Source organism: Eschrichtius robustus, chromosome 1 (genome assembly GCF_028021215.1).
Source record: "Eschrichtius robustus isolate mEscRob2 chromosome 1, mEscRob2.pri, whole genome shotgun sequence".
In the NCBI taxonomy this organism is placed as follows: Eukaryota; Metazoa; Chordata; class Mammalia; order Artiodactyla; family Eschrichtiidae; genus Eschrichtius; species Eschrichtius robustus.
In genome coordinates this window covers 121,208,971-121,353,149 of record NC_090824.1, presented here as the reverse complement: position 1 = coordinate 121,353,149, position 144,179 = coordinate 121,208,971, and the positions used below count along the sequence as shown (strand labels likewise).

The 144,179-nt window shown below is 38.8% G+C and overlaps 2 protein-coding genes and 1 non-coding gene across 5 annotated transcripts; all 3 read left to right on the top strand.

Annotated features, from left to right (window-relative positions):
* Positions 1–38,601: 38,601 nt before the first annotated feature.
* Positions 38,602–38,708, top strand: LOC137754377 (U6 spliceosomal RNA). Its single transcript, XR_011071836.1, has one exon. It is a non-coding gene; the product is annotated as a U6 spliceosomal RNA (small nuclear RNA).
* Positions 38,709–65,833: 27,125 nt separating this feature from the next.
* On the top strand, positions 65,834–90,765 carry BNIP2 (BCL2 interacting protein 2). Of its 3 annotated transcripts, XM_068552746.1 has the most exons (12): positions 65,834–66,042; positions 70,848–70,895; positions 72,492–72,598; positions 73,727–73,794; positions 74,282–74,458; positions 76,334–76,510; positions 80,060–80,162; positions 80,838–80,969; positions 82,108–82,194; positions 82,312–82,410; positions 83,141–83,176; positions 86,144–90,765. In XM_068552746.1, the coding sequence occupies exons 1-12, from the start codon at positions 65,842–65,844 to the stop codon at positions 86,193–86,195; spliced, it is 1,287 nt and encodes a 428-aa protein (XP_068408847.1). In that variant the 5' UTR covers positions 65,834–65,841; the 3' UTR covers positions 86,196–90,765. The 3 variants fall into 3 exon arrangements, with proteins under 3 accessions (XP_068408847.1, XP_068408834.1, XP_068408841.1); XM_068552733.1 differs by lacking the exon at positions 70,848–70,895; XM_068552740.1 differs by lacking the exons at positions 70,848–70,895; positions 83,141–83,176.
* Positions 90,766–91,667: 902 nt separating this feature from the next.
* On the top strand, positions 91,668–122,984 carry GTF2A2 (general transcription factor IIA subunit 2). The gene is made up of 5 exons (XM_068552720.1): positions 91,668–91,801; positions 115,678–115,798; positions 116,429–116,533; positions 119,989–120,115; positions 122,668–122,984. Exons 2-5 carry the CDS (start codon positions 115,727–115,729, stop codon positions 122,691–122,693), a joined length of 330 nt encoding a protein of 109 aa, XP_068408821.1. The 5' UTR covers positions 91,668–91,801; positions 115,678–115,726; the 3' UTR covers positions 122,694–122,984.
* The last annotated feature ends 21,195 nt before the right edge of the window (positions 122,985–144,179 follow it).

The following is a 144,179-nucleotide window of genomic DNA, read 5'->3' as shown; positions in this document are numbered from 1 at the left end:
ACAAACTGAGATAAGCACTTTGAAGGGTGGTAACCACTCTTTGAAAGTGGATAATTCCAAACGAATTTGACTTAGAATGGGAGAGAGGAGGACGTCTGGGGGGCCTTGAGTGAGAAGATGACCCTTGCTCTAAGATCAGATGGGGATGAAAAGATACGAATGGGGACCTGGGAGCAAGAGAGAATAAATAGAGTTGAAACACATAGAACAAGCTGAGGTTGGGGGTCAGGGGCTGAAGGTATAAGAAGAGGTTAAAAACGTTGGCAGGACTCAAACCATACAGGACCTTGTAAAATATTCTCAGAATTTTGGTCCTCATCACAAGGGCAATAGAGAGCCATCGACACATTTTAAACAAGTGATGGACATGACCAGGTTCATGTTCTGAAAAAATTACTCTGACTTCATTGTGGAGATTAATAAGAAAGCAGAGTGGTACAGGGAGAAGGGTGGGAGGTCTGGTTGAGATGTGGGGATAAGATTTAGTGTAACAGCAGTGGCAAAGTGAAAAGTGGACAAATTTGAGAGATAATTAGATAAAATTGAGAAATCTTGGTGATGGATTTGCTACAGAGGAGAGGAAAAGAAAACGGCCAAGGATGAGTCTGAGATCTCTGGCTTAAATAACATTTCAGATGCAAACACTATTCAGGTAGAAAGCATGAAAGGACCTGGTTTGAGTCTGGGTGTTGGACATGCTGAATCTGAGGTGTCTTTGAGATAGCCAAGTGGAGATGTTGAGTAGGTACCTGTATAGGTCTGGAATTCAGAGAAGTCTGGGCTGGAAATTTACATTTGCAAGTCACTAGTAATTAGAACAATAGAGATGTACGGAGTGAGATACGGGAAAAGAACTGAAGAACTAGGCGAGACCAGGAGGAGCTTCTCCGTGTGATGATTTGGTAGAGACAAATCAGCCTGCATAGGAGACCTGAAATGGGAAAACCAGACTCTGGGAGGAAAACCAGGAAAGTGTGGTATCTCAGAACTAGGGGGGGAAAGTGTTTTTAGAAGAGAATGATCAATAGTGTCAATTTCCACTGAGAGATCAAGAGAAGTGAGACTGAAACATGCACGTTGGATTTAACAACAGAGCAAGTGATGGCAGAAGCTTGAGTGTGTTTAACTATCAGTGGGAAGCAACTGCCTGGGAGGGAGGGGCCCCATACACACAAGAGGGAAAAGGTGATTTTCATTCTGACCCTCCAACATCGTCCCAATGTCTTGACCTCTGTGTGTTATCCTGCATGACGTTAGACAATAAGCAGCTCTCTAACCTGCATTTCATTTTGTTTAACATGCAGGATGGTTAGAAAGATTAAAACAAGATAGTAAGTGAGCAGAAACTATAAACTATAAAATGGAATTGAAAGCAAGCATTATTTCCCCTCAATCTCTGGTTTAGCCAGAGTTTGCCTTTCCTATGCCCTCTTCCTTCAGGTCCCTGCTAGATAGATAACACACCCTTATCTGTGGCTGGCATTGTCTGGCTGTGTGGCTGCTTCTAGATGTCAACCATGAGACTTCCTATAGCCTCACTGGTAATACATAGAAAGAGGGTCTCAAAATCCCATTGCGTGCAGCATGGCTGACCAGCAGGCAGAGATCATCGTGCGAAAGGACCTTTTTCTATATCATACCTAAAATCATATCCAGTAGACAACTGCCTTTTCCTCCTACTGAGAAAGCCATGATTATTAGGTAATAGAAAGAATGTCCCTTTCTCCCTCTCCCCCTTCCCCCAAATCGAGTCATCCAATCTTGTGAGCATTTCAGAAGGTTTTGTTTTGTTTTTGAGCCGAGGGAAACGTTTAGAAAAATAAGGCAAGAATGCCATCTTGGGGTTTCTGCTGACAGCACAAGCTACCTAAGCTGCAGATGGAAACATGAAATGTGTTCCTAGAGGTTGTTCAAAGTCACTGCAGCAATGTATTTGGATCCTTAAGGGCTTTTCTGATTGACTGAGTTTAATGGTTGGAATCCTCTAAATAAACTATTGTAAAATTTTAAAGTCAGACTAATTCATGACATTTGGGTTTGGACCTTTCCATATTGAGCTTTTAGCTGAATCACACTTAGCTTTTGCCTACCCATCCTTGGTCTTATCTATTGATGATCTAATTGACAAGATGACTCAGAGTTTGGGGGCATCATTTAGTAACTTCCTTTCTCACCCATCTTTTCTGCTTATCTCAGGATATATTAAAAGGAAGTGAAGTGATAATAGAATGGCTCAGGTTTTTGTTTATTTTATTTTGGGAGGCATTAAACCAGCTCCCACGGTTCAACAGGTATGACTCTAAAATAGTAGGATTCCTTGGTGGAGATGAGTTTTATTCCTTGATAGGACACCTTTATAATCTTCTACTTGCATAATTTTCCCTCATAGTTTTATTTTTTTTTAATGTGATAGAGAAGGCAATATAGCATGATTGGCATCCTTCATTCATCTTTCTGCATCTCACCCTTATTTACTAAAGAGAAGTAAATCCAAAGTTGCAAAGAATCCACCAGGAAGTAATTTGGAACCCAATTTTGCATGTTTTCTGTCTTCACAAGTTCTTCTGTTTAAAGAGAAACCTTGCTTTGAATAAGGTTGCCTAAGGAATTCTGTGCATGAGAGATGCAATACAGGGTGATGAAGAGAGATTTGCAAGAGAAAACACTTACTTTCATTGTGCCTTCTGCCACAGCCACTTCTATAACTATCTCCACCCAACCCCAATCGGGTTTTTTTTTAAATTCCTTAAGATAAGCATTCATGCCATTATCTATCTGGCATGGGGCTAGAAAGCAGTAATCATTTGTTGAATCCAGCAATGTGTGTCTCAAAGGTAAGATTTACACTTTGTTCTTTCCCTCCCTTCAAGTTTCAATGCATACACTTATTATCTCCCCACAAGTTTGGAAATAGTTTTTGTGATGGTACCTGTGAGACATGGAGATGAAGATGCAAAAGAGAAAGCTGAGCACCAATCAAGGCAATCACCGATTGCTTGTTCTTTTGTCTTTTCTACTATGGAGGACAGTATGATAGTTATTTAAAAACACAAGAAGAGGGTGAGAAATTAGAGGCTTTTGGGTTTTTTTAATCCAAATTTGAAAGAAGGAAAGTATGTCAAGAAGAGAGTGGGGATAGGAAACTTCAGATATGACTATCTCAGTGTTCAAAGTCTCCCCTTAAATCCCCAGAGGTAGGTTGGGACCAGATTTTGATTTTGGGCTCTGTGAGCTGGGCGACCCTGAGTAAGTAACTTAAACTCTCTATGCCTCAGATTCCTCATCTATAAAGTAGGATTTATCACAGTACCACCTTTGTGAGTTTACTATCAGGGTTAACTGAGCTAATGAAAGCAAAGTGCCTGGCCAATGACCACTGCTCTATAAAAATAGCAGCCGCTGCTAGTAAATTCCAAAGGCCAAAAGGCCAGCCACCCCAGTTAGCTCCATGGGGCTCCTTTCCTTGGGCACCAACTGCTCACAAGCCCATACGGCCTTGGAGGGAGCCTCCTTCTCAACATGTATATATTTTACTCCAGGTTGGGGAAAGAATGACCCCATATAAATATGATTTGTGGAGATATACTAAAATCTCAATTAAGCAAAAACTGCTGGGTCACCTTGCAAAAAAACAACATCCAATAAATGAATTAAGCAAGGGTTAGAACTCTTTGGAGAAATAGGGCATGAAGTTAAAGCAACTTCAAGAGTCTACTAACTATGAGAGGAAAATCAGTGGGAAAGAACCGGAAAAGGGAGTAGTTACTGACAGCAATGTGTCCAGGCAGAGACGAAATCCCAGGAGAAACAAATTAGTTCAGGGAGAGTTCTGGGAGAGGGAGAGAAGGGTTAGTTGCATGTGATGTCAGGGGAGCTAATTGAATTGCAGCCCATCCTGACACACAACAGAGAGAACCTCCCTTCCTAGCAGTGAGGGAGCCGAGAAACTTATTTAACTGATCCACAGAGGAAGAAAAGAGATGTCAGAAGCCTGAGCATTTACTCTTTGGAGGCGAAATCTCCAAATCCACGGGTGATAAGAATAGAAACTTAACCTCAGGGTTCAAATCATAAAATGTTCTCTGTAGACTTCTGTTTGGGGGTAATATTGATTCTAATTTTTCTTTTTTGAAAATATAAGTTTCACAATAGGTAAAGGTTGATTTCACTCACTTGCTTAACCTCCATTAAAACCACCAAAGTCACTTGTTAATTTTTATTTTTATTTTTATTTTTTTATTTTTTTTGGCTGCATTGGGTCTTCGTTGCTGTTCACGGGCTTTCTCTAGTTTGTGGCGAGCGGGGGCTACTCTTTGTTGCAGTGCACAGGCTTCTCATTGCGGTGGCTTCCCTTGTTGCAGAGCACAGGCTCGTGGCGTGCAGGCTCAGTTGTTGTGGCTCGCAGGCTCAGGAGTTGTGGCTCACAGGCTCAGTAGTTGTGTTGCTCCACGGCATGTGGGATCTTCCCGGGCCAGGGCTCCAACCCGTGTCCCCTGCATTGGCAGGCGGATTCTTAACCACTGTGCCACCAGGGAAGTCCCAACTTGTTTATTTTAAAAAGTAAAAAAATCATTTCACTGCCTAAACAGTCACTGTGATACATTGTTGATGGGAGCGCTGTTATAAGGCCAAGGGAGGACAATGCATTGATGTCTATCAAAACTATAAATGCGTGTGTCCTTTGATGCAGCATCTCCTCTTCTAAGAAATTTATCCTACAGACACTTGCCTACATCAATGTGGCATTTCCATAGATTGCTCATTGCACTATATGTACAATGGAATACTATCCTGTTATTAAATGAATGATGAATTTATTTGTATGTTGAAATGGAAAGATCTCAAATATATATTAAAAGGAAGGATCAAGATACATAAAACATATGTAGTGTGCTACCATTTTTAAAAATTAAATCAAAACAGGTGGAAAAAGACATGCATGTGTATGGAGTTGCATTTGCATAAAATTTCTCTAGAAGAATAAATAAACTAATAACTGGTTACCTCATGGGTGATGGGGTAGGGGGATGGAAGGCAGGAGAGGGAAGTTTGAATCATGTGAATATATTAGGTATCAAAAAATCAATTACAAAAATGTCATATTTTATGAGAAGCTTAATAATGTTCCATTTAATGCCAAAGAAAACCTTCCAAATCAACAACTTACTATCAAATAACAGCATATAGGAAAATACCCCTCAAAAAAAGTATATAAAGAAAGATTTTAAAACAGCTCACAAAATCAGACCCTTTGAGTTGAAAAGAACTCTAGAAAGCACATTTTCTAATTTCTTAAACCATATTACATACCAAATGAATACAGGCTTCAACTTCAAGTTGGTTTACTTCTCTGTGGCTCAGAGTCTTTGATGATGAACTGTAAATGGCAATGCTAGTTTATAATGTAAAGTTCCAGGTGAGATTGTTTGATAGAGATGCCTCTGAAGGGCTTCATAAATATCAAATACCCCTTGAATATGTAATGACTAAGTATATATGTTTCCCTTTCTCTTCATTGATGAAATAGAAATATAGACTTTTATAATAATATGGATCATAAGACTGTAAGCCCCATGAAGGCAGGGGCCACATTTGTTTTGATCAATACCATACTTCTATCACGAATTATAGTTGATGCTAACCTGAGTTTCCCCAAAAGCAAAGCCTAAGACAAAGGCTATGTGCAAATAGTTATTTGCAGGTGTGATGCCAGCAGGCAAGAGTAAAGGACAGGGAGAGTGAACAGGGAAGGAGGGAGAGCTGGTACAGTTTGCAATATGAAGTTGTCCATTGCTAGAAATACCAGGTGGATACTGCACAACCTTCTGAGGAACCTTATGAAGTACATCACAGGCCCTTCCACTCAGCGAAAGAGAGGGGGAAGCATTCATTCATTGGTCCCATCTCCCATTGGTCAAGGGTTATCTCACTGAACTTTAACTCCCCCCACCATTCCAAGTTATATAGACATGAGTTACAAGTGGGTTCTGCTGGCCATCCAATGACGCAGCTTCAGAGAAGCAGAAGAAGGAAGCAAGAGGCCTGCGATGCAGGCCTGCAGTGAAGTCTAGCCAGACTGCCTCTGCACAGAGCTGGTTGAAGTCTGCAGAGAACTGGGGGCCACAGCCGTGGCTGGCACAAGAGGTGAGTCTGAGAAGACCTGAAGTGATGTACAAGAGGTGTCCAATACTTGATGCGTGTCACACTGTAAGTGCTCAATAAATATTTGTTCACTGAAAAGACCCCAGGTGACTGAATCTGGACTGGAAAGTTGGAGGAGGCCTGGAAATCAGCTCATCCCACCTGATATAGATTTTTCTTTCGAAGGAAGATGCTTCAACACTTCCCAAAAGGGGGAGCTCACTCACTGTTTTCAAGGAGTCCTTTCTCATGTTTAAGGACTTCTGACTCCTGGGATGTTTTTCTTTCATGAACAGAAATATGTCCTGCTGGGACTTCTGCCATCACTTCCAGTCTGGCCCCCAACAGCATAATACAGCCACTTCCTTTGCCAAATTGCACCTGTAAAAATGAGGTTTGCAAGGAAAGGCAGCACTTAAACAGGAAGCTGAGGGGTGTTATTTTAGTGTCCTCCAACTTAAGTCTGGTTTAGCCAGCATGCCCTGAGTTGGGCTTAATCCTACTACCACCCCACCCCACAATCTATCGTGTTACGGAGGGAGCTGATTTATATCCAGCTGGGTGGAGTGGCCTGGTACTGTCAGAAAAGCAATTTTGATACACATCAAAATCCACACCTTCTGTCCATCATCCCTTGGTGAGCACCCTGTCCCAGGATGGATGATCACCCCTAAGGACCCCTCCTGAGTGGGACATCCTTGAGAAACTGAACCATAGCCAGAAGCAGCTAACCCAGCATACTCAGATGTTTGAAGACAGTGACCAAGTCTCTTCAGAGACATTTCAGTGCCTTCTGTCATTTCCCCGTGAGGAGATGGTACCTTGCCATGCTGGCCACTTTCCTCTCCATACTTCCCAGTTTATCAAGTGTAAACTTATTATTATTTTGGCCACGCTGCACAGCTTGCGGGATCTTAGTTCCCTGACCAGGAATCAAACCCAGGGCCCCAGCAGTGAAAGCGCCGAGTCCTAACCACTGGACAGCCAAGGAATTCCCTATCAAGTGCATACTTAAACTCTCTTAAAATGCTGAGTCCAAGATGAAGGCATTGCTCCCTGTGGGGCCTGACCCAGCTCTGGGCACAGTAAGGCTCTGATTCGCACCTACTCACTTTTGCTCATGTTAAATAAATAGGAGAAATCCTGCGTCCAGTTAATTTTGGAAAACTTGACTGAATGAAATCAACTGTATAGAAGCATGAAGCACCATTCCTATGTGAATACAAATATGTTCTTTAAAAAAAAGTACAGAGAAAAAAATCACCTCCCTCTAGTTGGATTTGTTAATGTCAATGCATTCTGAAATTTAAATAAACCGTGTTTTTACTCCTTTGTTTAGTATTAGTTGTTTTGTAAATTTAAAACAACCAAAGAAGTTGAAATTAGCGAGTGTATGTTGTTTCTGTAAGACGCATAGTCTAGACCTCAAGGTCTGGGTCAGAGTGAGAAGAGTAAGGCAGGGTCCTGAACGTGCAGCCTTGGATCCTGTCTGTATTTAAAATGTTGAGATGTTCTTCATCGTGAATTTTAGCATTAATTTTGATTTTTAAAAATATTGTATGGCTTTGCTGTACACCTAAAAATAACACAACATTGTAAATCAACTATACTCCAATAAAAATAAAAATAAAAAAAGTAAATAAGTCTGTGTTAAGGCTTAAAGAAAAAAACCATTGTGTCACTTTGTGGAGGTCAGGGTTTCTTTTCTCACACTCTACACTCTCAGGTGTACCTGGTTGGAGAAGGTCACCCAAACTGCTGATTGGCTGTGCTGTAAGTTCCTGACCTCTCCCCTCAAGGGAGCCCTTAGTGCACCTGGAAGTCCTATCTGTCCATTCACTCTCCTGTTCTCCTTGTCATCTGTTTCCTATATTCTATATCCTAGCTCTCCTCAAACTTCTAAGACCTTCTCCTCATGCCCACTCTTGACTGATGATCTTGCTTCCTATTTCAGTAAAAACATAGAAGTACTCAGAAAAAAGACACCCACTGATTCCCATTCCCACTTCCACCAGCCTGATGACATCTGTGCCCACATCTGCCGACTTCCTTCCTGTTACTATAGATGGTGGTTTAAAAATACATCCCACAGATTCTTTGACATTCAAAGAATGTTCAAAAAGGGGAACCTAAATTTTCTCCCCTTGACTAGGACTCCTTTCTAACAAACAGAATGTGGAGACACTGAGGGTGTGTGACTTATAAGAATAGATTATAAAATCATTGAGGCATCTGCCTTGATCGCTTGTTCTGGGGGGAAACTACCATGCTGTGAGGATACTCAAGCAGCACTATGGAGAGATCCTTCTGGTGAGGAACTGAGGCTTCCTGTCAACAGCCAACGTGAACTTGCCAGTCTTGTGAGTAACTATGCTGGAAGCCAGTCAAACCTTTAGATGATTGCAGCCTTGGCCAACACCTTGACTACAACCCCAGGAGAGGCCTTGAGCCAGAACCACTTAGCTTAGGTGCCGCTAAATTCCTGGCTGATGGAATTTGTGTGCAATAATAAATGTGGGTTTTCTTGTTTTTTAAGTCACTAAATTTGGGGGCAACTTGTTACACAACAATAGATAACCAACATACTGTGGGTGAACCGTCCATGCTTCCATTTTAGGCCAACCCGTCTTTGTGCACTAGGCTCCATCCCTTTTCACTAACTCACAAGTGTTCTTCAAGCAAAGTGTCCCCTTTCACTCCTGCATCATCAATATTTTCCTCTTTAGTGGATCATTTCCATCAGCATGCCAATATGTTATAATATCTCCCATCTAAAAAGCAAACACACACACACCTCTTGGTCTCACAACTTTCTTCTGGCTACAGTCCTATTTCTCTATAGCAAAATTCCTCATAAGAGGGTCTATACTCTGTTTTCTTTCTTTTCGTTCTCTACTGAAGTCCCTCAAGTCACTTTTTTCTCCTCTACTGCACCGCAAAAACTCTTGTCAAGGTCTTCAAAGATCTCAGCACAAAGGTCCCATGTTCCCACTTTGGTTGGCCTCACAGTGACACTGATCACTCCCTCTTCCTGAAAAAACTTGCTTTACTTTCTTTCGGAGACATCCCTCTCCTGGTTCTCCGAGTCTTCTGATCACTTCTCAGGTTTCTCTGCTTGTTCTTCCTTATCTTCCTGACCCCTAGCTGTCAGAGTGCTATAAGGCTCAGTCCTTGGATCAATTTTCTTCCCCATTACGATCCCCTCTGATGACTGCTTGACTCTATTTTGTCAGGGACCCCTAATTAGTGCAGGCTCAGGATTCCGGGAACACCAATGCCTGCTTTAACCACCTGACAGCACTTTATGCTGTGCCTTCACCAGTGAACATCAAAGTAATTCACTAATGAAAAAAAAAAAAAAATCAGCGAAACCAGTTATTTTGATATACTAAGACCAAAGTTACAAGATGTGGGATTGTTTTCATTACTCTTCAACTTGTTGAGTTGATGTTAGATTGACTGCCTTAGACTGGGATTTCGGAAGATGGGCTGGAGGAGCTGCCCTGTGCATTGTGGGGCAGCTAGCAGCACGCCTGGCCTCTCTCCACTAGATGCCAGTAGTTACACCCACACCAGTTGTGATGATCAAACCGTCTTCGGACATTGCTAAATGTCCTCTCGGGGTCAAAGTCACCACCAGTTGAGACCCACTGCCTTAGACATATGCCATGTGATTGGATAGGTAGGTGGATAAGTTGGGAGATTTATTCAGTATTAACTTAGAGAGGAAAAGGCTAACATAAACAAACCTTTCCTAGGTGATGGTGAATTAAGGCTTGTAATGTTCATGTTTTTATTAGGGAGGGGATTCTGCTGCAGACCAATCAATGGGCAGGTATTCAAAAAGGCTGCTGGAAATGGGGGACTAATAAAAGGTGAAGCTCATAAGGCTCCACCCAGCTCTGCAATCCCTGATACACGTCTGTATGATTATACTCCGACACTTGTGAAATGATTTCTTCCCATTTCCCTTAAATGCTGTGAGCAAATTGAGGGCAAGGACCAGCCTCCAGCACGGTTCCCAGTGCCTAGTTGGTGTTCAGTAGTTTTTCACTGAAACCAAATGTGGGCACCACTCTCTCCCAGGCCCAAAGCACAGGGTGGGGATTGCCCACCCTTCCTTCCCCTCACAGCTCTCTGACTGCATGTGGCCCACCCTTTAAACCTGCCTCTGGCTTTCAGTTAGCCAGATTCTTTACAAAGACCTTTCATTTTCTGTGCTCTTCCATGTGAGAATTAACCCTTCACCTGGCAAGGAGCTAAGGCGGTTAGCTGGACAAGGGGACGTCTGTAGCCCTCCAAGGAACCTGGCTATTAAGACAGTGACATTCTACGGGGAGAGATACTAGCAAACCCCATTCACCCTGCATCACCACCCATAACCCCCTGGTAAATGACAAAGAAACCCAACTGCTTACCATACCGTTTCTAAAGGATAGATGTGTGGGGTGCGGGAGTGCTGTTGCTGGGAGGGAAGGGGGCAGCTGACATGTTTCTTCATACAGTTTAACAGAAAGAATTAGAAAACACTAGAGCTAGAAAGAACTGTGGAGAGCAAGTGTCTAGCCCTTCTATCTACAGCCTCCAATGCTCAGGGAGAAGTGACTCTATGAAGGTCAAACGATTTCGGCAACACAGCTCTGCCTGGGACACTGGCCTCCTGGCTCCCAGTCCTGTGCTGTTTCCACCCCACTGTGCCATCCTGGTTGGCAAACACAGAAACTTTAGGAGCCACCCCTGTCTCAGAAGGACGAGCCCGACCCTGGCAGAGTCCCTCTCCGCCCCCCAGCCTTGACTCACAGCACGGAACCTCCCTGCACCCTTGGACAGTTTCTACTCGCATCTGCATCGATTAAACCTTGATCTCATTTATTATCTCAGGAAATGGTCTCAAGGTCACAGGGCTGGAAATTTAATTATGGTAGCAGTATATTAAGTGGCACATTTAAAGATGCTGAATTGTAGTAATTAATTTTTTGGATGGTGGTCTCAGAGGAATGGGTTTTCTCCACACTGGGTGTTCGGCATCCATCATGGCCATTGAGCTTGGCAGCTGTCTTTTAGCTTTAAACTGCCTCGTTATTCATCTTTTATGACTAGCCTTTAAAAACGCTAGGCGCCGATATCCCCTTTTATTGTAATATATGTGTGCGGTGGGAACGAAGCCATACTTCACCTTCGCTATAAAACATGAACCGAGGGTGCCAGCAGCTACCTGAGCTGGCCTCTAAACTGAGACAACAATTACCCTTCGCTGACATCTAGTGTCAAGGCATGAGATATAGCCAGGGTGCTGAATCCATTGGCCTGGAAAACTTATGCTTCCCTAGTGATAAAGCCCATCTCACCCACGAAGCTCCAGCCCCAGCTGTAAGACGGGAAGCAGAGAGATGAACTTGGCCCTGGCTGTTGACTTTGCCGGGGCGCTAGGTTATCGAATGGGGCGCCCGTCTGCCAAGGCCTGAAAGAGCTTGTAATGTTTAATGAAGGGACAGTCATTAAATGTGTATGGTTCAAATATTAGGCTCGATGAGCCTGGGTGGTACTTAATAGAGAGTTGGGAAAATATGAATTAAATTAGAGAGATTCATTAAAGAAATTGGCCTGGAGCCCAAGAATGACGGGTTGTCAGGCAGAGCTGCCAGGAGCCAGGAGCTCATCCAGGGAGGAAAACTCAAACTAGTTTTAGGTTTTACATCCCAGAATGACACTGTAAAACACGCTTAAATACTGGTCAACCTGTGCTTGTAGAGAAAGGGATATCCATAAAATAAAATCTCTTACAGACTAGAGTATGGATAGAGTGCTTGCGGATAGAATTTTTTTCCGTCTAGGAAATCTGTGGCCTTTGCCTCCAGCAGTAGAAAAGCATAGTATTTGTACAATTTCAAAGCAGAGATCCCAATTTCCCCCCACTTTGGATAGGGTCTGCCCTCTCCTCTCTTCCAGGGTTTTTCAGTCAGGCACTATTGAGATTTTGGACTGGATAATTCTTTTTAATTTTATTTATTTATTTATTTATTTTTGGCTGTGTTGGGTTTTCATCTCTGTGCGAGGGCTTTCTCTAGTTGCGGCGAGCAGGGGCCACTCTTCATCGCGGTGTGCGGGCCTCTCACTGTCGCGGCCTCTCTTGTTGCGGAGCACAGGCTCCAGACGCGCAGGCTCAGTAATCGTGGCTCACGGGCCCAGTTGCTCCGCGGCATGTGGGATCTTCCCAGACCAGGGCTCGAACCCGTGTCCCCTGCATTGGCAGGCAGATTCTCAACCACTGCGCCACCAGGGAAGCCCCGGACTGGATAATTCTTTGCTGAGGGTTCGGGGACCCTCCTGTGCAGCGTAGGATGTTTTGCAGCATCTCTGGCCTCCACCCACTTGATGTCAGTAGTCCTGCTCCTCTTAACTGTGACAATTAAAAATGTCTCCAGGCATTGCCACCTGTCCGCTGGAAAGCAAAATTGCCCTGGTTGAGAACCGCCGGTGTATTCTAACCTCAGGAAGCAGGTTCCGACCCCTAAACTGATGTGCGTAAGTGACCATTCATTGGCTGGAGGTTGCACTGTTGTTGGCCCAGCACATCTGAGTAGCCCTTGTACCTGGCCCGATGACCACTCGTGCCCGATGTTGACCATGACTTTGTTTTCTGGATTGTATGTTGGACCTTGGCCTGGTGAACTCTGACTCAGCTTTGGCCACAATCCTGAGTCTTTACCATGAGCGTCGTTTGATCTCCTAACCTTATTTTGATAACACTAATCCTATAACAGAGTCCTAATACCAGCTTAAGTATCTCTGCTTCAGTCAGTCAGACAGTCGACATATATTTCCTGCTGGGGATTCCATAGGAAACAGAACGATCAAAAGCCCTGCCACTACAGGATTTACATTCTAGTGATGAGAGATAGCCAGTAAGTACATTAATAAATAAGCTATATTCAGATGATGATAAGTGCAGTGAAGAAAATTAACCAGGTAATTGGATAGAGTGTAGAGGGGAGGGTGGGCTACTCTAGGTATGGTCCGCGAAGGCTTCTGTGAAGAAGTGAAGACAGCCAAAATGTGAACAATGAGAAGTCAGTGGCTCTGAATACAGTGTTATTTCCATTACCACAGGCTATATTTTAAGAAGGAGAAATTTAATAAGATTATAGCATACGCAGAGTAAGGTGCATAAATCTTAAGTGAACATCTCAATGAATTGTCTCACACACACACACACACACACACACACACACACACGTATGTATATATACTCACGTAACCACCACCCAGATCAAAATACAAAACCTCTCCATCATCACAGGTTTATTCCTGCCCCTTCCCTGTCATTACATAGCTACAGAGAAAACTATTCTGTCTTTGATCACCATCAATTCATTTTGCCAACAGGCTATGTTTTATTTTGTTTTGCTAAGAGAGCCAGTTAGGTCTTCTATACCAGCAACTTTTCATAAAGCCTTGTAAGCCTCCAGTTACTTACAAAATTGAGGGAGGCCACTATCAATTCCTATAGGAAACTTTAGGAACCAGTTGGGATGGGACCCACGTCATCAAGCCCCCGTCAGGTTAATCCAGCCCTGACTGATTCCCTGATACCCAGAAGGGAAGAGAGATACGAGGGGAAGCAGAGTCTGTGTGTTTCCAACCCTACCCCCTTCCTTCTTGTTTGCTGAACAAACATTCCTGCCAGAGAGAACAGCAGAAAAACACTGGGCTCTGGCAGCCCCCAGTTAATCAATGAGGCCATAACAAATCACGGGATGAAGCCTATGACACATCAATTACACTAAGAACTAAGGGCATCTACGGGAATTGGCAATCAGGCACAGACCTCCAGGGTTACCTCCTCCCAGCCCCTGAGGCCTGGATGCTCTGCTATTTATTGGTCCAGCAATTGTGTGATGGCTCAAAGGTGAGCAGGTAGCCACAGTGTAAGAAATGCTTCATGGGGCAGTGGTCTGAGCAGGGATTCTAAGGTCTAAATTGGGCTGTGCCAGGTGTATGCTTCTTCAAGCCTGTTCTGGATGATAGTTTTTCCCAGAACTTAGTTATGATGAAAATAAATGATCTAGTAATTGGAAACTTGCTTCTACTTCTGCCATCAACTGATTAGAAATGTGGGCAACTGAGTTGACACCTTGGTGTGTCAATTTCTCTTGCTACGTGTGCTACACCGTCTCATGAAAGCATTGCCTTTGGAGGTCAGGAAAGGGGTCAAAAAAGGTGTGAATTGATGAGTGGTTATATTTACAGATGAGTTGGTATTTACTCATCATCCACTCAGTAACATTACGTGTGTCCACTCTGTGTGAGTGCTTCATTTCCCTCAAGGAGCTCACAGTAGAGAAGACAGGCTGAGTTGGAAGTGGGAAATCCACACTGAGGCATCCAACAAAAGCTGCCAGCTAGCACTAGAGTCCACCAAGCTGCGTGTTCCCCAAAGAGAAAACTGGCATTGCATTGTTCTTGGAATCCATGAGGCAGCCAGCGCCTGAGAACTGGGATGCAGTCAGATTTCCTAGGCTTGTCTGGGCCAGCCTGTGTGGGGCTTAGTGGAATTCCTCAGCCTTTACCCATCTTCTTCCTGTTCCCCTTCCCCATTGCTCCACCACCCCCCAGATATGAAAATGGAGCCGAGAAAAAGAAGGACAAAAATGGGAAGAGTCATGGAACACGGTGGGAAGAAGTAAAAGATTGGCCAAATTCAGGACAGCACATGGAGACTTGTTCCATCAGCACCACACACAGGACCAAGCACTCCCTCAAAGTGACACAGCCCGTTAATGAGCCAATCCAAGCTCTCTGGTCCCCTGATTCCATGCTGTTTCTTACTAACAGGTGGTGGCTTTCTAAGTCAGAGCTCATGGTTGCAAGCAACAGAGACTGATTTGGGCTGATACATGAGAAAATGAGTTTGTTAAAAAGATATTGCCAAGCAAAAATCACCAGTGGATACTAAAATCATAAGGTAAAACTTTTTGAAGAGCAGGATGTACATAGTAGGTAAAGCACAGATTACTTACTACAAGATAACTTGCAAAAGAGAAAAACCATATATTTACAGTGAAGTGATCTGGCAATGATCATGCTAACCAAGTGACCAAATCTAGTATCACCAATAGTGGTGAAGGCGCTACAAGTGTGTGGCATCCATGCCCCTTCCTACGAAGTACACTTGCTGAAGAATGTAAACTTGAACCTATTCAGGACTCTAGCCCTAACTTCAGATTTACAGGGAATATAAAAAGAGGAAGAAGTGAAACACCACAAATAGGAAACTATTAGACTAATCAAGAATGTAGGAGAGCCTCTGAGACGACTGTTTTACCCCTCAAAAAGTTAACACCATGAATAAATTTTTTAAAGTTAGAAGTATTCTAGACTAAAAGAGACTAAAGAGGTAGAACCACCAATTACAATATTGAACTTAGATTGGATCCTGTTTTGGGAAAGAAAAATTCTAAAAGCTAACAATGGAGACTGGAGGAATTTAAATATAGAGCGTATTCTAGACAGTGTTATGAAATTAATATAAATTTTCTTAAGTTTGATAACAGTATTGTGGTTTTGTAGGAGATTATACCTAATGAGAGGCACTCAAGTATTTAGGAATAAAATGTTAGGAGGTCAGTGACTTTCAAGTGAAAGACTGTCAAGTCGTATAGCAAAATATAAGAATAAAATAAACACAGAGAGGGAAAGAGAGAGAGAGAGCGGATAAAGCAAATAGAACAAAAGGTGCCCAGTTGTTGAAGCTAGGTGAATTTAATACAGATGTTCATCAGAGAGGGGTGGGGAGGGATACTGGGTAATTAAAAGAGTTGGTGAAAGGGCTGGAGGGCCAGCATGAGGCTAGGTTCCCCAGAGCAAGGCCTAAGGCACCTGGCCAGGTGAGAAGTTGCCATCGCTACTGCTGCCTCCCTGACCAGCTGAGGATACCGCCTCTCTGCCCCTACAGCCACTTCTGCGCCAGGACTTTACCCTTGAAGCCACTTGGGTAAATCCCCCGTTGCCTCTGCTGCACCAAAAAGCTAGGCAACTGTGCCACCCACCCCACCTGCAAAAATGAAAATACTACACACAGGTGTTTCTCGGGTAGCTCAGGTAAATCGAAGTCTCCTACTGGTGCATCTGATTGGTGGAGCCTAGTTCTCAGGCCTGTATCTTGGCTGCAAGGAAAGCTGGGAGTTGGAATAGTGATGGTCCTCTTGGTGAGGCTAGCAGAAGGTGATAGGCAGCCTTCGTTCTGATAGGTGTTGGGCTACACAGAACAATCATGTATGTAAAGTAGCCAAGGGTCCAGGCTCTGTCCTACTACTTAGCCCAATGACTGCAGGATACTTCCAGGTAAGAAGAATAATTTTGACTTTTCTTTTAAATCTTTGCCAGTTTTATATATAGCATTTCTTTAATGTTGAGTCCTGGGTATAGGCGTTTATTTATGGACCAACTCTGGGATTTATTTATTTGGGCATATTGCCTTGTTTGATTATAAGTTACTCTCTTAGTTGTTTTCTGTTTAAATGCCGAGAGGCCTTCAAGGCATGGATTGTCCATAAATTAAAATGGATTATGATTATTATTGTTCACGATGGTTCAGAAATATACTCTCTCTCATCAGAATGCATAATCAAGACATTGCATAGAGGAAATTTCTAAAAACCTGTGTGTTTTATCCGTTGAAAATCTAAGAGGATGATAGTGAAGCTTTCCTGGCAGTTGGTGATAGATTCAAAGGCAACTGTATTCATACTTACCATGACCTAATATTAATATCCATTAACACGTTTTTTGTTTTTTAAAATTTATTTATTTATTTATTATTTTTATTTTTGGCTGTGTTGGGTCTTCGTTTCTGTGCGAGGGCTTTCTCTAGTTGTGGCAAGCGGGGGCCACTCCTCATCGCGGTGCGCGGGCCTTTCACTGTCGCGGCCTCTCGTTGCGGAGCACAGGCTCAGTAGTTGTGGCTCACGGGCCCAGTTGCTCCGCGGCATGTGGGATCCTCCCAGACCAGGGCTTGAACCCGTGTCCCCTGCATTGGCAGGCAGATTCTCAACCACTGCACCACCAGGGAAGCCCCATTAACGCGTTTTATATTGATAAATTCAGAAGGGGAATTCACAGTGTTCTCTCGGAAACTGCTGGGAAGTAGCTTCAATCCCTTCATTTGTCATTATTATGGGGAAGAGCTATGGTCCACAACTTATCATTCATTTATGGCAATAAGTACAGCGATGGAGGCAAATGTGATGGCACCGTGAGGCTGCATCTTTTCAGTTCCCATCTTGGGGCTAGGCAATACCATATATCCAGATACTCAAGGCACACACCTGGGAAGCATCCCTGATACCTTCCTCCCCCTCACTGGCCCCAACCCCCAATCCATCCCTAGTCCTGTTGATTTCAACTCTCAAATCCATTCACTTCTGTTTCCTTCAATGTCAATCCTTTGCGGAGTTACCACTCTTTCCCCTGCATTGCAATCACCCCCCAAATTTGCCTCCCTACTCTGCTCTTACTCTGTAGCCTGAGGGATCTTTTTAAATGCCAGTCAGGTTCTGCTGATCTCATCACCACACCTCCACGTTCTAAAATTTTTTTCAGTGGTTTCCAATTGCAATCCGAAAGCCTTAACTCTGGCCTATCTGGCTTTGTAGGCCCCTCCCCTCATCATCAGCTTCCAGCCTCATCTGGCAGTCTCTCTCCCTTGTCCACTGGGCTCCAGCTACACCAGCCTCGATTCAGTATTTTTTTTATGCTCCAAGCTTCTTCTCCCCTCCAAGCCTTTACATGTGGTATCCTCTCTTCCTGGTGTTGGTTCCTTCCCCACCTGTACCTACTCCTGGGTAAATGCTCCCCACAAAACTAGATCTGTTCTACGTTCTCATAGCACCCTTTATCTTTCCTCTTTCACATCCAGCACAGCTTGAAATTACACATATGTTGGTGCAATTGTTTGATGACTTCCATTAACCCCACTAAACTGGCAGCACCTTGAAGGCAGGGAGAATGCTTCAACCCTTTTGCATCCTCAGCTGATAGTACAAAGCCTAGGCATATAAGGTGCTAGGTATGTATTTCTTGAATAAAAAAAATTTTTTGAACAAATGAATGAATGTAAGTGACCACAGAGAGGTGTGACCCATAGAGAGGTCAGAGAAGGGTGAGAAAGCCAAGAAGACATTTAGGTGGCACCGTGAACATTGTCTTTGAATGAGGATTTAGAAACGAGGTCATGAATGCTATCTGATCTTTTGTCTTCCCCCCAGCTGAGAGACCGGGCTGGTCAGTTCAGATATAAATAAGTTGAGAGATTTGAAAGGTATGCCTAAGGAGCGGCAAAAACTGATTTGCAGAACGTGATGAGATCTCAGTCCGGACTTAGATTTCCATGATTGAAATTCCCATAGCCACCTCCCCTGAGTTGCACTCAACTTTCCTAAATGAGATTTTATGGGAACTGATTGTGATTAGATAAATGGGCAACTCCACTAATGTATAATACAATTTTCAATTACCGTGTATGTACAATAATTTACATTTCTTGTTTGATGGTGCGATATTTATGTGACATATTCTGGATGAGACCCGGCTGCTGTTTACATAATGATCTTGCTTTTCTCTTAGAGAAGATCTGGTTTTCAGTTTTCTTTCTGTGCTGTGAGGTATTGTCATTCCAAGATAAACATAGTGTATTATAGGATGTGCAGGTGAGAAACGTCAATAAAGTAACACTCTAGATGGCTTTTAATAATTCTTATTTATGCCACTGGAGTAGGTAATTGAATGGTTCACCTTTCATAAAACGTTGGAATAAAAATGTCCTCAAAATTATAGCAAATTTTTGTGATCACTCCTGTGGCAAAGTGCCACTGAATAGCAAAAATGAATGTTTCATCGAATATATTTGACCATTAATAACATAATATTCATCACCAGAAACTGCTCTGAAGTTGGAACAATGTCAAAGGAAAGTGTCTTTTTTTCTGACCTTTAAGACTAAGTCTGCATGAAACAAACACTTTTATGCATTTAACCCCAAATATTAGTCCTCCCCTTCTGGCGAGACACGGTTGATGGACAAGGGAGAAATAACTCCCAATCAAATTTCCCTTTTGGCTAGAAATCTCTTCTTAACATAGCAAAGGGGAGGGAAGGAGAGCACGAAGGAGACAGGTGAAATGAACCCAATTTAGGGTTCAAGACCCAGATGACTATCCGGATATAGTGCTGATGGTCTTGAACTCAGGGGGGCCCCCATCTGGAGACAAGAGAAGGTCAAGTAGGCACCGCAGCCCTCCACCCTGATTCAGCCGGAACACCTCTCCTTTATCCGCATTATGGACTGGTGTTCCCAGTGAGAGTTCATTCAAAGGGAGAACGGGCTATTTTAAAAACTTCACAGAAACACTTAATAGTGAAAAGAGCACTGTTCTCAAAGTCAGCTCCCTGAGCTCCATCTCCTCATTTATAAAATGAAGAGTTTGTATTTAACGATCACTAGCCTTCCCCTATTCCACAATATGTACTGTTTTACATTCCAAGCCAAAACACTAGTGTAGATGTGGCTATTATTTGGTATAACAGTCTAATTATGCCATGTTATCAAACAGCATGCTTGCCTCCCTTTTAACATAACAAGGGAAGTAAAACATCCAGGCGTGGAACCAGCGATATATCAACAGCGCTGGTCTCAAATGTAAAATGCTCACTTGAACGTGGGTCACTGGAAAAGGCTCAAATAACCCTCACGGATTCTAGAGTACAGGGTGAAATACTGTACATATCTCAAGATTTGTCTGCATTTAGATGAGCCCAATACTAGATTAAATTGCAAATAAACCTATAATTTTACTGTAATTAAGAAATCTTTATAATTTTGGATAGTGTTCTTTGTGTCGTAACTTACTCTAGCAGTAAGCAATTTATTGTTTCTCCTTTCTGCAAATAAACAAAAATTCATCAGCTAAATGAATTATAGTGAAATCATAAAAGCAAATACTATGCAGCCATTAAAATGATATGAATGCATGTTTGTTGGCATGAAAAAAATGTCCAAATATATCAAGTGAAAAATCAAATAACAAAGCAGCATATATAATATTTCATTTTTGAAACAAAATCACATGTGCACATGTACATATACAAAAAATCTTGAAGAACAGCCATAGCTGTTCTCCAAATAGCAGGATTATAAATGGTCATTATTTTCTTCTTTGTTACTTTATAGTGTTCTGAAATTTTTAGGGAGAGTTTACACTAATATTGAAATCAGAAAAAAGGGCAATTTTGGAGGAAAAAAACCTCACTAATTTCTTGTTCCCATATATTTACTGTTCAGAAGATGTACACATGAAAGCTCCTTAGGAATAGTGAACTATCAAAAATTAGCAAACTTTCTCTATAAAGGGCTAGTTATCAAATATTTTAGGCTTGTGTGCCATACATTGATTTTGTGACCATTCAGCTTTGCCATTATAGCACAAAGCAATCACAGATTACAGGTAAATGAATGTACTTGACTGTGTCCCAATAAAACATTCCAAAAACAGAAGTCATACCACTATCTTACACCATACACAAACATTAACTAAAAATGGATTAAAGACTTGAGCATAAGGCTTGGAACCATAAAACTCCTACAGGAAAACATAGGCAGTATGCTCTTTGACATTGGTCTTAGCAATATCTTTTTGGATCTGTCTCCTCAGGCAAAGGAAATAAAAGCAAAAATAAACAAATGGGACTACATTAAACTAAAAAGTTACTGCATGGCAACAAAACGAAAAGGCAACCTACCAAATTGGAGAAGATACTTGCACGTTATATATCTGATAGTGGGTTAACATCCAAAATACACAAAGAACTCACACAACTAAACAATGAAAACACAAACAACCCAGTTGAAAAATGTGCAGACGAGGTGAATAAACACTTTTCCAAAGAAGACATACAGATGGCTAATAGGCACATGAAAAGATGTACAACATCACTAACTATTAGGGAAATGCAAGTCAAAACTACAATGAGATATTACCTCATACCTGTCAGAATAGCCATTATCCAAAAGTGAAGCAATCACAAGTGTTGAAGAGGATGTGGAGAAAAGAGAACACTTGTGCAGTGTTGGTGGGAATGTAAATTGGTGCAGCCTCTATGGAAAACAGTATAGAGATTCTTCAAAAAATTAAGGACAGAACTACCATTTGATCCAGCATTTCTACTTCTGAGTATTTATCTGAAGAATACAAAAACACTAATTCAAAAAGATATGTGCACCCCTATATTTATTGCAGCATTATTTACAGTAGCCAAAATATGGAAGGTACCTAAGTGCCCATCAATGGATGAATGAGTAAAGAAGATGTGTTTTATATATATATATATATAAACATATATATAAACACATGGATGGACCTTGAGGTGGTTATGCAAAGTGAAATTAGTCAAATGGAGAAAGACAAGTATTGTATGATTTCACTCATATGTGGAATTTTTTTAAAAAAAATAAATGAACAAATAGAACAAAAACAAACACATAGATACAGAGAACAGATAGGTGGTTACCAGAGGGGAAGGGGAGGTGGGGGGAGGGTGAAATGAGTGAAGTGGGACAAATGTATGGTGATGAATGGGAACTAGACCTTTGGTGGTGACCACTTTGTAGTGTATACAGAAATCAAATTGTAATGCTGTACACATGAAATTTAATGTTACAAACCAATCTTACCTAAATTAAAAAAAAAAAAAACCCAGAGTCATAGCTTGCCAACCCCTGGTGTGACAGAAGAAACCTGGGATTTGGGGAAGAGTCAGATGAGATGTTAGAATCCTCAGTCAACTGCATAGAGATGTATACCACTGCAAGACTTGGTTTCCTTGTGTGAAAAATGGAAAGAATAACACCTCCCTCGAAGGCTTGTGGGAGAAAGTACATCTCACAAAACAGCACGCACCATAAGTGATTGTTTCCTGCCACCTTTCTTTTCAGAGCACAACTGGAAAAAAAATTAAGTGTGTTAAATAAAATAAGATTTAAAAGCAAACTAATTCTAACACCAACATTTATCCACAACAAAACTGTTTTACAGCTAAAAGAAAATTTGCAGGGCAGGCTAGGAAATAGGGTGAATAGAGGCAGAATGATCCAGTTGGTCATTTCCTTTTCACTGCTCCAGGAATGGTGATGACTATAGAAAGTTTTGAAAGCACACACTATGTTTAACGTAAAACAAACACAATTTATCTGATAAGGTTCACATTGAATGTACCCTAAGACAAAAAGTCATTCAGAACTGGCAACATTGAGCGCTGACCTCAATACTTTCATGTAGGATAGTATTTTACTTTTTTTTTTTTTTGAAGTATAGTTGGTTTACAATGTTGTGTTAATGTCTGCTGTACAGAAAAGTGATTCAGTTTATATAGATATTACATAATATAGATATACATTCTTTTTTAGTATTGTTTCCCATTATGGTTTATCACAGGACATTGAATATAGTTCCCTGTGGTATACAGTAGGACCTTGTTGTTTATCCATTCTATATATAATAGTTTGCATCTGCTAATCCCAAACTCCCACTCCATCCCTCCACCCGCCTTGGCAACCACAAGTCTGTTCTCTGTGTCTGTGAGTCTGTTTCTGTTTTGTAGATAAGTTCATTTGTGTCCTATTTTAGATTCCACGTATAAGTGATATCATATGGTATTTGTCTTTCTCTTTCTGACTTACCTCACTTAGTGTGATAATCTCTAGTTCCATCCACATTGCTACAAGTGGCATTATTTCATTCTTTTTTATGGCTGAGTAGTACTCCATTGTATATATGTACCCCATCTTTATCCATTCATCTGTTGATGGACATTTAGATTGTTTCCATGTCTTGACTATTGTAAATAGTGCTGCTCTGAACATAGGGGTGTATGTGTCTCTTTGAATTAGAGTTTTGTCTGGATGTATGCCCAGGAGTGGGATTGCTGGATCATATGGCAACTCTATTTTTAGTTTTTTGAGGAACCTCCATACTGTTCTCCATAGTGGCTGCACCAATTTACATTCCCACCAACAGTGTAGGAGGGTTCCCTTTTCTCCACACCCTCTCCAACATTTGTTATTTGTAGACTTTTTTTTAAGATTTTTTTTTTTAATGTGGACCCTTTTTAAAGTGTTTATTGAATTTGTTACAGTATTGCTTCTGTTTTTTTATTTTTTGGGTTTTGTGGTTTTTTTTGGCCATGAGGCATATGGGATCTTAGCTCCCTGACCAGGGATCGAACCCTCATCCCCTGCATTGGAAGACAAAGTCTTAACCACTGGACCGCCAGGGAAGTCCCTATTTGTAGACTTTTTAAATGATGGCCATTCTGATCCATGTGAGGTGGTACCTCATTGTAGTTTTGATTTGCATTTCTCTAATAATTAGTGACAGTGAACATCTTTTCATGTGCCTGTTGGCCATCTATATATCTTCTTTGGGGAAATGTCTATTTAGGTCTTCTGCCCATTTTTCAATTGGGTTGTTTGGTTTTTTATTGTTGAGTTGTATGAGCTGTTTGTATATTTTGGAAATTAGACCCTTGTCGGTTGTATGGTTTGCAAATATTAGGATAGTATCTTGACCAATTTTCTGGGAACAGGCCACATGGGTTGACTCACAGACCCCCCTTTACTAAAAGTAAGTAATGGGCATCTTCATGTTTTCATGTTAATGATCATTGAAGCACCATAGATTTCTCTCTTCTTTCCTTGCTGTTCATAATGATGTCTGTGGTCCTACACCTCATTCCTAATAACAGAAAGTGAGATCAAAATATGTCAGTCTCTCATTTATTTACCTTCCAAAGAAGTAGTTCTTATTTGTAAGTTCAAAACACATTAATTACCCATGGTACTTCATTAGTTTCTATCTCCATGTCTAAGAAACATATCTTCTAATAATTTCTTTTTTTTTGGCTTCTCAGGGTCTCTGCTGACTGGAGATAGTTGATTAGCTTCCAAATGTTACAGAGATTCAAAAAAACGAAACAAAACAAAAAGCCCTATTCATTCTGAGTATACTTTACATTCTTATGACTCCACTGTGCCAGTATCATGTTTCATGAAAGCCAGAGAAATAAGAATATGGAACAGAAAAGAAATCTCTCTTAAGAACTTGGATTCTATTCACAGCAAGGTACTCATGATTAGCAATTTCCCCCTGGAAAAACCTTTAAAACATGAAAAAATATTGATGTTGATACCAAAACACGTATTGCCATACAATGTAACACAATAGTGGCCGGTTAGTGATTTGAAAGGGAAGCCAGCCGCTATGATTCAGGTGCTTGTTTGATGACTAACCTCAGTACTGAGTGTGGAAAAGGAAGAATTTCTACAGCATTTGCCTAAGACAGAGAGAAGGAATTAGAGGTAGTGACTAATACAGGTGTCTGGGACAGCTCTCATGTTCTGTATTAAATATGTTTCTTAAATATAATATTTAAATCCAAAATACAGTACTTTGTGCTTATTCCTTTTGTTTCCAGGGAGATAAAGTCTATAATAGGCAGATAGCCTTCTTCAAATGAGAAGTGCTTGCAGGAGCATAAACTACAGTGGTCTGTACACTGCACATAAGTGCCCAGGCCAGGAGGGATAGGGCTGGAATCCAGCACAAGCTCAACAACCTCCCCGATTATCTAGAAGGAGTTATGTGAGCTGGCTCCAGAGGTGGGTGCTTAGGCCAATTCAGGTGATTGCAGAGAAGAGACTGAACTAGAAAAACTAGGTTTCTCCGGAAGATCAAAACCCAGGATGGGAAGAGTCAGAGATGGAAGGTGGTGGGGCTGCATTGAAAGGCAATACCATATAGTAAGGAATTATCAGCAACCTTCATACGACAAATAGTTATTTACCAGATGTTTGGGGAAACAGACGACCTCTAGAAATGTATACTCTAGAGTGACAGCTAACGTAATGACATCTAACAGTTTCAGGGGGAGGATGGATGTATTAGTGACAGTGAGTAATTCACGTTGGGGGCTGATGCCGGGGGAGGAGGGACAGGCAAACAGGAGGGGCCCAGGAAGGCTTATTACAGGAAGAAACTGTTGAGCTAAGCCTTACAGTGTTCACCAGCTAGATAGAGAGGAAAGGGGATTTCATGTAGAAGGACCAGTATAAGCAAAGTTTGGAAGCATGGAACTTGCCAGATTTGGGGAAGAGCAAATAGTTTGGTGTATCTGGAATATAGGGGATGACTGGAAATAAGGTTCAGAAACTGGAGAGAAGGATTGTATAAGGTCTCTGTACTTCACCAAGGAGTTTGAATGCAATCCAGAAGGCAGTGAGGGTGACTAAAGCTCACTTGTGGTTTTAAAAGATAAGTTCACACATGTAGAGTCATGAGGTGGACTTCACTGCAGGCTTTAAGGGAATTGGAGAAGACAGAGATAAAGCTTTTTAAAAAAAAAAAAACTATAAATAGAGTGTGTCAAATACTGTTCTAAGTGTTTTTACAAACATCAACTCATTTAATCCTCATAACAACCTTCTGAGGTCAGTACTAATAGTCTCCCTATTTTATAGATGAGGGAACTGAGGCCCAGAGAGGTTAAGTAACCTGTCCTAGGTCACACAGCAAATAAGTGGTAGAGGCAGGATAAAAGCCCCAGGCAGTCTGGCTCCAGCGTTTGTGCTTAAAGCTATTCTGTTAAGTTTCCTGTGTTGGGCACTGGGTCCAGTATGCAGTTCATGGTAAGTGCTCAGTAAAAGTTGGCACAGAGCTAACCTCCGAGTGCTCTCTCGTCTCTCAATAACTGAGCTGCCTTGTTAGTGTCATGCCATCATCTATCTCCCTTGTCACACCTGCTAGAGGTCAGGGAGGAGAACAAGTAGCACCCACTTTTCATTTTTTCTCTTTAGTGTGTATTCACCTTCCATTTACAGTGTGTGAAATGGTGTCAACAAGGCAGGTTGTGGGCCTTCAGTGAAGAAATTTAAATATACATATTTTTATATTTATATGTAGTTTTTGGTCAATAAATGTTTTTTAATTTTGTGAGCTATCTTTTGAAAGAAACCCTTCCAACTACTATAGAACACTTTTGACATGAGTCTGTAAAACTGATCGAGACAGTTTGCCAAAGCTGCCAGTCTTAATTAATGACTTACCATAACCTCCAATTTTATTAGGTCTATATTTCTAGTATATTGGTACATATATTAATGACTGGCCTGTGAATAAACTGACAGTTTTAAAATGACACAAGATAACTCGTTTTCTTATGGGGAATTCACTTGTGCCTTGAACTTAGAGTAAAATGATTATTAGTTCAGTAAATTATGACTCCAATGTTCTTATGATCACCTTAGCAATAGAAAAACTGTCTAGATTTTATTTCTTGATGAAATCCTACTTTGGACGAGTCTCTCTGGTTATTCTCATGCTCTAGGAAGTAGGACAGTTGCCGTCATGGTCATAAACTTTTCAAGCAGAAAAATATTCACTGGGGGTCTGCTGGTTTCCTGTATTAGTAATATCCAAACCTCTACAGTATTTTCCAATATCCTAAAGAATGTGTTAAAATATATATTAAACAAAATTTTATTAAGCAAAATTAATTTGAATTCTCTTTAATTTTTAATAAAATGCATATAGAACATTTTATAGTGAGACAGGATATTAATAAAATAATGTGAATTTCATAACAAAAACAAAAAGTAGTTGGATGGTCTAGTGTCTAATTGGAAACAATTTGCATCGTTCCCCCAAAGAAGACACCACATGAGCCATGTTTTTTATGCATGTATGACAGGCAAAGTCTGGCTAAGATACGGTGGTAGAAACAAAAAGTGGTGAGTTACTGCTGAGTTACAATCTTTTCCAGCCCTTTCTTCCCAAATTCACTGTCTTTCTTTTTTTTATAAATTTATTTATTTATTTATTTATTTATTTTTGGCTGTGTTGGGTCTTCATTTCTGTGCGAGGGCTTTCTCCAGTTGCGGCGAGTGGGGGCCACTCTTCATCGCAGTGCGTGGGCCTCTCAGTGTCGCGGCCTCTCCTGTTGCGGAGCACAGGCTCAGCAGTTGTGGCTCACGGGCCCAGTTGCTCTGCGGCATGTGGGATCTTCCCAGACCAGGGCTCGAACCCGTGTCCCCTGCATTGACAGGCAGATTCTCAACCACTGCGCTACCAGGGAAGCCCTCACTGTCTTTCTGAAAGGTGAACTTTGAAATTAATGTGAAAAACTCAAAGTAGCAGTGAAAATAATATACAGAGCTGAAAGTTTTCATTTGAAATTAACCCAGACAGTCTGAACCAGACCTACAGCAAGTCAGTCAAATCTGTGGGAGTTACATTGTGTTTGAGGGTTACTCCCAAAGGCCCAGCATAATTCAAGGCTGATTTTCCCTTAGGGCTGACAAAGGATAGCTTGTATTTCTTGCCAGTTGGAGTGACGCCACCATGTGGCAATAGCATAAGCACAGTTTACAAGTCCCTCAACCAGGCCACTTCAAAATGAGACACTTGACAGGTTTTTTTTTCATTTGACATTACGTACATTGTTTAAAATTTTGTACAGAGGAGAGAGTCAACTTATATTTTTATACTATAGGATTTCAAATTAGTATATTTCAAATTCACATAAGATGTGAAAGTGTTGTGTTTTTATATAGTCATATGAAGAGTGAGTGATTAAAGGATGTTCTTTTGGAGCTAGTTAGCCTGGACTCAATTCCCAGCTCTGCTACTTACTCTCTGAATAGTTTTGGGCAAATTACTCAACACTTCCAAGTCTCAGTTTTCTCCTCTGGAAAATGGGGACAGAACTGGTACCTATCATAATGGATTGTTGTGAGGATGAAGTGAGTTACTGCAAATAAAACGCTTAGACCAGTGCCTGGCACAGAGTAAGTCATCTAGAAGTTTTTTGTTGTTGCTTTTCTATTAGTATTATTAAGCTGGAAGAGACTTTGATAAGTCATCTGATTCATCTTTCCAAATCCATTCAGGGTGCTCCCTAAACCAACTCATGAGAGATCAACATCAGTGACCAAGCTAAGGGAACAGACCACAGCTACTTTTTTTTTGAATCATTTTATTTTACCTGATATCTCCAAAACATTATCATTTTGACTTGTTTTTTTGTTTGTTTCATTTTGTTTTTTTTTTTTAAGTGAAGTATAGTTGATTTAAAATGTATTAGTTTCAGGTGTGCAGCACAGTGATTCAGATACGCACATATATATACACACATATATATGTGTGTGTGTGTGTACATATTCTTTTACAGATTTTTTTCCCTTATGGGTTATTACAAAATATTGAGTATAGTTCCCTGTGCTATACAGTAGGTCCTTGTTGGTTATCTATTTTATATATAGTAGTAGTTACATGTTAATCCCAACCTCCTAATTTATCCCTCCCCTACCCCTTTCCCCTTTGGTAACTATAAGTTTGTTTTCTATGTCTATGGGTCTGTTTCTGTTTTGTAAATAAGTTCATTTGTACCATTTTTTTTTTTAGATTCCACATATAAGCGATATCATACGATATTTGTCTTTGTCTGGCTTACTTCACTTAGTATGATAATCTCTAGGTCCACCCATGTTGCTGCAAATGGCATTATTTCATTCTTTTTTATGGCTGAGTAATATTCCAGTGTGTGTGTGTGTGTGTGTGTGTGTGTGTGTGTGTACCATCTCTTCTTTATCCATTCGTCCAGAAACCACTTTTTACAATTTAAAAGCCAGTACCATACCTTGAGATGATTGTTTTAAAAGAAATCAAAATAACTTCAATGTCTTTGTGTCAGATTATATCCCTTAAATGCTCAGTGACAAATGACTAAGCTTCAGCATTTTAACTCTTCCTGTGAAATCTATTCTTATAGAAAGACACCTCTCAAATTTTAATGTATATGCAAATAACCAGGGACTCTTGTTAAAGTGAAGATTCTGAGTCAGTAGGTCTGGATGGTTCCTGATATTGTTGCATTTCTTACAGGCTCCCAAATGATGCCAATACTGTTGGCCTACAGAGCACACGTTGAGTAGCAGCTCTCTAAATCACTAAAACTCATGTCCATTTCCACTTTATTATTATCTTCCCCTGTCACTCAGCAAAACATGGTAAGTTAATCACAAGGCAGAGCAAAGCCATAGGAATCAAGATAATACACTGTGTAGTCTTCACTTTCTCTAGACAACTTAACCTTCATCTTTTGCCATGGCAATGACTACAAATGTAAGGGAATGACAAGTGCCTAACAGAGCTAGGAAAAGTGTGGAAAGACCAAGTTTTATCACAGTTGAGTTCTACCATGCCAGAATTTCCAGAGAATAGGAAATAGTGTAAGTCACATTATGTAGAAAAGCCTCATATGTGAGAAGCAGAAGGGGCAGTGCAAAGCCCACAGAAGTGTAAAATGGGGGTGCTATCATCCTGGAGACCTCACAGGGTGTGAGAATCACATGAAACGTCCTTAAAAGTGCTTTCTAAACTACTCAAAAGGAAGTGAAGGGTTTTATTATTTGTAAAGCAATGCCCCAAATATCGTAACTTTAAAAAATTCTTTGGAAATTTGCATAAGCTTATCTAAAATCAAATAGTTATGACTTAGGCAAACAAGATGCACTTTTATTGTCAGAAATTAGAAAATTACAGATCAAGAAATGTGGTATCATAGAAAAGACCCCAGAAGTTGAGAGTTTCTTGGGGAACCTATTGTGAGGTTCTGACAGCATAAACTCTCACCAAATAAACAGTTTAAATAATTTCCAGAACCTAAAAATATATCCTTAACAACATCTACATGCTTTTTTTAAACCAGATATATAAAACAGCTGCAATATTTTATAGTCAGTAAAATCACATTTTAGTAGAAGAAGAAATTATAAGTATGTATGGAAAAAGCTAGAAAGATACGCAATAAAATGTTGAGAAGTTAACTCCAATGGTGATTTTTTCTTTTTGCTTAACTGTACTTTGTCATATTCCATAATCAATGCATATTATTTTTGTAATATGGGGGGTGGTGGAACAGAACCAAATTTTACTTAAAAAAAAACATGTCCTGAAAGTGAATAAAGTATTTTAAAAGTTTACTGTTTAGCAACTGAAAACCTTATATAGAAAGACTACAGTTCATGATACACCTTCCTCCACTTACTGCTATTGGCCAAACTTTTGAAAATATAATTTGGTTCCTTTTTAAAAAAACAAATACCAATATCCAGAAAAGGACTTTAGGCTTCTGAGAATTTTCCCTGCTAATAATTAATTCCATGCGTTCTTTGGCTTCTAAATTACTCTGAGGAAAAACTGAAATAGAGAAGAACCCATTCCGTTCATGTCTGCATTCTTGTGGCTCCTGTCTTTCCATTTCAAGTGCATGGGGGCCTTCAATATGGAATTTCTTAACTTTTTTGACTCTAGAAACATTTCCGAGAAGCACTTGCAAGAAAACTGCTTCAAATTGGAATCCTTCCACTCGGGTACAATCATGCAAACAGCCGGCAGAATTTATTTAACCTTCAGCCAACTGCTCAACCAACTTGAAATTATTGATAGCCCATCAGCAGTGATCAAGATGGAGAGGCTAAATGAAGAGGTGCTTTTTTTTTTTTTTTTTTTACAAGAGAACCATTGAGCTGGTAACAGGACTTGAAATGCCGTGTCAGCTCAGCTCGCCTGGTCAGGGAGCTCAGCTGCTGGAGGGAAATAAAACTGTTCAGTTACAGCCGCCCTCCAATCAGTCACAGGGGTAATGGTGTTTGGCTTCAGTCAGGTTGTACGTCAGCAAATATACATCTCTTAGACAGCCCCTAAGAGTGCCTTAAGATCATGCTTATTGTTTTTTATAGATTGGGGTCAGATGCTGATAGATGGTGGTCATAGGCCACTGAAATAAATTTTACCACGTTCAGCAGGTAAAGTTAATCTCAATCCTGGAGAATGAAAGAGCCATTTTGATAGAATATTCATTCCATTGACAGTGATGGGACATTTTTCCTCTGTTAATGTCTGGTGTAGATCATGTGAAAGTAGATATCCTCGCCTCCCCACTCTCCCAGCCCTGACTGTATGAAGTCCACCTGCAGAAAAAGAGACCTCAGGAACAATCTGAGAGATTCCCTAAGATTGAACTTGAAAGAGGGAGTTTGGTTGAAGGAGCTCTCCAGGGGGCTGAACATACCATAGCTCTACCCTGCGGTGGTCAGAGTGACACAGGAATCAGAGAAAGAATTAAAGAACCACTGGCTGTTACATTGAATTATTGATTATCTTTAGTCCAGAAAAGATTGGAAGCAGCATTCAGGGGTCACTAAGTCATGGATGGGAAATACGTGGCACGAGGGCAGCCCCTCTCTGCCAAGTCTGTCACACGTCAGCAATCAGACACAGTACCCTTTTGCCATGGAGCTCAGATGAAGCTCAGAATCTCAATCTAACATTACAGGCACTCAGATTAAAATGAGTTTGCCACCATCCCACTAAGTCTTTAAAATCTAGAAATCTGCCTTTAAACGTTCAAAGAAATACGAGTCCTCTACAAGTTTCCCAAAGGACGATGAGAGGGTAGTTCCAGGATTAGAGCACATGAGAAACAGAGAATATGACAGGGTCTGCGAGAGATTTTTTTTGGGGAATGATAAATGAAACCCAGCAGAAACAGGACACAGTGCTGTTCATTGGAGAAATGAGGGGACTTTTTCAAAGGATTGGATCTTCTTATCCCTGGTCCAAGAATCAGCGAGATTCATGGATCCGAGTCATGTGCCTATAAGAGCCTCTAAGAGCTATTCTTCATTAGAAACTCTTAGAAAGTATGAAGGAGGGGAAGGGAAAGAAAAGTACTAGAAGAATGTTAACCTCAGAGTGACTGCATGCTTACTGTTGTGGCAGATATAATTAAAGAAACCAACCCTTCGCCAGTGACTTCAGCCCTTGGGAGACCTGCAGTAGAACATGGGACTTTTCTCATCTCCCTGGCCTACTGCCTCATTTATCAGACTGGATTCCTCAGAAAGTATGACTGAGAGCCTACTTGGGAATGAAAAAAATAATTTCTCATTTTCTTAATTCAGGGAGAGTAGGTCTTTGTTTAATTAACTTGTTCACCTTCTTGTGTTGCACTTTCTTGAGGGCAGGGTGTTGCTCACGTATCTCAGTGTCCCAGAGGTAGCGAGTACCCAGTCCAGTAAAAACAGTGAATACATCATTTAGCACCTTCCTTTCAGAGTCTGCTCTCTGAATTTTTAGTGTAGTGTACCTTATGTAGGCCAATTTCTGCATCTAGGCCAAAGAAAGTATCTATACTAAGTTCATATTCCCCCAAAAAACCAAGTGACTAGACTGTCCTAGAATTTGAAAAATCAGTTTTTGATATTTTGATTCACAATTCTGTAAGCACAGAAGAATTCACAATTATTCTGCAAGCACACGGCTAAAAGAATAGGGATAATGAGTATTAAGATGTTAATTATAAACATTTTGTTAGGGAGAGGATTTGAAACTCTGGTTACAAAGGTTTAAGTTTTATGCAATACCAGACTCTGCCCCTCTAACAAATCTTGCTGGGTAAGATTTTCTATATATTAATTAAGTTAATATTATATCATTAATTGGTTTTAAGGCAATTTTTAAAAACAGGCCTCGTTTCTCCTGTCCTTTCATACTGGGAGAAATATATAATGGATAGGAACCAACCTGGATTGCTCCGGTCTGAACTCAGATCAGGTAGGACTTTAATCATTGAACAAACGAACCTTTAATAGTGGTTATACCACAGGGATGTGCTGATCCAACACCAAGGTCGTAAACCCTATTGTCGATATGAACTCTAAAATAGGATTGCGCTGTTATCCCTAGGATAACTTGTTCCGTTGATCAATTTTTTGGATCAATAAGTGATAGTATATTTTGACTAGTAAGTCTAGACTTTAATCATTCAGAGGCTTTTTTGTTCTCCGAGGTCACCCCAACCAAAATTGTTAACCCATGTGAAAATGTTATTATCCTTTGGTGGTTTAGTTAGGTTTCTGGAGTTAATCAATTAAAGCTCCATAGGGTCTTCTCGTCTTATCTTATTATTCCCGCCTCTTCACAGGAAGGTCAGTCTCACTGACTGAAAGTAAGAATTCCCTGGCAGTCCAGTGGTTAGGACTCTGTATACACTCTCACGGCCGAGGACCTGGGTTCAATCCCTGGCCTGGGGTTCAGTCCCTGGTCAGGGAACTAGGATCCCACATGCCGGGCAGTGCAGGCCCCCCCAAAAAGTAAGAGACAGTAAAACCCTCATGTGCCCATTCATACACGTCCTTATTTAGAGAACAAATGATTATGCTACCTTTGCACAGTCAGGATACAATGGCTGTTTAACAGTTGTCACTGGGCAGGCAGTCCCTCGAATACTAGTTATGCTAGAGGTGATGTTTTTGGTAAACAGGTGGGGTTTATGTTTGCCAAGTTCCTTTTCCTTTTTTTAATCTTCCCTTGGGTGCATGCCTGTGTTGGGTTAACAGCATACTTAATAATTTAATGTTGAGTTGTGTTTGTTTGCAGTTAACTAGCAGTATAATATCAGTTACTGATGTAAGCTTATGCAAGGAGAAATAGTTCTTGTTACTCATACTAACATAATTGCTTCTATTGGTTAATAGATTAGTCCAGTCCAACTAGGAGATGACTTGCTTATTGTTGATATTAAGGTGAAGTTATTGCTCAGGTTGAACGCTTTCTTAGTTGGTGGCTGCTTTTAAGCCAATATGGTGTTGTTTATTTTTACTCTCTAGATAAGGTTGTATCTAAAAAGGTGTACCTTTTTTTTTTTTTTTAATAAATTTACTTATTTATTTATTTTTGGCTGCATTGCCTCTTCGTTGCTGCACGCGGGGTTTCTCTAGTTGCGGCAAATGGGGGCTACTCTTCGTTACGGTGTGCAGGCTTCTCACTGTGGTGACTTCTCTTGTTGTGGAGCATGGGCTCCAGGCACATGGGCCTCAGTAGTTGTGGCATGCGGGCTCAGTAGTTGTGGCTCACGGGCTCTAGAGCGCTGGCTCAGTAGTTGTGGCGCACGGGCTTAGTTGCTCCGTGGCATGTGGGATCTTCCTGGACCAGGGCTCGAACCCGTGTCTCCTGGATTGGCAGGCAGATTCTTAACCACTGCGCCACCAGGGAAGTCCCAAATGGTGTACCTTTTTAAATTAACATTTAAAAATACATTAAAGTTTATAACATTTTTTGCTAATTTTTAAAGTTGAACTAAGATTCTTTTCTTGGACAACCTGCGGTCACCAGGCTCATTAGTCTTGTCACCTCTGCTTATAAACCTTCACACTACTTTGCTACATAGATGAGTTTGTTCTACAAACTGTTCATAAGTAGCTCATCTGGTTTCGGGGTATTTAGCATAAGTTCTTTTTGTTAAATGTTTACTATGCAAAAGGTAAAAGGGGTAAACTTTGCTTTTTATTACTTGTAATGCTTCTTTCATCGTTCCCTTATGGTGCTTTCTCTATAGCGCCAAAGGTGGTTTTAAATTTCTATCTCCTATACTTTAAATGCTGAGTGAATGATTTATTTAATTTGCTCGTGTTAGTAAAATTTGTGGAGCTTTCAGCTAGATTTGTTCAAAGTATTCATAGATTATGAAATCCCCTAGGTGTAAACAAGGAGCTTTTATTTAAGCTATGCTTTGATTGATCCAAGCACACTTTCCAGTATGCTTACCTTGTTACGACTTGTCTCCTCTCATATAGTTGGTGTTTGTTAACAGGTTATAGAAAGTTGTTATAATACCTGAGGAGGGTGACGGGCAGTGTGTGCGTGCTTCATGGCCTTGTTCAACTAAGCACTCTATTCTTTTTTTTTTTTTTTGAGTCTGATGGCTTTGATTCTGAACTCCCTGTCTTTTTAACAAGGAAATGTTTGGTTTTTTTTAACTAATAGACTTTTACTTTTTTTTTTTTAAGTATTTGTTTATTTATTTATTTATGGCCGTGTTGGGTCTTCGTTTCTGTGCGAGGGCTTTCTCTAGTTGTGGCAAGCGGGGGCCGCTCTTCATCGCGGTGTGCGGGCCTCTCACTGTCGTGGCCTCTCTTGTTGCGGAGCACAGGCTCCAGACGCACAGGCTCAGTAGTTGTGGCTCACGGGCCTAGTTGCTCCGCGGCATGTGGGATCTTCCCAGACCAGGGCTCGAACCCGTGTCCCCTGTGTTGGCAGGCAGACTCTGCCAGGGAAGCCCAAGCACTCTATTCTTAAGTTACTACTAAATCCTCCTTTGTATTTTAGTTGTCATAGAAACTTTCGTGTGTGAGAAATATATTCTTGAAATAGAATATATTCTTCCCATCCCGCAGGTTACCCCTTGACCTAACTTTTTATATATAATATTTATGCTTACTTTTATTCCTTCTTAGGGTTTGCTGAAGATGGCGGTATATAGACTGAATTAGCAAGGGTTGGTGAGGTTTATCGGGGTTTATCGATTCTAGAATAGGCTCCTCTAGAGGGGTGTGAAGCATCACCAAGTCCTTTAAGTTTTAAGCTGCTGCTAGTAAATACTCTGGTGAATAATTTTGTTATTATAATTATTTGGGTTTAGGGCTAAGCATAGTGGGGTATCTAATTCCAGTGTTGGTCTTAGCTGTCATGTAATCAGGAAACACTAAAGTCACTTTTGTAGTTTATTTTTATTGTAGCTGTGGCTTTTTACGGCTCAGTTAGAATTTAACTTCATTTTTTATTACTCTCTAACATGCTTTACCGCGGTTTCCTATTAATTTGGGTCAATCGTATGACTGCGGCGGCTGGCACGAAATTTACCAACCCTAGATAATATAAGTTAGTGAAACTTTCGTTGATGGCTTAATTTTTATCACTGCTGTTTCCCGTTGGGGTGTGGTTAAGCAAGGCATTTTGAGCTACTTCTGTTACTGTGCTTGATACCTGCTCCTTTTAATCTTAATGATTTAGAGGGCATTCTCACTGGGGTGCACACACTTGCGTGTGTAATTTTATTGCAAACTAATAGAAAGGTTATAGAGTTAATAAACTCATCTAGGCATTTTCAGTGCCTTGCTTAAGGTTTTAAGCTCCATTAGCAGGTTGTGTTTATATAGTAAAGTAATGTATATATAGTTTTGTGTGATTTATGTTAGATTTAGTGTTAAAATTTTAATAAAAATGGCCAATAGATCTAGGGAGATGTCTGTCTATATGAGTGGTATATATCTAAGTAATTCATTGGTATAATTAGGGTTTATTTGCTAGGTCTGTCTTACTTTGAGCACTGAAATGTTCATGCTTTGTTGGATAGATTAATTAAATTTTATGTATTTATATGTTTTTGTGTTGTATGGGGGGTTTGGCATGGCCTTATAGGCAAGTAGAGCATAGGATTTAAGTGGGACGTGAGGGGGGTTTGAAGGATAGGGATAATAAAAATGTACTCTATGATGTTCCAATAAGAAAAATGTACTACAGGATATAAAGGAAAATTCTGTTCTGAATTAGTCTCAATTATAGACTTTTTTAAAATGCCCTTTAAAAGTTTTTTTTAAATAATGAAAATTAATCCTTAATGAAGTCCTGCCAAACAGAGGTCCTAGAGGGCCTTCTTTTGATGAATAAATTAAAGATTTTTAATTCACTAATTTAATGGTTTCCTTGCCACTTCTGAAGGAAAGAATTGGCATCTAATGCAACCTTATGTAACCTGTAGTGCTCAGCAAGTGGCTTGAACAAATCTGACATTCGGGAAATAGCTACTAAATAGATGCTTGTAAGGGGTTTGAGAACCACTTGCTCCCTTGAGTAAACATTTCTTCCATATTTTTCATTTTATGAGGTAATTGCCACTTTTTTTAGCCACTGCAGAATTCAGTTTTAGTCCAACCCTTGAAAGAGTGATTATAAATTCCAGATAAGTGGGATCCACCTTCACACAGTTTTACTCAACTTCAAAATGTGGCACTATAGGACTTCCCTGGCGGACCAGTGGTTAAGACTCCACGCTTCCAACACAGGGGGCATGGGTCCCATCCCTGGTCGGGGAGCTAAGATCCCACGTGCTGCATGGGGCAGCCAAAAAAAAATATTTAATAAAATGAAATGTGGCACTGTAAATTGAGAGCCTTAAAAATATGTTTACCTTTCACCCAGTAATTTCTCTTTTAAAAATAGTAAATAATAATGGATTATGTAAAGATTCAGATAAAAGAATATTCATTACTGGGAAGCAACCTAAATGGCCAAGTATGCCTTTAGTGGAATAACATTTAGCCTTTAAAAATGGCCTTATAGATAATTATTTAGTGACTTGGAAAGATAATAATATATTAAGACTTTTTTTAAAATAAGGCTCAAGTTGACCCAGCAGAGGTTGGCAGATTGAGCGATGGATTAAGAGAATGAGGTTTCTCACCATCAGAAAAGAGAGTTACAAATATGAAAAGAGGGAAGGTTAGAATTAACTCTGCAGTATTGGACTGGAATTGGCAATATTGTGAATTTATGGCTTTCAGTATGCATAAACATAAAACCAAATATAAATGTAAATGTATATGTATTATACATAATGTATCTTTCCCTGAGTGTCTGGGAGCATCAAGATTCCAATAGCAATAAGCACACCACTTCCTAAGTCTTAAAAGACCTCTCCATTAAAAAGAACCTCCACGAAAAAGAAGCAGGGCTTCTTGGAAAAATGGCTGATTCCAGGGCTAGAGCAGGGAAGTACACAATATGCCTGGAACATCTTGTACCAGAAAGTAAGGCAGTGCTCAAAGAATAGTATAGACAGGTCACTAGGACATGGAAGCTAGCTTTCAGGGATTCCCATTGGCTAAATATGGGACAATTTCATGGTCAGAATAATTAATGGCAGTAATAGAAATAGACAGTAATAGGAAACAATAGAAATCCATGGATCCACACTGATATAAATGAATGAAGAAAAATCTCTTCTTTATAATAGAATGTCAACTACCAAGTGTAGAAGAAATAATGGATTTAGAAAATCACCATTTGGTAGCTATCATAGTAATAATAAATTTAGTTAAGAAACATCAAGAAATGCTAAAACTAGTGGAAGAGATTTGGTTGGAAAATGGGATATATGTATGATCTCGGAGTATCTCCATGCAAAATATTTACTACTTACAAAGGAAAAACAAGTAATTTTATAGGGAAAAACCTACCATACATTACCAGTGACAAAAGTTAATGTCACCAGTAGTGGAGAAATCAAATAGTATGCCATCTTATAAAACGCAGCAAGAGAGCACAACATTCCTTTGTGATATTCCTGCCAAAGATGCATAATCATGAGGAGACATCAGACAAAACCAAATAGAGGGACAGTTGACAAAACAACTAACCTGTAATCTTCACATATGTCAAGGTCATAAAAGTCAAGTTAGGACTGAGGTTAGGACTTCCCCAAGGTACATGAAGAGTTAAGAATATATGTAATGTGCTTGCTTTGGCGGCACATATACTAAAATTGGAACGATACAGAGAAGATTAGCATGGCCCCTGTGCAAGGATGACACGCAAATTCATGAAGCGTTCCATATTTTAAAAAAAAAAGAATATATGTGATCACAGTGGCCAGCACATGTAGCTCAGTTTACACAGACCTGTGGATGCATCTTATAAAACTTCGGGATGTTACCAAAACTCAGGTCCGGCTGTTCACTGCTCAAAAACCAATACTCAAGAGGCAGGTGTTGGTAGAAAGGAAAGTTTGCTTTATTTATGAGGCTGGCAACTGGGGGAGAAGGCAGACTCACGTCCAAAGACCAATTCCCCCCTGCCGGCCAGTGGGCAAGAGCTTTTAAAGGAGAGTTTCACGGGTGTATAGATGGAGAGAGGCGGCTACGTGTAGAACAGCATAGTCTGCTCTGACGATCGTCTTGAAATTAGTCATGCAGGGGTCTGATCAGCATCATGTCTGATTGTTTTAACTACCATTAATCTTCAGTTCCAGGGTCGGTTTGTTCCCATTTCCTTGAGGCCAGTTCTTGGAATTGTGGCAGCTTATGTCATGGCTACAGTTTGGTCATCATGTAGTTAATGTCTTCCACCTGGTGGGGGTTTCAGTATCTACAAAACAGCTCAGAGAATATGGCTCAGAACATTATCTATAGCCCTCGAGAAGGAGCTAAAAGTCCTCGACTTTGCTTAATGACTATACTATTATTATTTTGTCCTGTTTGACTGCTTTTCCTTTGTTTCTGCATTTTCTCATCTCTCTGATTAAATTTATTTTTTGACTAAAGTTTTTTCTACAGACAAAAGGCAGGCAGAGGACATGGAGGGTGTCTGTCCTGGGAAGGCCCCACAGGGTCCTGCTCCATTTCATGGACAGTATATTTGTAAATAGATAACCTAGAAATAAGTGTCCAAATATTGTCCAATGGTTGAGGCAACTCAACTGCTGTTATTCAACCACAAGCATGATTTTTTTTAAAATTTTATTTATTTATTTGTTTATTTATTATTTTTGGCTGTGTTGGGTCTTCGTTTCTGTGCGAGGGCTTTCTCTAGTTGCGGCGAGTGGGGGCCGCTCTTCATCATGGTGCGCGGGCCTCTCACTGTCACGGCCTCTCTCATTGCGGAGCACAAGCTCCAGACGCGCAGGCTCAGTAGTTGTGGCTCACGGGCCCAGTTGCTCCGCGGCATGTGGGATCTTCCCAGACCAGGGCTCGAACCCGTGTCCCCCCCATTGGCAGGCAGATTCTCAACCACCGCGCCACCAGGGAAGCCCCTCACAAGCATGATTTTTAATGAAGATGACTAATTCTTGTAACTTTCACAATTCAAGATGTCAGAGGCAGATGTACTATTCTGTGTTAGTTGATATTTGTGTTGCTGAAGGAATGATATTCCATCTACATCAGAGTCTTTCCTACTGTGGACCCCAGTGAAACTTCAGGAACATTAAATCCCATTAGCACTACTACCCACACTGGAGGGAGAATTGATTTAATTGGGAGTCAGTACACATTTTATACCTCTTTGGGAGCAAAATCTCAGGACTTGGGTATGATTAACAGAAAAGGCTCTGTATTGCACTGAGGAATAATTAAGCTATAAATTTCATCTTTGTTTGCAAAATGAGAAAAGCCTTCTAAAAAAATATGATCCACTCTTTTCCCTCCAACTTTATCTGTCTAGGTAAATATAATTAGGTAATGTATGATGATTTGTTAGCATTTTATTTCTTATGTTTGCAAGGGCATTAACAGTGATCGTAAAGCTCACAACAAATATGGTCGGTTTCTGATTTTCAGAAGCAAGAACGTGACTTTTGAGAATCAGATGGGCCAGAAGCAGGCGTTCTTGCAAATTAACTCTTCCTGTATTCTGAACAGGATCGGAGAGACTTTTGTCTTAGCTGATTTGCATGCACTAATTGCTAATTCTGAGTAAATGTGGAGTGATCACCTACACAATTACATTCATAAATTAATATTTTTACTTCACAGTTATTTACACACAGGAAGAAACAGTACAAATAATTTTAAGGCTGTGTCTACACTTACATAATGAAGTGGTTAATTAAGGTAATGAGCTAGTTAATGACAAGCCTAGAAAATTTTCATGAAATATCCATATAAGGGAGGAAGAAATGTCTTTGCCTGAATAATTCTCATAATGCCTCAACATTTGACTTCACTTTCTACACACAGAGACATACCCTAAATGATACTTTGGTAATGAATCTAAATTATCTTTTGATTTCTCATTGGTGGTGTGGATGCCAAGGCTAACTGCCAAGGTAACAGGATTAAACCTGAGGTATCACAGAGAAAGAAGATAGCCCCACTCCCAAAAATCAGACTGGACACAGGCTGTTTCAGGCAAGTAGGCAGCAGTGAATATACAGAAACAGAAGCTAAGCTGGGTCTAGGGTGATTTAGCCATTAACTGTCAATACCAAAGAGCTCCTTTATCAGGGTGACCCATCCCAATTTTAGAGGGGCTGATCCTTTTGGGAATCTCTGATCCTTTGGTCCAATAGATGTCTGACCTTTATGTTGGAGACAAAATTTCCTCTGACTCTTGGCTTCACGTCTGGAGTTGAGGGGCCTGCAACAAACCCTAATCATCTGGGTTTGGACAACCACCTCACTGATTTGGGAAAAGATCTAGTTTTTTCCCTATTTCAGTGAAGAGCACTGCATGCACACAGCTGCCCCAAGCAGAACTCTAGCAGTCATCCTTGATTCTTTGCTTTCCCTTGTGTCGGTCTGAGCCTCCATCATCTCTGATCATTGCAACAGCCTCCTCACTAGTCTCCCTGCCTCCACTCTTGCTCCCCTCAGCCACACCGCTGATCCCCAAAGTCTATTCTCAATGCAGCAGCTGGTATAATTCTTTAAAATGTGCATGATATTATGTCAGTCCTCTGCTCAAAATCTTGAGCAGATGTCTAGGGCTGAAGCTGTGGAACATGTTCTGGGTCTGGAAGCATATAGAGGAGGTCAGCAGATCAGCTTCTGTGGGATAACAGAGAGTAAAGTACTCATGAAGAGTTGGGGAATTAAGCCCCTCTCACTGTTTGAAGCCATGACTAGGGGTGGAGCTCCTCTGTCAAGTTCAAGGATGCTTTGGCCCAGGAATATGATTTATGAGAAAATCAGCATCTAGAGAGGTGAAAGGACACAGACACATCCTCTTTACCTGGACCTGATCCAATATTGCCTTGTATATTAATAATATCCCCTAGGATGGGAGCTGGGAACAGCTGCCACTACACTGAGTTCTCACCTGAGGCCTCTAGCGGAGATCCTGTGAAGGCAACTGTAAAATCACTAGACGGCAGGAGGTAAGCACAAAAAAAAAGAGAGAAAAATAAAAACCTCCCACCCCAGAATCTGAAAACCTAAATTCTAAAACATAAGAAGGAAACTAATTCTAAGAAGGGGAGCCAAACAAAACTATGGTCAAAAAGCAAATTTACTTGAGACAAAAGAAAATAATTTTTAAAAAATCTAACAAATATAGTTTGTTTCTGCAAAGAAATACAAATATTTTTTAAAAGTATAGAATAGGTAAAAATAAATAAATAAAATGCATGGCTAATAAAGCAAACTAATTAGAAAGTGTTCAAATGGAGTATTATACTGACTGGACTTTTTAAAAAAATCAGTAAAAGGGACTAACTCTGGATAAGAGTTGAAGAGAGAATTACTGAACTGGAAGACAACACTGGGGGATTCTCTGAGTATGCAGTACTTAGATACAAAGAAATAAAAATATGAAAGAACAGTTAATGTACATGGAGAATAAATTGTTTTGGATATAATTCTATTAAGAGTTCCTGGGAAAAAAGATGAAAAGAATACAGGAATAGCAATATTTGAAAAAAATAAAGAATTTTGCAAAATTTGAGAGAGACAGGAGTCCTTAAACTGAAAATGTACTCTATTAACCACAAGGAAAATAAATAAGTACACACTTAGATTTGTCCTAGTGGAACTGGAAAATATCACTGTTAAAAACTTTTAAATGCTATCGAGGAGGGGAAAACATTAGTGACAAAGGAAGTACAATCAAACAATATCCAACTTCAGTCTTCAGATGCCAGAAGGCAATGGAGAAGTAGCTGTAAATGTCAATTAGAATTCCACACAAGTCTGAACTGTAATTTAAGAGTGGGAATAAAATGAAGACATTTTCTGGCAACTAAAATTGTTTACCTGTTACTGACCCTCAATAAAATAATCACTAAAGAATCTTGTCAAATAATAATATAATCAATGTCAAATCATAAATAATCTTGTCAAAGAGAAAAGTGAACCCAGAGGAAAGAAGTAAGGTGCAATAAACAGTGAGCATTGAAATTAGGTTTGTTTTTAATGTTGCTAAGTTTAAATAGCTATTTACTGTATACGGTAGATAGAATTATAAGATGGCCCCAAGATTCCCTCTCCCTAGTCTAATTCCTATCCTTGAGTGCGAATGGGACATCACAACCATGATTAGTTTATGTTGTATAGAATAGTTGATTCTAAGGAAAGTAGATTATCCTGGGTGGACCTGACCTAATCCAATGAGCCCTTAAATGGGATTGATCAGTCCTTAGAGAGAAATACTTGAAGTATGAGAAAGATTTGATGGAAGATTGCTCTTTGAAGATAAAGAGGGTCACCTATCAGAGAATGAGAATGGCCTTAAGGAACTGAAAGCATCTCCCAGTTGTTAGCCAGTAAGAAATGGGAACCTGAGTCCTACAACCACAAGAACTGAACTCTCCACATAAGCTTGGAAGAGGGCCCCAGTTCCAGATGGGAATGCAGCCCAGCCAACAACTTGATTTTAGCTTTGTGAGACCCTAAGCAGAGAACCCAGTCACACTATGTCCAGACTCCTGACCCACAGAACTGTGAACATTTAAAAGAGTATTGTTTTCAGCCACTAAATTTGTGGTAATTTGTTAGGCAGCAATAGAAAACTGTTTTAGGTACATTAGTTCAATGGATAAATTAGGACTGATTGTAGTAGAAAGAATCTCGAGGACACAAAACAGGTTAGAAATTGCTGTAGTAATCTAGGATGAGATGATACCAGAAAGAAAAAACTAGAAACAGATCATGAAGGAAGAGTCCTGTAGACTTGGTGTCCTCAAAAACATTCAGGGATAGTTAACTACTATAGCAATGATTAATCGAAGAATTCATTGGAATCAATAGTGAACTTTCTTTTGATGGCTTTCCTGCTGTAAGAAGATAGGGTAGAAGGTCCCCAAAGAAAGAGAACCAGGCGTGGCTTTCTTGACAGAAGAGAGGTTATTTTTGGCCTAAGCCATTATGTGACCTAAGCCTGACCACAGTGCTTGCCCTTGAACATGTCTCAGTAATTAATGATCTCAATGGAACCAAAGAATTCAGGAACAAATTCTGTTATCAGGCAAGAGAAGTAACAATAGAAAAGATAATAAATCAGTTGCGAAGATTCCCTGTTCTGTTTCAATGGTAAAGATTAGCCTGACGCCTCAACCGCCAGATCAACTGGGACCTAAGGGATGGTGATGTTGACTGACCTTTCCTGACCTTCAGTGACTTCAATCAACTAAAGGTCGGACTCTGCTGACACCCTTCATGAATATGCATATACCCTTAGCTTAAAACTTCCCCAATTTTGCAGGGAGACACTGCTTTGGGAAAGATCCCAGTGTTTTCCTTTCTTGCTGCAAGTGATAAATCCTTCCTTCTCCAAATCTTTGGCTTGATTGTGTCTTTTGGCTCAACACCCACCAAGAGGTGAACCCAGTTTTTGGGTAACCATGCTATTGTATTGGACTACTATTCCATTTGATTTTTGTGTGTTTGTATTAGCTTCTCAACTAGAAGACAAGCTCCTTGTGGACAAAATTGTTTAAACTTTACTGAATTCCCCCATGGAAACAAATGTCATAGGTATGAAATGGTTTAATTAAATTACAACATATTTCACCACATATCTATTAGACAGGCTCAGATCAGAAGGAGCTGACAATGTCAAGTGCTGACAAGGATACAGAGCAACTGTAACTGACAAGCATTTCAGGGGGAATGAAAAATGGTACAGCTGTTATTGAGCCCAAGTTCATGTGCCCAGCACACAGTGAGGCCAAACAAACAAAAGTATTAGAGTTTGGAGCAGAGAAAGGTTTATTGTGGGGGCCAAGCAAGGAGGACAGGCAGCCCAAGCTCAAAAGACCCAAACTCCCTGATGGTTTTCAGGGAAGAGTTTTTAAAGGCAAAATTTAAAAAATTTGGAGTGAGGGCTTCTTTCTTAGATCAACTGATTAATTTTTCATTGACATATGTAATATCCTCTTCCTAGCTCTACCCCTCAAACTCGGCAAGAAATATATATGTATTAAATTAAGTAAAATTATTTTTACACAGAGAAATTGACAAAAACAACAATGGATATTCTAAGGGGGGAAGGAAGAAAATAAAATATTTCCACAGGTCATGTTCAAGGTGAGGAAGAGGTCTGAAAGCAAGGAAGGCCTGCCAAGCTGGGACAGCATATCAATCAAATGTGTACCTGGACTTTCAATCTATTTTTAGCACCAATTGGTAGCCTCCTCCATCCTCTACTCTCTTTGGCACCATGTAGCAACAGCTGCTTAAATCCTGAAAGAGTTTAGAACCACTCCAAACATAAGACTCTGGGCAATTTTAACCCCTACTTTCCACATCTTAGAGAAGTCTCTGCCTATAGACTTTCACAGGCATCTATGACAGGTCAAGTCTTAGGAAGGTCTGTGCAGCATTTCAGGGTTCATACTTCTGCTGACATAATAGGCAGACACAACTGGTAATTTTCTATTTTTATCTGACCCGACTTGAATGTAATTTCTGTGTAAACAGGGGGAGTGGACTATTATAAGACCACCTCTAATCTTAGGGAAGAGGAGGAGAATTTCTCCTATTTCCCTATTCTCTTCTTGCAATTTCATACACAATCACACAAAACAGGCCCCAAATGACACAGTTTAGGAAAGTGTGTCAAATGAGAAAGTGGTATACTAGGATTAGTGAAAGCATTAATGCTGGGATGACATTAGAAAAGGAAGGCAAAAGAGTTCTGTGTTAGCATGATAGCATCTTATGTGGTCAGAGAGATGTAGGCATTTCTGTTTTACTACATTGGTTATCTTTCTTGAGTTGTGTCTTTAAATTTAAGATGGGGTATAAATTTTTACAATGGTTAAATACTGTACCCTTTGAGAATAGAGGAATTTGAATTTTATATTAACAGTATTTCCAATATGTTAAAAGTTAACTACAACCCATGTTCAATATTTTCTTAGATAATGATTGTATTTAACAGGCCATTCTGAAGTATAATAAATGATGTCTTCTAAATTCTAATAATGGCTGGCATTACTTATGACCCTTTCTATAGCAATAGCCAATAAAAAAAGATCATATTTTCAGTATATACATATCATTTTTGAAGACCTAATGTTCAGAAGTGAGTCAATTTATTTAATTTATAGGAATATGAAAACCATTCTAGGAATAACATTTTATGATTCTACTCTCATCAATATCTGATACTCTAAATTTTCTTTTAAGCATCTCCATTTTCCATTGTCATGTCTGAATTACTTTTATTATTGTATTTTACCTATTTCAATGTCTACTTCTTTTCTTTTATAAATGAATTCACCAGTTGGAGCCAAAATGAGCCTAGAAACCCTTAAGATTTTAAAACGCACTTTAATTATCATATATCATGCCATTAAGAAAAATCAGATATAGCTCTCTCTCTAATAAGAATTATGTTTACATTTATCTCATCATTAAATCTGACTTATTAAAAATAATCTTTTAACAGCAATAAAAATGGAAATAACATTACAAATTTGTATTCTTATTTTATTATTTTAAAAATTTTAAACTATTTGGATGTTGTTGCAACTGTATTTTCATCATTCCCTCTGCTTGTTTTACTTAAGAAAAAAATGTTACCATTGAAAATGTACATGTGATGGAACCTATACATAAATAAATATACATAGAATGGCTGTATATACATATGCATATCAGCAGACAAAACTGTAAAATGACTCTGTAAAACTTCTGCTATTAAAAATGCTTCAAATACAGTGATAAGAGAATTATCAGAGATTTCTTTAGAGAACAGCATAATTAATTTCAGATAATCCCTGACTGGCCAGTTAAGTCCATGAAAACTGTCTTCTTGTTTTTCATTCATCACTTGTGTTTCCCCAATAGTCATTTTATAACAAATCAGAAGTCCAATTTGCTAAGATCCAAGTATTCTGTTTGCAGTGTCTTATTTAACCCCCCAGACTATAAAAGATCCACCCATTTGCCTTCTATTTGAATGGATATTGAGAGAAATGAAAGAGAAAGAGAAATATGGCTTTGTTTCATAAATGGTAAATGTCATCTAAAACGTTAGTTTATTGGCCATGGTTAAATATTTGATGCTCATGAAGAAATTGCACGATATGCTTTTGAATCACTTCATATTATTAATTGCATTAAACCTTTAAGTTTTCACTCCCATAGTTATTTTTAATTCTCACCCATTCCTTCAATTACTTTTTCCCTTTGAGTAGTTTAATTATCATGTTCACTTCTCTCAAACTAAATTTTGTACTTTCCTTTATAAATTTTGTATTTCCATAAACTAGGTAACATTATTGTTGCCCTAATAACCTAAATACGTTACAAGATTAGATATTATTAAGTGTGTTGCAGAAATTTTAGGATTAGATATCAGAGACAGAAATTGTGACAACAAGGTTGAAGATTTTTAATGGAAAGTTTTTGGACACTATATTCTGGTTGCAATTTATGGCTTAGAAACTTAGAGCAAAATAAGTCAATACATATACAGATCAACAAATAAATAACCAACACTGACATAAATGCCTTATTTCTTTTTTTTTTTTTAATTTATTTATTTATTTATGGCTGTGTTGGGTCTTAGTTTCTGTGAGAGGGCTCTCTCTAGTTGTGGCAAGTGGGGGCCACTCTTCATCGCGGTGCGCGGGCCTCTCACTATCGCGGCCTCTCTTGTTGCAGAGCACAGGCTCCAGACGCGCAGGCTCAGTAATTGTGGCTCACGGGCCCAGCCGCTCCACGGCATGTGGGATCCTCCCGGACCAGGGCTCGAACCCGTGTCCCCTGCATTAGCAGGCAGACTCTCAACCACTGCGCCACCAGGGAAGCCCAAATGCCTTATTTCTTATGAACATGTCTCATCTCCCTCATTAGATGGTTAGTTTTTTAAAGACAGAGTCAAAATAATGCCCCAGCATCTAGCATGTACCTAGAAAGTATTAGGAAATAAATGTTTGAGTTGGTTTTACTTTTTTTAAAATTAATTTATTTATTTATTTATTATTATTATTATTATTTTGGCTGCGTTGGGTCTTCGTTGCTGTGCGCGGACTTTCTCTAGTTGCAGTGAGCGGAGTCTACTCGTTGTTGTGGTGTGCGGGCTTGTCATTGCGGTGGTTTCTCTTGTTGTGGAGCACGGGCTCTTGGCGTGCGGGCTTCGGTAGTTGTGGCACGTGGGCTTGGTAGTTGCGGCCTGCGGGCTCAAGAGCACAGCCTCAGTAGTTGTGGCGCGTGGGCCCAGTCACTCCGCGGATGTGGGATCCTCCCGAACCAGGGCTTGAACCCTCATCCCCTGCATTGGCAGGCAGACTCCCAACCACTGCGCCACCAGGGAAGCCCGAGTTGGTTTTATAAGACCAATGAATCTTTTGCCGTGTATATTTATTTATTCCAAAATGAAATGTTATGCAATTTAAGATGTACAGCTACTAAGTTTTTTGCACATCCTGCGAGTTCTGCACAAGTCTAACAAATCGATTAACTTCATTTTCTATTGTGAGTTTCTGAGTTTACGTTGCTTCCATATACCAATCATGAGGGACGGGGTGCTTTTGTTGCCCTTTTCTTAGACTATGTATCAATCTTCACAGTATTGGACAAAGCAGAACATTTCTTTTAGACAGTTTTTGTTCCCAACGTACCCTTTTTGCTTTTGAGATCATTTGACATTTCATGTTGGTGGAAAAAAATAAAAGTATTTTAAATGTGCAAGTGAAATAACAGCCAACAAAAACTGTTCTCTGCATTAGATAATAGAATTTTAATGTATTTCTGCTGTCAGGTTGGTGTATTTGTGTGATAATTTTATGTGACAGTGTAATTAAATTGTAAAACAATTCCCATTGCCTATGTATTTTATCTATTTATCATCATTTATTTCTTTACCTTCTCTTTCTGCAATAAATATTATTGTAAGGAGAGTTAAATAAGTTAAACCAATGCAATTACTTTTACAGATTGAAATTAACTTCATATATCAATTTGTACACATTTATACAAAGTACCTACAACTTGCCCAGTATAAATAAATGTGTTTATTGCAGTATATTTATGATGTCACTGTGGTTTCCATGTTTGCCTTCCTTTTGAGTAATGATGTATATGTTTAAACCTGACATTTTAACAGTATTTTCAAACAATTTCATTCATTATCAAATAACCATTTATTACACTATGGCAATTTCACACCATTTACTCTACCCTTTAGACACTCCTAAACAATGATTTATCAACCAATATACAGATTTTAATGCTTATCACAGCAAATATAGAAAGTAACATTAAATAGTGACTTGACAAGAGATAACTAAATTATCTTTTTAAAAGAAATCTTGAAGAGTCATGTTTAGCAATCGCCACTATGCACTTATAGCTGTACGAGTAATTAAAAGAAGTGTATTAAATTGTTATATTCTTCATCTATTAAGATGGTTAATGATAAAACCTATATGGACATCAACCATATAACCCCAAATGCTAATCTTAAAGGAAAGAAAGAAGAAAGGGTGTTTTAAATGTTTTGGATGCTGACCTACCTGGTAGCTTTTTGTGTCTGGGCTTCTCGATAGGAGGGACAACAGTCCTCAGAAATCATCCCTTGCGACAGGCCTGGAATGAGCCAGATGGATCATGTCCTGTGAAACCAGTGGCTCTTTACAATGACCCTATCTGCTTGCTGCACACAAGACATAGCCAGATCGTCCTCATGAGGTCATCCTCGCTGGAACATCCCACAGAAGTTATGTAGCTGTGAACTTTATTAGGGGAGAAAATTTAATTTCTCTACCCAAAGGAGCCGAATCAGTGGCAGAATATTATCCTTGTAGGATCACACAGCTGATCCAGTGAAGACTACAGTCCTCAGAGGACGCTGAAAAAGAAAGTTTAGTTTAAAAATAAACAACAAGGACAGAGAGGGAGGAGGGAGAAACAAGACAAGCTTCCTTTCAAGTAGTATCATTTACATAAAACATTAAACCTGATAAAGGTTTCTGTCACTGTGTGGGAGGGTCTGTATTCCTTTAGTTATCCACATCCAGAATGAATTAATTTGATACTAACTGCAGAAGGATTAAATTTATTCAATCTCTATTGACTACTCCTTGACTATTAAAATTAAATGAAGATAAAAATGAATTATTCTTTCCTAGATCAAAAATTAAACACCAAACCAATTTATGAGGATGTGAGGGAAGATGGGCAGTAAAGACCTCAACCTGTGAGATTTTTGTTTTTTCTAAAATAGATTGAAATGAGAAGCTTATTTTTGGATAGATTTATTAATTTAACAAAAAGATCCCTTCTTGAGGAGGCCCCTGGGACACCTTTAGAAAATACACCCTCGCTATAAGGACCTAAAAATGTATACATTTTTATTAATACTTTTAAAATAGATAGCTATGCCATGATATTGGTTTGCTAGAGAATGGCTTTTTTAGTAGTCAAAACACAAAGAATTATTAAGATCAAAAAGAGAAACAAGTTTCAAGTGATTTCATTGCAGCATGTGTTTTCTGTACCTCCAAGTCAAATAAAGAACTGAAGCAAAAACTATTATAAGAAGGGGCATGCCTATAAACTAAACTTTGAAGCAACTCCTCATTCTCAGAATGGTCCTTAAACAAAAAATATCAATTCAAGGCAATTCCTAAGACTCCCTCAGACTACCATCTATTTCTTCATTTGCTGTTGCCTGTTTGCTAGTCTTAGAGAATGCATATTGCATGGGGCGGGGTGGGTAGGGAAGAGGGGAGACTTACAAATTCAATGGTCAAGTTGGAATTTTAATGGAAATTTGCTGATTCTGAGTTCAAGGCTCTGTCTACTGTATTGTGCAAACCTGCAAACTGTAAATACCGATACCCCTGGTAAATATTCAGATTCTTTACAGTATCTTTCCCATCACCTGGCGTGGATTTTATGTATGTATTTGGATTGTCTTCTTTTTTTATGCCATTTTTTAAAAAGAGATGATAATATGTAAGGCGTGTAATTTTCAGATGTTTGTACTTAAATATCCACTTAACATTTTAGTGAATTCCTAAAATTTAATGAAATGATAAGCCCAGCTTCAGACAAAATGCGAAATTAGGTAAAAATGAGTCTCTGGTACCTCATAAATTACTGACAAGGAAACTGAAGTTCTAGGGGGACATAGGTAACTTGCCCAAGGTCACAGAGACTGTAGCGGAATAAGGACTAAAATGCCTCTCCTAAGCCCAATCCAGTCCTAGCCTTCCATTTTAGCATAAGGTTTATGTATTAAGCCATTCTATGAAAAATAATTGCATTCTAACATGAATCAGTGCCATTAGCTAATTAAGGAAAGACTAATAATGCAATTTCAGGCATTAGTCATCTTATTGATTCAAATTCACCCCTACACTCTCTCATATCCCAGACTACACACAAGGCATATTAGATACAGTATTTGTAAATAGTGCCTGGGTAAGGTCATTGTCAGATGGAATAGCACCTCATATATGTATGTGTATGTGTGTGTGTATATATATATATATATATATATATATATACACATACATATATATATACATATATATATATACATATATATATATATATGTAAAGTTCCTCATATTAATGGGTAATCTGCTGAAGGGTTAATACTCTAGAATTTTAGAGATTAAGGATCTTTTAAAGATGATAATTCATGCTAAACTTCTGTCATTTCATCTCTCCCCATTCTATAAATACCTGAAACTACAAAGTATTCTTTATTTTTTTTTAATTTTTATTGGGGTATAATTGCTTTACAATGGTGTATTAGTTTCTGCTTTATAACAAAATGAATCAGCTATACATATACCTATATCACCATATCTCCTCTCTCTTGCCTCTCCCTCCCATCCTCCCTATACCACCCCTCTAGGTGGTCACAAAGCACTGAGCTGATCTCCCTGAGCTATGCAGCTGCTTCCCACTAGCTATCTATTTTATATTTGGTAGTGTATATACGTCCACGCCACTCTCTCACTTCGTCCCAGCTTACCCTTCCCTCTCCCCTTGTCCTCAAGTCCATTCTCTACGTCTGCATCTTTATTCCTGTCCTGCCCCTAGGTTCTTCAGAACCTTTTGGGTTTTTTTTAGATTCCATATATATGTGTTAGCATACAGTATTTGTTTTTCTCCTTCTGACTTACTTCACTCTGTGTGACAGACGCTAGGTCCATCTTACAAAGTGTTCTTTTTCTTAGTAAGTATAATTTGGTGCTTTAGTAATTATATGAGAAGAAAGGTATTTGTCTTTAAGTATAAGGGAACTGTGTAAGTAAAAAAGAATGTTACAGTATTAATGTTGTCTCCTCGGTTTTACTGAAATTCATTTAAAAAATTGAGTTAGTACATTTTACTTATTTACAGAGTTCCAATGTTTAAGAATATAAATAATCACCTAGATTCTCTCAGTTGACGTAGTTACTTTTAGGAGGTAAAATATTTTGGGAAATACGTTTGCAGAACATTTAGCCCATCACAATAGTGAGTTAGATAATACAAACTTTTAATTTTTATATTTGTATGAAATAAAAATGCATTTGCCTAGATAGCCTCATCCACCAGAGGGCAGACAGCAGAAGCAAGAAGAACTACAGTCCTGCAGCCTGTGGAACAAAAACCACATTCACAGAAAGATAGACAAGATAAAAAGGCAGAGGGCTATGTACCAGATGAAGGAACAAGATAAAACCCCAGAAAAACAACTAAATGAAGTGGAGATAGGCAACCTTCCAGAAAAAGAATTCAGAATAATGATAGTGAAGATGATCCAGGACCTCGGAAAAAGAATGGAGGCAAAGATCGAGAAGGTGCAAAAAATGTTTAACAGAGACCTACAAGAATTAAAGAACAAACAAACAGAGATGAACAATACAATAACTGAAATGAAAAATACCCTAGAAGGAATCAATAGCAGAATAACTGAGGCAGAAGAACGGATAAGTGACCTGGAAGACAGAATGGTGGAATTCACTGCTGCAGAACAGAATAAAGAAAAAAGAATGACAAGAAATGAAGACAGCCTAAGAGACCTCTGGGACAACATTGAACGCAACAACATTCACATTATAGGGGTCCCAGAAGGAGAAGAGAGAGAGAAAGGACCAGAGAAAATATTTGAAGAGATTATAGTCGAAAACTTCCCTAACATGGGAAAGGAAATAGCCACCCAAGTCCAGGAAGCACAGCGAGTCCCATACAGGATAAACCGAAGGAAAAACACGCCGAGACACATAGTAATCAAATTGGCAAAATTAAAGACAAAGAAAAATTATTGAAAGCAGCAAGGGAAAAACGACAAATAACATACACGGGAACTCGCATAAGGTTAACAGCTGATTTCTCAGCGTGATGAAAGGGAAGAACCTACAACCAAGATTACTCTACCCGCCAAGGATCTCATTCAGATTCGATGGAGAAATCAAAAGCTTTACAGACAAGCAAAAGCTAAGAGAATTCAACACCACCAAACCAGCTCTACCACAAATGCTAAAGGAACTTCTCTAAGTGGGAGACACAAGAGAAGAAAAGGACCTACAAAAACAAACCCAAAACAATTAAGAAAATGGTCATAGGAATATACATATCGATAATTACCTTAAACGTGAATGGATTAAATGGTCCAACCAAAAGACACAGACTGGCTGAATGGATACAAAAACAAGACCCATCTATATGCTGTCTACAAGAGACCCACTTCAGACCTAGGGACACATACAGACTGAAAGTGAGGGGATGGAAAAATATACTCCATGCAAGTGGAAATCAAATGAAAGCTGGAGTAGCAATACTCATATCAGATAAAATAGACTTTAAAATAAAGAACGTTACAAGAGACAAGGAAGGACACTACATAATGATCAAGGGATCAATCCAAGAAGAAGATATAACAATTATAAATATATATGCACCCAACATAGGAGCACCTCAATACATAAAGCAACTGCTAACAGCTATAAAAGAGGAAATTGACAGTAACACAATAATAGTGGGGGACTTTAACACGTCACTTACACCAATGGACATATCATCCAAAATGAAAATTAATAAGGAAACACAAGCTTTAAATGACGCAATAGACCAGATAGATTTAATTGATATTTATAGGACATTCCATCCAAAAACAGCAGATTACACTTTCTACTCAAGTGCACACGGAACATTCTCCAGGATAGATCACATCTTGGGTCACAAATCAAGCCTCAGTCAATTTAAGAAAATTGAAATCATATCAAGCATCTTTTCTGACCACAAGGCTATGAGATTAGAAATCAATTACAGGGGAAAAAACGAAAAAACCACAAGCACATGGAGGCTAAACAACACGTTACTGAATAACCAAGAGATCACTGAGGAAATCAAAGAAGAAATCAAAAAATACCTACAGACAAATGACAATGAAAACACGACAATCCAAAACCTATGGGATGCAGCAAAAGCAGTTCTAAGAGGGAAGTTTACAGCAACAGAAGCCTACCTCAAGAAACAAGAAAAATCTCAAACAATCTGATCTTACACCTAAAGGAACTAGAGAAAGAAGAACAAACAAAACCCAAAGTCAGCAGAAGGAAAGAAATCATAAAGATCAGAGCAGAAGTAAATGAAATAGAAACAAAGAAAACAATAGCAAAGATCAATAAAACTAAAAGCTGGTTCTTTGAGAAGATAAACAAAATTGATAAACCATTAGCCAGACTCATCAAGAAAAAGAAGGAGAGGGCTCAAATCAATAAAATCAGAAATGAAAAAGGAGAAGTTACAACAGACACCACAGAAATACAAAGCATCCTACAAGACTACTACAGGCAACTCTATGCCAATAAAATGGACAACCTGGAAGAAATGGACAAATTGTTAGAAAGGTATAACCTTCCAAGACTGAACCAGGAAGAAACGGAAAATATGAACAGCCCAATCACAAGTAATGAAATTGAAACTGTGATTAAAAATCTTCCAACAAACAAAAGTCCAGGACCAGATGGCTTCACAGGTGAATTCTATCAAACATTTAGAGAAGAGCTAACACCTATCCTTCTCAAACTCTTCCAAAAAATTTCAGAGGAAGGAACACTCCCAAACTCATCCTATGAGGCCACCATCACCCTGATACCAAAACCAGACAAAGATACAACAAAAAAAGAAAATTACAGACCAATATCACTGATGAATATAGATGCAAAAATCCTCAACAGCATACTAGCAAACAGAATCCAACAACACATTAAAAGGATCGTACACCATGATCAAGTGGGATTTATCCCAGGGATGCAAGGATTCTTCAATATACACAAATCAATCAATGTGATACACCATATTAACAAATTGAAGAATAAAAACCGTATGATCATCTCAATAGATGCAGAAAAAGCTTTTGACAAAATTCAACACCCATTTATGATAAAAGCTCTCCAGAAAGTGGGCATAGAGGGAACCTACCTCAACGTAATAAAGGCCATATACAACAAACCTACAGCAAACGTCATTCTCAATGGTGGAAAACTGAAAGCATTTCCTCTAAGATCAGGAACGAGACAAGGTTGCCCACTCTCACCACTATTATTCAACATAGTTTTGAAAGTCCTAGCCACGGCAATCAGAGAAGAAAAAGAAATAAAAGGAATACAAATTGGAAAAGAAGAAGTAAAACTGTCACTGTTTGCAGATGACATGATACTATACATAGAGAATCCTAAAGATGCCACCAGAAAACTACTAGAGCTAATCAATGAATTTGGTAAAGTTGCAGGCTACAAAATTAATGCACAGAAATCTCTTGCATTCCTATACACTAATGATGAAAAATCTGAAAGTGAAATTAAGGAAACACTCCCATTTACCATTGCCACAAAAAGAATAAAATACCTAGGAATAAACCTACCTAGAGAGACAAAAGACCTGTATGCCGAAAACTATAAGACACTGATGAAAGAAATTAAAGATGATACCAGCAGATGGAGAGATATACCATGTTCTTGGAGTGGAAGAATCAATATTGTGAAAATGACTCTACTACCCAAAGCAATCTACAGATTCAATGCAATCCCTATCAAATTACCAATGGCATTTTTCACAGAACTAGAACAAAAAATCTTAAAATTTGTATGGAGACACAAAAGACCCCGAATAGCCAAAGCAGTCTTGACGGAGAAAAACAGAGCTGGAAGAATCAGACTCCCTGACTTCAGACTATTCTACAAAGCTACAGTAATCAAGACAGTATGGTACTGGCACAAAAAGAGAAACATAGATCAATGGAACCAGATAGAAAGCCCAGAGATAAACCCACACACCTATGGTCAACTAATCTATGACAAAGGAGACAAGGATATACAGTGGAGAAAAGACAGTCTCTTCAATAAGTGGTGCTGGGAAAACTGGACAGCTACATGTAAAAGAATGAACTTAGAACACTCCCTAACACCATACACAAAAATAAACTCAAAAAGGATTAGATACCTAAATGTCAGACTGGACACTATAAAACTCTTAGAGGAAAACATAGGAAGAACACTCTTTGACATAAATCACAGCAAGATCTTTTTTGATCCACCTCCTAGAGTAATGGAAATAAAAACAAAAATAAACAAATGGGACCTAATGAAACTTCAAAGCTTTTGCACAGCAAAGGAAACCATAAACAAGATGAGAAGACAACCCTCAGAATGGGAGAAAATATTTGCAAACGAATCAATGGACAAAGGATTAATCTCCAAAATATATAAACAGCTCATGCAGCTCAATATTAAAAAAACAACCCAATCCAAAAATGGGCAGAAGACCTAAATAGACATTTCTCTAAAGAAGACATACGGATGGCCAAGAAGCACATGAAAAGCTGCTCAACATCACTAATTATTAGAGAAATGCAAATCAAAACTACAATGAGGTATCACCTCACACCAGTCAGAATGGGCATCATCAGAAAATCTACAAACAACAAATGCTGGAGAGGGTGTGGAGAAAAGGGAACCCTCTTGCACTGTTGGTGGGAATGTAAATTGATACAGCCACTATGGAGAACAGTATGGAGGTTCCTGAAAAAACTAAAAATAGAATTACCATATGACCCAGCAATCCCACTCCTGGGCATATACCCAGAGAAAACCATAATTCAAAAAGACACATGCACCCGAATGTTCATTGCAGCACTATTTACAATAGCCAGGTCATGGAAGCAACATAATGCCCATCGACAGACGAATGGATAAAGAAGAGGTGGTACATATATACAATGGAATATTACTCAGCCATAAAAAGGAATGAAATTGGGTCATTTGTTGAGACGTGGATGGATCTAGAGACTGTCATACAGAGTGAAGTAAGTCAGAAAGAGAAAAACAGATATCGTATATTAACGCATATATGTGGAACCTAGAAAAATGGTACAGATGAACCGGTTTGCAGGGCAGAAATTGAGACACAGATATAGAGAACAAACGTATGGACACCAAGAGGGGAAAGCCGCAGGGGGGTAGGGGTGGTGGTGTGATGAATTGGGTGACTGGGATTGACATGTATACACTGATGTGTATAAAAGTGCTGACTAATAAGAACCTGCTGTATAAAAAAGTAAAATAAAATCCAAAAATTAAAAAAAAAATGCATTTGCCTTACATAGAGCCATGTTAGCACTTCATTTTGTTAAATAGAATGAAATTCCCAGTTGACCCAGTAATTGTTTGAGTATTTTAAAATGCACTTACTTGTCTTCTTGAAACAAGTAAAATTGTACTTTGATTCTAAAGGTGCAGAACAAATTGTTAATGCTTTGTTGAATGACAGTGCTATATCTAATTTTGTGCTAATCTGGATGCAGGAACTGTAATTGGCTGTGGGACAGTTCACTTTAGTTATCAATTCTCACTTTTATTTACCCAGCCCAGAAAGAATTAGAAAAGCATTATCACTGGTAAAATTGAACATCATCGTCATCATCATCAATCAAACTCTGCTTTTTGTAATTGGAGGCTGTTACTTATTTGTATGTTTCTAATTATAGATGGTCATACTGCTATTAACATTTCATATCTTAAAGGAGAGAAGGAAGAATAAAATCTACTTCCCTCTTCAAAATTAATGTTTATTTTAGTAATAAACCAAGCATGGTAATACTATGTCTCATACTTTTGCAAGAGCATTAATTAACAAGTGGAGTGATTTTTTGGTAACGACCCCCATTCAGGGTAGATAGATCTCTGTCCATCGTCTTCTTTCCAAATATGAATCACGATCTCCAATCTATTTGTTGCCATGATTTTGCCAAATTTTGTGCTTTTATATTATAAAATGTATACTGTCAGATACTTTTTAACTCATATTTGCCATTTCTTTTATGACACTGCATTAACATCTTCACAGAGGACTTGAATGTGGACTTGACGGTTTGTTCACACTATTAGTTTTGGTCAGTAATCTGAGGTAGTACTAGTCTTTCCTAACTTCTGATGGATGAAATGCACATCTCCTATCATCCCCAACAAACATGACCATGTCCAGATCTGAACTCTTATTCTCACATGACTTTAACCCATAACCTAGCTATTTCCCTGTATAAGTTGAATCCTTAAAATCCTGCGGACTAAAATTGTCCAGTAAATAAGCCTAGTTTTCCTCTAAAATGGCCATAACCTAACTCTGCATGTGAAAATATTTCGTAGGAATGTGTGCTGCTGCATCCCCGTACCTATCCTGTGGGATGTGGAAGCATCACTCAAGAGTGAGGTGTAATATATGTATGCCATCCAGTTTGAATTTTCTGAAATAGGGAAGCAGAAATTCTCTCTGGAACAATTTCTTTTACTGGTTCACTGTAGAAAAGAAACTTGTCACCATGCCAAAGACAAAACTGCTGCTGGGTTTGGTTTTGAATTTTATGAAGTGAATAAGTGAAAAATATATACACATTCATTTCAGACTCAAGTTATGAATAATTAAATGAATATATAATTGTATCCGGTTTTACCCTCAAGCTCAACCAGCAAAGACATCTTCAGCCCATGTAAAAAGGATACTTCATTTTTTTTTCAAAATTATGAGTGAGCTGCCAAACATCACTGAATTTATATGCTCATAAGCAAGAATAACAATCTGTCTATAAAATTATACAGTGGAGAGTGCAGCAGTGTTCAAGAATTTTGTTTAATGTACATTATATCTTCTGAAATTTGAATTTACACAAGCATTTTCTTAGCATTGTCTCAGATGTCCTCTTCGTCATCACCCCTCATCTGACCTCTGGTCCAAGGTTGGGGTGGGGCTGGAATAGGGACAGCACCTCTTAAGTCCATCTTGACTGAGTGCTTTTGTTTTGATGTATGAAGTATGACGAAGTAACACCCATACTAAAGTATATATTCCAATGAGTGTTATCCCTCTCAGAGTTGTTCTCTTAGGACTTATCCTAACGAGGCTGCCATCGTGTAGGACGTGTTTCAATTTCTTCTTTTGGAGGGTGATTATAAAGTGATAATTGATTGCTTTTCTATGTCGTTCATTATACTGGCTTGAATAAATCCTTAGTATTAAAAAAAATCCCTTTTTACTTTTTAAAAAAATTTTTATTGAAATATAGTTGATTCACAGTGTTGTGTTAGTTTCAGGTGTGCAACGAAGTGATTCAGTTTTTTATACATATATATCATTTTTTACATTATAGGTTATTACAAGATGTTGAGTATAATTTCCTGTGCTATACAGTAGGTCCTTGTTGGTTATCTGTTTTACATATAGTAGTGTGTATATTTTAATCCCAAACTCCTAATTTATCCTTCCCCCCCCCTCCCCTTTGGTAACCATAAGTTCGTTTTCTATGTCTGTGAGTTTGTTTCTGTTTTATAAATAAGTTCATTTACATCATTTTTTTAGATTCCACATATAAGTGATATCATATGATATTTATTTGTCTTTTTCTGTCTGGCTTACTTCACTTAGTATGATAATCCATGTTGCTGCAAATGGCACTATTTCATTCTTTTTAATGGCTAGGTAATATTCCACTGTATATATGTACCACATATTCTTTATCCATTCCTCTGTCGATGGACATTTAGGTTGCTTCCACGTCTTGGCTATTGTAAATAGTGCTGCTATGAACATGGGGGTGCATGTATCTTTTCGAATTATGTTCTTCTTCTGATATATAGCCAGACGTAGGATTGCAGGATCATATGGTAGCTCTATTTTTAGGAAAAAATCCCTTTTTAAAAAATTTACTTATTTGTTTATGGCCACACCCTGCGGCATGCGGAACTTCCCTGACCAGGGATCAAACCTGTGCCCCCTGCATTGGAAGGGTGGAGTCTTAACTACTGGACCACCAGGGAAGTCCAAAAAGTCCCTTTTTAATCTGGCCTTTAACTACTTCTTATTGTTACTAGCCATTCATACCTGCTTATCTCACTGCTTGTGCTCTAGTCATGATGAACAGTGGGCACTTCCTAGAAGACTCCATGCATTTGCATATGCCATTCCCTCTACTTGGAAGATCCTCCTTTTATTCTTAAGCTCGATATCATTTCTTTCAGAAAGTCTTCCTTTCCTGACCCTACCTCCCACTCCCCACCCCCCCCCAATCTGTTTCGCTCCCTTCTATTTAGCTGCACCTTGGAAGTACCAACATCACTTCAATCCACCAGATTGTTTACTGTCTTCATTTGCCCCTCTCCCTGACTAGTCTATGAGTTTCTTGAAGACAAACATTGTGTCTTTTTCACCTGTACCCTCAGGGCCCAACCCTCAGGACTCACAATACTGTCCAATAAAGGTTTGTCCAATGATGGTTTGTGAATGGATACAAAGGTTTGTCAAAATGTTTCTGAATGCATACTTGAACGAAGTGGGTAACCTGAGATCAGGGGTCCCCAACCCCTGGGCCGCAGACCGGTACCGGTCCACGGCCTCTTACGAACCGGGCCACACAGCAGGAGGTGAGTGGCAGGCGAGCAAGCGAAGCTTCATCTGCCACGTCCCATCGCTTCCCATTGCTCGCGTTACCGCCTGAACTATCCCCGCCCCACCCCGGTCTGTGGAAAAATTGTCTTCGACAAAACCAGTCCCTGGTGCCAAAAAGGTTGGGGACCATTGCCTTAGATGATAACTTTGAAGGTAAACATTCACTTGATTGAGTCCTAGTCAAGTTAAAAACAATTACTGGATTATTTAATAAAGGGTGTTAGGTGGAATATTTTGTCAGTAAACCAAAAATCAGATTCCCTACCTCATATCATAAGCATATGTACAAAATTCCAATTGGATTTAATGTTCGTATTTTTTAAAAAGATGAACTCTAAACAACTATGACTAACTTGTATAATTTTAGGGTGAGGAGGGCCTGCTTAGACATAGCACCAAAACCAAACACCACAAAGGAAAAGATTGATGGTGGCTCTGAGCTAATGTATCACTTTCCAAATGTATCCCTTTCTGCTTAGGGTCTGGAAGACACACTTTTTTCCTTTGTGGACTTCAAAAAACTCACAGTGTTAACGTTGCTAGTAGAGTTTATTCCGTGTCTTCCTGAAGACTATAGCCTGGGAGACAGCCTTTCAGATAGCTCTGAGAAACTGCTCCAAAGACGTGAAGGGGGAGGTCAGTATACACGTGACTTTGGCAGAGGGGGTATGTGCAACCAAGCACACATCTTGGGAGAAGTTTGCTGCTAATCACGAGGAACACACATCTTAAAGGTTTTAGTGCTTTTCTAAGTATGGGCAGATGCAACAATCCAGGTTCATAAAAAATTTCTCCTGAAAATATCTAATTATCTAAAGGCCTGCTCTGTAGTTGTTTAGCACAGAGTGCCTCATTCCTGATCTCTGCCCTGAACTCCTTTCAGAGTCTGTTAAAAGTCAGCAACTGCAATGGCTAATGACTCAATCCTTGTAGGACCACGTGTCTAGCAACATTCTTTAGTTGGCACCTCTGAATTATTTTCCAGTTTTTAAGAGTCTAAATATCTGCCTATTCAAGGAGCCACACAGGAAAAACAAGTGATTGTAACAATACACTAAAGGTTGTCCAAAATTTTGGAAACACAGGGAAAATAGTGTCTATTATTCTCCTTTCAGATTAATAATTGGACCCATTGCTTCAAGGTATTTCGCCTAAAAGTTGAAGGAAAATATATTGAGCGTATTATTTGAAAATATAACTAGTATATTGTTTGAAAGTAAGTTAGTCCTATGTTTCTGACCTTTTGGATACTCCATGCAGTGTTGTCTTTAACAGTGCATAGAGTATCCAAAATTGAGCAACCTAAATGTTCAATAAGGAATTGTTAGCACATAAATTATCCATAATAGAAATCATGGTGTTGAAATATACGTATTGACCTGAAAAGGAATTCAGGATATATTTTTTTTAAATATTTATTTGTTTATTTATTTTTTGGCTGCATTGGGTCTTTGTTGCGGCATGCAGGGTCTTTTGTTGCGGTGCAGGGCTTCTCTCTAGCTGTGGAGCACAGGCTCAGTAGTTGCAGCGTGTGGGCTTAGTTGCCCCGCGGCATGTGGGATCTTAGTTCCCTGACCAGGGATCAAACTGGTGTCCCCTGCATTGCAAGCTGGATTCTTTTCTTTTTCTTTTTTTTTTTATTTTTGGCTCCGTTGGGTCTTCATTGCTGCACGCGGGCTTTCTCTAGTTGCGGCGAGCGGGGGCTACTCTTCGTTGCTGCGCACGGGCTTCTCATTGCACTGGCTTCTCTTTGTTGTGGAGCACGGGCTCTAGGCACGCGAGTTTCAGTAGTTGTGGCACACGGGCTCAGTAGCTGTGGCTCGTGGGCTCTAGAGCACACGCTCAGTAGTTGTGGCACACGGGCTTAGTTGCTCCGTGGCATGTGGGATCTTCCCAGACCAGGGCTTGAACCAGTGTCCCCTGCATTGACAGGCGGATTCTTAACCACTGGACCACCAGGGAAGTCCCCAGGATATATTTTTAAATGAAAAGAAAATATGAGATTTAAACTGCTAGGTAAATTATTTTATTTTTATAAAACATATGCTATTTTTATAGTTATATGTATACAAAAATCTGAAAGGATGTACATAAATGTGATAATAGTGACTACCCTTCTTGCCTTATCTGAGTTTCTAATGTTTCAGCAATAAGAATAGATAATTCATGAGATGGGGATAAAAAGTCAAATAGTAGAATGGCTTACTCAAAACCAAAGCAAATACTGACCAAACTTATTTAAACAATAAAGTTAGTGAAATGAAAAAGAAACTAAAGATTGCAAAACCACATAACTGTGTATGATTTCAAATGATTTTCTGCCACCCTGTGGAGAATACTACTCATTGCAGGACATGGAACTATGAAAAATCTAACTGAAGATGAAATTGTTGTCTAGGGGCATGGCCCAAGAAGTTGTTTAAAGCTCTGTTTATTAGGGCTTCCCTGGTGGCGCAGTGGTTAACAATCTGCTTGCCAGTGCAGGGGACATGGGTTCAAGCCCTGGTCCAGGAAGATCCTATGGGCCACGGAGCAGCTAAGCCCATGCGCCACTACTAAACCTGCACTCTAGAGCCCGCGAGCCACAACTACTGAGCCCGCATGCTACAACTACTGAAGCCCGCACGCCTAGAGCCCTGCTCCGAAACAAGAGAAGCCACCGCAATGAGAAGCCCGCGCACCTCAGCGAAGAGTAGCCCCCACTCGCCGCAACTAGAGAAAGCCCGCGCACAACGAAGACCCAATGCAGCCAAAAATAAATAAATAAAATAAATAAATTTATTTAAAAAACCCTCTGTTTATTAGTTGATCAGTTTTGTTTGTTCACTCTGCCAGCTACTTAACAAAATTGATAGGAGGAAAATAATAATACCTAACACATATATAATTCCAATATGCCATGCACTGTTCTAATATACATAGGACTTTATCTCACAAAGATCCTATGAAGTAGGTATTACTTTTTCCCCATTTTATAGATGAGACACAGAGAGTTTAACCCCTTGCCAGCAGTAAATGTTGCCAAAGCAATGGAAACCCGGGAGCTGCATTTTGGGTCAATGACTTAAAATTTTGATTTTTCGGTTCCCTCAAACCCCACCATTCCATAATGCCTTAACAAAGAGTTGACTGCTGGGCCTTTCCAGGGATTTAGTGTTTGGGATTTAAGAGGGATCGTTACATTCTCCAAACTAATCTTAGTTCCTTGAAGCTGTAGAGCAGTGTTGCTACTCAAAATATGGCCCGTCGACCTGAGCCCTTCAGAGAACTGTTTGTTACTGGTCCACGGCGAGACAGGTAGTACAGAAATTGAGAATAAGTGTTTAGGAAGCTTTACGGCGATTTTGCAGGTAATTTTATGGCTGTTGATTCTAATGATGAAATGTTTCTAACATTTTTATCTTACCAAAGCATGGTTCACAACTAATTGGAAATTTTTAAAAATAATAAGTTGATCGTTCTCTACATATACTTTTGTAAGCAGATAGGGTAGTGGGTCCCTGGAGAAAAAGAACTAGATCAGCTTTTTTGACATAAGAGAAGCCATTTTAGGCCTAAGCCATTTTGTGATCCAAGCCTGGCCACAATGCTTGCCATTGAACGGGTGTCAGTAATAAGGATCTTAAAGGAACAAAAGAACAAATGACTGTTATCCGGCAAGAGAAGAAACAATAGCAAAGATAATAAATCAGCTGTGAAGACTCCCAGCTCCGTTTCAATGGTGAAGATTAGCCTGAAGCACTCAACCACCAGATCAACTGGAACCTAAGAGGTGATGATGTTGACCTTTTCTCAGCCTCAAGTGACTTCAACCAACTAAAGCTTGGACTCCGTCAACCTTTACCCCGATTCTATGCCGCAGTCTCCTCTGCTCAAGCCCCTTCGTGAATGTGCATGAACCCTTAGCTTAAAACTTCCCCAAGTTCTCTGCTTGGCAGACACTGCTTTGGGAAAGATTCCCCAGCTTCCTCCTTACTTGGTGCCAGTAATAAATCCTTCCTTCTCCTGATCTTTACCTTGGTTGTCTTTTGGCTCAACTCCCTCTAAGAGGTGAACCCAATTTTCTGGTAACAATTTGAGAAGCACTGTTATAAAGCTGTTCGCCCGGGACAATTTTACCAAACTCTAAGGATTCTTCTGAGGTTAACTTCCCCAGTGAGACATCAGATATTTTTCCTCCTCTTTTTTTTTTTTTTTTAATAATTTTTATTTTTTCTAATTTTTATTTATCATTTATGGCTGTGTTGGGTCTTCGTCTCTGTGCGAGGGCTTTCTCTAGTTGTGGCAAGCGGCGGCCACTCTTCATCGCGGTGCGCGGGCCTCTCACTATCGCGGCCTCTCTTGGAGCGGAGCACAGGCTCCAGGCGCGCAGGCTCAGTAATTGCGGCTCACGGGCCCAGTTGCTCCGCGGCATGTGGGATCCTCCCAGACCAGGGCTCGAACCCGTGTCCCCTGCATTGGCAGGCAGACTCCCAGCCACTGCGCCACCAGGGAAGCCCTTTCCTCCTCTTTTTGCATCCATTTTATTATATAGCACTATCATAAAGATCAGTAAAGCGAACATAAAGAATATAAAAATGGCTCCTTGAGACTCGAGGGCGGCGGTCCTGCGCCGGGCGAGGAAGCGCCTGTAGCCTCTCTCAAGGGCCGCAGGGGTGTGTAACAGGTCGCCGCCCGGAAAGAAACGCTTGACAGCCCCGCGGGCCAAGTCGCGGGCGCCTGCGCAGGCATTAGCTCCTCCCTCCCTCCCTCCCTCCCTCCCACCCCACGGCTGAGGGTGTGGTCGGGAGGAGGGACCCTGAGGCTTCCCGAAGACGCCACGGCTCCGCCTCGGCTTCCGACAGCTGCGGCGTCTGGAGAAGATCGGGATGTTGTCACTTCCGCCGGAGCCGCTCTCTGCATCCGGGTCGGCTGCTGCCGCTGCCGCTGTGGCTGAGGGACTGGGCCCGGGTCTCACCGTCGGAGGGGAGCGGGCTCCGCTCGGCGCCACCTTCTGCGACCTGGCCGTCAGCCCTACGTCGCCGGCCTGGAGGGGCGGAGAGGACGAGGAGGCCAAGGGTTCCTCCGGGGTCAGTGCGACTCGGGAAGGCTGGGCACGGCGGGTCTGAGCTGGGAACAGTCCTGGGGTGGACGGGGGGGATGTCCGAGGGGCGCTTATCCCGGACCGCCCGACAGAGGAAGCCCAGATCGGTATCCGCTGTAGGAGGCGCCGCGGAAACTGCCCGGAGGCGCTTCCCGGATCCCTGCCTCGCTTAGGCCCCCGCCTTTGGCCAGGCTTCTTTGCTTTTTGCCACCCTTTCGTCCCCCCTTCTCCCACCTCTTTTCCGTTTGTAGGGGTGGTGCCCTCTTCTCTGCTCCCCTGCACATTCCCCGCTCTGGGGGCAGTGACTGGGCCACGCTGGTCCCTTATTTGTCACCAGCGTTGGTCCTGGTGCAGAACAAAGAAACTTGGACGTCTAATGTGCTCCATGCCCGCGGGGAATAGACACGGAAGTGGCATTTGTAACCAGGGCTTTAATGGACCTTGATATGTGAAAAGCCCAGTTCCTGCGTGGATTCAGACACTTCCTTTTACTTCCGTACCTGGCAAAAGTGGTTTGAGTTTCTTGATACCACTGGAGATCTACTAGAGCAACTCCTATTAAATCAGAAATGTATTTGGGTCTGTTAAGTTGCTTTGAAACTTCCCCTCGGTCTTCCCTGTTCTGGGCAGCTCTTTGAGAGCACGGCTTTTGTCATTCAGGTAGTCGTAGCGCCTTCCATATAGTTAGTTTAATGAAGTGTGATTGTGTTTCGGTGGGTTTTTGTTTTTTTGGGGGTTTTTTCTCACTTTAAAAAAAAATCAGGCTATTTCTCCTAATGCTTAATTACCTAATTTTTAAAATTAAACGTATTCTTTCTCTAAGATTATATAAGAATTTCTGCAATTTTGTAAATGGGTGTTGTTTCCTCAAAATTGTAACTGAAGTTACCGTGTCTAGTTACCCTACAGACTATTTTCTTATGATTTTGCATATCTTCTCCTTAGTTCTTATCTTTTTACATTTTCTCCACACTCTCTTTCTGATTTTCATGATCTCCTCTATTGCAGCCTAATATTATTGGGTTTAGACAGAAGTATGACAGGTTCACTTCTGCAAACATGGGGCTTGAACTGGATCATCATAAGTCAGTGCTATTGTAGTCTTTAGGCATTACAGGACCTTTGAAGCTAAGTGTAGCCAAATCTGGCATTGCAGGCTTATTCTGTAGAAAGTTGCCAGTGAACTGGGGACAGTGTGCTGTATTAGAAACAGTCTAGGTCTAATCTGGAAACCAGAATGTAGTGTTATTCGCCTCATATATAAGATAAAATGGGGATAATAACATCAATGTTTTATACGACAGAAAATTTTTGGGTGGGACGCATGAGATGATGGATGAACAAGTGGTTAGTAAAGGGGAAAAGCACTCTTTGGGAAAGTAGTTCTCTTCCTTCTTCTGGTGTAATGCTCGTAGAAGGAGCAGTGGTGGAGAAAGGCACCTAAGAAAGGAGGTATATGTATAGCCAGCTCCGATAATTTAACCTTGGCTGATAGTGGATCAAAAGATGCCATGTGAAGCTCACATCCTATAAAGCAGAGTGCTAGTGTAATGTGATGATAATAATATTCCAAAGTTATAATTTTATGTTACATCCAGTATTTGTAACTCCACAGCAAAGTGTTACAGATCAGCTATTAGACTTTAATCTTCTTAAAGGTCTCAGAGCATTTCCAGTACATTCTGCATACTGATAATATAATGTACCTTGTATAGTTGGCATAATTATCCTGTGCTTTATCGTCACAATTTTGAGAAACAGCACTATTGTAATTTCTCTTGAATTTTGTGTTAACATTTCTGATAGGGTGTCACATTTAATTGAGATATATAATTGACGTGACTTTTTTTTAGTTTCAGGTGTACAACATCATGATTCGATATTTGAATATATTGCAAAATGATCACCACAATAAGTCTACTTAACATCCACACTTAGTTACAAAATTTTTTTTTCTTGTGATGAGGACTTCTAATATTTACTCTCTTAGCAACTTGCATATATCTAATACAGTTTTATTAACTATAGTCACTATGCTGTACATTACATTTCCAGGACTGACTTATTTTATAGCTGGAAGTTTGTACATTTTGACCCCCTTCATCCATTTCACCCACCTCCCACCCCATGACCTCTGGCAACCACCAGTATGTTCTCTGTATCTATGAGCTTGGTTTCGGGGGTTTTGGTTTTTCTGTCTTTTTGGGTTTTTTTAAAGATTCTACACATAAGTGAGATCATATAATCTTCATCTTTCTCTGTCTGACTTATGTTACTTAGCATAATGCCCTCAGGGTCCATCCGTGTTGTTGCAAATGGCAAAGTTTTTTTTTAAATAGCTGAATAATATTCCTTTGCGTGTGTGTGTGTGTGTGTGTGTGTGTGTGTGTGTGTGTTTATTCATCAATGGACACTTAGGTTGCTTGCATATCTTGGTTATTGTAAATAATGCTGCTGTGAATGTGAGGGTACAGATATCTTTTCCAGTTAGCGTTTTCATTTTCTTCCTGTAAATACCCAGAAGTGGAATTGCTGGATCATATGGGAGTTCTGTTTCTAATTTTTTGAGGAACCTCCTTAACTGTTTTCTATAGTGGCTGCACCAGTTCCCATCCAGGATTCCCTTTTCTCCACATCCTCGCTAACGTTTGTTATTTCTGGTCTTTTTGATAATAGCCGTTCTAAGGTGTGAGGCGATATGATATCTTTGTGTCATTTCATTCTTAAAAACCTGCATGACTCTGCTCTCAAGGAAGCAATGACAAGCATATAGGATTTTTACAGGTGTTCTGGTGACCTTCCTAAACACATAGGCTGGCCTAAAGTACTTTCCCGTAGTGCTACCAGTATTGCCAGCTTCATAGGAAAAAGTGAACATAAATATTTAGAATGAAGCCCTTTCCTTTAAATGGGGATGTGAAAGCCTTGCCTAAGCATTTCCTTTTGCCAGATTGATTTCAGCATACATGTTGGTTATTAACACCTATTCCAGCATCTAGGTTAAACTACATAATAATAAAGTTGTCATGTAAAATTGTAAGTTATAATTCAGGCAGTTCTGAATATGATCTTAATATTTAATTTTTGCTTATATTGTTAGGCTGCATGGGGAAATCCCCATTTTCATCTTGGTTGAATTCGCCACCACACCTCACTGAGGTCAGCTACTGTTTTTGAATTTGTCTCTGTGACCTCCACTGCTAACTGGCATAAATATTGATGTACCACCACTACCACACATTTGTTGAGAAATCAGGGTATTCCTGTTGCATTTGGTTATTTTAACAGTTGGCATCTTAAAGTATTACTTCCCCATTCTGATTTACCAAATCTATAAACAAAAAACGGGAAACAGCCTCGATTAACTTGTGAATCAGCAGTATCCTGATTTCCTTCAGAGTAGTTGTGCTTTCATATTGCTCCTTTCTTGTTTCCTGTTCTTACAGCTGCTGATAATGTGCTTCTAAGAACAGTCCTCTCTCTGTCGTTTAAACTTTACCTAGTGTACTTTTCCCCTAAAATTTGTGATGAAATGGTTAAGAGTGAATCTGTATTTCTCTCTCCTCCTAGGTTTCATTTAACTAGCTTAATTAATTATCCCCAAACTAAATATCCATGTCCATATGCTGGGGTGTATTAACATCACATGACTCAATGATATTAAAGTAAAAGTGGAATGAATCAGCTAAATGAGCTGACAGACTCTGGCTGTCGGTGTTTAGAGAAGTATTTTCACGTGGTTGACTTGTTCAAGTGATAAAGCAGCTAAAAGACATGGTTTATCTTTTAGAATTTCACAAGGTATGTATTTTCTCTTACAAACAAGGAATAATTTTACCAACAGAAATAGACACTGCTTGTATGTAGGTTGCCCCAAATATTTTCACTGCTCTTTTTGAGGGGTAAAACTTAACAGGAAGCCTATTTATGTAGTTTAATTAGAAAAAAAAGCTTAAGAGGTTGAGCAAAACAAATGCTTACTATTCAGTGTTAAACCTTACAATTAAATGCTTACTTTTAAATTTAACTAATGTTTAAAGACCCATTACGTGCCAGACACTGTGCTATATGTTGGGAGTATAGTGGTAGCAACTTCCATTCACCGCTTATATTTTTGAAATATTAAATGTTTTTCTGAGTATGTGGGGTATTTGAAAAAAATACTCAGAACATCCTAATATTTTTCCAACACCCAGTAAAAATGTGATACTAAATAATGAAAGCTCTGATTATTAAATCTAGGAAAAAACATTAATTCACTTGATAGTGAGTATCAAAGATTTGAATAAACACTGAGAAGTGTAATGAATTTAAAAGTTGAGGGACTTCCCTGGTGGCACAGTGGTTAAGAATCCGCCTGTCAGTGCAGGGGACATGGGTTCGATCCCTGGTCTGGGAAGATCCCACGTGCCGTGCAGTAACCAAGCCCGTGCGCCACAAGTCCTGAGCCTGTGCTCTAGAGCCCGTGAGCCACAACTCCTGAAGCCCGCGCACCTCAACGAAGAGTAGGCCCCGCTCGCCGCAGCTGGAGAAAGCCCGTGCGCAGGAATGAAGACCCAACGCAGCCAAAAAAGAAAAACAGTTATGAAAGTTGGAATAGACTGTCAGTTTTCAACCTTTAGTAATAGAATGCTGTGGTCTCACTTGAACATGAATTCTAGAGTAATAAGTATTAAGTATTTGGGTTTTATTGGTCATAATTTGGGGGTCTTTTCTAATAATTCTGTGTTCTAAATAGAAAATTATTGGTTAAAGTAGGTATCCCTTTTTTGTTTGTTTTCCTCTCTACAGAGAGTAAGAGTTGCTGTCAGAGAACAGTCTATGAAGTGGTCCTTGAAGGTGTGTCAGACTACTTTATAGGTTATGTATCAGAAACAGCGAAACTGCTAAATAAGTCAAGATTGTTATATTTTAAGTGTGTTTTCCGTTCATTTCTCAAAATTGCCTGGCTCAGTTTTTCCCAGAGAATTAAAAATGCCTTACTCCTATGTATAAATTAACTTGACTTTTCCCAGCAAACATGTTGGTGAAGAAAAGACAGCATTTGCTTTTTTCTATTTGCAAGTGGTTCCTCAAAAATTTAGATCTTTTGAGAATGTTTGAAATCTCTTGAGCATAAGTAAGAATTCAAACTGGGAAAAGAGCCTCCCAGTCTTGGCAGAGATATGAATTTAGTTTATTATGTGAAATCTAACACTTTAGAAAATTTCCAATGTAATTTTGTTGTTGTTGTTGTTCTAGAACATAATGGTTTTTTGGTACAACTTTGTGTATCTTTTGAATGTTGTAATGACACAGCAGGTAAGGCAACCATAAAATATGACCACAAGTTATACCTACATGGTTTTAGAAGTTAAATAATTTAGAAGGATTTACCATGAATAGCATCATTCTCCCCATCCCACCTTCTTTCTTCTTCCACTGGTGTCAACCACTTTTAACTTTGTTTTAAAACTGCTAGTGATAACTAGTAATACTTTCTATCTCTTAAGACATCTATGTTTTACTTCTTTTTTAAAAGATAACTTTAGACATCTATTGACTTACTGTAATGTAAGTGAACTAAATGTTCCGTTTATACCTCTTGCCCCCTAAAGTTGTCACGATTTTTGTTGCACGGTTAACCAGTTGATCTTAATGACTTCTTAAATAATATACTTAAACCTGTATTTCTTATTCCATCAACTATACCAAACTCTTGATCCTTCATTTTGTAAACTGAGGATAGTGGCACCCACATCCTTCCTTGGAAAAACTGAAACTAAGTTAAAACATGGAGTTGCGTGAATAGAAATATTCACTAAATTCAGTGTGTGAAAACTCATGCTAAACTACATGAGAAAAGCTTGTTATAGATATGAAGCAAATCAGAACATAGCATAATCCATTTACTGGGCAGGTACTGAATAGCCTTCTTTAAGTGGCTCAGGAATTATGGCATTGGCACTATAGAGAAGTAATATAAGAGACAGCACACCACTTGGACTCTGCTGAATCAAGCGAGTGTAAATGCTGTTTACCTAGTGTTCAATTTCCAGGATTAACCTCTCTCCAAAGGACAGAAAATTTAATTATGGGTCTAGAATAGAGCATATATTTATTTACTTTTATTATTTGTGTCCCCCATCCCGCGAATTGCTTTTACCTAATACGCAGTACCTAATAAATTTTAAATCGTGTCCTGGGGCACACATGCATATATGCAAATGGAAGCAAGTACTTCACTGCACAATACCCTTATTACAAACAGTAATTACTAGAATATATACACTGTGTTTTCTGTTCTAATTCTTGGGGGAAAAAACTTGTAGTTGCAACCCACTAAATTTATTTCATGATCAGTGTGGAAGTATGAACTAAGGTATAAGATTACTGCATCTTTTCAGCAGATGAAGTGAAAAATAAGCCTATAAATTTTTTTTTCTTTTTTTACAGGACCTTGGCTCGCTGGATTATCAGGAGCTTGTAGTTGACATTGAGTCCAGGCTGAGGATGGAAGGTGTTGAACTTAAGGAAGAATGGCAAGATGAAGATTTTCCAATGTGAGCAATGCTTTTAAATGAAAACAAATTTAAAACAAAACTTCACAGTTTCTTTATTGAGATGTCACTTACTACAGGGGTCCCCAACCCCCAGGCCGCGGACCACTACCGGTCTGTGGCCTGTTAGGAACCCGGCCGCACAGCAGGAGGTGAGCAGAGGGCGAGTGAGTGAAGCTTCATCTGCCGCTTCAATGCCACTCCATCGCTCGCATTCCCGCCTGAACCATCCCCGCCCACCGCCCCCTCCGTCTGTGGAAGAATTGTCTTCCACAGAACCGGTCCCTGGTGCCGAAAAGGTTGGGGACTGCTGACTTACTAAATGAATATTGGGCTTCTTAAAGAAACCCAGTGTTGCAAAGTATTTAATACTAGTAATAGAGTCTGAGGGGTTTCTAGGGGAAGATGGTCTTTAGAAGTCTATAGGAATTGTTAAGTTGTATGCTTTTATTTTAAAAAAAAAGCTTGTTAAGTAAACAAGGAAGGGCTTTCTAGATTATCTGGCGAGCTACCTTGACACATTTGCATTTGTGTTTACAATTGTATTGGCACCAGTTGGGTTAAGAGAAAAAGAGCAAAGGCAGACTTTATATTTAAGTGATGCTTCCGTGCCATCTTGGTCAGAAGACCATCCCAGTGCATAAGAAGGTTCCTTAGCAGTTGGAATATGGACAGCTGGTGAGAGTACTGAGCCATTGCATAGCATAGCATGATCATAGTAACAAAGAAATGCAGAGCTCAAAATATGTAATCATCATTACCATATTCCCATTGTGAGTGCCAGTTCAGCTTCATTATACATTGTATCATGCATCACATTAAATTCATGCATTTGAAATATATTTGTTTTGTAGATTAATGATTTTTTAATTTGTTGTGTAGTTGTATTTAAGAGCAGTTACATAAGGAGTATATATCTACTTTGATGTGTTGCTTATGTAAATGTGTAAGTCAATTCAGACAGTCTGAAAATTTTCTTTAACAGTGGTTTGTAAATTACTAAGCCTTAAGAAACATTGGTTTATTCAGTTTTCCACATAATTGTTTCTATAAGCTATTTTAATAGATCTTTGAACTTCAAAAAAAATTTTTTTAAATTTCTGGGTTAAAAATTGTGTCTGTGTGTTCTAGACCTTTACCGGAAGATGATAGTATTGAAGCAGATATATTAGCTGTAACTGGACCAGAGAGTCAGCCTGGTAAGAACTTGACACTTAGTGATAGACTTTAACTGTGCTATTTTGGGGCACATTTCTTTGTCAAGATAAAAAATATACTCAGTTTTTGTTCCATCACAGGGTGCCAAAGGGTAATTTGAATGTTTAGGAAAGCGTTTTTGGATTGCTTTGGAATACTTTTTAGAAACATACCTTTGGGTTTTAGAAATTTCAACCATAAAGGGGTGAGAGGAGATCGTTTTTAATAGTAAAAGGTGACTATAAGGTCTGCTTCTGTTATTTAAAAAGGCATATCCTTGCTGGGATGTGTCATCTTGCTGTGATACAGAAGCAATAGTGATCAAAATCCAAAGTTTGTAAATAAGTGCTTTGGAATTGTGTTTAATTAATGTTATTTTCTCAAGAATAAAGTGATTAAAGTTTTTCTCTTATTCAGTTTATACATCTAAGCATTTTTTCTAAATATATCTTTCACTTTTTTTTTTTTTTTTTTTTTTACCCATTCCAGGCTCACTAGAAGTTAATGGCAATAAAGTGAGAAAGAAACTAATGGCTCCTGACATTAGCCTAACCCTGGATCCTAGTGATGGCTCTGTGTTGTCAGATGATTTGGATGAAAGTGGGGAGATTGACTTAGATGACTTAGATACACCATCGGAGGACAGTAATGAATTTGAGTGGGAAGGTAAGTGTTTCATTATTTTTACCTGACCTTTATTAATGAATGTTCGTGTTTATATACATACATAGTGGCATTTTCATATTAGGATAATTGGAAAAACTTAAAACTTGATCATGAAACCAGCTAAGGGATTTTGTTGGAAAAATCAATGGCTAAGGGATTTTGTTGAAATGTTATACTTTCTAAAGTTCATATATTTATTGCAAAGATATGAAATTCGGCTAAACACCGAATATGATGGCTTTCAAAACTGTTTATAGTAGATTACACATGTGGCTCTATTTTTTTCTTAATTGCCCAATGCTGTAAACTTACGTTTTTCCATGTTGCTCCCAATATTGCTTGATAATTATGGCATGTTCTTTTATTCAGTAGATAACTAAGAAGAAAAGCTTTGAAGAAACGTATGCTTTAGGGAGTGTGCTAGAAGTAGTTAAGAGTTTGCAGAGAGGGAGTTCTGAAGGGAGTGGTTTTTTTTGAGGGTGATTTTTTTTTTAAATAGGTTTGACTGATAGTGCTGCACTTTGTAAACAACTACCTTGAATTAATGTATTCTCCTAGGCTCCACCCTTACATTCTTTATCATTAGTTATTTGGAATTGAAAGGAATTGGCATGTGTTTTGCTTTGCATGCTTTCTTTAATTAGATAATTGCTGTCTACAGTATCTGTATAGTTGTTAATAATTTATATATGTTTAGTTCATCTTTAAAGTGATTTTTATTTCAAAGCAGTGTTTGTCACTTGGTATGTTATCTGCAGTAGAGTAAGGTCCTTAATGTGCTGTTATCTTTTATTCCTTTTTTCTTCCCTGTTTCACTGGTTCAATATGCAATCCAGTAATAAGCAATATTTTATAAAGATACTGAAATAGTTTTCTGCCTATGTGTTTTGTCTCTTCTTTCTTTAATGCTGCTGTAGTCATTTCCTGGAGGGATATTTTCCGTTAACAGCTTTGTCTTGGAAACAAACAACTAACATACAGTAGGTTTCCCCTTCCCCCCGTCTTTTGGTAAGGACTATGATACTAAAATTTCGAAAATCATTGCTTCATTAAAAATCAGCTAAAGTGCAATCTTAAAATGTAAATTATACCTAATCATTGGTGCTTGTGCTTTGACTAATGTCAATTTAAAATAGACTTTTGCATGTACACTTCAGAATATTATCAATAATTTTCTGCTTTATAAGACTGATCAAATGATAAATAATCATTGACTCGTTAACCACTTTCTATCTGGTATTATAATGTTTGGGGAATAATTTATGTGCTCAACAACAAAAAACACTGGCTCCCAGAGAGTTGCTCTAAGTAACCTATAGTGGTAACTGTCTGTCAAGGACAGTGTTGTAAATAGAATGTGGAAAGGCATTGTAGGGCCAGTGTACTAAGATTTTGATGGCTGTATGAATTATTGTTTCTGAATTTGTGGATGTACGCTGTACTGCGATTAGGTCCTTTCTGAATTAAGCAATTCAAAAAAACTTAAAGAACCATGATTTCCAAAAACAAAATGGCCGTATATCAAGAATAAGCCTTTTCCTCTATTACGGAAGAAATATTTAAAATTCCACGTACAGGGAACTCTGCTCAATATTATGTAACAACCTAAATGGAAAAAGAATTTGAAAAAGAATAGATACATGTATATGTATAACTAAATCACTTTGCTGTACACCTGAAACTATCACAACATTGTTAATCAACTATACTCCAATATAAAATAAAAAGTTAAAAAATAAATAAATAAAATTCCACAGAAGGTATAATAAAAAAATTCTCTGAACAATCTAATTAGATAGTAAAGTGGTTAACATGTAATTTGATTTTTATTTTATAAATAACAATCTGTGATTCAAAAACCTTTTATTTTGACAGATGATCTTCCAAAACCCAAGACTACTGAAGTTATTAGGAAAGGCTCAATTACTGAATATACAGCAGCAGAGGAAAAAGAAGATGGACGACGCTGGCGTATGTTCAGGATTGGAGAACAGGACCACAGGGTTGATATGAAAGCAATTGAACCCTATAAAAAAGTTATCAGCCATGGAGGTAACGGTTACCAAAGATTTTTTAGATTATTTAATACAATATCAGAAATCTGAATGCTTAAGAGAATCTCTCCTTTGAGATATTACATAATTTTGAAAGCATAGTAAACATCATGTCCTTTTAGAAATGTAACAGGTTTGAAGTAAAAGGCTAAAGCCAACATTTAAAAATTGTTGACACGTGCATACAGTAAGTTCAAAAGGTGTAAGAGTGTACAGTGAAAACTGTCTCCCTCCACCCTTATCCCTAGACACCCCTAAACTGGGACTTTCTCCCTTTTTTATCCATTTATAATTTATATACAGTGAACTACTCTAATCCTTTTTTTGTAGCATTTGCATATTCCTTTTTTTTCCACCTTCATTGAGATAAAACTGACATAGTGTATAAGTTTAAGGTGTAAAATATGTTGATTTGATACATTATGTATTTTTTAATTTTAATATTTATTTATTTATTTGGCTGCCTCGGGTCTTACTTGCAGCACGTGGGCTCTTTCTTTGCAGTGCAGGCTTCTCTTTAGTTGTGGCCCTCGGGCTCAGTAGTTGTGGCATGTGGGTTTCAGAGCGCGCAGGCTTGGTTGCCCCACGGCATGTGGGATCTTAATTCCCCAACCAGGGATCGAAAATGTGTCCCCTGCATTGGAAGGTGGCTTCTTTTTTTTCTTTTTCTTTCTTTCTTTTTTTTTTAAAAAAGATTTATTTATTATTTATTTTATTTATTTTTGGCTGCATTGGGTCTTAGTTGTGGCACGCGGGATCATTCTTTGCAGTGCGTGGGCTTCTCTCTAGCAGTGGCGTGCGGGTTTTCTCTTCTCTAGTTGTGGTGCACAGGCTCCAGGGCGCCCGGGCTCTGTAGTTGTGACGTGCAGGTTCCAGAGCGCGTGGGCTCTGTAGTTTGCGGCACGCAGACTCTCTAGTTGAGACACGCAGGTTGCCCCGCAGCATGTGGGATCCTAGTTCACTGACCAGGGATCAAACCCGAGTCCCCTGGATTGTAAGGCAGATTCTTTACCACTGGACCACCAGGGAGGTCCCTGGAAGGCGGATTCTTAACCAGTGGACCATCAGGAAGGTCCCTGATACATTATATACTGCGAGTGATTGCTACCATAGCATTTGCTAACACCTGTATTACATCACATAATTACCATTTCTTTTTTGTGGTGGGAACATTTAAGGTCTAGTCTACTCTTTTAGCAACTTTCAAGTACATAATACAGTATTGTTAACTATAGTCACTATGTGGTACATTAGTCCCCAGAAATTATTCATCTTCTAACTTGAAGTTTCTACTTTGACCGACATCTCCCCTTTATCCCCAGCCCCTGGTAACCACCATTTTAGTCTCGGTTTCTGTGAGATCAGCTATTTTAGATTTCAGATGCAAGTGACATACAGTATTTGTCATTCTTCTGTCTGACTTATTTCACAAGAAATGCTCTAATCTTAAGTGTACAGTTCACTGAATTTTGATGAATGCCCATATAACCATATATACTTATAATCTACACCCCCAGACAGACAGAACATTTTCATTGCCCCAGAAAATTCTCTGGTTCTTCCTCTCCATGAATACCCTCTTTCCAGTAACCACTATTCTAATGCCTACCCCATGATTAGTTTTGCTTGTTAAAGAATTTCATGTAACTGGAATCATAGTTTACACTCTTGTCTGCTTTCACTCAGCATAATGATTTTGACATTTATCCATGTTGTTGCATGTATCCATAGTTCATTCCTTGTTACTGCCGGTTTGCTTATCCATCACTATTTTGATGGCCATGTGAGTTTTTTTCCAGTTTGAGCTATTATGATTAAAACTGCTGTGAACATTCTTTTTTTTTTTTTTTTTTTTTTTTTCTTTGCCATTCATTTGTTTTTGGCGGGGGGAGCCGTGTTGGGCTGCACGCGGGTTTCTTTCGTTGCTGCACGCAGGCTTTCTCTAGTTGCGGCGAGTGGGGGCTACTCTTCGTTACAGTGCACAGGCTTTTCGCTGTGGTGGCTTCTCTTGTGGAGCATGGGCTCTAGGCACGGGGGCTTCAGTAGTTGCGGCTCGTGGGCTCTAGAGCGCAGGCCCAGTAGTTGTGGCGCACCGGCTTAGTTGCTCCGCGGCATGTGGGATCTTCCAGGACCAGGGATCAAACCCGTGTCCCCTGCATTGGCAGGCGGATTCTTAACCACTGCGCCACCAGGGAAGTCCCCTGTGAACGTTGTTATACTCTAAATACAACCTGGCCCTTTAAAATATGAATCTTAATTTGCCTTAAAACCCTGAACAAATCATTTAGCTTTACCACAAAGTAGAGAATTAGTTCATTCCACATTTTTTTGGAACACCCACTTTTCATATTTATGGAATATACAAAAATAAGGCTTTGTTCCTTAAGAAATTTACAAGTCAGATAGGAAGAGTTATGAAGTGCAATTATAATATCTATCAGTCTGACTGTCTTGTATGTAGAAGTTTACATAGTCACTGTGTAAATAGCACCAGAATGTTAGTGGTAGTCAAAATACAACTCTTTAGAGCATGTCATACCACCTGAAATCCTCCTAATTCAGGACAGGGGGCCACATAGGTCAAGCAGATTGGTTTTTTCACATAGTCATTTCTGCTTAATTTACTCTCTGCCAAATGCATTCTGCTTATTTCTGTAGTCTTCATTCATCTGAAAGCAAATCTCTTGAATATTTGCAGTTACATTATTCTGCCTAATTTAGTCTTACTCAGTGAAGAAAACAGGATAATATGGATCACGAAGTCCACAGACATGTATTAATTCGTCTAGTTCATTGGAAGCAAGTTGTGAGACCTGCCTCATGGTTTAAACCTAATATTTTTGAGAAATAGCACTTTATTTTTTTAGGAGAAAATAATTAGGGCCATTTTATCCTATTGAGTTACCACAAGGTGTTTTGTGACTAAGGGATTAAAAAAGGTAGTGAATATTCTAATGTACTTGAAATGTTCCTTTTTAGTGCATATTTGTAAACAATAGGAATGAAAGTTAAAGCAGAAGTATTTGTTGCGGGTTACAGCTTAATATCTGTATGAGAATTAAAACATTTATATTTTAGAGATTGTAATTAAAACATATATTTTAGTGCTGTTTTTGTTCACTTAGACTTATGTCAGACATGATCTTTTCTTACTATTTAATGCTCTAAAAGCTGCAAAATGCTAGACATCATTGAATGTAAAACTTTTTTAAAGAGCAACTACTTTAAGCAGAAGTTGCATAAGAATGTTTTATTGCAGATGTATTGTATCTGGTTGGATTATCTATCTGCTTGCTAAAATAAGGCAGCTTTCTGAGTATGCTAATTTAAGTGGGTTTCTGGTTTTTATGCCTACTCTTTCCTCTTTAAATTTTATTGTTTTCTTTTTGAGAAGAGAGGATTTAAAGACTATACAGGGTCAGAACAAAAAAAAACACATACTTTTTGATTCAGAAATGTGTGGAACATACACCACTATAATTTATCAACCATAAATGATATCCCCTGAAAAATCTTCAGAGTATAATCATGCTGGTTTCTTTTTCAGGATATTATGGGGATGGATTAAATGCCATTGTTGTGTTTGCTGTCTGTTTTATGCCTGAAAGTGGTCAACCTAACTATAGATACCTGATGGACAATCTCTTTAAGTAAGTAGATCATCACAAAAATGTTTGGACAGAATTGAGTACATTATTAGATCTCCAGTTTAAGGAAGGGAACTTTATTTAGCTGGGTAGAAATTATTGGGTTGGCCAAAAAGTTCATTCGGGTTTTTCCATAAGATCTTACAGAAAAACCTGAGGGAACTTTTTGGCCAACCCAATATAAGTAATCCTAGTTCTGATTCCTTAAGTCTATCCCTTGGCATTATAAAAACTATCCATTTTCCAACTCAACAGAAGAATTGTCATTTTAAAACTGGAAGAGATATTACAGATTATATGTTCCAACTTCATTTTACACTTGAGGACACATTAAGTGCTTTATTGGGGAAAATTTCAAACATATACAAAGGCAGAGAGAAGTATATTAAATCTTTGTGTAACAATCACCCAGTTCCACAATTATCAGTTTATACTTTATTCCCACAAATACTTCCCCCATGGCATAATTTTGAAGCAAATCCCAGACATCATATCATTTATAAACATTTCAAGATGTATTTCTAAAAGAAAAGAACTTTTTTTCTTTAAATAACCATAATACCAACTAATGCTGTTTTAAATTTTTGCTCTCACTGAAGGGGAGGGAAGGGAATTGCGTTATTTGGATAACCTGGTTTGGTTCTGCATAGCATTGTTTCTAAGACTTTATTTTTACAGGTACGTTATTGGCACTTTGGAGCTGTTAGTAGCAGAAAACTACATGATCGTTTATTTAAATGGTGCAACAACTCGAAGAAAAATGCCCAGTCTGGGATGGCTCAGGAAATGCTATCAACAAATTGATAGAAGGTATTGTAAATGCAAGTGGAAAGCTAGTCTGAATAATGTTTATTATGTCCTTATTAGATTAAATTTTATTTTCTGTTGCCACTTAAAGTCACCATGTATTTCTTCAGAAATTACATTTATTAATTTCGTAACAAGTTTCTATTTTCAAACTTATAAAATAGCTCTTTATTTCTCCTTTGTACCACATCAAACATTTTCCTATAATTTACATTTTGGGAAAGGATGGAGAATTTAGTACATTTCCTATTTTATTACATTCTGGATTTTGCCTCATTTATAGTGCTTAGTATATTTTGTTACTTAAGATGCTTATTTAGCTGTAATCTTTCTTTGGAATGAGTTCTAGAAATGTATTCTCCTTGGAGGTAGTCATCCATGCTAATGGAAGGAATTTTGATCCTCTATTTGGTTTGATTCGACCACAGCTAATTCAAACTAGGTTAATCAACTCAGATCCAGTAACAGGTTTCTCTTCATACCTGAACATGACATTGGCTGGTTCTTGTGATTTTTTTTTTTTTTTTTTAAATACTTAGTCATCACTGTAAGTGTGAAATATGATGATAAAAACAGCAGTTTTTATTTCATCATTTTAAGTTGCCTAGGATAATGCTTTTAACTTTTAATCAAAATTTTAGACTCCATAAGAATACATTAGATCTGATTCATGTTGCCTGTTCCTGTGGTGATCTCTCCTCTCACCTTTCTGCCTGCCCAGTGCCTTTCATGGTGTTGAAGAAATTAATAACAGTTTCCCCTCCATCCTGAAAAATGAAAAGAGCTTACTTTTATATTCAGTATTGGCTTCTACCCCTGGTTGACAGTCTTGAAGACAAGTGAATGTATACTAGGAGACATTTAATAACAGGCTACACTGTGGACGTAAATTTAGGCAAATGAAGTACAGTTCATTTCGTGGCAGTGGGAAGGACCATTGGAATTCAAGAGTGCATTTCCTTTTGTTTTGTTTGTTATCTTTTTGTTGTCTTTAGGAATATCATATCCAAATGACAACTCTTGAATGAGGATTTCTTCAATTTTTTGTACAGACTTGCACATACTTACTGATGTCTGAGCTTTTCTTCTAGCATTAGAATTTGTAGAACTTTTACATTTTTCTTTTTTTTTTAAACTCCAGGTTACGGAAAAACCTAAAGTCTCTAATCATTGTACATCCCTCTTGGTTTATCAGAACACTTCTGGCTGTTACAAGACCATTTATTAGGTAATTTTCTGAGAACCATTGACTCTTAAAAAAAACCCCACAGACTCCTTGTATGAATTTCTTGTCGGTTCTGTTGGTCAGAAATATTAAGGTAATTATCTTTATTTCCTTCCATAGCTCAAAATTCAGCCAAAAAATTAGATACGTCTTTAATTTGGCAGAACTAGCGGAACTTGTCCCCATGGAATATGTTGGAATACCAGAATGCATAAAACAGTATGTTTTGTTTCATTTCTTTAATTGTATTGGATCTTTATATTTTGATGTGCAAGAGGTAAATATTTCAGTACCCATTCTTTCTCCCTTCATATATTATAATTATTTTATAACTGCTCTTGTTTTTATAACAAAGAAAAGAGGGAAGAAGACACTTTCCAGCACTTTCCCCATAAGTCACCATTTTCTTCAGGCTATCAGTTGAGTAGGAGGAATTGTTTCTGGTTTGGTTCATTTATATTTTTAAAGATAGTTACAGTCTTAAGAGATGGTTTCTTGATTGGTTAGTACTAAAGAACATTCTCCAGGCTTGAACATGCTGGTCTCCAAATTTGAGTAAGCTCGTCATGGCATCAAATAATATTATTAGGGAAGTAAAATATTTATATCAGTCTAACCTTAATACTTTCCAGTGGCTGGAGTTTGTTCTGTTTACCAAATTCACTTATCTAACTTCTAAAAGGAATTGGTAGAAGACTGTTAACGTAAATACTTGAGTATCACAGTGCTATAATATAGAAAAATGTTTCTTTCTTCTATTAATGTGAGGTTTTAGTCTGTTGAATGTGTCAAAACCACATTTCTTAAGTCAGTTCTGACTTCCTGTATAGTATGTTAAATATTTTTGGTTTTGCCTGCAAACTTTTGAGTTTATTTTTAGTGCCTTTTTTTGAGTTTTTGTTCATCTTCATAACATGTATGTTTACTAAAATAACTCTTCCCTACCAAGGTATGAAGAAGAAAAGTTAAAAAAGAAACAGAAAAGGTATATGCACACCTTGACTGGGTTGCATCTAGACTAGTCCATTTGCATTGCACAGACTAACTCTTCCTTATTGGTTGGTTAGCTCGTAGACAAAGATAATAGCATTTGTAAATATAAATATACCCCAGGATTCAAATATAGAGTGAATCCAAAGTTCCTGATGCTGAGTATGACTTGGATTCACTCTGTTTTAACACCATAATAATGCCAATTACAAAATAAAGACCACACCTCCTCCTCCCTGCTTTTGGTATAAATACTGACAGTAAATTCCTAAGAATACTATTTGGAAAACCAATTATTTATAATACCTTACCAGTTTCACCATACTTTAAATCTCTAACTTGTGCTTTTGAAATATTTATGCACTTTTTTAATGTATCAGTTTTCCCCCCTGGGGTTGATGATTATATTTGCAATGCACATATTCTTTGGCTAACCAACATTGATTTTCTTGTATGCTTAAATGGCCTGCTAACTAGTCAAATTCTACATGTGATAAAATACCTAAAAGTTCAATGTACCATTTAATAGTTAAAACACTCTGCTTTCCATCTTTATTTTAATTTTGAACACTTCTGCTTTGAGCATAACAAACTGTCATCTGTTAATATCTTGGCATAGAAGATGAAAGGCAAGTGTATAAAATAGTTACCATTTTATATAGTAATTTAGAAAAGTATAGGATTTAGATCTAACTTGTTAATGGATTTTAAAAATATTAACAATTAAATTAGCAAAACAGATTGATACAGTCTCATGAGAGTTAAGGTGAGAGATTGTATGTAGTTATCATTTGGACCATTATAAGGAACTGGAGCTGGAATATTCTTAACTTTGAACACATTTTGGCTCTGTTGATGAACAAGAATTCAGTTGACCATGTGATAGAGTCATAGCTTTACATTTCTATGTGACACTTTGCAGCTCAACATTTTTTTTTTTTTTTTTTTTTTTTTTTTTTTTTTTTTTTAAATTATTTATTTATTTATTTATGGCTGTGCTGGGTCTTCGTTTCTGTGCGAGGGCTTTCTCTAGTCGCGGCGAGCGGGGGCCACTCCTCATCGCAGTGCGCGGGCCTCTCACTATCGCGGCCTCTCTTGTTGCGGAGCACAGGCTCCAGACGCGCAGGCTCAGTAGTTGTGGCTCACGGGCCCAGTCGCTCCGCGGCATGTGGGATCTTCCCAGACCAGGGCTCGAACCTGTGTCCCCTGCATTAGCAGGCAGGTTCTCAACCACTGTGCCACCGGGGAAGCCCATGCAGCTCAACATTTTAAGATGGAGATAAGGACAGTGATTTTCGATCTTGCTAATTTCTCGTTCCTCTCAAGACATTGGTGTGAATTTGCCAGACAAGTGGCTGAAGTTTAAAATGTAGTCTGTAATTGTAGAATATTTTGAAGCCAGCTGCTTCATGGATTTCAAAATGAATTGCCTTTGTTGATGAAATCTGCTATGTTGTGCCTTTTTACAAAATTCTTAGTTAAGTAACTTAGGCATCAGAAAAAAAGTAGAATTGTACTTTTTATTTAAATGTATTGTTTGAAACCTACCAATATTATTTTATCTTGATTTTTTTTTTTTACTTTCATTTAATCTTAAATAGAATCATTACATATATCTTTTAGGCACGTCTAAGTTTTTGTACAAAGTTTCTTTAGCCTTGAAAAATAATAAATCCTTGTCAGCTTGAAAAAGGTAACACTCAAGTTTTCAAAATAGAAGGGCATGTTTTTAAAACCAAGTTAACAGAAACTGCATGGGGGAGCTTATTTCCCAAGGTGAAATTTCTATGAGTACTGGTGATAAGGATTCAAAACTGAGTGTGCTGAAATACAGCAGTTTTAAATGTTTTAGATGTTTGTTTCAAATAACTCAGTGCAAGTGTAGCCAGGTAGATGTTGATTGTTAAAATATTTGAACAGAGTTTAAAAATAAAGTGATTATGAAATTAGTTCATACCGATATTTCAGATGTTGAAAAGATTGATGTGTTTTGCATGCCTTATCAAGAATATGTACCTTTCAAATTTTTGCTACCAATATAAAAAATACTTTAAAATGTTGTTAATCTGGCTTTACCACAGGCCAAGGCTTTTAGGTCTGACTCACTAATGTTCAGGTGATTGTAGTAATGGAAACAAGTATGAAAAGTATCTTCGTATATCATACCAAGTTGTTTTAAACTCTCCTCCATCAGTGATTCAAACTACTACAAATATAAAACTACTACAAATATAAATATACAAATATAATAGTAAGAGATTGTTGTACATTATCTGTGAAGGGTTGTCTATAATTTTTGTGTGGTAATTACATAATTCTTCTAATCCCCACTTGCCTAAATTTTGATGTGATCTCTATGGATCCCACTCCTGATCCAGTCGTATTTTTAATCTACATCTAGATACTTCTGATTATTAAATTCTGTGGCTTCTTACTATCAAGATAAATAAAAAGTATTCACATTCTAAGTGTACCAATAAATTTCGGAGAATAATTATGGCATCCATAAATACGTACTTTTACCACTGAACTTAAAAGTTGATCAGTTGATGGCATGAGTGGCATTTAAATATTTCAGTTAACAAAATCATTTTTGAGGGAATTATTTTTCCTGCCACTCAGATCACTTTGCTCCCTGCCTCAGCCATGCTACATACAGTTCAACATTTTAATATGCCTGTTGTAATTTGAACTTTTAATAAAGTTTATGTGCATTTGTATATAAAGTATCTTATAATCTTTTAAAAAAACAATAGTCACATTCTTGCCAGTGTCCTCTTGCCTTTAAAAATTATCTTTCCTGGTTGGGAAAATGTGTGGTAACCTTTTTACTATGTCTGCTTCTTTGCAAAGCTTTGTTTTTAACAGAACAATAATCAATGGTAAAATTAGCCATTATTTTTAGAAAGAGAATTGTTCATTTGCTGATACCTTATTATCTATATTGGTTTTCATTAAACAGAGTTGATCAAGAGCTTAATGGAAAACAAGATGAACCGGAAAGTGAACAGTAAGTTTGGCATCTAGTCCAAACACGACTGAAGAATGTGCTGATGAAGCAGTGCTTTTTTGCATTTATAATGCGTTTATTGGTCCTGATTTTTATGTAACCTGTTACAAAACTGACTTGACTTTTTCTTAATGGACTTTTGTATAAGGGACTGTTCACTGCTGTACTGGTTTGCAGATCTCTCGAATTTAGCTCTTTACTAGCTAATTATATTGTAATCATTTTATATTTTATATTGCTAAATAGCAGAGAACCACACTTTATATAAAGCAGTTTTTGCATTTGTTTATTAAATGATGCATTTTCTTCAGTAAAATATTTATATGCCTAAATGGAAAAGGAAAGAGATAATATATATTTTTATGTTTTTGAGCAATATTTTTTAATGTATACCTTTCTTATGGAAGAATATGCAGGTAAATAAGACCATGATTTTGTAAAATGCATGTTAAAATTTTTGTTTTTGTAAATGGTTAAATACACTTCCTGGGTCACTTAGAAAATATGCTCATAAGGTGAGGGACAGTTAAACTGGTTCTCATGAATATCCAAAGGTCATGTACATAATCTAAATAGGTTAGTACCATTCTGAGTTTTTTTCTCACTTAACATTTATTTCTTAATTCAGACACAAATACAAGTGTATTGCACACTTTTTTTTTTAAACATAAAGACAAGTCAAAAAGCCGTTTTTAGAATTAGAGAATTTAAGAGGTTAAGAATTGGGGTTTGTATATATGTATATATCAGACATTTTATCTTCTGGCCAAAGGTCAGAACTTCATAAAAATTTTAGGTTTGTTCACTAATGTGAAATAAGCTGTGTGTCCAGGGTATCACTCTCCTGAATTTGTGTGAGTGCAGTGTAATATTCAGAGAATGTGATGAGTTATTCACTGTCACTACTTTTCTTTAGAAAATAGGGGCTGCTTTTTTAACTACTTTCAATGTGGGCACTTTACCAAAATACTTTCATATCAGGTGTTTGACCCAGTCAGATAAGGTGTGTTTTCCCATTTTCTGTTGAATTATGTTGACAGTACTGTAAATTAAGTTATTTTGTTAAGTCTTAGAGCATCATCATATTACGGTGTTTCGCGTTTGGGGTAAGCATATAAACTCCTTGTTTAATTTGGTAAGTACCTTGACTCTACATTGAAATTGTACTTATGCCCCAGATAGAACTTAATTACCCACAAAATCATCCAAAAACAACAGGTTGGTCTAATACTGTGTCATATACTTGTGTGACTTATACATTTGGTAAAATTAGTACCTGCCTAATTTAAGCGTCACACCACACTCCAGCCCTTCTTATAAGGTAATTTACAAAAGAGTAGTAAAATTGAGGTGCAGGAGCTAAACCTCTAGGATTTATTCTATCCTAGACTGGCTTTTATCATTGCTGTTTTTAGTGTAAAGTTTTCTATTACAAAAGGGAATTTCCTTTACTTTTTGTCCTCCTCAGTTATAAACTTGACACAGTAACCCAAGTCCAATTATGGCAGATGCTGGAGGATTCCCTGGATGAGACTTTCCTCAGCAGCCTCCTGACTTCACTTGGATCCAGCTGCTGTAGGCAAATCCTGAACTAATGTCATTATAGTCAATAAAGCTAAAACCATTATTGCTTGCTCAGATCTTAGAAATACTTTGTGTTCAAAAAGCAAACTAACTAACAGTTTAGGCATTCCTTCTGAATTTACGAATAAAAGATCATATTGAATTTAATTGTGATTAGAGTCTATATTTGTAGAGTGCCTTAAGTGACCTTTCATCAGTAAAAGTAGTCTTTCATCTATAAATTTGGGTCTCAGTCAAACCTGGCTGAGCTTTTTAAATAGGTGGCTTTCCTCCGCATTAAGTACCCAGTTCTTCAGTTTCAACACGTTACTGTTTATTGACTTTTGCATTTGCAAGCATTGTCCCTGATTATAGATACAACTCGTTGCAAAAGTGGTGCATTTTCCTACATATTTTTTTTAAAGTAGAGGTAGCCTATATTCTATCAGAACATTAAAATTTAGAGGGAACAGAGATAACGTTTGGGATGTAACCAAAGGGATGTGCTGTGAATCACTAGATATAAAAGCATACCTGTTCTAACCTATACCTTGATGAAATCTGGTATAAGGACATGCCCCGTAATGTTTCATAGCTATGAGACTTAAGATCATAAGTAGGTCAGAGGAAAAGCATTTATTAAACTTGTTATTTGTAATTACTAGCTATGTGACATTTTCCCCATATCATTCAGTTTTAATTTTCCATTACAGATTGAGGTGAAAGTACATATAATTGTGTTATTTTATCTTTCTGCTGGGATCATGGTTCTAACTTGTTTAATTTGATGCTTACGCCACTATTTTTTGTTGTGTTTGGGTTCTGAGTGCCTCTTTTTAGTCAAAAGTTTCTCTTATAAAGTAATCTGATTGTGTTCTGCTTGGTCATATTCCTTATTAGCACCAAGGGAAGACACTATATTGATCCCACAGTTTAAGCTTAATAGTCTTTAACTGGGGGTGGGGGGAGTATAAAGAAATATGATTCCAAGTAGGGCCTAGCAGGACCTGGAAAGGAAGATAACAAAACAAGGAAGTAAGAGAAAGAAAACTATAAAGGGATAATGAGTTAGCTAAGATTCCACTGAATGTGTCCTTGTTAAAGGAAGTGCTGTATATGGCAGCGGCTGGTACCATTTCTTGTACCAATCAGGAAAACCTGCAGGCTACATACGGAATATGTGAACAAGGAGACTGTGGAGTGAAGGGGGCAAAGGCTGGTAATACCTACAATGAAAATTCATATTTTCCTCTGCTTTGTCTCTTCATACAAAAGCAAGTTTAAACAGGGAGGGTCAGCAATTACAACGCTCAGATTAAAGTGTAGGGTTACGTTACTTTTGACATTCATAGCTGGTAAACATTTAATGTATTGTTCCAAAATGGATATCACTCTTTAGTAACTATACTGAATACTGAAATTTGCTGATGGACAGGTATATATAGGTAGCTAGACTTTCTTCAACTGCAATTCCAGAATTTAAAAAGGTAAGGAATCTGCTTTTTTGACAGAGTCTTCTTTTAAATGACTGTGTTACTCTGGCTGTTTTTATGTCATTGCTCAGGGAATTTGAAAGTGTTTGTATTAAAGGAGAAGGGGCTTTTTAGATTTCTTCAGTTGATAGTCAAAAATTAGCATTAGGATATATCCAGTTTCCTAATGAGATCGGTAAAGTTGTATATAAGGTGGCAGTAGGTAGCTTCATCCTTTTTCCCATGTTACATGTGGAAAATTGCTAACATTGCTCCGACAGGAGGAGGAGGAGATAGACTGAAAATAGGTAGATACGGCTACCACATTCTGTTTTGTTTTCATGCCTATTTTTTCTCATCCTGTATAGCTGTTTGAGAAGTGGATCACAAATGTCAGAAGGGTGGGATAGCTAGAGGAATTAATGTACTTACAGTTAGACCAACTATTCTGTTAGAGTTTATCTTGTAGGAACAGGGATTGTGTCATTTGAGTTGCTGGGAGAAAGAGTTAAGGACTTAGACTTGCATGAGAAGGTCAGCTGGTAAGAGAAGTGGGAGATTATCAATGTTCTGATAGTGAGGAAGAATTACCTGGAGAGCCTTTCATCCCCCTCTTCCTATCCCAAGATTCTGAATGAATTAGAATCATATCAGTGGTGAGTCCCAGTAATGTAATCCTTTAAAATTCTCAATGGTAATTGAAAATAATGTGTTGACCAGCAAGGAGTGACTCTAAAATTTGAACAGAACTGTTACTTTGGTTCAGCTATATATGATAGATCTACTTAATTTCTTATGTTCTGAGAACTACTTTTACGAAAAGTTTACATGAAGCACTTAATACAACACATCAAACACCAGAAGAAAATCAAAGTTTAATGCTTTCATGTTACTAAAGAATTATTATAATATCTGTCTAATTCTATTTTATAAGACATTCTACAAGAGGTTAAAACATTTGCATTTTGAAATTTTTATGCGTTTTCACATTCAGTGTAGCTAAGGAGGAACTTGGAAAATAATGTTAATTAGCTACTCTACGGCACTTTTTGTATTTGAATTTTCTGAAGTTATGCCCCTTAAACAGTTTATTTACATGAACTAGCTAGTAAATATTTGTGGTGTTCAGGGCACTGACTTGCACAGCCCTCGGGGCACATGGAACACAATTCAGAGTTCGTTAGACACTAATGCACTTTGATATATATTTCAAAGATTAATACATTTTTCTTACCATAAATTCACATGCTGTCATTTAGACACAATTAATGTACTGTGATCATTTTACCACTGTTCAGATAATGTTGCATAGCCTAGTGCTCTCCTTTTACAGTGAGAGAAATTAAGTTCTGAAGACTGTGTGTGCAAGATGTTGATGTGGTCCCTGTAAGAAATACTAGGGTTGGTCTTGATTTACTAAGAAGATGTAATATTTTCTTTTTCTCTGACTTGTTAGGAATACAATAACTTGTGTCCTGATTTGTTGCACATCGTATTTTTGCAACGTTAATGAATTTAAATAAATTAATTGGAAAGTTTTGTTTTTGACTCATTTATCACATTTTTCTGTTTCCCGTTTCACTACTGAATTTTTACAAAGTTTATCTTGTAAGCTTTTCAAATAGTTTTAGACCTTTTGTTTCTGTAGTTTGGGTGCTGCTTCCTATTCGAGGGGGTGAAGAGTTCATCCTGCTTCAATTTTAAACATTAGCTTAACTATAAGCACACCTTGTATTTCATAGTTTAGAAATATTTTAGTTATGGGGAATCCACCAATGAAATCAGTTCAATAAGTGGCTGGAAACATGGCATAAAAAATAACCTGTTTGCTCTATGGACCTGCGCAGAGGTTCAAGTTGGTTGCAGTTGTTTTGCATTTACTCCTTAATCACTGTTCAACTGCTTAACGGCAAACAGCTGTGCACATTACTGCTGCCTTTAATCCACAGTTAGGATACCATTTGGGATTACGTAAACGCAAATACAAACTGAAGTATTTGTCTTGCACTAAGGGTAATTTTTAAATGCAGATTCTCCCGAATTGAAATTCTGTGTTTCACAAACTAAACGCTTGCAGGGTTAAATGAATTGCCGCCCTGTTTCGTTAAACAAACTTTTCAGAATTTGTCTTCAATTTAGTATTACTGGTTCTTCAACAGTATTACGCTGAACACACTTGAGGCATAAAATGTGACTGCCTTACGTTTTCTAATTGTGCGTCTAACAGCGGAGAAGAGTCTGTAAAATTGTAATTATTAAGGATTTAGTGAACCTGGTGAATTACTTGGGAGCTAAACCCGTTCAGCTGTCTGAGGCTTGAAAACTGCGGCCCCACGCTCCTCCTCTCTCCGCATCCCTCCCCTCTCACAAGACTTGAGTGGCTGGCGGGAGCAGGAACGGGCGGGGCTTCCGGGCTGCGTCATTTCCAGGTTCTGCGAGTGCTTCCGGGTCGTCGACCCAACGCCGCTTTCTCTGTGGCGGCTGGAGAGGCGCTCGGGGGAAGTAGGTGCCTCTTGCTGGGTTCCTGGCCGACCCACTTCTTTCGGCTCCGAGGCGGGAAGCGCCTTTTCCACAGGTACTGGGTGAGCCGGCCCGCGCTCCCTGCCACCATTCAGAGCAGGCGTTGCGTCCTTTGGGTCTTCTGCGGGGGCCTTTTCGACCTGGGTTCGGCCTGTTACCGACTTCGCTGCCGGGATGGCCCCGCGGCGCTTCCCGGGGTGGGAAGGGAAGGAAAGGGAGGCGGCCGGGAGGCTTGTTGTACTCGGGGCGCCATGTGAACAGTCCGGAGGGTAGGGGGTTGGGGGGCAGGGGTCCTCAGCCCAGCACCGTATTTTTGGCCAGGTGAAAGTCTTAAAGCTTACATGGTGATTTTTCCCCACAGTATCGGGGCGGGCGGCGTTTCTTAAGTGTCTCATTCTTGTGTGTCTTCGGTGCTTGAAGTCTGCTTTCCAACCTCATGTGAACTCGGTACCGGAATGAATTTAAACTGGATGGTTTGCGCAAGAAAGACTAGGACTATCAGGTTACTTCCGAATGTGGAGCCTTCTACTTTAATTTTCTAAACTGCAAAATGGAGTAGTACTAAATTTACGTGGCTCATGCCACATCTGAAAGAATTAAACATTTCACAAGGAATTTTTAGAAATTTAAGATTATTAAAGCAAGTAATTTTAACAAACATTTAAATAACATAGCTATTTCTAAAATTATTTTTTATTGAGGTATAATTGACATATAACTTAATTACGTTACTTTCAGGTGTACAGCATAATGATTCAATATTTGTACACATTGTGAAAGGATCACCACAATAAGTCTAGTTAACATCCGTCACCAAACATAGTTGCAAAAAAATTTTTTTTCATATGATGAGGACATTTAAGATCTACTCTCTTAGCAACTTTCAAATATGCAATGCAATATTAGTAACTCTGGTCACCATCCTGTACGTTTTATCCCCATGACTTACTTATTTTATAATGCAAGTTTGTAATTTCACCCATCCTTTTCCCCAACCCCCAATCTTCTATCTATGAGCTTAATTTTCCTCTCTTTTGTTTTTTAGTTTGCACATGTAAGTGAGATCGTGTGGTGTTTTTTTCTCTGACTTATTTCACTTGGTGTAATGACCTCAAAGCCCATTCACATTGTCCCAAATGGCAGGATTTCATTTTTCTAAATGTCTGAATAATATTCCATTCTATATATGGCATCGTTTTTATCCATTCATCCATGGATGGATACTTTAATTGTTTCTGTATCTTGGCTATTGTAAATAATGCTGCAGTGAAAGAAAAGTGCATGTATCTTCTTGTGGGTTTTTTTGGGGGGGAGGATATAGTTGATTTACAATGATATGTTAGTTTTAGGTGTACAGCAAAGTGAATCAGTTATACATATATCTACTTCTTTTTTTTTTTAAGATTCTTTTCCCATGTAGGTCATTACAGAGTATCGAATAGAGTTCCCCGTACTTTACAGTAGGTCCTTATTAGTTATCTGTTTTATATATAGTAGTATGTATCTGTCAATCCCGATCTCCCAATTTATCCCCCGGCTTTTCCCCCTGGTAACCATAAATTTGTTTTCTACATCTGTGACTCTGTTTCTGTTTTGTAAATAAGTTCATTTGTACCATTTTTGTAGATTCCACGTATAAGTGATATCATATGATATTTGTCGTTGTCTGACTTACTTCACTCAGTATGACAATTTCTAGGTCCATCCATGTTGCTGCAAATGGCATTATTTCATTCTGTTTTTATGGCTGAGTAATATTCCATTGTATATATGGCACATCTTTTTTATCCACTCCTCTGTCAATGGACGTTTAGGTTGCCTCTGTGTCTTGGCTATTGTAAATAATGCTGTAACGAACACTGGGGTGCATGTATCTTTTCGAATTACAGTTTTCTCCAATTATATGCCCAGGAGTGGGACTGCTGGATCATGTGGTAGCTCTATATTCAGTTTTTTAAGGAACCTCCACACTGTTCTTGATAATGGGTGCACTAGTTTACATGCCCACCATCAGTGTAGGAGGGTTCCCTTTTCTCCACACCCTCTCCAGCATTTATTGTTTGTAGATTTTTTTGATGATGCCCATTCTGAGCGGTGTGAGGTGATACCTCATTGCAGCTTTGATCTGCATTTCTCCAATAACCAGTGATCTTGAGCATCTTTTCATGTGCTTCTTGGCAATCTGTATGTCCTCTTTGGAGAAACGTCCACTTTGATCTTCTGCCCATTGTTTGATTGTTTTCTTTGTTTTGTATATTGAGCTGCATGAGCTGTTTGTATATTTTGGAGATTAATCCTTTGTAGGTCGCCTCGTTTGCAAATATTTTCTCCCATTCTCTGGGTTATTTTCGTTTTGTTTATGGTTTCCTTTGCTCTGCAAAAGCTTTTAAGTTTAATTAGGTCCCACCTGTTCATTTTTGTCTTTATTTTCATTACTCTAAGAGGTGGGTCAAAAAAGATCTTGCTGTGATTTATGTCAGAGAGTGTTCTGCCTATGTTTTCCTCTAAGAGTTTTATAATATCCGGTCTTACATTTAGGTCTTTAATCCGTGTCAAGTTTATTTTTGTGTATGGTGTTAGAGAATGTTCTAATTTCATTCTTTTACATGTAGCTGTCCAGTTTTCCCAGCACCACTTATTGAAGAGACAGTCTTTTCTCCATTGTGTATTCTTGCCTCCTTTGTCATAGACTAGTTGACCATAGGTGTGTGGGTTTATCTCTGGACTTTCTATCCTGTTCCATTGATGTATATTTCTGGTTTTGTGCCAGTACTATACTGTTTTGATTACTACAGCTTTGCAGCACACTTGGAAGTCAGGGAGCCCGATTCCCGCAGCTCCATTTTTCTTTCTCAAGATTGCTTTGGCTGTTCGGGGTCTTTTATGTTTCCATACAAATTGTGAAATTTCTGGTTCTAATTCTGTGAAAAATGCCATTGATAATTTGATAGGGATTGCATTGAATCTGTAGATTGCCCCAGTTAGTGTAGTCATTTTGACAATGTTGATTCTTCCAATCCAAGAACATGTTATATCTCTCCATATGTTTGTGTCATCTTCAAGTTCTTTCATCAGCATTTTGTAGATTTCAGAGTACAGGTCTTTTGCCTCCTTCGGTAGATTTATTCCTAGGTATTTTATTCTTTTTGATGCGATGGTAAATGGGATTGTTTCTTTAATTTCTCCTTCTGATCTTTCGTTGTTAGTGTGTAGAAATGCATCAGATTTCTGTATATTAATTTTGTGTGCTACAACTTTACCAGATTCATAGATGAGCTCTAGCAGTTTTCTGGTAGCATCTTTAGGATTTTCTATGTATAGTATCATGTCGTCTGCAAACAGTGACAGTTTTATTTTTTTCTTTTCCAATTTGGATTCCTTTTATTTCTTTTTCTTCTCTGATTGCCATGGCTCGGACTTCCAAAACTATGTTGAATAAAAGTGGTGAGAGTGGACATCCTTGTCTTGTTCCTATCTTAGAGGAAATGCTTTCAGCTTTTCACCATTGAGTATGATGTTAACTGTAGGTTTGTTATATATGGCCTTTATTATGTTGAGGCAGGTTCCCTGTATGCCCACTTTCTGGAGAGTTCTTATCATAAATGGGTGTTGAATTTTGTTAAAAGCTTTTTCTGCATCTGTTGAGATGATCATATGGTTTTTATTCTTCAATTTGTTGGTGTGGTGTATCACACTGATTGATTTGTGGATATTGAAGAATCCTTGCATCCCTGGGATAAATCCCACTTGATCACAATGTATGATCCTTTTAATGTGTTGTTGCATTTGGTTTGCTAGTGTTTTCTTGAGGAATTTTGCATCTATGTTCATCTGTCATGTTGGCCTGTAATTTTCTTTTTTTGTGGTATCTTTATCCGGTTTTGGTATCAGGGTGATGGTGGCCTCATAGAATGTGTTTGGGAGTGTTCCTCTGCAATTTTGGGGAATAGTTTCAGAAGGATAGGTGTTAACTCTTCTCTAAGTGGTTGATAGAATTTGCCTCTGAAGCCATCTGGTCTTGGACTTCTGATGTTGGAAGTTTTTTTTTTTTTTTTTTTTTTTTTTAATCATCTTTATTGGAGTATAATTGCTTTACAATGGTGTGTTAGTTTCTGCTTAATAACAAAGTGAATCAGTTATACATATACATATGTTCCCATATCTCTTCCCTCTTGCGTCTCCCTCCCTCCCACCCTCCCTATCCCACCCCTCTAGGTGGTCACAAACCACCGAGCTGATCTCCCTGTGCTATGCGGCTGCTTCCCACTAGCTATCTGTTTTACATTTGGTAGTGTATATATGTCCATGCCACTCTCTCACCCTGTCACATCTCACCCCTCCCCCTCCCCGTATCCTCAAGTCCATTCTCTAGTAGGTCTGTGTCTTTATTCCCGTCTTGCCACTAGGTTCTTCATGACCTTTTTTTTTTTTTTCTTAGATTCCATATATATGTGTTAGCATACTGTATTTGCTTTTCTCTTTCTGACTTACTTTACTCTGTATGAGAGACTCTAACTCCATCCACCTCACTACAAATACCTCCCTTTCGTTTCTTTTTATGGCTGAGTAATATTCCATTGTATATATGTGCCACATCTTCTTTGTCCATTCATCCGATGATGGACACTTAGGTTGCTTCCACGTCCTGGCTATTGTAAATAGAGCTGCAATGAACATTTTGGAACATGACTCTTTTTGAATTATGGTTTTCTCAGGGTATATGCCCAGTAGTGGGATTGCTGGGTCATATGGTAGTTCTTTTTTTAGATTTTTAAGGAACCTCCATACTGTTCTCCATAGTGGCTGTATCAATTTACATTCACACCAACAGTGCAAGAGGGTTCCCTTTTCTCCACACCCTCTCCAGCATTTATTGTTTGTAGAATTTTTGATGATGGCCATTGTGACCGGTGTGCGATGATATCTCATTGTAGTTTTGATTTGCATTTCTCTAATGATTAATGATGTTGAGCATTCTTTCATGTGTCTGTTGGCAATCTGTATCTCTTCTTTGGAGAAATGTCTATTTAGGTCTTCTGCCCATTTTTGGATTGGGTTGTTTGTTTTTTTGTTATTGAGCTGCATGAGCTGCTTGTAAATCTTGGAGATTAATCCTTTGTCAGTTGCTTCATTTGCAAATATTTTCTCCCATTCTGAGGGTTGTCTTTTGGTCTTGTTTATAGTTTCCTTTGCTGTGCAAAAGCTTTTAAGTTTCATTAGGTCCCATTTGTTTATTTGTGTTCTTATTTCCATTTCTCTAGGAGCTGGGTCAAAAAGGATCTTGCTGTGATTTATGTCATAGAGTGTTCTGCCTATGTTTTCCTCTAAGAGTTTGATAGTGTCTGGCCTCACACTTAGGTCTTTAATCCATTTTGAGTTTATTTTTGTGTATGGTGTCAGGGAGTGTTCTAATTTCATACTTTTACATGTGCCTGTCCAGTTTTCCCAGCACCACTTATTGAAGAGGCTGTCTTTTCTCCACTGTATATGCTTGCCTCCTTTATCAAAGATAAGGTGACCATATGTGCATGGGTTTATCTCTGGGCTTTCTATCCTGTTCCATTGATCTATGTTTCTGTTTTTGTGCCAGTACCAAACTGTCTCGATAACTGTAGCTTTGTAATATAGTCTGAAGTCAGGGAGCCTAATTCCTCCAGCTCCATTTTTCGTTCTCAAGATTGCTTTGGCTATTCGGGGTCTTTTCTGTTTCCATACAAATTGTGAAATTTTTGGTTTTAGTTCTGTGAAAAATGCCAGTGGTAGTTTGATAGGGATTGCATTGAATCTGTAGATTGCTTTGGGTAGTAGAGTCATTTTCACAATGTTGATTCGTCCAATCCAAGAACATGGTATATCTCTCCATCTGTTGGTATCACCTTTAATTTCTTTCATCAATGTCTTATAATTTTCTGCATACAGGTCTTTTGTCTCCTTAGGTAGGTTTATTCCTAGGTATTTTATTCTTTTTGTTGCAATGGTAAATGGAAGTGTTTCCGTAATTTCTCTTTCAGATTTTTCATCATTAGTGTATAGGAATGCAAGAGATTTCTGTGCATTCATTTTGTATCCTGCAACTTTACCATATTCATTAATTAGCTCTAGCAGTTTTCTAGTGGCAGTTTTAGGATTCTCCATGTTTAGTATCATGTCATCTGCAAACAGTGACAGCTTTACTTCTTCTTTTCCGATTTGGATTCCTTTTATTTCTTTTTCTTCTCTGATTGCCGTGGCTAGGACTTTCAAAACTATGTTGAACAATAGTGGTGAGAGTGGGCAACCTTGTCTTGTTCCTGATCTTAGTGGAGATGGTTTCAGTTTTTCACCATTGAGGACAATGTTGCCTATGGGTTTGTCATATATGGCCTTTATTATGTTGAGGAAAGTTCCCTCTATGCCTACTTTCTGCAGGGCTTTTATCGTAAATGGGTGTTGAATTTTGTCGAAAGCTTTCTCTGCATCTATTGAGATAATCATACGGTTTTTCTCCTTCAATTTGTTAATATGATGTATCACATTGATTGATTTACGTATATTGAAGAATCCTTGCATTCCTGGAATAAACCCCACTTGATCATGGTGTATGATCCTTTTAATGTGCTCTTGGATTCTGTTTGCTAGTATTTTGTTGAGGATGTTTGCATCTATGTTCATCAGTGATATTGGCCTGTAGTTTTCTTTCTTTGTGACATCTTTGTCTGGTTTTGGTGTCAGGGTGATGGTGGCCTCGTAGAATGAGTTGGGGAGTGTTCCTCCCTCTGCAATATTTTGGAAGAGTTTGAGAAGGATAGGTGTTAGCTCTTCTCTAAATGTTTGATAGAATTCGCCTGTGAAGCCATCTGGTCCTGGGCTTTTGTTTGTTGGAAGATTTTTAATCACAGTTTCAATTTCAGTGCTTGTGATTGGTCTGTTCATATTTTCTGTTTCTTCCTGGTTCAGTCTCGGCAGGTTGTGCATTTCTAAGAATCTGTCCATTTCTTCCAGGTTGTCCATTTTATTGGCATAGAGTTGCTTGTAGTAATCTCTCATGATCGTTTGTCTTTCTGCAGTGTCAGTGGTTACTTCTCCTTTTTCGTTTCTAATTCTGTTGATTTGAGTGTTCTCCCTTTTTCTCTTGATGAGTCTGGCTAATGGTTTATCAATTTTGTTTATCTTCTCAAAGAACCAGCTTTTAGTTTTATTGATCTTTGCTCTTGTCTCCTTCATTTATTTCTGATCTGATCTTTATGATTTCTTTCCTTCTGCTGGCTTAGGGGTCTTTTTGTTCTTCTTTCTCTAATTGCTTTAGGTGCAAGGTTAGGTTGTTTATTCGAGATGTTTCCTGTTTCTTGAGGTAGGACTGTATTGCTATAAACTTCCCTCTTAGAACTGCTTTTGCTGCATCCCACAGGTTTTGGGTCGTCGTGTCTCCATTGTCATTTGTCTCTAGGTATTTTTTGATTTCCCCTTTGATTTCTTCAGTGATCACTTCCTCATTAAGTAGTGTATTGTGTAGCCTCCATGTGTTTGTATTTTTTACAGATCTTTTCCTGTAATTGATATCTAGTCTCATAGCGTTGTGGTCAGAAAAGATACTTGATACGATTTCAATTTTCTTAAATTTACCAAGGCTTGCTATGTGACCCAAGATATGATCTATCCTGGAGAATGATCCATGAGCACTTGAGAAAAATGTGTATTCTGTTGTTTTGGGGTGGAATGTCCTATAAATATCAATTAAGTCCATCTTGTTTAATGTATCATTTAAAGCTTGTGTTTCCTTATTTATTTTCATTTTGGATGATCTGTCCATTGGTGAAAGTGGGGTGTTAAAGTCCCCTACTATGATTGTGTTACTGTCGATTTCCCCTTTTATGGCTGTTAGTATTTGCCTTATGTATTGAGGTGCTCCTATGTTGGGTGCATAAATATTTACAATTGTTATACCTTCTTCTTGGATCGATCCCTTGATCATTATATAGTGTCTTTCTTTGTCTCTTGTAATAGTCTTTATTTTAAAGTCTATTTTGTCTGATATGAGAATTGCTACTCCAGCTTTCTTTTGATTTCCATTTGCATGGCATATCTTTTTCCATCCCCTCACTTTCAGTCTGTATGTGTCCCTAGGTCTGAAGTGGGTCTCTTGTAGACAGCATATATACGGGTCTTGTTTTTGTATCCAGTCAGCTAGTCTGTGTCTTTTGGTGGGAGCATTTAATCCATTTACATTTAAGGTAATTATCGATATGTATGTTCCTATTCCCATTTTCTTAAATGTTTTGGGTTTGTTACTGTAGATGTTTTCCTTCTCCTGTGTTTCTTGCCTAGAGAAGTTCCTTTAGCATTTATTGTAAAGCTGGTTTGGTGGTGCTGGACTCTCTCAGCTTTTGCTTGTCTGTAAAGGTTTTACTTTCTCTATCAAATCTGAACGAGATCCTTGCTAGGTAGAGTAATCTTGGTTATAGGTGTTTCTCCTTCATCACTTTAAGTATATCCTGCCACTCCCTTCTGGCTTGCAGAGTTTCTGCTGAAAGATCAGCTGTTAACCTTATGGGGATTCCCTTGTGTGTTATTTGTTGTTTTTCCCTTGCTGCTTTTAATATGTTTTCTTTATATTTAATTTTTGACAGTTTGATTAATATGTGTCTTGGCATGTTTCTCCTTGGATTTATCCTGTATGGGACTCTCTGTGCTTCCAGGACTTGATTAACTATTTCCTTTCCCATATTAGGGAAGTTTTCAACTATAATCTCTTCAAATATTTTGTCAGTCCCTTTCTTTTTCTCTTCTTCCTCTGGGACCCCTGTAATTTGAATGTTGGTGCGTTTAATGTTGTCCCAGAGGTCTCTGAGACTGTCCTCAGTTCTTTTCATTCTTTTTTCTTTTTTCTGCTCTGCAGTAGTTATTTCCACTCTTTTATCTTCCAGGTCACTTACCCGTTCTTCTGCCTCAGTTATTCTGCTATTGATCCCTTCTAGAGTATTTTTAATTTCATTTATTGTGTTTTTCATCATTGCTTGGTTCCTCTTTAGTTCTTCTACGTCCTTGTTAAATGTTTCTTGCATTTTGTCTATTCTATTTCCAAGATTCTGGATCATCTTTACTATCATTATTCTGAATTCTTTTTCGGGTAGACTGCCTATTTCCTCTTCATTTATTAGGTCTGGTGTGTTTTGACCCAGCTCCTTCATCTGCTGTGTGTTTTTCTGTCTTCTCATTTTGCTTATCTTACTGTGTTTGGGGTCTCCTTTTCACAGGCTGCAGGTTTGTAGTTCCCGTTGTTTTTGGTATCTGTCCCCAGTGGCTAAGGTTGGTTCAGTGGGTTGTGTAGGCTTCCTGGTGGAGGGGACTAGTGCCTGGGTTCTGGTGGATGAAGCCGGATCTTGTCTTTCTGGTGGGCACGTCCACGTCTGGTGGTGTGTTTTGGGGTGTCTGTGGCCTTATGATTTTAGGCAGCCTCTCTGCTAATGGATGGGGCTGTGTTCCTGTCTTGCTAGTTGTTTGGCATAGGGTGTCCAGCACTGTAGCTTGCTGGTAGTTGAGTGAAGCTGGGTCTTGATGCTGAGATGGAGATCTCTGAGAGATTTTTGCCATTTGGTGTTACGTGGAGCTGGGAGGTCTCTTGTGGACCAGTGTCCTGAAGTTGGCTCTCCCACCACAGAGGCACAGCCCTGATGCCTGGCTGGAGCACCAAGAGCCTTTCATCCACACGGCTCAGAGTAAAAGGGAGAAAAAATAGAAAAAAAGAGGATAAAATAAAACAAAATAAAGCTATTATAATAAAAAATAAGAAAAAAATTATTAAGAGAAAAATTTTAATTTTTTAAAATAAAAATTAAGAAAAAAATTATTAAGAAACAAATTTTTTATTTATTTTGTAAACATCTTTATTGGAGTAAAATTGCTTTACACTGGTGTGTTAGTTTCTGCTTTATAACAAAGTGAATCAGTTATACATATACACATGTTCCCATATCTCTTCCCTCTTGCGTCTCGCTCCCTCCCACCCTCCCTATCCCACCCCTCTAGGTGGTCACAAACCACCGAGCTGATCTCCCTGTGCTATGCGGCTGCTTCCCACTAGCTATCTGTTTTACATTTGGTAGTGTATATATGTCCATGCCACTCTCTCACCCTGTCACATCTCACCCCTCCCCCTCCCCGTATCCTCAAGTCCATTCTCTAGTAGGTCTGTGTCTTTATTCCCGTCTTGCCACTAGGTTCTTCATGACCTTTTTTTTTTTTTTCCTTAGATTCCATATATATGTGTTAGCATACTGTATCTGTAAAATAAAAAATAAGGAAAAAATTATTAAGAAAAAATTTATTAAGAAAAAAAATTTTTTAAGTAAAAAAAAAAAAAAAAAAAAAAACAACAAAAAACGGATGGACCAAACCCTAGGACAAATGGTGAAAGCAAAGCTATACAGACAGAATCTCACCCAGAAGCATCTACATATACACTCAGAAAAAAAGGAAAAGGGGAAAAATTAATATATCCTGCTCCCAAAGTCCACCTCCTCAATTTGGGATGATTCGTTGTCTATTCAGGTATTCAACAGATGCAGGTACATCAAGTTGTTTGTGGAGCTTTAATCCACTGCTCCTGAGGCTGCTGGGAGAGATTTCCCTTTCTCTTCTTTGTTTGTACAGCTCCCGGGGTTCAGCTTTGGATTTGGACCCGCCTCTGCGTGTAGGTCGCCTGAGGGCGTCTGTTCTTCGCTCACACAGGACGGGGTTAAAGGAGCAGCTGCTTCGGGGGCTCTGGCTCACTCAGGCTGCGGGGAGGGAGGGGTACAGATGCGGGGCGAGCCTGCGGTGGCAGAGGCCGGCGTGACGTTGCAGCAGCCTGAGGCGCGCCGTGCGTTCTCCCGGGGAAGTTGTCCCTGGATCACGGGACCCTGGCAGTGGCGGGCTGCACAGGCTCCCGGGAGGGGCGGTGTGGATAGTGACCTGTGCTCGCACACAGGCTTCTTGGTGGCGGCAGCAGCAGCCTTAGCATCTCATGCCCGTCTCTGGGGTCCGCGCTGATAGCCGCGGCTCACGCCCATCTCTGGAGCTCGTTCAGGCGGCGCTCTGAATCCCCTCTCCTTGCACACCGCGAAACAAAGAGGCAAGAGAAAGTCTCTTGCCTCTTCGGCAGCTGCAGACTTTTTCCCAGACTCCCTCCCGGCTAGCTGTGGTGCGCTAGCCCCTTGAGGCTGTGTTCACGCCGCCAACCCCAGTCCTCTCCCTGCGATCCAACCGAAGCCCGAGCCTCAGCTCCCAGCCCCCGCCCGCCCCGGCGGGTGAGCAGACAAGCCTCTCTGGCTGGTGAGTGCTGCTCGGCACCGATTCTCTGTGCGGGAATCTCTCCGCTTTGCCCTCCGCACCCCTGTGGCTGCGCTCTCCTCCGTGGCTCCGAGGCTTCCCCCCTCTGCCACCTGCAGTCTCCGCCCGCGAAGGGACTTCCTAGTGTGTGGAAACCTTTCCTCCTTCAGGGCTCCCTCCCAGTCGTGCAGGTCCCGTCCCTGTTCTTTTGTCTCTGTTGTTTCTTTTTTCTTTTACCCTACCGAAGTACATGGGGAGTTTCTTGCCTTTTGGGAGGTTTGACGTCTTCTGCCAGCGTTCAGTGGGTGTTCTGTAGGAGCAGTTCCACGTGTAGATGTATTTCTAATGTATCTGTGGGAAGGAAGGTGATGTCCGCATCTTACTCTTCCGCCATCTTGCCCAGACCTCCTGTTGGAAGTTTTTAATTACAGTTTTAATTTCACTACTTGTGATTGGTCTGTTTATATTTTCTAATTCTTCCTGGTTCAGTCTTGGAAAGTTGTACCTTTCCAAGAATTTGTCCATTTCTTCCAGGTTGTCCAGTTTATTGGCATATCGTTGCTTGTCGTAGTCTCTTAAAATCCTTTGTATTTCTGTGGTGTCCATTGTAACTTCTCGTTTTTCATTTCTTTTTTTTTTTTTAACATCTTTATTGGAGTATAATTGCTTTACAATGGTGAGTTCGTTTCTGCTTTATAACAAAGTGAATCAGTTATACATATACATATGTTCCCATATCTCTTCCCTCTTGCGTCTCCCTCCCTCCCACCCTCCCTTTCCCACCCCTCTAGGTGGTCACAGAGCACTGAGCTGATATCCCTGTGCTATGCGGCTGCTTCCCACTAGCTGTTTTATGTTTGGTAGTGTATATATGTCCATGCTACTCTCTCACTTTGTCCATTTCTAATTTTATTGATTTGAGCCCTCTGCTTTTTTTCTTGATGAGTCTGGCTAAAGGCTTATCAGCTTCATCTTTTCAAAGAACCAGCTTTTAGTTTCATTGATCTTTTCTGTCGTTTTCTTCATCTGTATTTCATTTACTTATGCTCTCATCTTTACGATTTCTTTCCTTCTACTGACTTGCAGTTTTGTTTGTTCTTCTTTCTCTAATTGCTTTAGGTGTAAGGTTAGGTTGTTTGAGCTGTTTCTTACTTCCTGAGGTAAAATTGTATTGCTATAAACTCCCCTCTTAGAACTGCTTTTGCTGCGTGCCATAGGTTTTGGATCGTCGTGCTTTCATTTTCAGTTGTCTCTAGGTATTTTTTGATTTCCTCTTTGATTTCTTCAGTGATCCATTGGTTGTTTAGTAGCATATTGTTTAGCCTCCATGGGTTTGTGTTTTTTACAGTTTTTTTCTTATAGTTGATTTCTAATCTCATAGCGTTGTAGTCAGAAAAGATGCTTGATATGATTTCAGTTTTCCTAAATTTACCGAGGCTCACTTTGTGGCCCAAGATGTGATCAATCCTGGACGGTGTACCATGTGCACTTGAAAAGAATGTGTATTCTGCTGCTTTTGGATGGAATGCTCTATAAATATCAATTAAGTCCACCTGGTCTAATGTGTCATTTAAGGCCTGTGTTTCCTTATTGATTTTCTGTCTGGATGAGCTGTTCATTGATGAAAGTGGGGGCGTTAAAGTCCCCCACTATTATTGTGTTACAATTGATTTCCCCTTTTATGGCTGTTAGTATTTGCCTCATATATTGAGGAGCTCCTGTGTTGGGTGCATATATATTTACAATTGCTATGTCTTTGATTGATCCCTTGATCATTATGTAGTGTCCTTCCTTGTGTCTTGTAACATTCTTTATTTTAAAGTCTATTTTATCTGATATGAGTACTGCTACTCCAGCTTTCTTTTAATTTCCATTTGCATGGAGTATCTTTTTCCATCCCTTCACTTTCTGTCTGTATGTGTCCCTAGGTCTGAAGTGGATCTCTTGTAGACAGTGTATATACGGGGTCTTGTTTTTGTATTCATTCATCCAGTCTTTGTCTTTTGGTTGGAGCATTTATTCCATTTACATTTAAGGTAATTATCTTTATGTATGTTCTTATTGCCTTTTTCTTATTTGTTTTGGTTTTTTTTTTTTTTTTTTTTAGGTCTTTTTTCTCCCATTCCTCTTTTGTTCTCTTCTCTTGTGATTTGATGACTAACTTTAGTGTTGTGTTTGGATCCTTTTTTCTTTTTTGTGTGTGTATCTATTGTAGATTTTCAGTTTGTGATTATCATGAGGTTTTGATATAGCAGTCTGTATATAAACAAGATTGTTTTCTGTTGCTGGTCTTTTAATTTCAAATTATTTCCCATATCCTGTATTTGTGCTCTCCTCACAATTGCTGATTTCAATATCATATTTGTGTGTGGATGATTTCCTACCTTTACTGTATGTTTGCCTTTAACAGTGAGCTTTTCCATTTGTAATTTCCCTGTTTCTCATTGTGGTCTTTTCTTGTCTACCTAGAAAACTTTCTTTAGCATTTGTTGCAAAGCTGGTCTGGTGGTGCTGAATTCTCTTAGCTTTTGCCTGTGTAAAGCTTTTGATTTTGTCATCGAATCTGAATGAGAGCCTTGCTGGGTAGAGTATTCTTGGTTGTAGGTTCATTTTTTTTTTTTTTTAAACATCTTTATTGAAGTATAATTGCTTTACAGTGGTGTGTTAGTTTCTGCTTTATAACAAATGAATCAGTTATACATATACATATGTTCCCATATCTCTTCCCTCTTGCGTCTCCCTCCCTCCCACCCTCCTTATCCCACCCCTCTAGGTGGTCACAAAGCACCGAGCTGATCTCCCTGTGCTATGCGGCTGCTTCCCACTAGCTATCTGTTTTACATTTGGTAGTGTATATATGTCCATGCCACTCTCTCACCCTGTCACATCTCACCCCTCCCCCTCCCCATATCCTCAAGTCCATTCTCTAGTAGGTCTGTGTCTTTATTCCCGTCTTGCCACTAGGTTCTTCATGACCTTTTTTTTTTTTTTTTCCTTAGATTCCATATATATGTGTTAGCATACCGTATTTGTTTTTCTCTTTCTGACTTACTTCACTCTGTGTGACAGATTCTAACTCCATCCACCTCATTACAAATACCTCCATTTCATTTCTTTTTATGGCTGAGTAATATTCCATCGAATATATGTGCCACATCTTCTTTATCCATTCATCCGATGATGGACACTTCGGTTGCTTCCACGTCCTGGCTATTGTAAATAGAGCTGCAATGAACATTGTGGTACATGACTCTTTTTGAATTATGGTTTTCTCAGGGTATATGCCCAGTAGTGGGATTGCTGGGTCGTATGGTAGTTCTATTTTTAGTTTTTTAAGGAACCTCCATACTGTTCTCCATAGTGGCTGTATCAATTTACATTCCCACCAACATTGCAAGGGTGTTCCCTTTTCTCCACACCCTCTCCAGCATTTATTGTTTCTAGATTTTTTGATGATGGCCATTCTGACCAGTGTGAGATGATACCTCATTGTAGTTTTGATTTGCATTTCTCTAATGATTAATGATGTTGAGCATTCTTTCATGTGTCTGTTGGCAGTCTGTATCTCTTCTTTGGAGAAATGTCTATTTAGGTCTTCTGCCCATTTTTGGATTGGGTTGTTTGTTTTTTTTGTTATTGAGCTGCATGAGCTGCTTGTAAATCTTGGAGATTAATCCTTTGTCAGTTGCTTCATTTGCAAATATTTTCTGCCATTCTGAGGGTTGTCTTTTGGTCTTGTTTATGGTTTCCTTTGCTGTGCAAAAGCTTTTAAGTTTCATTAGGTCCCATTTGTTTATTTGTGTTCTTATTTCCATTTCTCTAGGAGCTGGGTCAAAAAGGATCTTGCTGTGATTTATGTCATAGAGTGTTCTGCCTATGTTTTCCTCTAAGAGTTTGATAGTGTCTGGCCTCACACTTAGGTCTTTAATCCATTTTGAGTTTATTTTTGTGTATGGTGTCAGGGAGTGTTCTAATTGCATACTTTCACATGACCTGTCCAGTTTTCCCAGCACCACTTATTGAAGAGGCTGTCTTTTCTCCACTGTATATGCTTGCCTCCTTTATCAAAGATAAGGTGACCATATGTGCATGGGTTTATCTCTGGGCTTTCTATCCTGTTCCATTGATCTATATTTCTGTTTTTGTGCCAGCACCAAACTGTCTTGATTACTGTAGCTTTGTAATATAGTCTGAAGTCAGGGAGCCTAATTCCTCCAGCTCCATTTTTCGTTCTCAAGATTGCTTTGGCTATTCGGGGGTTGTAGGTTCTTACCTTTCATCACTTTAAACATATTTTGCCACTTCCTTCTAGTCTGCAGTTTCTGCTGAAAAATTAGCTGATAACCTTATGGGAATTCTCTTGTATGTTATTTGTTGCTTTTCCCTTGTTGCTTTTAATATTTTTTCTTTGTGTTTAATTTTTGTCAGTTTCATTACTATGTGTCTTGGCGTGTTCCTCCTTGGGTTTAATCCTTTATGAGACTCTGTGCTTCCTGGACTTGGGTGACTTTTTCCTTTCCCATGTTAGGGAAGTTTTCAGCTATTAATCTCTTCAAATATTTTCTCAGGTGCTTTCTGTCTCTCTTGTCCTGGGACTCATATAATGTGAATGTTGGTGCATCTAACAAAGTCCCAGAGGTCTCTTTAACTGTCCTATTTTTTTTCATTCTTTTTTCTTTTCTCTGTTCTGTGGCAGTGATTTCCGCCATTCTGTCTTCCAGCTCCCTTATCCGTTCTTCTGCCTCATTTATTCTGCTATTTATTCCTTCTAGTATATTTTTCATTTCAGGTATTTTATTGTTCATATCTGTTTGCTTCTTCTTTAGATCTTCTAGCTTGCTCTTAAACATTTCTTGCACCTTTTAGGTCTGTGCTTCCATTCTTTTTCCGAGATCTTGGATCGTCTTTACCATCGTTACTCTGAATTCTTTTTTGGGTAGATTGCCTATCTCCGTTTCATTTAGTTGTTCTTCTGGGGCTTTATTTTGTTTTTTCGTGTGGGACATATTTCTCCGATATCTTATTTTGTCTAACTTTCTGTATTGTGGTTTCTGTTCCACAGGCTGCCGAGTTGTAGTTCTTCTTGCTTCTGCTTCTGCCCCCTTGTGGATGAGGCTGGTCTAAGAGGCTTTTGCAGGTTTCCTGGTGGGAGGGACTGGTTCCTGCCCACTGATGGGTGCAGCTGGGTCTTGTCCCTCTGGTGGGCAGGCCTGTGTCAAGAGGTGTGTTTAGCAGGCAGCTGTGGGCTCAGGAAGACTTTTGGCAGCCTGTCTGCTGATGGGTGGGGCTGTGTTCCCACCCTGTCAGTTCTTTGGCCCGAGGTGTCCCCGCACTGGAGCCTAGAGGGTGTTGGGTGGGGCCAAGTGTTGGTGAGAAAATGGCGGCCTCTAGGAGGGCCCACACCAATGAGTACTCCCCAGAACTATCGCCACCTGTGTTTTTGTCCCTGCAGTGAGCCACAGCTGCTCCCCACCTCTACAGGAGACTCTCCAATACCAGCAGGTAGGTCTGGCCCAGGATCCTGTGAGCTCACTGCTTTTTCCCTTGGGTCCTGGTATGCACAAGACCTTGTGTGTGCTAAGAGTGGAGTTTCTGTCTCCCCGAGCCCTGTGGAATTCCTGCAATCAAACGCCACTGGCGCTCAAAGCCAGATGCTCTGGGGGCTCCTCCTCCCATTGCCAGACCCCAAGGCTGGGGATCCTGATGTGGGGCTCAGAACTTTCACTCCTATGAGATAACCTCTGTGGTAATCATTATTTTCCGGTGTGTTGATCACCCACCCAGTGGGTATGGGATTTGATTTTATTGCAGTTGTGCCCCTCCTGCCATCTCAGTGTGGCTTCTTCTTTGTCTTTGGATATAGGATATCTTTTTTGGTAGGTTCCAGTCTTTTTTTGTCAATAGTTGTTCAGCAGTTAGTTGTGATTTCGGTGTTTTTGTGAGAGGAGGTGAACCCACGTCCTTCTACTCTGCCATCTTGTTTCCCATCCCACAATTTCTTTATCCATTCATCCTTCGATGGACACTTAAGTTGTTTTCATAGCTTGGCTATTGTGAATAGTGCTACAGTGAACATGTGGGTGCATATATCTTTTCCAGTTAGTGTTTTCTTTTTCTTCCGATAAGTACTTCAAAGTGGAATTGTTGGATCATATGGGAGTTCTCGTTTACTTTTTTGAGAAACGTCCATACTTTTCCCTAGTGGCTGCACCACAGTTTGCATGCCTACCAACAATGCACAAGGGTTCCCTTTAATCCACATCTTCTCCAACACTTGCTATTAATTGTCATTTTGATAATAGTTATTTTAACAGGTGTGAGGTGATATTTCACTGTGGTTTTGATTTGCATTTCCCTGATAATTAGTGATGTTGAGCAGCTTTTCCTGTACTGTTTGGCATCTGTATATGTTCTTTGGAAAAGTGTTCACATCTTTTGCCCAATTTTTTTATAGAAGTACAGTTAATTTACAACATTGTGTTAGTCTCAAGTGTACAACAAAGTGATTCAGTTATATATATATATATATATATATAAATATATATGTTTTTTCAAGTTCTTTTCCCTTACAGGTTATTACAAGATACTGAGTATAATTTCCTGTGCTATACAGTAGGGCCTTGTTGCTTACCTATTTTATATGTAGTATTGTGTATATGTTAATCCCAAACTCCTAATTCATCCCCTCCCCCCTCCCCTCCCCAATTCCTTTGGTAACCATAAGTTTGTTTTCTGTCTGTGAGTTGATTTCTGTTTTGTAAATAAGTTTATTTATATCATTTTTTAGATTCTACGTGTAAGTGATATCATATGATATTTTGTCTTTCTCTGACTTCACTTAATATGATCACCTCTAGGTCCATCCATGTTGCTGCAAATGTTCTGTCCAATTTTTAATTGGATTGTTTGTTTTTTTGCTATTGAGTTTTATGTATTCTTTATATATTTTGGATATCGGGCCCATATGAGATACATGATTTGCAAATATTTTCCCCCATTCAGTAGGTAGCCTGTTTTTTTTATCGTTTCCTTTGCTGTGCATGAGCTTTTTAGTATGATCCTGTCCCACTTATTTATTTTTGCTTTTATTGCTTTTGCTTTTGCTTTTGGTGTCAGATTCAAAAAATCATCACCAAGACCTGTGTCAGGGAGCTTACCGCCTATGTTTTCTTCTAGGAGTTTTAGGGGTTTTATGGTATTGGGTCTTACATTTCAAGCCTTTAATCCATTTTGAGTTCAGTTTTGTGTATGGTGTATGATAATGGTCTAGTGTCTTTTTTCTTGCATGTGGATGCCCAGTTTTCCCAGCACCCTTTATTGAAGAGACTGTCCTTTCCCCATTGTCCTTCCTTCCTTCCTTCCTTCCTTCCTTCCTTCCTTCCTTCCTTTGCTGTGTTGGGTCTTCGTTGCTGCACGCAGGCTTTCTCTAGTTGCAGCGAGCAGTGGCTACTCTTCATTGCAGTGCGCGGGCTTCTCATTGCAGTGGCTTCTTGTTGCGGAGTACAGGCTCTAGGCGCACAGGCTTCAGTAGTTGCGGCACGCGGGCTCAGTAGTTGTGGCGCAGGGTCTCTAGAGTGCAGGCTCAGTAGCTGTGGCCCACGGGCTTAGTTGCTCCGCGGCATGTGGCATCTTCCTGGACCAGGGCTCGAACCCGTTCCCCTGCATTGGCAGGCAGATTCTTAACCACTGCACCATCAGGGAAGCCCTCCCAATTGTACATCCTCACCTCCTTTGTTGTTAATTACTTGACCGTACATGTGTAGGTTTATTTCTGGGCTCTTTATTCTATTCCATTCATCTATACGTCTGTTTTTATGGCAGTAATGTACTGTTCTGATTACTATAGCTTTGTGATAGAATTAGATATCAGCAGACATGATGCCTCGAGCTTTGTCCTTCTTTCTCAAGATTGCTTTTTGTGGTTTCGTATATATTTTAGGACTGTTTGTTCTATTTGTGAAAAATGCCATTGGAATTTTGATAGGAATTATGTTGAATCTGTAGATTGCTTTAGGTAGTATGGACATTTTAATAATATTGATTCTTCCAGTCCACATGCCTGGAATGTCTTTCTGTTTATTTGTGTCATATTCAGTTTCTTTCATCATTGTCTTACAGTTTTCAATGTCCAAGTCTTTCATCTCTTTGGCTAAATTTATTTCTAAGTGTCTTGTTCTTTTTGATGCAATCGTAAATGGGATTATTTCTCTTTCTGATAATTCATTATTAACTTATAGTTATTTTCTGGTAACTCTTAGACTTTTGTTAAATGGGCGGGACACAAGATTCGGTACTCTCACTTTGTCAAGTTTATATCTTCTTACTGGGACCCCTTCTTGCCCTTTTTATCCGCCCCTCCCCCCCTCAGCTACCCACACACGTTATACTAACTGATTTTTTTGTCTTCATTTATTTCTTGAACAAATATTTAATTGTCTCCTATTACGTCTCAGGTAGTGTTTGTTCTAGATGCCTGGTTTACTTCAGTGAACAAAAACAGACCAAAGTCCCTGCCCTGGTAGGTCGTACAGTCTATTGAAGGATGCAGAAAATAAACATTAAACTAAGGAAACTATATAATGTGTTAGAAGGTGATGGTGCCATCAAAGAAACATAGCAGGGTGAGGGGGAATTGGGCAGTTCCAGAGTGGAGGTGGGAGTTGGGGTTTTAAATATGGTGGTCTGTTTAGGCCTCATTAAGTACATGCTATACTTGAAGGAATTAAGAAAAACAAGAGGATATCTGGGAGAAGAGCATTGCAGGTAGAAAGGACAGCCTTTACAAAGGCTTACATAGGCAGGAACATGTCTGTCATGTTCTAAGAAAAACAAGGAGAAGCCAGTTTGTCTGGAGAAGGGCAAGAACAAGGGGGAGATGGCAAATGAGGTCAGTGAGATAATGGGTAGCCAGATTATTATAAGGACTGAATGAAATGGAAACCATGGGAGGTTTGCACAGAGAAGAGATATGTTCTAACCTGTGTTTTCAAAGATCACCTGACTGCTGAATTGGGATTAGGATCTAGGGGGCGAGCATGGAAGCAGGGAAACCAGTTAGGAAGCTATTTCAGGAATCCCAATGACAGGTGATGGCGGCACATACCGGGGTGATAACGGCGGAAGTGGTGAGAAATGGTTGGATTCTGAATCCATATTGAAGGTAGAGTTTACAGATTATGCTAGGGGTTGGATGTGGAGGTAAGATGGCCAGACTCGGGGTAGGGAGGGGTGGTCGGGAATAACTTCAAAGGTTTTTGCCTGAGCGCATAGAGGTATGGAGTTATATCAACTGAGATGGGAAGGACAACACACAGAGATGTTGAGTAGGCAGTTGGATCCAGAGTGAGTTCAGGGCAAGGTCTGTTCTAGTCTATGAATTTGGGAATCATCAGCAACGGTATGTAAAACCGTGACACAAATTGATATCACCAAGGAACGAGTGTAGACAGAAAGCAGAGAACCAAAGAGGTGCCTTGTGACATTAAGAGTTAAGGGAGAAGAGCCCCAACCAACAAACAATATTTTTTTTAACATCTTTATTGGAGGATAACTGCTTTACAATGGTGCAACAAACAATATGGAGAAGGATGAACCAGTGAGTTTAAGAGAACAACCCAAAAAGTGTACTGTCCCAGAAGCTAAGCCAAGATCCTTTATCAAAGAGGGGGGAGTAATCAGCCACGTCAAATGATTAAGTCTGGTGAGAACTAAGAATTGAGGATTATTAGTTTTAGCACTGCCAGTGGTGACTTTCACCATCTGTTTCATTTGAGTGCTTGAGGCAAAACTGTATAAGGAGTGAGTTTAAGAGAAAATGTGAGAAAAGGAATGAGAGACAGTGAGTACAGACAACTCAGGAGTTTTTGCTGCAAAGAGGACTAGAGAAATAAATAGAGTGTAGCTGGCCAGAGAAGCGAGTGGAGACTATTTTTTTTAAGATGGGAGAAGCAGCCGCCTGTTTGTTTGCTGATGGGAAGGCTCCGTAGAGATGGGAAATTTGACAGGGATAGAAGGAATAATTGAATTGTGGGGAAAATATCCTGTCCGTAATAGGGGGGATAGGGCCTGATCCACAGGTAGAAGGATTGTATTTAGGTAACAGCATGGATAGTTTGACTATAGTATGACAGGCAGAGTATATGGGTGTAGATATTGGTAGGTGGTTAGATGTAGTTTTGAGAGTTGAAGTTTTCATTGCTTCACCTTCCTCAGTGAAGTAGAAAACCTATTATAAATGCATCTAAGTGCAATACAGTTTGATATTAGCATTTTGACATATCACCAGGTTATTTATTCACTAACAAATACTTATTGAATTCATACTAGGCATTGTTCTAGATGGTAAATATATAACTGAGCAAAAGTCCTATCTTTAGGGAACGTCTGTTTTAGTGGATGGAAATAGAATAAGCATATATATGTCAGCTTCAGTTAGTGATATGAGTGAAAATAAAGCGGTGTAAAGGGGAAGGGAGATAGTTCTTTCTTATAGGTTGGTCACAAAAGTCATTTCTGATGAAGTGACATCTGAGCAGAGATCTGAATCAGACGAGAGGTAAACCCTGCAGGTATCTGCGCAGTACATTTGAAACAGAAAGAACAGCCAGTGCAAAGGCCCTGAAGCAAGAACATCTTGCCATATTGGAGCAAGGGACTAGTATGGCTGAAGCAGAGTGAATGAGGGGTTAGGTGGAAGAAGTCAAGTTCAGAGAGGTAGTGGGGGTGGGGGGGGCCCAGATCATGCAGGCCTTGTAAACCATCAGGAGGACCTTGGTTTTTACTCTGAGATAGGATGCTGCCTTGGGAGGTTTTGAATAGATGAGTGATGTGATTTTATTTGTGTTTTAAAAGGCTCAGCATGGCTGCTCTGGGGGCAGGGGTGGGATAGACAAGGGTAGAAAGAAGGAGATGCCTTACTTGGCTGTCACCATAAACCTTAGTGACAGATTGATGGTGACTTAGTGCTAGCAGTGGAGATGGTCAAAGTTGTTGGATTCCGGTTATATTCAGAAGGGGAAGAACTGAAAGGATTGGCTGACAGATTGCACGCAGGGTGAGAGAGAATTTGACTGTAAGGTTTTGGGGCCGTCTTACTGGAAGACTAGATTTACTGTTACTTGAGGTGGACAAAACCGAGGGCAGAAAAGGTTTGGAGGAGTATCCAGAATTTGGTTTGTTAACAAATTTAATTTGATCTACCACTTCACATTTCCATCCAGTGTCAAGTAGGCAGTTTTATATATGGCAACATGGGCATATAAAAGGTCAGGACTGGCAACGTAAGTTTGCACGTCATCAGCAGATAAATAGAACGTATTTAAAGCCATAAGCCTAGATGAGGTAACTACGGGAGTAAAGCATATAGAGAAGACGTGAGAAGCCTTGGGGCACTCAAGTCGTTAGAAGTTAGATTGCTGAGGAGCAACCAACAGAAGGAAACAAGAAACAGTACTATCCAGTGAGGTGGGAGGAGAAAACTGAGTGTGGGGTCCCAGAAGCCAAAGAAAAGACTTCAAGCAGGCAGAAATGAACAAGTGTATCAAATGCTCACAAGGTGTGTAATGTGAAGACTGATAACTATTATTTTTGCTGAGTTTTACCTGATGTTTACTCCTGAATACACCTGTCTCCTCCTGTCCATCTCTAAACTGAAAGTGCCATGAGGTCAGGTATCTAATACACGACATATAGTAAAAGCTCAGTATTTGCTGAATATGTGCTACTGGCACCCTCTTCGAGCCCGCATCACTTTCTAATCTTGCGCTTGAGTACATTGTTTACACTGCTGCCCATTTGTCTGATCTTTCCTGTCTAGAAAGCTTCAGGGGCGCCCCATTACCTGCACTATAAAATCCTGGCACCTCCTGACAAATCCATCCATGTCATCTTTTTCAGCCTCATGTCCTACCACTTCCTATCCATACCTAGACCCTAATGTGGAACAATTTATAGTTCTGTCTACGGAGTGTATTATTTCATCCTTCTGTGGCTTTACTCATTCTATTTATTTTTTCAGCCTAAGATGACTTTCCTCCTTTGCTTGGCTAAAGTCTAGCTTGAAGAATCAGGAAGCTTTTGTGAGCCAACTCACTCAGTCCACAGGCAGCCTCCATAATAACTGTATAATCTCTATCACAGTTCTTATTCTCTATTTAACTTTTTTATGTGTCTGTTACCTTTTCTAAAGTATAAATTTTTTAGGGTCAGAAGTATATCTTTACTTATCTTCCTTTCCATGGTACCTGTCACAGTGCTATCTTCTGGGTAGGCAGTCTATAAATACTGAATTTTAAGAGAAAAGGAAAATGAAGGGGAAGGCATTCAAATGTGAGCTGAAGATTGGATCAGTGACTTGACAGTAAGTAGAAGAGAATGGTACATGGTAAATTCTACACTAGGTCAAAAGGTAGATATTTGAAAGAAATGGTAAAGATGTACATTTTAATATATATATCTATACTTTGTACAAAGGAGTATAAATGCCTACGTCGAAATAATAGAAAAATAGAAAAACTATTTTTAACTAGTCCTTGTAATTCCTCAGTTATTATATAGTATGCTAATAGTATGTATTAGAAAATATGAAGTGCCTATGTTACATACGTAATTTATAATTTTTTTAATACTTTCATATTAAATTTTTAGGATATCAATGCAAGCCTGAATAAGAAAAAGAATTTCTCCCTCCTAAGCCATGGCGTATCAGTTGTACAGAAATACCACTTTGGGAAACAGTCTTCAGGAGAGCCTCGATGAGCTTATACAGGTGAGGGAGTAAAAATCAACATTTTTATTTAGATGGAGCTATAATGATTCTTGTTCTCATACTTATGGGAATGGCATAGTCTATGTAGCTTTAAGATAACTTTGGATAAGTTAATACAAGTCTTGAGATTTAAATTAGAATTTTGAATTTATATTTTAATTCTAGGAAAATGAACCCTTTTATGTAAACCTCTCATCCAAGAACATATTACATATTTCCATTTATTTTCATATATTTTGAGCTCTGATAAGATTAGACTTTTTTTTTTTTTTTTTTTTTTTAACATATTATTGGTCCCAAGTTTTTTATTTAAAAGAAACTTGGTTCCTTCAATTTATCGAACACTTCTTTCCAGATACTGTGAAGGAGTGGTAGACAAAGTTTTGTCCTGGTGCTGTAACATCACTGCATGTTTTCTTTTCAAAATTATGTTTGTGTCAAGATAATGCAAGAAAATATTGTCAGGCTTTGCTTCTTAGTTGTCAGTTATGGCAAAAAAGAATAAGGGATTCTAGTTTACAGGCTCTGGTTAACCTCAGTTAAATTTTAGATGATAATTCATGTATTTTTGTCTTATTTTTTCTTTAATGTTCTTCTCTAAGAAGATTCATGACCTTTATTTTTTCTCAGTCTCAACAGATTACCCCCCAACTTGCCCTTCAAGTTCTGCTTCAGTTTGATAAGGCTATAAATTCAGCGTTGGCACAGAGGGTCAGGAACAGAGTCAATTTCAGGGTAAGTACATTTTCTTAAATCTAGACGCTGCACCATGGTTGTTACAATAGTGCTTTTTAGGACACCTACATATTTATTAATCATAAAGAGATGGCTTAATCAAACTTTGGAACTTGTTTGATAACAGCTGAATCCTGCTCGATGTTTAAATAATCTATATACTAAGTTCATCCACTTAATGTGAGATACAGAGTTGTTTTTAGATTCTTAATTCCATTGTTTCACAAATCAGCCTATGTATGTTTGGCCACCTTCCCTGAAGAGTTACTGAGATTTCAAATGTCTGAAACATTAGCTGCAGGATTGAAGGTACGTGAGAGTAATCTCTAAGGATCAGTTATGTTTTTTAAACTCTGACCAGGGAAGTTCAGAGTTATTTCTAGAAACTTCACGTTGCCTCCCACCTACTCTTAGATAACGTGGCTTATAAAGACCTGACCGGTTGGCAGATGATGGTCTCTTCTGGTAGCTTGGTCTCATTTGAATCATCTGTACTTTGAACAGTAATCCCACACTGAACAAAACTGTCTTTCTCAATTCGATGGTAAATTCAGATTAAGAGATATGAAAATCAACAAATGAAAAGAATATAGATGTTAATTTGCATTTAAGAGAACGTCAGTGTTTGGGGTTTTTGGTTTTAGTTTGTGATGAAAAAACACAAAAGAAAAATTTATCATTCATTCAACGAACATTTCAATGCCTATTAAATACGAGGCATTGGTCTGGATATATTGGGTATACAGGACAAAAGAAGACAGGCCCGTTATTTTAGTGAAGGGGTAAAATCTGCATGTATTTTATATTCATGTAAATGAGTCACATCAGTTTCACATGCCTAACAATTATCTGGAGTAAAACGTGCCTTTATAAAATTTTATCAATCAGTGGATTCTTGAATTTTTAACAGTAATAATGCTGGCACAGTTTCCTTTTTGTACAACCATACATGCAAATGTGCCTAGTTTGTCATTCAGAACCTGATCCTTTAATTCTAAATTGATCCATGTTGATACATATTTGCCCATGTAGAAAATTTGTTTGACTACTTATCAGAGTCGTAGGGTTCACAAGGCCTGAGTGGTCTTCTAGTTGTATTATTGTAGGTTTCTAGTTTGGATCTCTTTAGCTAAAGGTAAATTAACTTTAACTTTAAAAAAGTGTTACTCAGTAGCTATATGTAAAAAATATATGTATTTATTAGAGGTGCATTAAAGATACAGTTTAGCCACATGTTATCTATCATATAGACGGAAATTTTTAATATAAAGAACAGAATTTCAGCATATTTGAATGTTCACATGCTAATCATAAATAGTAGTGACTTGCCTGCTTCAAATTATTGACACATCTGCCACCAGCTTGATATGACAGTAACCTACACACTTTATACACAAGCCAGAAGTGAACATTGAGGTTGGCATTTGGTTGTTCAGCCTTCCGAAGGCTCAAACTATAGTCAAGGAACAGATCTAAGTAAAGTTTTTTTTTTTTTACATTTACAACTCTGCATCTTTTACTTAATAATATGTCCTAAGTGATTTTCTATGCATTACTCCCACCTCTCCACTGAAACTTCTCTTGCCAAGTTATTTATTGCTGAATCTAATGCATAATTAGTGATACTATTGATTAGTCTCTTTTGAAACCCATACTTCCCTTGAAATCATACTATTTTGGCTTTTTTTTCCTATTCTCTGGCCCCCTCTCTCAGGCTACTTTGTATCACTTAATTGCTGGTTTTCCTTAAGGGTTATCTAGGGCTCCACATATTCTCCTTGAATGATCTCATCCAGTCCTTGGCTTTAAAATTGATATGCTCCCATGCTTGCTTCTGCACTCCAGCTGCTTACTGGATATGGTAAGATGTAGCTGAAACTCGAATTTAACTTTCCTCCCAAACCAGTTTTTTCTATGAATGCGTTGTTACACAAGCAAGCCAGAAACTTGGGAATAACAAAGATTTCTCTCTTCCCCACCCGACCATATCCAGTTGGTTATCAAGCGTTGACAGATCGACCTTTTAAAATCTCTCCACTTCCCTGGACCCCCTTGCCTCTGCTATCGCCCAGCCACTTTGACCTGTGATTCAGCCAGCTAAAAGCTATCGGCTTCTTAGCTGCTCTCCTTCCTCCAGTCAGTCAGACTCCCCTCTAGTCTGTTCATGTTATCACCAAAAATGCAAATCTCAGCATGTTAACTCCTCTGCTTGAAATCCTTCATTGACGTCCTAATGCCCTCACAATAGGGAAAAGCTTGCCCAAGGCTCTCCATGATCTCTTTCGCCTTAGGACCTCCTGTCATATTCTCGTTTCAGGAACTTACTATCCCATTCCAAGTGTTTGTCTTCCTTTCTGCTGTCCCACCTTTCCCTTGACTCTTTTTCATTCTTTGGGACTCAAGCTTCCTCTGTCCTATCTCCTGTACCCTTGGATGCCTCTACTGTACTCCCATTGTACCCAGTAACAATCTTTCATAGCACTATGTATTTACTTGTTTGAATGATCTCCCCTGCTGACCTAAGCTTCTTGGATGGCAGGGATCATACGTGTATTGTATCCTTAGTGCCTAGTATAGTCTAACAAATAGTAATTATTCATTATTTATTAAATTTATTCATTCATAGCCATTATAATTTCCCTAATGATCCTAACTTAAGCCATTGCTGAGAACTCAATTTTTGATATTACAAGTAACACTGCAGGGAACAGTTTTGTGCTGAATTTTTTTTTTTTTCCTGAAGGCATATACATGTCTCATTGGATACTAAATTTCATATGTAAATACGTGTGCATGTATATGTCTCTCAGGTTTTGATTATATTCTGTTGGTGTCCACCCTTGCACCTTCATCACACTTTTCAAAAAGTTCCTTTTAATGTTCAGATAAAATTTTTTTTTAGGAGAAATATGTATTAGAAGAATGTCAGTTGCACAGGACAATAATGTTGTAATTTTAGTGGCCAGTACAGTAATTCACCTGAGCTAAGTCACAGGATTAAAATTAATGTTTCTAGGAATCCCCTGCTTTTGTACAAACTCAGAGGATCAACATATACAATAAAATAGGTTGCTTTTAAAAAGTATTTATATAAAAAATTCAAATGAATTTTCATAATTTAGCCACATGAGGGCAGTGGCTAAATACAGATTCAAATTTCCATTCAGTTTTTCTTCAGGTAAGTAATTTGCAGGCTTTTCCAGTGCTGAAAATCGTGTGCTAACTAAAATATTTTTTAACTCTTCCCTTAGCAAATTTATCTAGGATTTTTTTAAGTGATAGTATGATTAACACTTAAGATTGCTTGCTTAAGACTTTCCTTAATTTTCATCCTATTTTGAGAATTTATTTTGAGAATTATGTACTTGTAGCTAGGTTTTCTTAAATTGTCTGGAGAAAAATGCGAGGGGGAAAAAATGACTTTTCATGGTTTGTCTAAATGTTTTGTTTTAAAGGGCTCTCTAAATACATACAGATTCTGCGATAATGTGTGGACTTTTGTATTGAATGATGTTGAATTCAGAGAGGTGACAGAACTTATTAAAGTGGATAAAGTGAAAATTGTAGCCTGTGATGGTAAAAGTAAGTGTTTGCCCCAATTACTGTGAAAGCAAAGCTACTTGAAATCTTGTTTTCATGAGTCTTTAGAAAATTTTCATCTGAAATTAAGGGAGAAAATGGCCAATGATCCACTCCCAGATAGCGACCAGGCTTCTTTCTCAGCTAGATTCTGGATTCCAGATCTCACATAGTCCTCTTACTAACTTTAGGTACAAACATTTCATGTGACACGTAGACTACTTCTACAGGTTGAATTTGTTTGCGGGGGTGGGGGAAGCATATTAATAAGCTTTTCTTCCCTATTTCAGTTGCAGATTTGAAGTGTTTCTAAAGCTTTTCTTTTTCTTTAAGGAAGTGTTTAATTTCAGTTTATCCTATGGTTTCTGTTTTGTTGGCTACCTATACATTTTATATTTTAAAAATGATTATTTAAAAGACTTCAAATAACCATAAGAGCCTTATCAGTCATAATGGTACATATCTAGTCCTCTGATCTGTTACATGCAGATATTTTTACAGCAGACCGAGGAACTTCTTCAGGTCCTTAAATGTTTCAAAAACTATACATCTCTGCTTTCTGTTCCATGATTATTTTCTTTTTGCTAATGGAATTTTAAATATATAAATTGTATTTGAAATATACTTACTTTTACTTTGTAATCTGAACAATTTGTGTTTAAAGCAGCTATTCCTGAAATTAGAGAATACTGTCAGTCACTTTCCAAGAAGGGGAATTTTGAAAAGAAAGAGAAATGCAGAAAGCAGTACCCTACGTTGCTCAGTTTGTAGGTTAGGTTTTTTGTTTGTTTGTTTGTTTTTATGTTTTGGGTTTCAAAGAAATGCCCTGTCATCACTGAAAAGATATAAAGACAGAAAACCACACAAGAAAGACGTCATTTGTAACATCATCTGGAGATAACATATCACTTAATATTTTAACGTATAACCTTCTAGTCTTTATATACATATCTATCTTTACAGTAATAGATGTACGCACATACTCACTTGCAAATGTATCATTTTTCACACGTAAGTCATTCTCTTAAACCTGATTTTTGATAGCTGCCTGAAATTATGTGTACCTTTATCCCTTTTTAAAGAAATCATCTCTTCCAGATGTCAGAGTCTCTGAAACTAGCAATGTTACAGTGGCTCATACATTTTGGAAGGTTAAGTGTAGGGATAATCATTCTAAGACCTTTAAGATGACTTTTTTATATAATTACCAAATACTTTGTTCTTTGCTGTAACAACAACAACACAAAAATCTGTGTTTATAATTTTATAGTTTCTGGATCACATAACATTTCTGTTTGTCAGATAATGTATACTTTTTTTCATGTCTTTCTTATAATTTAGGCTAAATTATCACCCTTAGGTTTTCCAATTTTTAGTAGACTATAGAATTTGAGCATTAATGTATAATTTCTAGACCACTATCAAAATGACTTAATGATATGGATCAGTACTGTTCATAAAACTCTCATGCTGAGGGAAATGTTTCCTGTCTATACCCTCCGATAGCCACATCTGACTATTAAGCACTTGAAATGGATTAGGGCAACTGAGAAATTTAATGCTTTAATTTTAATTTAATTTTCTTAACTTTAAATAGCCACACGTGGTTAGCCAGTAGCTACCACATTGGACAGCACAGATGTAGACTAGTAGAGTGTCAATCAATCAATCAATCATTTGAAACATAGCTAAGAACCAAAAAGTCAGTGAAGGCCCCTGAGCAAACTTAATAATATCAACGAGTCCATGTAAACATATGTATTTTACTTACAGGTAGTCCTTAGAGTGTATTTCTCTTGCTTCTTAAAGATATAAGATTATCTGTTTGTTTGTTTGTTTGTTTCAAACTTCAGTGGATATAAAATACAAATCAATCAGCCTTACCTACTGCAGTGGCTTCTGAGGAACTTGGCCCACTTACAGCACAGTATAGTAATTGTTCTTCAAAGAAAAGATTGTTGAGTATTCAAGAAAAGCTTAGATTGTGTTCCATGCACTCGTGTCTGTCAGCAGAAAATAATACAATCAATCATTAAAATATAAATGGTTGTGGCATTTAGAGATAGAAGCTTAAGTAATAATTAATACCATTCCTTAGTAACCAGATAAATGCAGTACTACTGCGAAATAAAGTTCAATTCCAAATAGAGAAGCAGAGAAAGTGATTGATAGTGGCTAGAATTTTGGTATTTTTCTTGCCAGGAATTATTAAAACAGTCCTCTTCTGTGTTATATAGTCCTTTGTGGTTTTAAATTTTTGGACAGTAAGCAGAGGACTTGGAAAAAAAAGTATAGCAGCTATATGAACCAAATGTAGTATAACTTGATTTTTCTTAACATAAATCTGGAGACGACTAAGCATTAACTTTCCTTTTAAGGCAGAGGTAAAAAGACATTTACGTACACAAGATATTACTTTGGTCAGCTTTTCCTTTCCACCCTTGTCTCCCCTTCTTCACCACCATTAGTTCCTGTTTTACTTTTGAAAGATTTTTCTCAACATATTTAAAGTTGCTGCTGGAATTTACTGTTTCTCTCCTCTGTTTGTTTCCTAGATACTGGCTCCAATACTACAGAATGAGTAGGAAAGAAATGGCTTTTTAATGCCATCCTGTTACTGTTCATCAGTTTTTGAAGAGAAGCATAGAAGAGACGACTTTCTTTTTTAATTTATTCTAGCATTGCAGAAATGGCTACACTGTGCCGTACTATCAATCAATCAGAGAATTCCAGTAGAAAGCAGCTTATAATTCTGTACCTTCTTACATTACCTTATTATACAGCATGAAGAAACAGAACTTTTTTTTAACAACAAATCAAACATTGTGGCCTTCCTAAGACCATTCTTTAATAAATTCATTTTAAAACTCAATGTGAGTAATAACTGCTAGAGCTGCTAAGCTAGCAACATGGACATATTAGATAAGCATTTTGAAAGAGCACCGTGTTCCTTGCAAAGGAAATTAGAAAAATGCATTCATTTCAGTAGTCAGTTTTTATCAATTGTTTGTTAGTTTAGCTGATGAAAGCATTAGCAGGGGGCAAAAGACCAAAACTCCAGACTAGAACTTTCCTTACAAAAATCATTTTTAAAAAGTACAAAGCCAAGGCGTAATTATTGGTGTGAAAAATCTAAGTACAACTCAACTAGGAAAAATTAGACAGACAAACAACAAAATGTAGTCTTTACGTGGACAATTTAAGAAATAATTTACATATATATCATCAGTCAGGTTTCATTTTTAGACTATTCTACATCTTACCAGTTACTAGACTTTTCAATAAAAAGTCCTATTAAATGTATCCCATATCTTTGTGTACTTGAAGGAAAAAGTTTTGTCAATCTAGGAATATATGATGAAGAAAGTGGCATTTCTAAAACGTCGCAGAGGGAGAATGTTTGTTTGTTTATCATTTAGCGGAAGTAGGCTTTTACAGCCCCATCCTGTGGTCATTCCCGATTCAACCCTTTTCAATGTGAAGCTGTCCTTTCAGTCTCACTCTGCTGAGAGATAATTAATTAATTAATAGAGTAGAGTAGAGTAGAGTAGAGTTGGCAGTAATCGTCAGCAAAATAGCTTCTCATAAACCTGTTAAAGTACTAAAAAAGATCTTTCTCTTGTGCACTGTCCCCCTATTTTTTAGCTGTAGAAGCATGTTATATATATAATAGGTTTCATCATTTTTAAGTAATCCGTGCTCAGGGCCCATCTATGTAAGATAATGGCCAACATCACTAACTTCATTTATCAGTGCTGTGTTACATATATTCTTCTAGCTAATCCTCACAACAGCCCTGGAAGAACTTTGTTCCCCTTTTACAGATTTAGAAGCTTAATTACCAAAGGTTACATAATTAGGATTTTTCTTAATTGCAATGAATCAAGATCAATACCTGTTTATTTTGGAGGTTCAACATAATGGTTAGCAGACAGGTTATGTTGATAGTAAACTTCTACAATGGTTGTAGAAGTTTCTGTTTCTTAAGGAGTAAATTATGGTTTAAACTTTTTTCATGTTACTAACAGTCACTGAGATCTTAAGAAAAGTATAGGGCTGGAGGTGTATACTTTGGGGGATTTTAAATCCTATAAATGATGTCACTAGATTGTGCTTTCAAACGTACCAAGGTAACATTGACCTAGATGAGTTTCTTACAGGAAATGGTTGACTACCATGACCTACTAATTGGAGTAATGCCTTCGCACTCCTAGTATTACCTCAGCACATCAGTGTAGTCCTTGATTCGTAGATTAAAACTAACTTTCATCCTTGCAGCCCATTCTGCATAATCTATTCCAGTGTTCTCTTCCTGACCTTCCCTACTAATGAGCACATAGTCTGCTCCAGTTAAATTTGAGAAAGAAACAAGTCAGATCTCAGATTTCTCTTCTGTCTTGGTTATGCTGTTTCCTTCATTTCTCATGACTTTCCTTTCAGAATCAAAATCCTATCCATCATTCAAAACTTAAACCCACTTGTATCTGAGTACACAACCCATATTGAGCTCTTCCCTTGTGAGCTCTTAACAAAGGAGTCATGAGAAAACACAACAAAGGACAGGAAGAACTTACATCAGTCTCAGTACTCACTCATACTCATCCAGGTAACTGGTGTGGAATACCTAGGGTTTATAGTGGACCTAGGCGTAAACCCTAGGGATTCTACCACATTCCACCAGTTGAAACCAACTCTTGTACTTAGGACAGCCACCACATACACACCTCTCTCTCCGCCTGGGCAGGAGTACAGAAGTCATAGCCTGACATTTCCTCCTCTCAGTTCTAATTACTTGCATACACATGGCTAACATTTGCATAGTGATATAGGTGTTCTAATCTTCCCACAGCAGTACTCGGACTTCACTGGAAATTACAGAAGAGACACGGCCAGAGCTTACGGCCAAAGGTATCCACTTTGGCCGTAAGCTCTCCCACCTGGCCACAGACTCCAGTGATAATAAGCTTACTTGCCTGTTAATGTGGAAGAAGAAAAAAAGTCCATTAATTCTTCTATTAGTAGGACTAAATGTAAAATCTGGGCTTTGTGTGGTAACGTACAGTTGGTCCTGTCTCAATGTATTACTGAGTACTACTTTAACACCCAAATAGTGGACAAAGAATAGCTTCTTTGGGTTTAATGCCTGACTGGTCAGTGTTTGGTTTGTTTATAGTGATCTGTCTTCAGCTGATGTTAAGGGGAAAAAAAGTATTTTATCTCTTGGTAGACATCAATCCCAGTGTCATAAGTTATGTTACCGTCAGTTTTGAGTGGGTCATAATTGAATCACTAATATATGTAAAATATGTAAAATATGTACATATATTGGAATGTGTGTGTTTTCACTCAACTGGAGAAGCAATTATTTGTAGCATAGTTATAAAATTTGGAATCAATAAAACAATGCATGGTAAGGGAAAGTGCAAATTCTCCATAAGAATTTGCAACATTTGTTTTGTCAGTCCGTCCTAAAAATGCCCCCTGATTTGGTGAAAACATCCAGCTATTTTTTATATGCTGTAGTAATAGTAAGAATCTTATTTTTCTAGTACATGGGTAGATAGAATGTGCTTGGGGTTTGGGGCAAGGCATTCTACCTTGTAAGAGGTATAAGAACTTTGCAACATACAGCAAAGGATTTAGCAGCATTAGTTCAAGAGAGCATTGTGCAAGAAAACTGAACAGTGTGCTCTCGTGAATGTCCCAACTCTCTTATCCTCTGATACTTTCTTCCTCTGCTTTTACTCATTCTGTTTACCAAAGTGAGCCACAAAACACCTGAATAGCCAAAGCAAGAACAAAGCTGAAGGCATCACACTTCCTGCTTTCTGACTGTATTACAAATCTATAGTAATCAAAATAGCATGATAATATTGGCATAAAAACAGACACATAGATCAGTGGAACAGAATAGAGAGCCCAGAAATAAACCCACACGTGTATGGTCAATTAATTTATGACAAAGGAGGCAAGAATGTACAATGGGGAAAGGACAGTCTTGTCCATAAATGGTGTTGGGAAAACTGGACCACTATCTTAACACTACACACAAAAAATTAACCAAAATGGACTAAAGGCTTGAACCTAAGACCTGAAGCCATAAAACTAGAAGAAAACATGTGTAAAGCTCCCTGACATCAGTCTTGGCAGTGATTTTTTTGTATTTGATACCAAAAGCGAAGGCAACAAAAGTAAAATTAAGCGGCACTACATCAAACTAAAAAGCTGCTCTGCACAGTAAAGGAAACCATCAATAAAATGAGCAGGCAGCCTACAGAATAGGAGAAAATACTTGCAAATAATACACCTGATAGATTTATATCCAAAATATAAAGAATTCAGACAATAGCTAAAAAACCGTTCTGAATAGACATTTTCCCAAAGGGGACATAAATACAGCCAACAGGTACATGAAAATGTGCTCATCATTAACCAGGGAAATGCAAATCAAAACCACAGTAAGACATCACCTCACACCTGTTAGAATGGCTACTGTCAAAAAACAACAAGCATCGGTGAAGATGCGGAGAAAAGGGAACCCTCGTGCGCTGTTGGGAGGAATGTAAATCAGTGCAACCAGTATGGAAAAGTATGGAGATTCCTCAGAAAATTAAAAATAAAACTTACCTTATGGGGCTTCCCTGGTGGCGCAGTCGTTGAGAGTCTGCCTGCCAGTGCAGGGGACACGGGTTCGAGCCCTGGTCTGGAAAGATCCCACATGCCGCGGAGCAGCTGGGCCCGTGAGCCACAGTTACTGAGCCTGCGCGTCTGGAGCCTGTGGTCCGCAACGAGTGAGGCCGCGGTGGTGAGAGGCCCGCGCACCGCGATGAAGAGTGGCCCCCGCTTGCCACAACTAGAGAAAGCCCTCACACAGAAACGAGGACCCAACACAGCCATTAATAAATAAATAAAATAAATTTTAAAAAAAAACACAAACTTACCTTATGATCCAGCAATTCCACTTCTGGGTATTTATGTGAAGGGAATGAAATCACTATCTTGAAAAGATATCTGCATCTATGTTCAAAGCAGCATTATTTACAACAGCCAAGACAGGAAAATACGTGTCCATTGATGGATGAATGCATAAAGAAAATGTGTCATCTGTGGCCCACAAGAACCAGATTATTCAGCCATTAAAAAAAGGAAATCCTGTCATTTGCAACAAAACAGATGGATCCTGAGGGCATTATGCCAAGTGAAATAAGTTAGAGAAAGATAGATACTGTATGACCTCATGTGTGGAATCTAAAATAAATTGCACTCATGGATACGGAGAACAGATTGGTTGTTGCCAGAGGCAGATGGTGATGGGGTGAGCAAAATGAGTGAAAGTGGTCATAAGGTACAAACCTGCAGTTATAAATAAGTCCAGGGAGTGTAATGTACAGCACAGTGACTATAGTTAACAATACTGTGTTGTACACCACCAGTTTGAACTGTGTGAGTCCACTTACTTATACAGGGATTTTTGGTTTTTAATAGTAAATACTACAATGCTACACGATCCACAGTAGGTTGAATCCACAAATGTGGAACCACAGATACAAAAGAACCACATATACAGAAGGCCAGCTCTAAGTTATACGTGGATTTTCGACGGCAGAGGATCAGCAACCCTAACCCCCTCATTGTTCGAGGGTCAACTGTGTATATTTAAAAGTTGCTGAGAGTAGATCTTAAAAGTTCTCATCATAAGAAGAAAGATTTCTAACTGTATGGTGATGGATATTAACATTATGCTAATCATTTTGCAGTATACACGTATATAAAATCACCATTTTGTACACCTAAAACTAATGTTATATGTCAATTTTAATCTCAATTTTTTTTTTTTTAAGTTCCCATCTTCAGAGACTTCTAGTCATTCCAGAATAACAAGGACAGGACTTAACTTCCTTCCATAAACAACTAGAAAAGTAGACAAAATATATGAAAGTGTTTTTCAGACACTGGAAAACAGGCAGCACAAGGCTGTAATCTCTGAGAAAGGGGGCAAAGAAATAGTTGAGGTCTATAACCTTCCAGCTCACTGCATGGAGGCAATACCCAGACTATAGGAACTTCCCTGGCGGTTCAGTGGCTAAGACTGGGTCCCAGTACAGGGGGCCCAGGTTCAACTCCTGGTCAGGGAACTAGGTCCCACATGCCACAACTAAGAGTTTGCATGCCACAACTAAAGATCCCGCATGCCGCAACGAAGATCCTGCATGCCACAACTAAGACCTGATGCAGCCAAGTAAATAAATAAATTTTTTTTTTTTAAATACCCAGACTATAGACACAGGGAGAGGGGAACCCAAACAGAGCCTGACAACCTTGCTGAGTTGAGAAGACACTGAGATCAGAGTTTAGGAAAGCTGAGGTGATTGAAAGATGCAGCATTCTAGAAAGGAATCAAAACAGTGGTCCCCTAGAGTGTTTGCTGTGTACTTGGTTGCACATAAGTAGAATGACGCCTTACAAAACCAAGCAAAGAGTAGCTAGGGAGTTAGTTATAAACAGCAATTCCCAAAGCTCACATAGGGTGGGGAACCAGAGTAAACAGTTCTCAGTAGTCACCTAAGGCATCAAATAGAGTGAGGCCCCAGAGGGTCATGCCTCAATAATAGGCTAAAACGGAGTAAAAGCTACTCTAGCTTAGAACCACCCTAGCAAAGGTGAAAAACAGGATTTGAGGGAATCAAACTGATTAATAAATAATTGTCAAAACAATTATTTATATGTATATATATGGCATTTTTCACAGAATTCGAACAAAAAATTTCACAATTTGTGTGGAAATACAAAAGACCCCGAATAGCCAAAGCAATCTTGAGAAAGAAAAATGGAGCTGAGGGAATCAGGCTCCCCAACTTCAAACCATACTACAAAACTACAGTAACCAAGGCAGTATGGTACTGGCACAAAAACAGAAATATAGATCAATGCTACAGGACAGAATGCCCAGAGATAAACCCACACACATATGGTCACCTAATCTATGACAAAGGAGGCAAGAACATACAATGGAGAAAAGACAGCCTCTTCAATAAGTGGTGCTGGGAAAACTGAACAGAGCTACATGTAAAAATGAAATTAGAACACTCCCTAACACCATACACAAAAATAAACTCCAGATGGATTAAAGACCTAAATGTTAAGACCGGACACTCTAAAACTCTTAGAGGAAAACAGGAAAAATACTCTTTGACATAAACCACAGCAAACTCTTTTTTTGACCCACCTCCTAGAATAATGAAAATAAAAACAAAAATAAACAAATGGGACCTAATGAAACTTAAAAGCTTTTGCACAGCAAAGGAAACCATAAACAAGACCAAAAGACAACCCTCAGAATGGGAGAAAATATTTGCAAATGAAGCAACTGACAAAGGATTAATCTCCAAAATTTACAAGCAGCTCATGCAGCTCAGTATCAAAAAACAAACAACCCAATCCAAAAATGGGCAGAAGACCTAAATAGACATTTCTCCAAAGAAGACATACAGATGGCCGAGAGGCACATGAAAAGATGCTCAACGTCACTAATTATTAGAGAAATGCAAATCAAAACTACAATGAGGTATCAACTCAGGCGCGTCAGAATGGCCATCATCAAAAAATCTACAAACAATAAATGCCGGAGAGGGTGTGGAGAAAAGGGAACCCTTTTGTACTGTTGGTGGGAATGTAAATTGATACAGCTGCTATGGAGAACCTAAATGTCCAACGACAGATGAATGGATAAAGATGTGGTACGTATATACAATGGAATATTACTCAGCCATAAAAAGGAATGAAATTGGGTCATTTGTAGAGATGTGGGTGGACCTAGAGTCTGTCATACAGAGTGAAGTGGGCCTGGGCCAGAAAGAAAAACAAATATCGTATATTAACGCATATATGTGGAACCGAGAAAAAAATGGTACAAATGAACCTATTTGCAGGGCAGGAATAGAGACAAAGATGTAGAGAATGGACATGTGGACACGGGGGGAAGAGCAGGGTGGGATGAATTGGGAGATTAAGATGGACATATATACACTACCATGAGTAAAATAGCTAGCTAGTGGGAACAAGCTATAAAGCACAGGAAGCTCAGCTCGGTGCTCTGTGACGACCTAGATGGATGGGATGGGGTGGGGGGGGCGGGTAGGAGGGAGGTCCAAGAGGGAGGGAATATAGGTATACATATAACTGATTCACTGCATTGTACAGCAGAAACTAACACAACATTGTAAAGCAATTATACTCCAATTTAAAAAAAAATACAGCACAGAGACAAAAAGACTGGAGAAAATGAAGAGCCTCAGTGACGTGCGGGATCATATCAAGTGGAGAGTTCTACATATTGTGTGCCAACCCCCCTCCCCCCCCCAAGAAGGAAAGGAACAATTTTTAGGAAATAGTCAAATGTTTCCAAATTTGATGAAAACGATAAATCAACAGAGCAAAGAAGCCTTAATAAACTCTAAACAGGATAACCACATACCTCATAATATCATTGCTAAAAACCAGTGACAAAGAGGAAATTTTTTTTAAGTAATCAGAGGTAAAAGTCACTTTGTAACCACAGAGACAAAGATAACAAACCCATGGGTTTCTTGTTAAAAACTATGTACTTAGAAAACAATACAACAAAATCTTAGAAGTGCTTAAAAAGGGCCACCTCACATCCATTAAAATGGCCACTATCAAAAACAGAAACACAAAATATGTGTTGGTGAGGATGTAGAGAACTTGGAACTTTTGTACACCGTTGGTGTGAATGTAAAATGTTGCAGGTGCTATGGAAAACAGTATGGCAGTTCCTAAACAAGTTAAAAATAGAATTTTGATATAATCCAGCAACTCTACTTCTGCATTTATACCCAAAAGAATTGAAAGCAGAGACTCAGAAATATTTGTACACCCATGTTCATAGCAGCATTATTCACGATAGCCAAAAGGTGGAAGCAACCCAAGTGTCTATCAACAATTGAATGGATAAACAAAGTTGTATATACATATACAATGAAATATCATTCAGCCTTAAAAAGAAATCCTGATAGATGCTAAAATGGATGGACCTTGAGGACATTATACTAAATGAAATAAGCCAGTCAAAAAAAGATAAATATTATATAATTCCACTTCCATAGGGAGCAGTCAAATTTTTAGAGAAAGAAGGAATGGTGGTTGTCAGGCTGTGAGGGCTGGAGGATTGAGTTGTTTAATGGGTGTAAAGTTTTGGTTTTGCAAAATGAAAAAGTTCTGGAGATTGGTTGCTCAACAACATGAATGAACTGTACACATAAAAATGATTAAGACGGTAAATTTTATGTCTATTTTATGACTGTTATTAAACTTATAAAAAATGCTGAGGGAAAAATTTGTCTCCTCCCTGCCTATCACAGATCTGTTTGCTCTACTCAAGCCTCACCGCTTCTAAGATTTCCTCACCATTCTGCTTCACACGTTTCTTAACCTCCCCTGAACTCCCAGACCACCGTACATAGTGTTATGTAATCTACCTGTCTTGAAACTTAACCTCTAGGAGCCTTGAAAAAGACTAAGTCTTCAGCTTGTTTGGGGGCCCCTCTAGTGCCTACTTTATTTTTTTTTAATAAATTTATTTATTATTTTTGGCTGCGTTGAGTCTTCCGTTGCTGCGTGCAGGTTTTCTCTAGTTGCGGCGAGTGGGGGCTACTCTTCGTTGCGGCTCTAGTTGCGTGGGCTTCAGTAGTTGTGGCTCATGGACTCTAGAGCCCAGGCTCAGTAGTTGTGATGCACGGGCTTAGCTGCTCTGCAGCACGTGGGATCTTCCCAGACCAGGGCTCGAACCCGTGTCCCCTGCACTGGCAAGCGGATTCGCAACCACTGCGCCACCAGGGAAGCCTGTGCCTACTTTAGAGGAAATGTATCTATCAGTCATTGTCCACTCGGAAAAAGAAACCACATTAAGGGCTTCCCTGGTGGCGCAGTGGTTGGGAATCCGCCTGCCAATGCAGGGGACACGGGTTCGAGCCCTGGTCCGGGAAGATCCCACATGCCGCCAAGCAACTGGGCCCGTGCACCACAGCTACTGAGCCTGCGCTCTGGAGCCCACGAGTCACAGCTAGTGAGCCCGCGCGCCAAGAGCCCACGCTCCTCAACAAGAGAAGCCACCATGATGAGAAGCCCACGCACCGCAATGGGGGGTGGCCCCCGCTTGCTGCAACTAGAGAGAAGCCCACGCAGCAACGAAGACCCAACACAGCCAAAAATAAAATAAATAAAAATAAATAAATTTAAAAAAAAGAAGAAACCACATTAAGTATTTCAAACAGAAGGAATTTAATACAAGGAGTTTGTTACAAAGGTGTTCAAACAGCTTGAGCAACAGATGAAAGGTAAGTGTGTCTAAAGAACAGGAACTGAGGAAGCAGCTAACATCCCTAGTGCTGGAGGAAGCAAAAAGGAAAACAGTATGACCCGGAGCCCACAGTCACTATGCCACTGAGGCTGCTACTCTTGAACCATGTGCCTGATCAGAAACTAATTGTCCTACACTAACCAGCCACAGCTGCCACTGCATCTACCGTCACTTCTGCTATCACTGCCGTTGTTTGTGACACTACCAGAATGTCTAAGAAAGATAGTTTCTCCCTTCTCACCTTCCAGTATCCCAGTAGTGCCTCTCAAAGGCAGAACTAAACAGAAATCCAGCTGCAGGGAGTCTGGGAAATGTAGCTTGTGGATCTCCTGCCACAGCAGTGCAAAGGGAAGTACAGAAGAGTTGATATGGAGCTGAAAGAAAAGACAGTATCCAGCACCCTCCTTTGACTATTCAGCACATATTCCCATCCGTTTGCCTGTTTTGAGATTTACATACAACAACAAACTATCTCTTCTACAAAATATGCTTAATCTGTCCCCCACAAGAAAGACACAAATTCCTACCACTATGAACGTCTGCTAGAGATGTTAATTCCTTTCCTAGTTAATTCAACACACATACCCACTCCCCAGATATTTTGTACTGTTAAGACTAAATTATAAAAATTAGTCACCACCGAAACTTTTATATGTAACAACAGAAGAGAGAGGGAAATGATTAACATGTAATGTTTATACACACACACACACACACACACACACACACACACACACACGGAACAGACAGCATAGTCCTCATTTTTATAAATTAAATAGCCATCAGACTGATCTTTTTTTTCATAGCCCATATCATTTTCCAGTTGCCTTCAGTCAGCACCTTAGCTGACTGCGGTTCTTTACCTGGTGGGGAGACCCTAAACTTCATTCCTGAAGTATTTAAGTTCTTAGTGAATTGCTATAGCCTTCCTTAACTTTTACAACTGAATATGGGGGCACTAAGGAGGCACTGCAGAGAGTCACATTGTTTAGCAGCAGCCATATGTCCCTTGATAATTGGGATCAAGCACCCCAGTCAATATAATAACCCCTTTCTTTTCCCATTGGTCCAGTGGCACAAGAACCCTAAATGCTCAAATGGGAGTCTCAATTTCCAGTTCAGTGGGAGCATTGTTGGTTTCCTAGTGGATGTATTCTTCCTTTGGGACCCAACCAGCAGAGCCCAAAATTGCAGGTACAGGAAGCAAAAATTCTTTGAGTGGGTTATTAGATGTAACATTGCCAAGTGTCATTCTCACTTACCCCCTTGATTCCTGGACCTTTTGATTCAATGACAACCCATTAGCAAAGAGCATCCCTAATGCCCAAATTGTGGTTTATAAATACCATTCACACTTAAAAAAAACAAAACTTCTATGAGAATGGCTGATTAAAGGTAAGGGATAGGAAATATAATAAGCTTCGAAAGTCTTCTTGTAACAGAAAATAAGGAAGTTAACCAAAATTACAGGAGTCATGTCACAAGGAAACAGCCATCTTTAAAGGGTTCTCACTAGTTTTCATATGCTGAATAATGGTCCCCAAAGATATCAGGTCCTAATCCCTAGAATGTATAAATGTCTCCTTATATGGTAAAAATTTTGCAAATGTTACTAAGGATCTTGAGATGGGGAAAGTATAGGATAATCAGGATGGGTCCTAAGTGTAATCACATGTATTTTTATAAGAGAGATGCAGAAGGAGATTTGACATACAGGAGAAAAGAAAGCAATATGACCATGGAGGTAGAGATTAGAGTGATGTGGCTACAAGCCAAAGAATGCTGGCAACCACAAGAAGCTAGAAGAGACAAGGAACAGATTCTCCCCTAAAGCCTCCAAAGGGAGCGTGGCCACGCCAACACCTTGACTTGGCCCAGTGAAACCGATTTTGAACTCCTGGCATCCAGAACTGTGAAACAATAAGTTTCTGTTGTTTTAAGCCACTATGTTTGTGATAATTTGGTACTGTAGCCATAGGAAAATACACTAGCCAAAGATGGAGCATTTTGAGCACCATCAAATAATTGCAGTGAATCACAGCATATAAGGTATGTTGTTCTTTTTTTTTTTTTTTTTTTTTTTTTTAACAATTCTTGAGTTCTAAATGAATACACATAAATTTGTTTGTCATTAGGTAACCAATTCATTGTTCCGAGAACTGGTAACGGGAAATAATTGTTCTTCAGAGTAGCAATACTGTTGATAAGGAAAAGTTTTGCTTTATAGAAAATTTTAAATACAAAAGGACTTGTAGAATTAGGATACCACCATTTTGCAATTTGTTATGAAATAAAAGAACTAAACAATGATCATCAGTGGCTACTAAAACGATTAGGTGAAAAGGTTATGGGAAATGTATAATCGGGCTGACAACTTCCAAACCCCACAGTTCAATCCCAACATTAAAAAAAGAAGAAAAAACAGACCAAACAGACATATGTACCTCCTGATGTGATGGAATAGGAAATACAAAATACCAAAATGAAATTTTCTTGACAAAAATTCAAACCTGAATCCCTTCAAGCTTCTAAATCTAAATACCAGTTTACAAGAAATATTGGGGACAGGAATATATTAAATAATATTGCTGAGATCCTATCAGCAGAATCCAAAATATGGGGAACTGTTGAGGAAAAAGACCGAGTTTGTTCAACAGATAAACTGCCAATACAATAAAGGTAGAGGGAGGAATCTATAATTAAAAGAGATTTAAGAGATATATCAACCCAACGTGTCTTAATTCAAATAACCCACTGTAAAACATAATTATGATACAGTGGGGGAAATTTTAAAACATTTGGTATCTCATTAAATTAAGGAATTACTACTTTAGGTATGACATAGTGGGTTGAGTTTTTTAAATGTTTATTACTTATCTCAATTGTGATATACATACTAAAGAATAAATGAATGGAAAAATATATTTGGGCTTTACTTCAAAATAGCCCAGTTGGGGTTGGAAAGTTAGTCCAAGGGTAGATAAAACAAGGTTGGTCAGGAGTTGATAATTTTTGAAGCTGAATGATGGGTACTTGGGAGTTTCATTATGCTATTCTATTTATGTATATGCTTGAAGATTTCCGTATTAAAGACTTCTTTTTAAAGTATCTTCTGGGCTTCCCTGGTGGCGCAGTGGTTGAGAATCTGCCTGCCAATGCAGGGGACATGGGTTCGAGCCCTGGTTTGGGAAGATCTCACATGCCGCGGAGCAACTGGGCCCGTGCGCCACAACTACTGAGCCTGCGCGTCTGGAGCCTGTGCTCCGCAACAAGAGAGGCCGCGACAGTGAAAGGCCCGTGCACCGCGATGAAGAGTGGCCCCCGCTTGCCGCAACTAGAGAAAGCCCTTGCACAGAAACGAAGACCCAACACAGCCAAAATTAAATAAATAAATAAATTAATTTTAAAAAAAAAAGTATCTTCTACAGATCCTCATTGCTTACAGATAAAGTCCAAACTACTTGACAGAAGCACAACACTAGGTTTTCTGTAATCTGGCCACCTTCCAGGCTCATCTTCACCTGCCCTCATTCCCAGCTACCTCCTCTTTACCTATAAGGAGCTACATTTATTTCCCTGAACATACCCTGTATTTTCATGCATTTGGTAATCCCATTTGCTTACCTGGACAACCCTTCATTACTTTCATCATTTGGTGAACTCCAAGACCTAGTTCAAGTGTCATGCATTTGGTAATCCCATTTGCTTACCTGGACAACCCTTCATTACTTTCATCATTTGGTGAACTCCAAGACCTAGTTCAAGTGTCACTGTTTCTAAAAATCTTTAATAGACTCCTTGAAATAGGACTAGTCCCTCACTTCAATAGACTCCTTGAAGTAGGATTAATCCCTCACTTCAAAGCAATCCCAACACATCATGGACATGACACTCCAGTACACCCCTTATATCATCCCATCATCATCCCCTCCCCTCCCCACGTTACTCAGATAAAATTCAATGGTCCATCATTATGATCACTCCCTTTAACATAACCTCAACTCCTTTGCCTCTCTCTCATACTTGCTAGGATAAATCACAAACCTGAGTAAAGGCTACTCTATGCCTGTACTCTTGCAGCTGAATGTGAATGAGTGGCTGATTTCAAACTCACTTTCCCTAATGTCAGTGGGTTCTTAATACTGCCAGGCATCATTTTTTCCCCCTTAATCTCTCTTCTTTTCTAGTTTCCAATCTGAAACAATCATTTCATACATTTTCCTCTTTCTAAACCTCCAATATCTCTTCCCCCATACACATCTCATAAAATCACCTTTATTTCACTGAACAAAATAAAGGTAATCAAAAGAGAATTTCCAGGATAACCAAATGGCAATAAGCATATGAAAAGCTACTGGGTTGGCCAAAATTTTCGTTCGGGTTTTTCTGTGCCATCTTACGGGAAAAACCCGAAAGAACTTTTTGGCCAAACCGATACTTAACATCATCAGTCATTAGGGAAATGCAAATTAAAACCACCATCTGATACCACCAACACCCACCAGAATGATTAAAATGACAAAGACAGATTAATAATATTAGCAAGGAAGTGAAGCAAATGCAACTCTCACACCTTGCTGATGAGAGTTAAATTGGTAGATCATGTTGTAAAAACTGTATGACAGTATTTACTAAAGGTAAACATATGTATACCTTATGGCCCAGCAATTTCACTCCTACATACCTACTCAATTGAAATGTATGCATATGTTCCCTATAAAACATTTCAAGAGGTTCATAGAGCACAATTCGTAACATATAGATAAAAGCTGAAAACAACCCAAATGTTCATCAGCAATAGAATACAGTATGGTATATTCATATAGGGAATATTACACAGCAGTAATAATCATTGAGCTGTGGCTACACACAACAACATAGGTGAATCTCAATGTTGAGTTTAAGGAGCCATAAACAAAAGAGAACATAGTATTTATAAAAAATTCAAAAACAGGCCAAAGAACCTATGGTGTTGTTACTGAACGCAACTTGGGTCCACTCACCTGACACGCAGCAAAGCCAATCTAACACCAGGCTGTGATAAAGGAAAGTACTGCATTTATTTGCAGGGCGCCAAGCAAGGAGAAGTAGCAGCTAATGCTCAAAAGACCCAAACTTCCCAATGGCTTTTGGTTTTTAAAGGCAACTTTAGGGGTGAGGGTTGCAGGATGCGTGATCAGCTTGTGGACATTCTTCTGATTGGTTGGTGGTGAAGTTTCAGGAATATTAATCATTTATCTTCTGGTTCCTACCAGTCTGGGGTCTATGATCTTGTGATCCACATGTAGTCAACACCCTCCACCAGATGGGAGTCTTAGTTTCTGCAGAACAACTCAAAGATACACATCAGACTGTCATCTATATCCCTTCAGGAGGAACTAGGAGTCCTCTGACTCTATTGTTCAAGCCCTTTGTTTCCGAATTTTCTACTTCTCTAATCATTCATTTGAGTCTGCTCTTTGAAACTTCAGGAAGGCCTAGGAATGGAAAGCTTTTTTTCTACAAACCAGAACTGGAGACACAGAAGGACTTGCACCCAGGAGGGCCCTGCAGGGTCCTGCTCAGTTTCAGTGTCAGGACAGTGGTTATCCTTGCTGCAGCTTGGGTAGTAACTGGAAAAGGACACAGGAGCCCTCTGGGTTGCTGGTAATCTTCTGTTTCTTGATCTGGGTTCTAGTTACACAGGTTTGTTCACTTTGTAAAAATTACAAGCTATATATTTGGGATTTTTGTACTTTTCTATATGTATATTATACCTAAAATAAATTACTAAAGAGTAGAAAAATAGAACTCCACAAATTTCACAAACCACCACATTGACCCATCTATGTACATCTGAGACCAACTACCCTGCCTGCACTCCTGTTACTGTGGGTGAACTGTTGTTCATGCTTCCATCAGAGACAGGCCCTTTCTCCTGTGCACTATATAACTACCCTCTTCTTCACAAGGATGTCACCCTGGCAGGTATCCCGTCTCATTCCTACATCTTCTCTTCTTGACTAGATCTTTCCCATCAACTTACAAACATGCTATCACTTTCCTAATTTTTAGGACAAACTGCTCTTAACCTTCCATTACTTTTATTCTCCTTCTCTTGCCTTAAAGCAAGACTCAAACAATTCATCTATACTTGCTGAATCCAGATTTGTTCTAACATTCTCCTTGAACCCCCTCCAATATCATGTTCTCACCTCCACACTCCATAAAAACTGATCTTATCAAGGTCACCTCCACATTGTTAAATCCAACAGTCACTTCTTCATGCTCAACTGATTAACCAGTTTTGGGCATAGTCATCAACTTCCTCTTTCCTGAATCACTTTCTCCTTTACGCTTCCAGAATGTTATTCCAGTTTTCCTTCTATTTACTACACTAGCTGCTCCTTTCCAACTCTCTTGTTGGTTCCTCTTTGCCTCTGTGACCTCTGCATTTTTTTTCACATCTTTATTGGAGCATAAGTGCTTTACAATGTGTTAGTTGCTGCTGTACAACAAAGTGAATCGGCTGTATGTATACATATATCCCCATATCCCCTCCCTCTTGAGCCTCCATCCCACCCTCCCTATCCCACCCCTCTAGGTCCTCACAAAGCATCAAGTTGATCTCCTTGTGCTATGCAGCAGTTTCCCACTAGCTATCTATTTTACATTTGGTAGTGTATATATGTCAGTGCTACTCTCTTACTTCATCCCAGCTTCCCCTTCCCCGCCGTGCCCTCAAACCCATTCTATACGTCTGCGTCTTTATTCCTGCCTTGCCACTAGGTTCATCAGTACCGCTTTTTTAAATTCCACATACATGCATTAGCATACAATATTTGTTTTTCTCTTTCTGACTTACTTCACTCAGTATGACAGATTCTAGGTCCATCCATCTCACTACAAATAACTCAATTTCATTCCTTTTTATGGCTGAGTAATATTCTATTGTATATATGTGCCACATCTTCTTTATCCATTCATCTATTAATGGACATTTAAGTTGCTTCCATGTCCTGACTATTGTAAATAGTGCTGCAATGAACATTGTGGTACATGTATCTTTTTATTTTTAATTAATTAATTAATTTTTGGCTGCACTGGGTCTTCGTTGCTGTGCACGGGCTTTCTCTAGTTGCGGCGAGCAGGGGCTACTCTTCATTGCGGTGGGTGGGCTTCTCATTGCGGTGGCTTCTCTTGTTGCAGAGCATGGGCTCCAGGTGCGCAGGCTTCAGTAGTTGTGGCACACAGGCTCAGTAGTTGTGGCATATGGGCTTAGTTGCTCCGCAGCATGTGGGATCTTCCCGGACCAGGGATCAAACCCATGTCCCCTGCATTGGCAAGTGGATTCTTAACCACTGTGCCACCAGGGAAGTCACACATGTATCTTTTTGAATTATGGTTTTCTCAGGGTATATGCCCAGTAATGGGATTGCTAGGTCACATGGTAGTTCTGTTTTTAGTTTTTTAAGGAACCTCCATACTGTTCTCCATAGTGGATGTATCAATTTACATTCCCACCAACAGTGCAGGAGGGTTCTCTTTTCTCCACACACTCTCCAGCATTTATTGTTTCTAGATTTTTTGATGATGGCCATTCTGCTTGGTGTGAGGTGATAACCTCATTGTGGTTTTGATTTGCATTTCTCGGATGATTAGCGATGTTGAGCATCTTTTCATGTATTTGTTGGCCAACTGGATGTCTTCTTTGGAGAAACGTCTATTTAGGTCTTCTGCCCATTTTTGGATTGGGTTTTTTTGTGTGTGTGATATCGAGCTGCATAAGCTGCTTGTATATTTTGGAGATTAATCCTTTGTCCATTGTTTCACTTGAGAACATTTTCTCCCATTCTGAGGATTGTCTTTTTGTCTTGTTTATAGTTTCCTTTGCTGTGCAAAAGCTTTTAAGTTTAATTAGGTCCCATTTGTTTATTTTTATTTTTATTTCCCTTCCTCTAGGAGGTGGGTCAGAAAGGATCTTGCTGTGATTTATGTCATAGAGTGGTCTGCCTATGTTTTCCTCTAAGAGTTTTATAGTGTCTGGCCTCACATTTAGGCCTTTAATCCATTTTGAGTTTATTTTTGTGTGTGGTGTGAGGGTGTGTTCTAATTTCATTCTTTTACATGTATCTATCCATTTTTCCCAGCACGACTTGTTGAAGAGGCTGTCTTCTCCACTGTATATTTTTGCCTCCTTTATCAAAGATAAGGTGACCATATGTACATGGGTTTATCTCTGGGCTTTCTATCCTGTTGCATTGATCTATATTTCTGTTTTTTGTGCCAGTACCATACTGTCTTGATTACTGTAGCTTTGTAGTATAGTCTGAAGTTAGGGAGCCTGATTCCTCCAGCTCCATTTTTCTTTAAGATTGCTTTGGCTATTCGGGGTCTTTTCTGTTTCCATGCAAACTGTAAAATTTCTTCTTCTAGTTCTGTGAAAAATGCCATTGGTAATTTGATAGGGATTGCATTGAATCTGTAGATTTCTTGGTGCGTATGGCCAATGGTTTATCAATTTTGTTTATCTTCTCAAAGAACCAGCTTTTAGTTTTATTGATCTTTGCTACTGTTTTCTTCGTTGCTATTTCATTTATCTCTGCTCTGATCCTTATGCTTTCTTTCCTTCTATTAACTTTGGGTTTTTCTTTGTTCTTCTTTTTCTAGTTGCTTTAAGTGTAAGGTTAGATTGTTTATTTGAGATTTTTCTCAAATAAAAGGTGAGAAAATTGAGGTGAGTTTGAATTGCTATGAACTTCCCTCTTAGAACTGCTTTTGCTGTGTCCCATAGGTTTTGGATCAGTGTGATCATAGTGTTTTTGTTGTCATTTGTTTCTAGGTTTTTTTATTTCTTCTTTGATTTTTTCAGTGATCTCTTGGTTATTTAGCAGTGCACTGGTTAGCTTCCATATATCTGTGGTTTTTTACTGTTTTTTTCCTGTAATTGATTTCTAATCTCATAGCATTTGTGGTTGGAAAAGATTCTTGACACGATTTCAGTTTTCTTAAATTTTCCAAGGCTTGATTTGTGACCCAAGGTGTGATCTATTCTGGAGAACGTTCCATGTGCACTTGAGAAGAAAGTGTATTCTTCCTCTTTCCAGCAGAATATCTTAAAAATAGCAATTAAGTCTATCTGCTCTATTGTGTCATTTAAAGCTTGTGTTTCCTTATTTATTTTCTGTCTAGATGATCTGTCTATTGGTGTAAGTGGGGTGTTAAAGTCCCCCACTACTATTATGTTACTGTTGATTTCTCCTTTTATGGCTGTTAGCATTTGCCTTATGTATTGAGGTGCTCCTATGTTGGGTGCATAAATATTTATAATTGTTGTTTTCTTCTTGGATTGATCCCTTAATCGTTATGCAGTGTCCTGCCTTATCTCTTGTAACAGTCATTATTTTAAAGTCTATTTCATCTGATACGAGTATTGCTACTCCAGCTTTCTTTTGATTTCCATTTGATGGAATATCTTCTTCCATCCCTTCACTTTCAGTCTGTATGTGTCACTAGGTCTGAAGTGGGTTTCTTATAGACAGCATATATAAGGGTCTTATTTTCATATCCATTCAGCCAGTCTGTGTCTTTTGGTTGGAGCATTTAATCCATTTACATTCAAGGTGATTATCAATATGTATGTTCCTATTACCATTTTCTTCATTGATTTGGGTTTGTTTTTGTGGGACTTCTTCTTCTTGTTTTTCCCGCTTAGAGAAGTTCCTTTAGCATTTGTTGTAAAGCTGGTTTGGTGGTGCTAAATTCTTGTAGCCTTTGCTTGTCTGTAAAGCTTTTGATTTCTCCGTCGAGTCTGAATGAGATCCTTGCTGGGTAGGTTTTTCCCTTTCATCATTTTAAATATGTCCTGCCACTCACTTCTGGCTTGCAGAGTTTCTGCTGAAAGATCAGCTGTTAACCTTATGGGGATTCCCTTGTATGTTATTTGTTGCTTTTCCCTTGCTGCTTTTAATATATTTTCTCTGTATTTAATTTTTGATAGTTTGATTAATATGTGTCTCGGTGTGTTTCTCTTTGGGTTTATCCTGTATGGGACTCTCTGCACTTCCTGGACTTGATTATTTCCTTTCCCATGTTACAGAAGTTTTCTACTATAATCTCTTCAAATATTTTCTCAGACCCTTTTTCTCTTTCTGTTCTTCTTCTGGGACCCCTGTAATTCGAATGTTGGTGCATTTAATGTTGTCCCAGACGTCTCTGAGACTGTCCTCAATTCTTTTCATTCTTTTTTATTTATTCTGCTCCCCAGCAGTTATTTCCACCATTTTATCTTCCAGCTCACTTATCCGTTCTTTTGCCTCAGTTATTCTGCTATTGATTCCTTCTAGAGTATTTTTAATTTCAGTTACTGTGTTGTTCATCACTGTTTGCTCTTTCATCCTTCTAGATCCTTGTTAAACGTTTCTTGTATTTTCTCCATTCTGTTTCCGAGATTTTGGATCATCTTTACTATCATTACTCTGAATTCTTTTTCAGGTAGGTTGCCTATTTCATCTTCATTTATTTGGTCTTGTAGGTTTTTACCTTGCTCCTTCGTCTGTGATTTTTTTTTTTGTCATTTCTTTTTTTTTTTTGATGGCTGGGGCTGTATTCCTGTCTTACTGGTTGTTTGGCCTGAGGCATCCAGCACTGGAGTTTGCAGGCAGTTGGGTAAAGCCGGGTCTTGGTGCCAAGATGAAGACCTCTGGGAGGCCTCACTCCAATTAATATTCCCTGGGGTCTGAGGTCTCTGTTAGTCCATCAGTTTGGACTTGGCACTCCCAAAACAGGAGCTCGGGCCCAACCTCTGGTGGGGGAACGAAGATCCTGCAAGCCGCATGGCACAGCAAAAAAAAAAAAAGGTAAATAAGGAGCAGTACAATAACAAAGAATAAAAAATAAAATTAGAAAGATAATATATTACGAAAAATATATATATAATTGAAACAATGGCAACAAGGTAAAACAAAACCACAACAAAAAAATGAAGGGCTTCCCTGGTGGTGCAGTGGTTGAGAATCTGCCTGCCAATGCAGGGGACACGGGTTCGAGCCCTGGTCTGGGAAGATCCCACATGCCGCGGAGCAACTGGGCCTGTGAGCCACAATTACTGAGCCTGCGTGTCTGGAGCCTGTGCTCCGCAACAAAAGAGGCCGCGATAGTGAGAGGCCCGTGCACCGCGATGAAGAGTGGCCCCCGCTCGCCACAACTAGAGAAAGCCCTCGCACAGAAACGAAGACCCAACACAGCCATAAATAAAATAAATAAATAAAATTAAAAAAAAAAAAGAAGAGAATCTTTAAAAAAAAAAAAAATGAAAAAAAGGGGGAAACAAGCCAAAAGGAGCAGAATAACAAAGAATAAAGAATAAAATAAAATTAGAAAAATAAAAGATTTATTAGAAAAAATATATATATATATAAATGAATCAACAAGGTAAAACAGAACCCCAACCTAAAAGAAGAAAGGAAAAAAAAAAGGCCTTGGCTATGGGGGTGGAGTTTAGGCAGGGGGGGAACTTAGGCAGGGGTGGGGTTTAGGGTGGGGTGGGACCTAGGCAGGTGGCAGGGTGACGTTTGAACATGTGGTGGGGCCTAGGCTCAGGGCCCATGCAGCTGGAAAAGGCCTTGGGGGCGGTGCCTAGGTGGGGCGACGTTCAAGCATGGGGCGGGGCCTCTGCTTAGGTCCTGCACAGAAGGAGAGAGGCAGCACGTG

Coding starts and splice junctions, on each gene's coding strand:
- BNIP2 (XM_068552746.1), top strand. CDS start 65,842: ATGTTGTCACTTCCGCCGGAGCCGCTCTCTGCATCCGGGTCGGCTGCT. Junction 74,459..76,333: donor TAATGAATTTGAGTGGGAAG/GTAAGTGTTTCA, acceptor TTATTTTGACAG/ATGATCTTCCAAAACCCAAG. Junction 80,163..80,837: donor CTGATGGACAATCTCTTTAA/GTAAGTAGATCA, acceptor TTATTTTTACAG/GTACGTTATTGGCACTTTGG.
- GTF2A2 (XM_068552720.1), top strand. CDS start 115,727: ATGGCGTATCAGTTGTACAGAAATACCACTTTGGGAAACAGTCTTCAG. Junction 116,534..119,988: donor GGAACAGAGTCAATTTCAGG/GTAAGTACATTT, acceptor TTTGTTTTAAAG/GGCTCTCTAAATACATACAG. Junction 120,116..122,667: donor TGTAGCCTGTGATGGTAAAA/GTAAGTGTTTGC, acceptor TTTGTTTCCTAG/ATACTGGCTCCAATACTACA.